The following is a 126784-nucleotide window of genomic DNA, read 5'->3' as shown; positions in this document are numbered from 1 at the left end:
CGTGACTCATGTGAAGCACAAATAAGTGAACTCCCCCTGACTCCTGTCCACATTTTTGGGTGCTGAAGTGTGGTGACAGGCAAATTCAAGTTTCCTAATTTCAATAACCCAAATTCGAGCACCAACACTATTTATCAGCAACTAAATAAAATATATTTTTGCGTATAGTGCTATGTATTTCACCTCTCTCAAAATACAGAAGAGCAGCAGTATCACAGAATATTGTACTCTGAACTTTTTACAAGAATCTTTCTCTCTCTCACTAACAAACTGAGCCAAAATCAAAGAAAGGTGCTGAGCTAAGAGAAACTCAACACCAGATTATTATGGAAAAACATTAATCCTGGGGGTTATTAGGATTTGGACGTACTGAGTATTCTCCCCAGTGGGTAAATCTACATCAGCAGCAACATGATAAAGCTTCTAGCCCTTCCCCAATCTATGCTAATATATAATAAACTTTTATCTGATGCTTGGCTTTATTACAAATCCTAAATTAAAACTTAAGCCATGCTGGGTGCTTTTATCTCCCTTAAATGAATTAGTAATGTAACAGAACTGACTTGTGTAACAGAGCTTATTAATCATCTACCAGTACTGAAAGGAGGTCATGGGGGAAGGTAGGACATGTAATTTATCCATTGGCTACAAATGTCCTCCCATTTTTACTGTTGACACAAAAATCCAAACTTGCTCATCTGGCACTAGCGAGATCCAAAGTCCTTTTGAAATTAAACAATCTTCTACCTCAACATGTGGCCTGCTCATCATTTGAAAGTTCTGTTCAGGACATTTTCTGCAGACCTTCACACCTGCTGCAGATCCCAAGCTATGAAGGCTGTAGGGAAACAGTTACCAAAGATTTACGTTACTAGAAGAATTCCACCAGATGGGATCAAGATTCTGCGGGAATCAGGAAGGTAAATGTAGAAACGATATATCTCTAAAAGTTAATCAGTGGTGATTAAAGGCAGACAGATGACCTTCACATTATTGTAGGCACTCCAAAAAATTTTGATCGAATTAAGTCAGTTTTTAGAGAAGTTTGACTTTGCTAATCAAGAAAATCTGCCTGTAGATTGATTTCTGAATACAAAAAAAATGTATTGTAGTAGATAGTTAGAAGCAGAACAATGTACTGTATATATCATTTACTAGCCAAATAGACTGTAATTACCAGCTTTTTAGACAGTTCACATTTCTTCATGCATGATGGGACAGAAAAGACCTGAACTCTCTTGAGAGCTTACATCTGTAATTTGTTCAGCCAGCTGTAGGTACCAGGATAGGTGTCAAATGCAAACACTTTACAAAAGTTTTTGTCATATGTGCTTATAGTAATAGCTGCAAATGAGGTGAAAAAAGCTTCAGTCATTAAAGGTAGTTGGATATGCAGACACAACCTAGCCACCCTCAAGGGAATCCCATCCACACTAGCTGAACACTCCTGTCTGTGCTACTGAAAGGATCGGGAAACGGCAACTAGGCAAAGTTTTCCATCCGTCAGTATGCCCAACTGCACTTAGCCCTGCAGACGTGAGATCATCTCCATAAGCAATAACTTGCTCGGTTAGTATGCACATTTCATTTTGATTAGAAACAAAAATGTGCAGGGGCCAATTAGTTTAAGGAACTAACCATCAATTTCCTGGTAGTTGATTAATTTACCAACTGTCAGTTAATTGTTCCCGATTCTAATTAATCAATGCTCTCTGATTCCAGTAAAACACATTTTCATTCCAGGCTTATTTTTCACTTATCTTTAAATGTCACTTGTTCTGACTGAAAACTTCTTTAGTGAAAGCAACACGTGGACTTTCACCTTTATATCTTAAAAAATGTAAGCTGCTTGGTGGTATTCACTTAAAAAAATAAAAAAAATCCCTGAACAGTAAACACCCTAACTGATCCAGATTTTATTCACACTATACAACATCACCGACACAACCCTGGCCACACTCATATTATACACCCCCTGCCCCCCTTCCTCTTCTCACTCACTTCATCATACATTTTTCTTTCCCAGGCCCTACTCACATTATACACCCTCTTTTATCTACTATGCACCCGGGTCTCACACATGGGGTGTGATTCACTAAAGCAGCTCCAATCATCTCCTTTTGGGATATAAAGAGTAATCCAGCAAACCTGGACCAGATTAAAAGAAAATCTGTTGCTAGTTGATAAGTTTGCAATCCTCACCTGCCATTTTGACACACTAGGGATTGCTGAAAGGTGTGATTTAATTTTGATGCAAACATCCACAGTAAGAATGGTTTTCCAATAAACTCAAGCTATCCTGGATTTATTAAAAAAAAGAGATATACTCTTGGGACCTGATTTACTTAAGGCGCTCATTAATTTTTTGCGATCGATCCTATTTTCAATATCATCATTCAGATAAAAAGATAAGATCATATTTCATTGATCCTTTTTATTCAAGTAAACGTGTAACTTTAGGGGAGGCAAATGGTATATACTTACCTTGGTATAAGGAAGCCTCTGGATTCTCCAGAGGGTTTCCACGTCCTGCTGCTGACCACTGCTGGATGCCAGGACCCCCTGGAAGCTTATGGCTGCACTCCTGTACATTAATGAGAGTAGAATAGACAGGCTTTGGACTAGTCCATTTCCTCATGGGGTATTCTCAGAGTTTTGTTTTCAAAACAGTTCCCTGAATGGTAGTTTCCAAGTCTAACTGCCTAAATAGTGTGCAAGTGAGTAGGGAGGGTGACCGGTATCTTACTATTTTGGCAGTTAAACTGAGCAACTGTCATTCAGGAAATACTTTTGAAAACTAAGAAAACCCTGAGAATCCCCATGAGGAGATGGACTAGTCCAATACCTGTTGGTTCTGTCAGATAGTAGCGGTGTTGTGGTGGCAGCTGCATCCACAGCAAGAGTATCTCTCTTTAAAGTGGCTGGATAGTGTACTGGTGAAGGGCTGTGCCTCTGACACAGGAGACCAGAGTTTGAATCTTCAGTCTTCCCGTTTCAGTAAGCCAGCATCTATTCAGTAGGAGACCTTGGGAAAGACTCCCTAACACTGCTACTGCCTATAGAGTGCTTCCTAGTGGCTGCAGCTCTGGCACTTTGAGTCCACCAGGAGAAAAGCACAATACAAATGTTCTGTGTCTTGCATCTAAATAAACCCAAAACGGCATATTAGAATGCATTAGACAAGACCTTTCACTGTTGGCAGCTGCATAAAACTAAAATCACATAGTTGTTTCCTCACTGTGTCAGTTTAACAGAGGTGATAGTTCCAGTCTTTTATGAAGTGTTGAAAATGAGTAGCAAATCCTTTTGCCCTGTGCAGTTAATTACTCCTGCAGGGATGGAGTTGCACAACATAGTTACTTTGTTCCTGGAGTCTGAAATAAGCTGTATGCCTGTTGGGTTGATGTGGCTGTGTAAATTGTATAAGCTATAGTCTTGCTGTACACCAGCAGTTCTGGATGTGTGGCTTGCTTTAGGGGCATAAAGAGATGATTTGCATAGTCTGGAGTGATGCATCATGGGCAACCAGAGATGCTCACTTAAAGGGAACCTGGATATGGAGGCTGACATGTTTATTTCCTTTTAAATAATGCACATTACCTGGATGTCCTGCTGATCCTCTACCTCTAATAATTTAAGCCATAGACCCTGAACAAGCACGCAGATCAGATGACTATGACAAATCTGACCAGATTAGCTGCATGCTTGTTTCAGGTATGCAATTTAGACCCTACTGACCAGAAAGATTAGCAGGATTGGTAGCTTCCATAGGTTTCACACCTCAAGTTCCTTTTAAAACTGAATTATTGCAACTACCTTGTGTTTTAAGAAGGCAAAATTACAGTCTTTGATTCTGATTTGAGATGTACGGTGATTGACCATGTTTCTCAATAAAAGTGTGTAGATGATTGCATTTTGGCATTGTGCAAAGATAAAAATATTTTGATACATTGGTTAAAAATGTGGTTCAAATTAAATTGTTAGTTACTATAATTTACAATTATTTCTATAACGCATGTTGTAATTTATGTATCTTCAGATGACACTGCTTGTGATATGTGAATTGTATCTACTGACTTCATTGGACTGTTTGTGCAAATTGCAGTGCGATACGTTGGGATGCGAAAGTTTGGGCAACCTTGTTAATTTTCATGATTTTCCTGTATAAAACTTTGGTTGTAAAACGTGTCAGTTAAATATATCATATAGGAGACACACAGTGATATTTGAGAAGTGAAATTAGGTATATTGGATTTACAGAAAGTGCAATAATTGTTTTAATAAAATTAGGCAGGTGCATAAATTTTGTCATTTTATTGATTCCAATACCTTTAGAACTAATTATTGGAACTCAAATTGACTTGGTAAGCTCAGTGACCCCTGACCTACATACACAGGTGAATCCAAGTATGAGAAAGAGTATTTAAGGGGGTCAATTGCAAGTTTCCCTCCTCTTTTCAGTTCTCTGAAGAATAGCAACATGTGGGGTCTCAAAACAACTCTCAAATCATCTGAAGATAAAGATTGTTCACGATCATGGTTTAGGGGAAGGATACAGAAAGCTGTCTCAGAGATTTCAGCTGTTTGTTTCCACAGTTAGGAACAAACTGAGAAAATGGAAGACCACAGGCTCAGTTAAGGCTTGAAGTGGCAGACCAAGAAAAATCTTGGATAAACAGATGCGACGAATGGTGAGAAAAGTCAGAGTCAACCCACAGACAAGCTCCAAAGACCTACAACATCATATTGCTGCAGATGGAGTCACTGTGCATCGTTCAACCATTCGGTGCACTTTACACAAGGAGATGCTGTATGCGAGAGTGATGCAGAGGAAGCATTTTCTCCGCCCAAAGCACAAACAGAGCCACTTAAGGTATGCTAAAGCACATTTGAACAAGCCAGCTTCAATTTGGAATAAGGTGCTGTGGACTGATGAAACTAAACTAGAGTTATTTGGGCATAACAAGAGGTGTTATGCATGGAGGAAAAACAACACAGCATTCTAAGAAAAACACCTGCTACCTACAGTAAAATATGGTTGTGGTTCCATCATGCTATGGGGCTGTGTGGTCAGTGCAGGGACTGGGAATCTTGTCAAAGTTGAGGGACGCATGGATTCCACTCAGTATCAGCAGATTCTGGAGACCAGTGTCCAGAAAACCATGAGAATGCTGAAGCTGCCCCAGGGCTGGATCTTTCAACAAGACAACAACCCTAAACACTGCTCAAAATCCACTAAGGCATTCATGCAGAGGAAGAAGTACAACGTTCTGGAATGGCCATCTCAGTACCCAGACCTGAATATAATTGAAAATCTGTGATGTGAGTTAAAGAGAACTGTCCATGCTCGGAAGCCATCAAACCTGAATGAACTAGAGATGTTTTGTAAAGAGGAATGGTCCAAAATACCTTCAACTAGAATCCAGACTCTCATTGAAACCTACAGTAATGGTGAACCAGTGATGCAGGAGTCAATCTCTACTGTATATAGCACCAAAACATATAGAAACAGATGTATTATCAAGGATGCATGGCATGAATATGAGGACTGGCGTTTGACACGTGTGTGTGTGTGTGTGTGTGTGTGTGTGTGTGTGCGTGCGTGCGTGTGTGCGTGCGTGCGTGCGTGCGTGCGTGTGTGTGTGTGTGTGTGTGTGTGTGTGTGCGTGCGTGTGTGCGTGTGTGTGTGTGTGTGTGTGTGTGTGTGTGTATGTGCGTGTTTTGTGATCACAGAGAAATGGGTAAAGGTCAATGGCTTCCAGCCCAAATTGTCAGAAACACCATTAAGTGCAGTGACCAGCTGTTCAATGTTATTCCCTTCTACAAAATGCAAATATGTACTATGTACAACCCATTATTTTAGGATTACAACAACCTGGGTAATAATTATTAAATTATATTGCTGTGAGCTGCAAGAACAAAAGTTGGTGTACTATTTTTATGTTTGCCTGTTCAGTACAGTTTTTGGCCAGATGAGCTATGTTAAGCCATTAGGGCCCTTACAGCAGTGTTTTCTCTCTGTAATGCTTTGCCTATAACATAACAGCATGTTAGGTATATTTCAATTTTCAACTTTCCATTAGCCAGTATGTTGGTTTATTTATTCTCCAGATGTGAAATTGAACAGTGGGATTCTGATGACCCAGTTCCACGCTCTGAACTTCTCAAGAAGGTTTCTGGCATTCAGGGCCTCTATTGCCTCTTAACTGAGAAGATTGACAAGGAGCTACTAGATGCAGCAGGTAGAATCCTTTAAAAGAAAGTTATACAACTGTTATTTTTCTCACATTTAGGAAGTATTAATAAGTCAGGGCCATTGAAATTGTTTGGAGACTATATTATAAGTAAGAATTTTTAAGATTTCAATATAAAGAAAGTAGTTTTTCATTTCGGTTTACAGCCAGCTTTGAATTTCTGAAACTGGCTGAAGCTGAAATTGCACTTCTTTGCAAGCCTGGAATCTGTACTCTACATGGACCATGGACTGCCTCAAAACTTCCCCTCTTGCAGCATTAACAAAGGCCTGCACAGTATAGGAGCTTGCTATTCATTTTCCACACTTGGATGATACAATACACTGACTGACAGCAAATGTGCTCCCATATCTCAGTCTGTAAAGGATCCTGTGGTATAATTAAGTTTTACATTTTTATTTTACGTGCTTATATGTGAGCATATATGAGGCTTCTGTCACATGGGAAGTTGAACTGTATACATGTTGGGCAGTTCAGCCTCCTTTCTGCCAGCCTTCTGGCATCTTCTGACTACAATTTAGTGCAACCAAATGGCATATTTTTTAACCCCATGCATATAAGCATGTGACACGAGGGCAGCAAAAAAACACATCATGGTGCATGTGAGTGCAGCCATGGCTACACTCGGGATGGGACTCAATGCAGTGGCCACTTTTCCACTGCCTATGCAATGCTCCAAATAGCACCAATCTGCAGCCATCATGCAGAGTGCACGAGCTTACACTCATTTATATACTGGCCCATGTCTTCTCTCCATCGCCATACTCTCCTTCCTGTCTCTTCTCTCCTTGGGCGTCTGTGTAAACACTAGAGGCCAAACACTAGAGACACCGTGGTACATACCTTATGTGACCACTAGAGGCCTCTAGTGGTTGACCTAGCATTTGTGACACATGCACCATGGGAGATGGGAGGCAGGAAGCAGAGCCTGACAGTGGAAAGAAGGCACCGGTGGACAGGTGAGCTTATGCTTTCACGGATTTGACTGATGTACCAAATTGATTGATGGAAATTGGTCAATCAGGAATCATTTTCAGTATTAAATTCTAGCAAATTATCCCGGATATCGATGGAAGTAAATTGATAAATGTATGGCCAACTTTATTGTTGCGTTAGTTGCTTTCTTACTATCACTAAAAAGTTTGCTGCTAAAACAACACTGTAACCTGCATGCATGCACTCACTGGAGAACCAGAACAAATCACTTGCTATATATGCAACAACTTGATTGTACTGGATCAGTGTCATATCAGCTTCATAATTGTCACCTATTATCACCTATTATATTCCCTGTGTTTTGTCCATGATGCAATGGATATTAAGTGTTAGGGTATCAGAGAAGAATTGTTTCAAACAGCCTTTCATGGCCAGTGGCAGTCAGACACATTCTCCTAGGAATTGTCTAAAAAAGATCCTGCTGTTGTCAGTCACTGTGCTCTTGATCTGTATTAGGGGCAATTATAAGTCACGGGTCCCGACAGCAAATGTTTCCCCATACATAAAGCATTCCCTCCTCTTCCTGTGACTATGATAAAGCCTTGACCTTAACACTTACCCTAAAACTTAGTAATCCTTGCTTACAATAACCCTCATAGTTACTCTAAACCTTTAACCTTTATAAGCCTGAACAATCCACTCACTCCAGGGCCCACTTACACTACACATATATTTCACTGTGGACCATGTATGTATAGTTACTGTATATTCTTGCTAGATGTGTGTGGGGGAAAGGGGGTTCTGTAACTAAGGCAGAAGCCTGGTTATCTTGGTGGAGCAGATCTAGAGAGGGTAGGGAGGGGGAGCTGGGGCCCCAGAACTGGCTCTGGATTATGGCTTCCCGACTCTGAGACTCCTAGCAGTCGCTATGGCTGCTATGATGATACGTACATCATTGCTTGTATGTATTCAGCATTTTCTATGAAAGCCTGGCAGGGGACTTCTTGTTATATCTTTACTACTATATAAGTATGAATTAACTATTTAAATTATCTACAGGTCCCAGCCTTAAAATAGTCAGCACAATGTCTGTGGGGTATGATCATTTATCACTGGATGAACTGAAAAAGCGGTAAGATATTACCAGTGTGGTACCTTTTAACATATTGAGATTGTTATGTAAATATAATGTTAGGAAACTAGATCCACAACACCCCCTTTCTTTCCCCAGCTTTATCATATTTTTTTACCTAACTCTGATGCTTTACCTGTATCCTGATCAAGAAACTCTTGTGGTTATTCCTTAATCAGAATGCTTATCAAGTAATATTAGTAAGTATAACACCAGGCACTTCAGATTCTATATTTCATTCAACAAATCTGACTGGTATTTATAAATCCTGATGCTGCAGTGGCTTTGTATTGCCCTATACAGTACAAAACCAATGCTGCTCACTTGCTGGCCACTGGCCAATTGTCACCCTCCTCCCCTCACTATAGATCATTACATGCTAGTTAGCTATAGCCAAAGCCATGCATCTGTATACTGTAGCTCCTGTTCCTGAAACTGGCACGCTAACGGTTTTGAAAGGCAAAAGTAATCTACCTGGTGTGTGAGGCTTATGCAGGGGCGTAACTAGAGGGGAGCAGCCCCTGCAATTGCAGGGGGGCCCAGAGCTGCAAGGGAGCCCCACCAACTACTTCACTTCCTCTAATAAAGGGGTCCATCCTTCAGATCAGATGTTTTGTGGCTACACTTATTATGGGTGTGAAGATTATGATGTTCACACCTGTTTTATGACCCTTGCATGATGGACCCCCAGACTGTGAGGGTCACTGGGGGTAGGAGAGGGTAAGGGTGTGAACATTAAGGGGGCTCCATCAAAGTTTTGCCGGAAGACTCCTTGATTTGAAGTTACGCCCCTGGTAAGACATTAGTATTTCCATATAACTACAACATTTGTAGAAATGATTCATAGTCCCTGTGAGTCAGGTTTGTGCTGGCAAGCAATATGCATGCTTTTTGCAATCCAAGTAATTGTATTAGTTATGGATGTAGTATAAATAAAATATACAACAGCGCTGCAAAACAATCAATAAAGTGCAGTTGAAACAAAACGCCCAGTTATTAACCCCCTTGCCGTTCCAATTGTGTCGGCAAGGGGGAGGCGCAGCACTTTTTTTTTTTAAATTCTTGTAGCGAGCCCAGGGCTCGCTATATGATAGCCGCTGAGCAGTGGCATCCCCCCACCCACTCCGATCGCCTCCGGCTGGGCTTCCCCAGTCGCCATGGCGACGGGGCGGGATGACGTCACCGATGTCATGGACGTCAGAGGGAATCCCCATCCACCCCTTAGCGCTGCCTGGCACTGATTGGCCAGGCTGCGCAAGGGGTCTGGAGGGGGGGTGGCGGGCGGGTAGTGGCGAATCGGCGGCGAGCGGCGGTGATCGAAATATGCACACAGCTAGCAAAGTGCTAGCTGCGTGCAATAAAAAATAATTATGCAAATCGGCCCAGCGGGGCCTGAGAAATCCTCCTGCGCAGGTTACCCCGAGGTGAGCTCGGGATAACCGGCAAGGAGGTTAAATACCCTCCACTGGTTTGCTATTGAAAAAAGATGTGTCCTCTCTCCAATTATGTATTCAACAGTGCACATCACCATCAGCTGCAACTTATAAATCAATATACAAAAGTCGGGTTATATGTTGCACAGTGATGGTGATGTGCTTTGTTAAATACATCACTGGTTTATGGTTGATGTGTTCGTGCCTTTTGTTTTTCTCAAAGTATCTGTTATTTATCTCTATGAAAAGATAGAAATAGCCAATAAAAGCTGATGAATAAGGAATATCATTTTACATGATGCTGGTACACTTTATGCAACATTGTGCACACACCTAGGACTGACATTACCACTGTATGAATATATATTCATACATATACACTATATTTTTTATATCTTTGTATCTTACTATCATACTTTTTACCTTTGGAATTTTACTCCAACCTCCATCTCCAACCCCTAAAAAAAGAAAGGTGAGAAGAGGGACCGCAATAACATAAAAGGTTTAAAAACCATTTAAAGGTAACCAGAGACGCCGGAATCGTAAAAAGAAAAAAAGATTTTATACATACCTGGGGCTTCCTCCAGCCCCATAAGCCTGCATCGCTCCCACGCCGCCATCCTCCGCTTCCTGGATCGCCAGTACCGGGTCCCGTCACTTCCGGCGGACGCGGCCAAATGTCCGCATGAGCAGGGGCTCCCTCCATACCCTTACGCGTGCGGCTGCGCAGTATGCAGCTGCACACGTACGGGTATGCCGGGAGCCCCTGTGATGCGGACAATTGTCCGCGTGCTGCCGCCGACTGGCCAAAACTACGGGACCCGGTACCGCCGGATACAGGAAGCGGAGGACGGCGGCGTGGGAGCGATCCGTGCGTATGGGGCTGGAGGAAGCCCCAGGTATGTATAAAATCTTCTTTCTGGGGCCTCTGGTTCCCTTTAAACTGTTTTTAAACTTTTTATATTATTGGGGCGCCTCCTCCCACTTATTCCAGTTGCTTCCCCTAGTTAGGAGGCCTCACTGCGATCTATATCCAATGTTGTTGTTTTTTTAATGGAGAGCAACCAACTACATTAAGAAGAAACTACGAGAGATCCTCTTGGAGATTCTCCACTTGCTTGTTACTATGGTTGCTTTTTAGCAACTTATTTTTGGAAGTAATATCCGATTGTTGTAAATATTACACTATATTGGTGCTCCTGGTTTTCTCTCTCTTCTCCCCTTCCCGGTTCCTGGAGTTCACCTTATGAAGTTCATACACTGGACACAGCCACTATGCCAAGCAAAAGGAGTATTTCTAAGTATTACATTTATCCCATGCTACCTCTGTACATGTGTGGGAAACTTGGTAACAGAATAGTAACTTAGAAATTAGGCACTTATTAATAGTGTCTGAGAGAATTGTTTGAGGGAAGAGTACCTTAGGCTAGGGCTTCCCAACCCTGTCCTAAAGCACCAGTTCCTGTTTCGCAGAAAACCACAAATATTCACAGTGGAGGTTATTAGTGTCTTAGCACAGTTGATTAAAGTGAACCTGTGGGGAACATCCAATCAACTACTTACTAAGGGGAGTGAGGCCTCTGGATCCTTAGATGCTTCCCAGGATCCTTCAGATGCTTCCCAAACCATCCACCAGACCTCCACTGTACAGGACCATCATGCACATTGCTACTTCACTCCTCTTCGTGCAGCCATGCTCGCGCAGTACAGCCATGCCTGTCCCTGAAGAGGAGTGCAGTCGTGAGCTTAGAATCCGACAAATTCTTGACTGATTATTTTGCGGGTCTGAGCTCAGCAACAGTGGACCAGAGGACACAGTGGGAAGTCTCTTCAGGATCCAGAAGCTTCATTCTTCTTAGGTAAGTATTTGACTTTTGACCAGAGGTTCACCTCTGGTACACTTTAACTACCTCTGCAGATCTCCACAACACATGCACAGTCAGCGGCGTAACTAGACATCACTGGGCGCCCCTGTGAATCTTTGGATGGCGCCCCCCATCCCCCTCGCTTTCTGCACAGGGAAACTGAGGACCAATGTGTTTTTCCCATGCAGATAAAAACACTTAGACTTAAAGGAAATGTCAGGCAATCTATGCTACCCCCAGATCTACTTACCTGGGGCTTCCTCCAGCCCCTTGCAGCCGACAAGTCCCTTGTCGCAGCTCTGCTCAAACTACATACATGCACACACAGTCGTATTATTTTACTACATGAGAGCACATACTATATGGAGGAACATTAATGTCATACTGAACATAAGATATAGTATTCACTGTAACTTTGGCAAAACATTCAGAATGAAGGACTGGTGGCTGATCAGGAATTCAGATATATGATTCCATCAGCTCCAATGGTACCGATAATATATCAAACTCCTAAAACTCACAAAAATCCAACAGAACCCCCCGGCCGCCCCATCATTAGCGGTATAGGATCGATCATGCACAGAATAGGAATTTATTTGGATACGTTCTTGCAACCTCTTGTGAGTGGGTTGCCACATGGCATGTATAAAAAAAGGGCGCCTGGAAAAAAGGGTGCGGGGTATAGCCGAAATTTTAAGTTTTAATGCAAAACCATATTTTTCTTTTAAAGGACTTACGAGGCCAAAATGTCTAAAAAAGCAAAGTACCTGTAAGCTGTTTAAATGCACGGAGGACGCCGTCCGCGCCCTCCGTGCAGTTCCGCCGGGTCCCCTTCCTGAGATCGCCCCCCGCGCCGACCCCGACCCCCCAGGCCGGGTCGGGCTCTCGTGCCGCTCTCAATATGGCCGCTTTCATTGGCCGCGGCTGCGCAGTCCGCCTGGCCGCGAGTGCGGCTGCGCAGCTCTACGGCCAACCCCTCCGATCCACGCTACAGTGCGTGGTTCGGGGGGTTGGCCGTAGAGCTGCGCAGCCGCACTCGCGGCCAGGCGGACTGCGCAGCCGCGGCCAATGGAAGCGGCCATATTGAGAGCGGCACGAGAGCCCGACCCGGCCTGGGGGGTCGGGGTCGGCGCGGGGGGCGATCTCAGGAAGGGGACCCGGCGGAACTGCACGGAGGGCGCGGACGGCGTCCTCCGTGCATTTAAACAGCTTACAGGTACTTTGCTTTTTTTAGACATTTTGGCCTCGTAAGTCCTTTAAGGGGTTGTAAATAAAAATGTTGTGCTAAATAGGTTAAATAAACGGAAATGAAATGGCAAAATACCGTCTATAACAACAAACGAATTCTTAAAAAAAAGTCAAATATCGTCTATAAGAAAAACGATATTTACACTTGTATTAAGCATAGCAATGCAATGGCAGGTTTTACAGATATTTTACTGTAATTATACCAAACTGTAGGCTCACACAGATCTCTCCCTATCCCTAACCCCTAGACCCCTCTTTGTTTAAATATATATAATTTAATAAATTGTATATATTGCATATATTGTGCTGTAACTATACCTAACCTTACTCTCACACAGAGCCCTCCCTGTACCTATCCCTAACCCCTAGGCCCCCCTTGGTGGTGCCTAACCCTAAGACCCCCCTGGTGGCGCCTAACCCTAACCACCCCCTGATTGCGTATATTATACAGTAACTATACCTAACCCTCCCTGTACCTATTCCTAACCCCTAGACCCCCCTGGTAATGCCTAAACCTAACCATCCCCACCGCACAAACACCCTAAACACATATAAACAATAATATATTTAATCCTTAAAATACTTCTCTACAAATGACATGAATAAAATAAATTTATATATTTGTAATAGAATAAATAGCTTTAAAATAGCCTTAAAATCACGTATACATTAATATTATAAATAGAGAAAAGTATATATAAATATATACAATACAATAGATAGCCTTACAAGCATTAGAAATCTTAAAATAACAGTAACATTAAAAGCAATATTTTAGTAACTATAATCAACGCATTATAAGTGTAAAAACAACCTTAAAATAACAGTAATATTAAAAGCGATATTTTAGTAACTATAATCAACGCATTATAAGTGTAAAAACAAAGGTAATACCAAAAGCGATGTATTTCTAATACAATAAGGTTGAAAACTGTATTTATGCGTTATACATATGAACAAAAAATATTAAATGATTAAAGAAGTGTAAACGAATATTTAGTTGTTATACTTTTGTAAGCGAAATTTTTAAACGAAAAAATAAGTAAAAACTGATATAAGCGAAATTTAAAAACGGAAAAAAATAAGTATAACACAAACTCAAAACGAACTTGTAAACAATATTTGTTATAAACCTTATTCTGTAAACGAAAACTTTTGTTAACACGATCCCTGTAACCGCTATTTCTCGGGCGCCCTTTTTTCCTGTCGGGCGCCTAATAGCCGATATTTTGCATTGCAGTCTATGGCGGTGCCCTTTTTGTCCACTATCCCTGTGCGCCCTTTTTTACTAGCACCTGCCACATGTACTAAGGAACACAAAACACACACTGCAGGTTCTACAGAAAGTGAATGTCGACGACAGTATGATAATTGGCACGGCCGATGTAAGTTCACTATATACAAATATCCCCCACCAGGGGGGTTAGTGTTATGATCATGTCTGCAGCGTTTATTGCTGGCTGCAGTGGTATTGTAACCCAAGCAGTTCTGATGTCATTACATGCATTTTCTTGCATAGTTTGGTTTGCACTTTAACTAGTTGCTGATTCCATCTGCAGTCACTCTGAAATTAATGACAGTTTAACATGCTCTTGTGTAAACAAACATTGTCTGCTGCAGTGGAGGGGCAGTCCCTTTCCTGCAGGCTGCATATCATTGTCTGCCTTTTCCTGCTATCAGCCTGTGATTAATTACCATTCACTTGTGTGGGAATCTGCAGGTCTGCTCCCATTGGATGACCTCAGTATAAAGAACTGCTTCCTGCAATGTCTCATGGGCTACCATAGTCTCAGATTCTATCTGTTACTCTGCTCGTGCCCCACCTCGTTCCTGGTCCGTGTGGACTGCGCTGACTCCTGCGAAGGGGTCAGCGAGTCCTCCTAGTTCTGCTCTTGTTCTAGAAGTTGTTACTTGCTTGTCTTGTGTCATATATTGGTTCATCGCCAATATATACGCATACTTGCGCATTTTGTTATTTTCCTTGAATTCGTGTTACGTTGATATATCAGTGTCGCTGATATATACGTACACGAACTGTTTATATCCTGTGTTCCGTTAGTCAGCGTTCCAGCACGCTGAGCTAGTTATCCTGTTCCTGGTCCTGTTTGTGGATTGCGTTCATCTCTGCGAAGAGATAGCGAATCCTTCTGAGTCCTGTTCCCTGTATTACTCCAGTCTTAGTCAGAGTTCCTGCTTATGTCATATATCGGTTCATTGCCGATATATACATATGTTAGTCAGACGTAACGAATAGTTTCATTGATAGCTGTAATTGTAATACGCTAGGAAAACATACTTATTGTGTATTTATCTGTGTTACGTTCATCTATCTTGATCCTGCTATTTCCTGTCTCTCCTGTCCTGTCTTTGTGAGGCACGCCATCGCCGCAACGCATTGGCTGCCTCATTCCAGTCTGTCTAGTTTTGGACGCTTGCTGTCGCTAAGTAATCGCTAGCTAGCAAGCGTTCATTCTGTCTACCTGTCCTGATCTCCTCAGTCCTGGTTTATGCGCTCAGCGCTACTTTGCGCTGAGACGTTATTACGAAAGTGTTGTTTGTGGCTGTTCGGATCTGCACCGGCTCTGTGCACCACAATCTCCTATTGGTCCTCTCCTCCACTAAACTGGGGATATCCTGATCCCTTGTGCTGGTGTGTGTACCTCCTTCACGTCAGCTTATGTGTTGTATGCTGACTGTGGAGATTACACCTCCAAGCTTAACATTATGGTAGCCCCATTACCAATCCCCATTGTGGGGGGGGGGGGTTCCCAGCAAAAATGACACTGTTTGTTATGGTTCCTTTAAGAAATTTGAGAAGCTCAATTCTGAAACAGAAAATGAGTTTTTTTTCTGAATGTACCAGGTTCCTGGCCAATCCCGAGCTCCAGGCTACTCCTGTTTCAACGTGGGCCCCCCAGCTAGTTTATGTTTTATTTAAGGGAAGATTGTTTCAGTGGGCCTACGATGTCTTGGATCATACCAATTTAAAAGAAAGACCACTGGAATTTCTAGCGTTTGTGATCCATAATTGGCTGCGCAAAACCGATTTGCCTAGCCCTTTTGATAAGCTCCTGGCAGCTTGTCAATCAGCTGCTCCTTCTACTGCCTACAAAAATAATCAGCAAGCAGATAATTGTTCTGATAACTTTTCTTCTGCTAAGGCAGCAGGGTCTAAAGCCAAACGTAAACGCTCCAAAAGAAAAGCGTTACAATCAGCGGAGTCGTTGCCCTTGGCGACTGCGCATCAGATCTGTAATGAGACTCCGCCAGTAGCAGATAATGAAATTCAGTCACCATTCAGGGGAGTCAAATGGACCTATGAAACTACTAATGAACTTTCATTGCTAGCCAGGGAAAATAAAAGTTCTTGTTTAAATGAATTATCTGAATATGATTATGAAGATATATTACAGAGTATTGAACAGATCAATTTATTCGTGCAGCAAGGGAAATTTGCATACACTACAGTTCAACACTTGCTACAGGTATTGGAGATCCTTAGGAATAAGAAATCGGCCAATCACCTGCTAATTGCACCCAATGTATGTTTCTGCCACTAACACATTTGCAAACTTTGATCAGCCGGAATGCTCAGCTGTTAAATATGCATGGGATCCTCCATTTGAGAAAGGAGAGATGGAAGCCCTGGTCTATGCATGGAAGAAAGATGCAAGTTCATTTTGTCAGTTTTACAGTGCAAAAAGTGAATTAGTATTGAATGCATGCATTAAGTCTGCCTATAACCTAATAAAAACTGGTGTGTGTGGGTATGACTTTGTGGCTCCATTGATCGATGTGTGGAGAATGATTCTGGACGATTTTTATGCGATTCAATCAGTTGATACCAGGGAAGACACACTGTCAAGTGGAGATTGTTCCACTTCCTCAGTTCCTGAGGACTCGCCTGCTTCAGCACCTTTGGCTGATTCAGCGAGTGATTCAGAGCTCCTTTTGTGTGAAATTGAAGTTCCTGTAATTCCACCCTGTACCATGGATAACTCAGTGTTACTTCCCAGTAAGACAGAAATTACTAATACTTCCTTAATCTTGCCCTGCACAAATTTCTCAGCAGAGGACCCAGAGGTCCTGCTGACTTCTGAGTCCAGCCTAGCCAGTACTCATGAGTCTTTGTTCAGTGAAACAGACACCAGAAAAATCTTGCCTGTCTCTGCAAACACTTCTGCAGAAATTACCTGTGTTAATAAAGTTCAACTCCTGTCTGATCCAGCAGATGCCAATAGATGCACTACATCAGTTTCTGAGTCCCAGAAATCCTGTCCAGAAATCTCAGAACCCCAGCATCTGAATTTTCCAATTTCACAATTGAATGGTGATTTAGATGCGCAAACATTGTGTTTTGATCTTCCTGTTTCTACACCTCACTCTAGTTTCATGAATAACTCAGAGCGTCTGCTATGTGAGTCCGAAATCGCAGAATTATTACCGTGTTCAGAAAATGTTCCAGTGAACTTGCCCTGTACCATGAATTGTGCAGTAGATCTCTCCAATGAAACTCAGGTCACAGAATCATTATGCTGTCCAGCAGGTGCTTCCATGGTTTTGCCCTGCAGTGTGGACTGTTCGGTGATCCTGTCCAGTGAAGCTGTGGTCACAGAGTCTTATGCTTCACCCAGTACTTTGGATACTTCAAACCCTCTAGCAGAACAGTCTGAGGCACTGCTTACCTCAGTTGGTGTTGCAGTAATATTCACTTGTCTAGCAGCTGTTTTGGAATTACAGTCTGCTCTAATAAAACTTGATGAATTTCTGCCCAGCGAAGCAGAAGCCATTGAAATATTGTCCTCGTCAGCAAGTGTGTTAGATACCTTGCCCTGTACACAGTCTGATTTAACCAATGTTGTTGAGTCCCTCTCCAGTGTTGTAACAGCCGAGGAACTCCAGCCCTGTCCTTTGAATGTTTCAAAAGTCTTGCCCTGTAACATGGATAATTCTGACTCGCTGGAAAAAATAATAGAAATCTCAGAATTTCAGTCCGGGTTAATGAGTGTTTCTGAAACCCAGCCCTGTATCCTGGAAAATTCTGGTTCTCTGGCCGGTGTGGCAGAAGTTCCTGAGTCCCCTTCCTGTCCAGTGAGTTACTCAGTTTTGCCTAGTTCTGTGGGGATTGCTGCACTACTGACTTGTTTTGCAGCCCTTCATGAGCTCCAATCCAGTGTATTTGATGAGTCTCTGTCTAGTCCAGAAGAAGTTATGGGAACCCTGTCTAGTTCGGTGCATACATCAGAAGATTTGTCCTGTCCTGTAAATGCCCCTGAACATGATTTGTTAATAACTTTGCTGGAATCAGAGACATCTAAGTCTGATCCTGCATTTTTTAGTGAGAATCCAGTAACTGTGAAGTCTAGTCATGATGATTTTTTTTTGCCCAGTTCTGGTTTCGGTCCTACCTTGACTGACTTTGAGGTTTGCAGTTCCTTGACATGCCCAGAAGTTTCTCTTGTGCCGGTGTGCCCAGATGTGCTTCGTATGCCAGAGTGCCCAAGTGTGTCTGTGTTGGCGTGCTCACACGCTTCCCTAGTGGAGACATGTTCTGATGTTGCCGGTTGGCCTGCATGCCCGGAGATGGTTCTGGTCCCTAAAAACCCTGATCTTGATGTTTGTCCTTGTGACCCTGACTCTAGAGTTGCCCTGGGTTCCATAGGGGTTCTTGATGGTTCTCCATGTGAGCCTAAGGGGCGTTCTGACCTGTGGGGATCTCTTTGGAGCTTCCAAGTGTTCTGGGAGATCTCTGAGGAAACTTGTCCTGGTACCTTGGACTGGTTCAACGGTGGGTTTTGTGTTGGTGGGGACAGTTCCGGTGGGCATTGCAAAGGCTTTGGCGTTTTTGGACAGTCCCGGGAAGGCGGTGGGTATCGCTCAGAGAGTTTCTGGGGGCTTTTCTCTGGAAGTCGTGGTTCTGATGGGTATCACACTGAGGCTTGTGGTGCTGACGGGCATGGTTCTGTAGGTTCTGGTTCTGATGGGTCCAGTCTTGTGGGGACTAATTCTGGAATTTGGTCTTGCCGGGCTGTCCCGGTCATCATGAATTATCAGTCAGATTGTTTTGTTGGGAATTTCAGTTTCGAAAAGCGTCTGGTATCCGCTTTTAAGGGGGGGGGGTAATGTTATGATCATGTCTGCAGCGTTTATTGCTGGCTGCAGTGGTATTGTAACCCAAGCAGTTCTGATGTCATTACATGCATTTTCTTGCATAGTTTGGTTTGCACTTAAACTAGTTGCTGATTCCATCTGCAGTCACTCTGAAATTAATGACAGTTTAACATGCTCTTGTGTAAACAAACATTGTCTGCTGCAGTGGAGGGGCAGTCCCTTTCCTGCAGGCTGCATATCATTGTCTGCCTTTTCCTGCTATCAGCCTGTGATTAATTACCATTCACTTGTGTGGGAATCTGCAGGTCTGCTCCCATTGGATGACCTCAGTATAAAGAACTGCTTCCTGCAATGTCTCATGGGCTACCATAGTCTCAGATTCTATCTGTTACTCTGCTCGTGCCCCACCTCGTTCCTGGTCCGTGTGGACTGCGCTGACTCCTGCGAAGGGGTCAGCGAGTCCTCCTAGTTCTGCTCTTGTTCTAGAAGTTGTTACTTGCTTGTCTTGTGTCATATATTGGTTCATCGCCAATATATACGCATACTTGCGCATTTTGTTATTTTCCTTGAATTCGTGTTACGTTGATATATCAGTGTCGCTGATATATACGTACACGAACTGTTTATATCCTGTGTTCCGTTAGTCAGCGTTCCAGCACGCTGAGCTAGTTATCCTGTTCCTGGTCCTGTTTGTGGATTGCGTTCATCTCTGCGAAGAGATAGCGAATCCTTCTGAGTCCTGTTCCCTGTATTACTCCAGTCTTAGTCAGAGTTCCTGCTTATGTCATATATCGGTTCATTGCCGATATATACATATGTTAGTCAGACGTTACGAATAGTTTCATTGATAGCTGTAATTGTAATACGCTAGGAAAACATACTTATTGTGTATTTATCTGTGTTACGTTCATCTATCTTGATCCGCCTATTTCCTGTCTCTCCTGTCCTGTCTTTGTGAGGCACGCCATCGCCGCAACGCATTGGCTGCCTCATTCCAGTCTGTCTAGTTTTGGACGCTTGCTGTCGCTAAGTAATCGCTAGCTAGCAAGCGTTCATTCTGTCTACCTGTCCTGATCTCCTCAGTCCTGGTTTATGCGCTCAGCGCTACTTTGCGCTGAGACGTTATTATGAAAGTGTTGTTTGTGGCTGTTCGGATCTGCACCGGCTCTGTGCACCACAATCTCCTATTGGAGTCAGTCCTCTCCTCCACTAAACTGGGGATATCCTGATCCCTTGTGCTGGTGTGTGTACCTCCTTCACGTCAGCTTATGTGTTGTATGCTGACTGTGGAGATTACACCTCCAAGCTTAACAGTTAGAGGCAGCACGATACTATACTTTATGGGGAGAGGTGGTAAACTACAAGATAAACAAATTGAATCTGTGATGAAACTCTTGAATTTTGCGTTAACCAAGAATTATTTTTGGTATAAGGGCGAGTATTATGTACAACGCTTCGGCTACACGATGGTGGCATCGTTTGTTCCATCTCTGGCTTATCTTTATATGGCCCGATGGGAATAAAAAGCAATATCTATGGGAGGGTCTAATATAATATTATGGTGGCGATTTATAGATGACCTGCTAATATTATGGAGGGGGCAGGAATCATCCTTTCATGAATTTATAGGGGAAGCAAATAATATCGAACAGATTATCAAACTGACATTGATTTGAACATATTTGTGGAGGGACAGGCACTAAAGAGAGATTGCTATTTCAAACAAATGGATCGCAACGGATTCATACCAATGACTAGTTGCCACCACCCATTATGGCTTAGAGGGATCCCAAAGGGCCAGATGATCCGCATTCGTAGAAACTGTACTAATATAGAACAATATGATTTACAGGTTGAGTTTTTAAAAAATCGGTTTCTACAGAAGGGGTATGACCAGAAATCGTTGGAGAGAACAATGGAGTAAGTACAGGGGATGGACAGGAATTTGTTGGTTAATGGGAATCAAGTTAGTAGACAGAGGGATGGGGAGATACATTTCATTAGTGAATTTTCTTTACAGCATAGAAAGGAAGAAAAAAATTGTAAAAAAAAAAAAACATTGGCCAAACCTCATGTGTGACAATATGCTAGCAAGAGCACTGCCTCACAAACCTTCTTTTGTATATAAAAGGGCACCCAACTTAAGGGACAGTTTGGTCCCTAGCTGTGTAGAGCCTCCCAGGAGATAGGGGGACAACATGTGGCAGAAACCTGGTTTTTATCCTTGAAAGAACTGCCAGGGATGTGGATTGAACGCAGATCATCATAAGACTAAGTTGTGTCTGGACAGCGGTAGGAGAACAGAGGCGCCAGCAGGATAAAAGAAGATAAAAACTTTAAAATTTGCTGGGAGAAAGTGGTGGACTTACCTCCATAAAGCAGACACGAAAGACTGTCTGAATAGTAGCAATCACATTTATTAAATAGTACCCAAAAAAAGTGCTACGCGTTTCGCAGGCCCAGCCCGCTTCATCAGGCAATAAACGTGGGGACAAAACAGAATTTCGGCAATAGCAGGTGTAGCACCTCAAGTTGTGTCTGGAGTCATTTGCAACCAAACGTCAGTATAAAATTAGATAATTCCTTTCTTGTGCAACCAAATATGTAGTTTATGTTATATGGTGTGGGTATCAATATGTGGGTAGAACCACAAGAGTACTGAAGGACCGCATCGATGAGCACATACATAAAGCAAACAAGGGGCACGAGAATCATAGTGTGTCAGCACATTTTAAAAAAACAACATAATTGTGCTCCTATGTCTATGCATTTTTGTGCAATTGAAAAACTTGAACCACAATGGAGAGGTTGTAATAAGGTGCGTGAGCTATCGAAAATGGAAACACGTTGGATCTATAATCTTAGCACTATAACACCAGAAGGTCTAAATATTGAGATCGATCTAAACTGTTTCATTTCTATTGATTAATAGTGTATTAATTGGTGGTAGATGGATAATGATTGTACATGTGGGGATAGGTCTCTCTGTTCGGTTGCAGTTAGTAACACATCCACAGGATGGTAGTGTAGTGGGTTGATGAGGTAAGATTGAGGGCTTAATAGCATGAATGGAGTATTCAGATAGAAGTGTAATGGGCTAATTAGAGAGCAGTGCATTAGGTTGTTAAGCTGCTATGAGTGTAAATGGGTGATTCAGACAGTATTGCAGTACGAACTAAGCCCTATGTTAAATGGGTGATTCAGATACTAATGCACTATGAAATAAGTTTTACGTAATTTCTTTAGGCATGGGGGGTAAGGACAGATAGATGGCCCAACGTTATGCATAGAGTGTTGGGTTTTGATATTTTTATGGATAAATGAGATAGAGATTATTATTGGGCAAAGTAGATAGCGATGTGTGCAAGAAGGTTGTGAATTTTTGGACTATTTAGACAGCATGTATTATGAATTAAGTACGCTGTGTGGCCTCATTTTGGGGTTAATTAGACCATGAGGCAGGATTAACTACACAGTGAATATTATGCAGCTAGTTGTGGGTTTGTGTGCAATTCAGACTGTAATGCGGTACGAACTATAGATTAATTATATAGTGAGTGTCATGTAGTTGGGTGTGGGTTGGTGGGTAATTTAGACCGTATTGCGGTACGAAATAAGCATGCTATATAGATCTTCCACATTATTTTGCAGCAGGAGGTAGCAATATGGGTTTACGGTCTATTTTGTTAGTAATGCAGCATGATTAAACACAATGCGAGCTGCATTTTGGGTATGGCACCATTTGGAGGTTGGGTGATGGTGCGTTGTGAACAGGGTATGGCTCTTGGTATGCAATACGTGTTATAAGGTAGTTAATACCTACCTCTGTAGACAGTGTGTGGTGTTTATTTACATGTATGGCCGGGATGCAGGTATTGTATGCAAATTTATGCAGAGAATACTGCCTCTGGTACAATGTATGGTTATGTTAGGTCCAAGCGCGATATATTTCTTGGAGACCGAATTGACTATTTATGTACAATAGGGGTGGCAGGTGGGATGGGTGCATTCTGTATGTCGTGGAGTCCAGCTGATTTTATGTTTTAATATTTTTATTTTATTTGGTTTTATATGTAAACGGAGCCTGTCCACCTCCCACCACACCCTGGAAAGAAATTATCCGGTGAGCAGGGGATGAAAGGGGGGTTGTGTCAATCCCCTCACTCATGGTGGTAGTTATTCCCTCGCACAGTGTGTGTTTTGCACAAGGGTGAACTGTGGAGGCAGTACTCACTATGAGAGCATACCTCTCACTGTGTTTTTATTTTTAAGGTCATTCAATTTGAATTGTGTTATGATCATGTCTGCAGCGTTTATTGCTGGCTGCAGTGGTATTGTAACCCAAGCAGTTCTGATGTCATTACATGCATTTTCTTGCATAGTTTGGTTTGCACTTGAACTAGTTGCTGATTCCATCTGCAGTCACTCTGAAATTAATGACAGTTTGACATGCTCTTGTGTAAACAAACATTGTCTGCTGCAGTGGAGGGGCAGTCCCTTTCCTGCAGGCTGCATATCATTGTCTGCCTTTTCCTGCTATCAGCCTGTGATTAATTACCATTCACTTGTGTGGGAATCTGCAGGTCTGCTCCCATTGGATGACCTCAGTATAAAGAACTGCTTCCTGCAATGTCTCATGGGCTACCATAGTCTCAGATTGTATCTGTTACTCTGCTCGTGCCCCACCTCGTTCCTGGTCCGTGTGGACTGCGCTGACTCCTGCGAAGGGGTCAGCGAGTCCTCCTAGTTCTGCTCTTGTTCTAGAAGTTGCTACTTGCTTGTCTTGTGTCATATATTGGTTCATCGCCAATATATACGCATACTTGCGCATTTTGTTATTTTCCTTGTATTTGTGTTACGTTGATATATCAGTGTCACTGATATATACGTACACGAACTGTTTATTTCCTGTGTTCAGTTAGTCAGTTTTCCAGCACGTTTTGGTAGTTTGCGCGTACCGTGAACACCCGTGCTGAGCTAGTTATCCTGTTCCTGGTCCTGTTTGTGGATTGCGTTCATCTCTGCGAAGAGATAGCGAATCCTTCTGAGTCCTGTTCCCTGTATTACTCCAGTCCTAGTCAGCGTTCCTGCTTATGTCATATATCGGTTCATTGCCGATATATACATATGTTAGTCAGACCTTACAAAGAGTTTCATTGATAGCTGTAATTGTAATACGCTAGGAAAACATACTTATTGTATATTTATCTGTGTTACGTTCATCTGTCTCGATCCTGCTATTTTCTGACTATCCTGTCCTGTCTTTGTGAGGCACGCCATCGCCGCAACGCATTGGCTGCCTCATTCCAGTCTGTCTGGTTTTGGACGCTTGCTGTCGCTAAGTAGCCGCTAGCTAGCAAGCGTTCATTCTGTCTACTTATTCTGATCTCCTCAGTCCTGGTTTATGCGCTCAGCGCTACTTTGCGCTGAGACGTTATTACGAAAGTATTGTTTGTGGCTGTTCGGATCTGCACCGGCTCTGTGCGCCACAATCTCCTATTGGAGTCAGTCCTCTCCTCCACTAAACTGGGGATATCCTGATCCCTTGTGCTGGTGTGTGTACCTCCTTCACGTCAGCTTATGTGTTGTATGCTGACTGTGGAGATTACACCTCCAAGCTTAACAAATTGCCTGTGTATGGACGTCTGGCGTGGCTAACCTGTTTGAAAACATTCAGAATTTCACTGATTGATACTGTTATTACAGGATCTTGGACTCAGTATGAGACAACAAGCTCTCAATGAGGCAGCAACAGTCAGACATCAGTCTTACCCACTCCACTGTGTCCGTAATCAGACACCATAAGGTCACTAGCCTGTGTGTGATAAGAATCTAGGAATCTCTTCTGAGGGAAGGTCTACAACTTTTTTTCAACCTGTGACTCCTTTGTTTGTAACGTTGTACATGAAGTCATCAGAACTTTGCTGCAGCGTGAGACAGATGTTTTTTATGAACCCTAGGGAGCAGGGACAGTGTACACATTCCAAAGTGTGTATGATTCCTTATCTGTGTGGTGGACACAAGCAGTCAATATAACAATGGTACGAGAGCAGAATACGTTTTCTCTCCATGCCCTTAGTTGTCAGTCTCTCAAACTTTCCCCCCACTGGGCCCTGCAGCTTCTGGGTCCCCCTGCAGAGGCATCTCTTGCAGGGTCTATTGTTACGCCCCTGTGCACAATGGTTCTGGAGGACAGGGGCGGGAAAGCTCTGCCTTAGGCATGCTGTGTTGCACACAACAGTCAATAAGGTACCACCATGATTACTTCTGCATTATTACTTCTGAGGATACTACTTGAACTAATTCTTACCTCAGTTTCTTAAAGGGAACCTTAACTGAGAAGGATATGGATTTGTCATTTTAAAATAATACCAGTTGCCTGACTCTCCTGCTGATCCTGTGTCTCTAATACTTTTAGCCACAGCCCCTCAACAAGCATGCAGATCAGGTGCTCTGACTGAAGTCAGACTGGATTAGCTGCATGCCTGTTTCAGGGTTGTGATTCAGCCACTTCTGCAGCCAGAGAGATCAGCAGGACAGCCAAGCAACTGGTATTGTTTAATTACATCCATATCCCTCTCAATTTAGGTTTCCTTTAAATAAGAGACGGTAAATATGTCCCACTGGTCTTGTTGATTCTATTAAAATATTGTTACCTGTACCATTTTGTTTACCAGAGGGATCAGAGTTGGCTTTACACCTGATGTATTAACAGAAGCTGTGGCTGAGCTCACTGTGGCACTTCTATTGGCAACATCTCGAAGACTGATTGAAGCTGTGGATGAAGCAAGAAGGTAATGGGGGAAACTTGACCAAGCAATGCCCAAGTTTTATTGCAGCAAAAGCTGGTTGATTTTCCTTAGGCATGTAATTTATGTTATCCAAACATTGCTGACTGTTTAGATACAAAAGAGATTGTGGCACAAGTATCGTGGGATGCAGTAAAACATTTTTAAAAATTGTGACAAAAAGTTGCCTGCCCACTGCTAGTTACAAATACACATTTTGACCTATGTATTTGAAAGAAGGATGCCTTGTTACAGAGGTCATGTAATTAATGCTAACAGCAAATAGATACTTGTGCATATTGTGCAGCTTTTTAATGGCGCCATGATTTCTATGGCCCTATAGAGTTAAAGGGAACTTGAAGCGAGAAGTATATGGAAGTTGCGAAATGTATTTCCTTTTAAACAATACCAGTTGCCTGGCAGCCCTGCTGATCTATTTTTGATCTAGTATTGTCTGAATCACACCAGAATCAAGCATGCAGCTAATCTTGTTATATTTAACAAAACGTCAGAAACACCTGATCTGTTGAATGCTTTTTCAGGGTCTATAAAAGTATCAGAGGCAAAGGATCATCAGGATAGCCACGCAACTGGTATTGTTTAAAGGGAAATAAATATGGCAGCCTCTGTATCTCTCTCACTTCAAGTGTCCTTTAAAGGAGACCAACAATCTTTAGCTGTATAACCAACACAGTTCTCACTATTAAGAATAAAGAAGGCGGTACCACAGAGGTGTGATAAGTTCATCAAATAACTGCATTAACCCTGAGCACGCTGCTTTTAACTAAAACATTTATTGCTATTTCTGTATTTGAAAACAGAGGTTGCCTTCAGTTTAGGAATTTGCTTACTAATGTACAAATGCCAGGAAGTGGAAGTCCTGCTAGCCAATGAAAGCCAATAGCTGCTAATCAATTAGCTGGCAGCTGATTAATTATCCCAGCTGTCAGGCATCCGTTTGGTAGACAGTGGCTTTAATTATCCCACACGACTTACACTTCCTGAGTCAGTGGAGAATTGCTTCTTAGGAGGATCTTCCACATCCCTGCAAATAATACGTTTGCCAACTGTGTTAAAGTGATCCCTTGTGCATCTGTGTAGAGCTATACATGGATAGTTAAAGTGACCCTGAGCAGTGCCAGCAAAAGGAACGTGCCTGGGGCTTCCTCCAGCCCCCTGTAGCCCATGAGGTCCCCTGGCATCTTTTTCTTCTCTTGCGCGGTACCGCTGGTGGATATGGTAATCCGGCATTTGCACTTACCTTTTGATGCCTTTCCACAAAGATGAGCTGGCCCTACATCACACATATTCAAATCAATGCTTGAAGGAAGAGGACCGGCACCGTTGTCTTGAAATAGCTCTTTTTTAGTATGCCATCATATAGCAACGTTTCAAAGTGTATAGCTCCTTTTTCAAGCAAGGCTATATGTGGTCTGACATCAAACAGACAAATTGACAGTCTTATATAGTCCACTGTGTTAAACAGCATCTAATCACAGCATTGTATTCAAACTGACCAATCACAGTAAGATTCACATTGAAGGACCTGATGGGGAACTTATGCTGCTACACACTGATAGGTCGCCAAACCTGTGACACACATCCTCTCCGTACGCGTCAGATGCGTACAAAAATACACATGCGCCACCCAAAGCTAATGACGCAACAATTCCCCACCCGGCTGACCTGATAGGGAACTGTATGTGCGTCAAACTAGTGATGATCCAGGGTGCTGCCGGATCGACCGAGGCACGTCGCAACAAATTCTGGGTGTTGCTGTGCTCCGTTATGTTCTTTATTGGATTTCTACAGCACATTACGTGAGCACCCACCATATAAGTCCAGGATGGAGGAAGCTAATCTGGATGCACTTACCTTTTCTTACTCGCCAGAGGAAGCTTCAAGGATTGTTTCACAAATATCTGGTGAAGTTTTGTTCCTCAACATGGCTGATGAAAAGACTATCAAAAAGCAGATTCTGAGAGTGGCCAAAGCACATATCAACCTAGAGCTGAATGCCAAAACTTTGGTATAATATCGCAGACTGGGACGTATACCACGAGGCATGTGATCCAACGTATCGCCGATAATGTTCCCAAGTGATCAAAAGTTCTGTCACACATGGAGCTTAATATGGAACAAGGCGTTGTTTGATGCTATGTTGCTCACTTTACAGGAAGAATTACCGAAACTAACTAAACAGCAAATAGATTTGAAAGCGAAATTACAAAAACTTATCTCTGCGGAGGCATACCAAATATTTTCGCATGAATTGATGACTCATCTTGAAACACATCAAAAAAAATTGAAGCAATCAAACAGGAAAAATTTCACCATGATGAATATGCTTACACCTCCGGTTATATCTATAATTGGCAGAGACCGGCACATAAGCCAAGACCCAAACCGTGACGTGGACCGAAGGGACCTCGTGATCCTAATGCAAAGGGTGGTGCTTCCCAAGATTCTTCAGATTTTTCGAGCTCATCCCAGGGAACAATGTCCGTCAATCCCTCCAGCAGCATAAGTTCCCCATCAGGTCCTTCAATGTGAATCTTACTGTGATTGGTCAGTTTGAATACAATGCTGTGATTGGATGCTGTTTAAAACAGTGGACTATATAAAGGTGCCCATACATTAGAACGAGTATGGGCAGATTCGACCAAGAGACAAATTTATCTCTAATGGAATATCTGCACCTGGCCATAAGGCCATGCACACCCAGACATGCATTCACATGACCTCACCTGCAAAGTTGCTGACAACCTAATAATAGGTTAAATCCTGCTTTTATGTAAATAAAGAAATCTAAAAATAAACAATAAAGGTTGGGCAGAAAACGTTTCACAAGTACAGCTAAAAAAGTAACAAAAAACATTTTTCATTGCCTCGTCTTATTAGGGTTTATATCATAAAGTGAAGCAGGCAACTGCACAGAAAATGCTGTCTTTCTTTCCTTCTCTGTCACATTTCAACAACACATCCCTAACAGCAGAGAAATTTAAGTATCGTGTTTCCCAAATCTAAGTTCAGTTCTTGATTTTGGGCCTATTTCCACTATCATATTGCATTCTGCATCTGTTTTTCTGGGTGCGGATTTCCAGGTTGTATCCGCGAATGTTAGCGTGGAAATCCGTATGCGGTCATCAATCATTGTATGGGAAGCGGATGCATGCCGCAGAAATCTGCAGCATGTAATCCATATTTTTTCTGCATTGCACCGCAATGGCAAATTTGCATTCAATGGAAATGACTCTATTGACATGCATTGGTTACAGTTTCATTGAGAATATTCGCATTACGAATTTGCACTTAGTGGAATTGGCCCCTTTAGATCAAGAGGAAGGGTCACTTTAAAAAGACATCACGATTTGTTATTTAAAAAAAAAAAACACAAACTTGAAACGACATGGCAATTAACTTTTTCTCCTGATTTTTCTCCTAGGAGATACGTTTTTACCTTGCATTTAAAATAACTTTACAGCATTTTCCAATTTAAAAAGTACCAAAAAGTAGTTAAAAAACTACTATAAAAATTATTTTTAGTTTGTTCTTGCTTGCTGGTAATTTAAAATGCATTTTATTTGCAAATAGTGAAAATATCACCTAGGAGAAAACTCAGGTGAAAAGGCAATTGCATATGGGCCCCTGTGCCTATCTACCAGTAGAAACAGCTTTTTGATCAGAACTATTATGTTTTGAATAGAGAAGGCACTTTCCAAAGCTGATAGGACAACAATACTCTGGGGAGTAAAACTGAAGCTAGCGTAATGACTTACTCAAACGACTTTTTACAGTGCCTGCAGTTGAGGTTTTCTAAAATCCTTTAATAAACGTAAATAGAGTCTATCACTGGAACTCCTTTGAAAAAAAGCCAATTCTGCCACCCTAATCTATTTGGATACACTTGTTCACGGTAAATATGGCAGCCTCCATATTCCTCTTGCTTCAGGTATCTTTTAAAGTGGATGCTGTAGGGAACGGCTTTATATTTGTGCAGGTTTTTTACTAATCCATGTTTTGTGAAACAATCTCCACAACTCATAATTTTGTCATTCTCAGTGGTGGATGGGGCACATGGAAGCCTTTGTGGATGTGTGGAAGTGGGCTTTCTGGAAGTACAGTGGGTATTCTTGGCTTGGGCAGGATAGGTGAGTAGCAAAATCGTGAAGGCAAAATGTAATTTACTTTATTCAAGTTATTTTCTTCTTTTTATTGCTGGATAAATATTAAAGTAGCTTTGATATTGTGTACACAGTCACCAGACTATGACGAAAATGTGCTAAGTCCTGCGAAGTAATAATGTTAGATGCCGCCTGCATTTTTGAATGAGACAGTATTATTGTGGAATATATGTAATATCTGTAATGTACAGGCATAACTTTACCTATAGAAGACTGACTGATGTGAGCTTAGTAGCGTTATATAAACTATGTAATTTTGTACATAAGCTTGGATAAAATGTATTTCTTTATAGACTGGAAGCCTGTTTTTAATAAAAAAAAAAAGTATAATGTACTTCAATATACAGTATCACATTGCTAAAACAGGAAGTAATTGTAGATGATTACTTTCAGCAGGTATTCAAAAAGAAAAAACACAACAATGTATCACTTCAAAACAGTGGGTGGAGTCATGCAAATCATTTCTTTTTGCTCTTGTGGCCAGACTTGCTTTTAGGATCATTGAATTCTCACATATCTATACCACTTGCATACAACTGTTTTAGAGTCTCTGAAAATCATCAGTGCATGGTATGGAAATGTATGACTTAAGCCCATGCTTGTGGGAGGTATAATACTGGGTACCTAGTTAAGTTATGGAGAACCATCTAAATTTTGTTATGTGAACATGAATAACCTGGCAGAAATGCCACTGCAGCTCTTAACCTCACCATTGATTTCTCAGAGAGGAGGTAAGTTTACTGTTACCTCCTCTATTTTTAAATGGGATTTTAACAATTTTATTTCACTTTGGCGCCTCTACATCATGTACATTAATTAAGAAAGAGCTTTGGACCTATTGCACCCACAGCATTATAAATAGAAAATACAACAATACTATATAGCTAAACCTCACTCAATTTTTGACAAGTGGTTTGCTGCACCAAAATCAGGCTATCACAATCTTAGCAAACACAAATGCAAATGTATGCAATTTTTCAGCGATTTTGCTTGTGTTAGTGATTCTGGGAGCCTGTGCAGCAGTTGTCCCAGCATGCAACAAGATGCTGCCAGATCACTTGCCTCTGCTGAATGCTAAGGAGGGGGAGGGCTTCAGCTTGTAAGTAGTTAATGTTTATAATTTAAAAAATAACATTTCATATTAAAATGTAATCTTGAATATTGCACAAGGCGTTTTAGTTTGGATCCATTTTAGGCAAATGTTTTAAAGGAATACTATTAAAGCAAGTGTTCTAAAATGACAATGTACAAATAATGTCTAAGTAGCTGTGTAAACATTTTCCTACTTTTCATGTTAAATATCAGAGGCACAAGTTTAATTCATTATGTGTAGGATTTAGCTCTATTGGGACAAATCATTCTCAAAAGGGGTGTCTGCTTCAATGCACAGCCAGTGTTGTTGTTTTTTTTTTTTGCATATCAGACTACAGAGTATTTTTCTCTGAAAGCAAAAAAAAAAGTATGAAAAGCTGTGGTGTCATAGACAATTAAAAATGTTTATAACAAGTTGCATTTCCTCTGCTCTCTGCAGACAGTTCAGTCAGAGACACAGGACACAGGCAGCTGCAGCTACTGAGAGCTTTCTCTCACACACAGGGTTAACAGATGCACTGTGAGGGAATTCCCCCTCCCCTTATGTTACACTCTGCTGTCAGATTTGAGCAGGCTTGCCATCAGTTAAGAGTGAAAAGAATTTGATACAGTTAACAAAGGAGATAAGCAAGTGAAATATATACATCATTATTTACCAGCACTTCAGGAACTCTCTCAATCCCAGTTTAAAAAAACATGTTAATCGATAGTGTTCCTTTAAGCAAATTATGTTATTAATGTTTTGTATGCTACTGATATAGAATGCTACCATGAATACATTTTTAGTAGGCTATATTTCTAAAACAATTGTCATATCCATTAAGGTGAAGCCATTGTGAACCGTCTGAAGCCATTTGGTGTCAAGAGTTTCATTTACAATGATGTTGCACCAAGGGATGATTTGGCAGCAAAGATACATGCCACATTTGGTAAGTGTTCATTCTGTATTAGTTCCTATTTGAAAGGACACTGAATAAATAATGTTGTTGTTCTTGTGTGAAAATGAAATTTTCCATTAATATCACATATTCAATCTATCAACCCTGAAATCAAACAACTGTGAAATTTAGGGGGCTATTCCATAATGATATGGGTCACTATACCAGCTGATCAGCAGATAAAGACAAGCCTATGTTAAGGCCCATACCTAAGCTGGACTGAAATTGGAGGTGGCAGATGATAACGAATGCCATGGCCAAGAATTGGGCGGTCAGACCAGCGTGGGTACAGGGGCACAATAATGATTGCATTGTTCTCGCCTCTCCCCTGCCCACCATCATTGGTTTGTGCTGTAGGGCTAATTCTACTACAAATAATTTTTCTACAAATATAGAACGGCATTACCTGACTTGCTAGGTTATTTCTGTGTCTGCATTTCTTTACAGCTATTGAATAGCTTTGTAAATCATGCTTACTGAGTTGTTGTTATGCTGTTTTGCAGTATCCTTAGAGGAACTGGCCAGACAGTCAGATTTTCTTCTTGTCTGCTGTGCGCTAACTCCTGCTACACAAGGCATTTGCAACAAAAAGCTCTTCTCCAACATGAAAAACAGTGCAATCTTCATTAATACCAGCAGGTAAGAAAACAAATATGATATATAAAACATTTGAGCGTATAGTTACAGTAACCTTCCAAGATTGTGTTGGTTTTTTTTTTTTTTTTGCAACTTTTTTTTAATTCTGTTGCTAGCGTAAAGCCCAAATATTTTTTCATAAAATAATAACATTTCTCAGTTTCATCATTTGGTATATTGTCTTAGTTCTGTTTCCAGTATTGTATAGGGTTTAGACCAGGGGTCTCAAACTCAATTTACCTGGGGGCCGCAGGAGGCAAAGTCAGGATGAGGCTGGGCCGCATAAGGGATTTCACAATCAGCAGCTCCTGTCCCTTGCATTGATTTTTATTTCAAAATCAAATTTACACTGAAGCGAACTATTTTGCCTATTTTACCTTATAAACATATAAGATAATCGCGCTGCAAGCTTATAGTCCCAAAGAGATGCAACCCAGTTCACTTGAGTGGATATTTCATCCAATGGCCACCAAAAGCAAACACTTTAAAAGGAGACAAAAACAGGAAAAAAAATTCATAGGGCAACACAGTCAGTTTCTCAGATTCCCTTCACCACTTTCACCAGTGGGACCAGTAATCCTCTCCCACCAACACAGCACCTCGTGAATGACAGGCACCCCGCCCCCCCAATTAACCCGCACTCACCCAGGAAACCTCTGAGTTAAGAGGTATTTAAATCGCTTTTGGGGGGTATTGCAGGTTCCCAGCCTTTAATAAGAAGCATCAATGTCCTCAGAGTTCCTCTCAGACCTCCATTCAGAAATAAACTAAAACTCAAAAGGGGGCGACTATAACGTAATACTATTTATTAAAAAGAATTTTTAAAAACACATATTGCACTCACAATGCTTCAGAGGTAACAAGCGTGTAACATATGGTGTTCCCGGGACACCGCTCCCACAGCATCAGCCTCTGCAAGACATCAAAGACGCCAATCCGCGCCACCATTCAACCCAGCACTTCCTTGCACCTCCGCCTACGGCGATTATCTTATATGTTTACAACAGATTACAAAGTTAAGTGACTTTTCTGCTATTTGCGCTCCATGATTTTAAGAGACATTTTTAATTATTTTTAGGTAACAGTTCCAAGCGCGGTATCATCTTTAAACATTTTACCTTACAGTTCGCTTCAGTGCTCCCATTACAAGTAATCCGCCGTGTCCCCGCCGCAAAACGAGGGCTGCAGAGCCCCCAAATCGCCCAAGGGGAAATCCGCCGGCATTTCCTGGAAGGGGCAGAGCTTTCAGGAGGGTCAGAGCTGAAGCTGAAAGCTCTGCCCCTTCCAAGAAATGCCGGCGGATTGCCCCCCGGGCGATTTGGGGGCTCTGCAGCCCTCGTTTAGCGGCGGGGATGTGGAGGATTACTTGGGAGCACTGAAGCGAACTATAAGGAAGCTATTGCTGGTGCGGGCCACAAAATATTGTATCGAGAGCTGCAAATGGCCCGCGAGTTTGAAACCCCTGGTTTAGACAATTTGCAAATCAACATGTTTAGACAAGGGGTTGTGATTCTATTTTTTTTTATTTTATACTCTTCAAATGAAAAGCATTAATTCAGATTGTTGACATACAAGGTAACTAGGGGAAGGGGAGACAAGTAAGCTGCACATAAGATGGAGCTGTGTGCTTTATAGCTTACAGTAGCTGCAAACTATTGTGGTTCAGTAACCAGGTATGATGGCCTAGGTCAGATTGTATGCTTACTTGAAAAAGTGGGTTTTTAGGTTGGGTTTGAATACTAACAAAGTTGGAGAGTGTGGTGTCAAAATGATTTAGGATGCGAGTTCCAGTGGATGGGAGAAGCATGTAAGAAATCCTGTATGTGGTAGTAGGAAGAGGTGACTAGTATGAATGAGGAAAAGATCACTAGTAGAGTGTAGAGTGCTCTTGGCATGATATCTTGAAATGTGTATGGTGATGTATGAAGGAACCAGATTGGAGAGGGCTTTGTAGGTAAGAGTTAGAAGCTTGAACTGGATCTTTGATCTGATGGGAAACCAGCAGAGGAACAAAGTGAAGCAGCCCCTGAGGAGTGGGGAGATAAATGTATTAGTCATTAGCAGAGCCCGGGATGGACTGGAAAAATGTGAGCTAGTTAATTGGAAGACAACAGAGAAGGATATTACAAAAGTCTATTCCGGATATAGGGCACACACAAGCATTTACGGTAAGTTGCATCCTACACGAAGAAGGAATACATCAGTGAGAATATTTTAGGGGCAGGCGACAGGTGCTTCATTTGCAAATGTGAGGTTGAGTGAACTTGATCTACAACATGTGAATAAACCCTTTTTGTTACCTGGACTTATGAAAGTGCCACTCTTTCTTAAAATGTATTGACAATCTCCACATCGCACTATCCAACTAAGGGTGCATGTTTATGCTGTGTAGTTACAGTATTATCCTGCAGTTGTGGTGAGAAAGTGGTTAGTGAGGAGCTCCTAACCTGGCAAATATGAGTTAACAACAGCTAATCAAGAAGATTCTACTTATATGAAATGCTACTCTGGTACAAGGTGCCTCCACAGTACTAAATAAAATCTGTCAGGAATAAACTTGTGGAGTACTAACCAGATCATGCAGTATCCATCAAAAGTAAACCTTTCACAAGCCAGCACATAAAACGGTGACAACTTTTTACTTAAACATTGTTTATTCTGTTGCTGTTCAAAGTAAACTGGAGACAATATATTTCCTGTATTAATCTCCACCCACTGCTATTCTACAGGTAGTGCAAAGGTGTGTGCAGGTATGTGTTATTAAAGGGGACTTTTAGATTCCTGCATGGTACAAAAGGGTTAAAAGAAAGGTGAGAATATGGTTAGGGTGTTGTACCAGTTTTAATGTTGCTGTCTTTTAAAGTATTATTATATTAATAAATGTAATTAATAACGTTAATCAACAGGCCAAGTGAATTCAAATTTACACAGGCATTGAGAGCTTTCATTTTACAACTGAGTCAGCTGGTATCATTTGTGCAATGCAGGAGCAATAGGAGACTCATATGCAGCAAGTTTTTTATCACTTGCAAACCTTTCCCTCCCAATGGAAAATGTTCAAAATGCAGCTCTGTTTTTGCTTTTTCACTTATTTTTTTTCTGTGTGTTTTACAACTTTCTCTACTCAGGAAATCCTAGGTAAATCATTTTCATTGTGTTCAACTTGGGGTTTTACTATACACTATGTATCTCTACCACACAGGGGGGCTGTGGTGAATCAGGAGGATCTATATGATGCTTTGGCAACTAAAGAGATTGCAGCTGCTGGTCTTGATGTTACAGTGCCAGAACCTCTACCAACAAATCACCCACTTTTCAAGCTAAAGAACTGTGGTAAGTGTTGTAAGATCAAAAGAAAGCTTGCAAGCAGCAAGCTCTTAAAATTGAAACGGCAAATTAATTGTGAGAGCTGTGATCTCTTTGTAATTTTGCAACACATTTTCAGTGTTTTTTTGTATGTTTACGGTAGAATCTCGTTATAGAAACTCTGATATGGTAAACCTCTGGATATAGTAAACCTCCAGTCCCAGCAAATGCTTCTGTATAAATATACAATGTATGACCAATCCTGATATAGTAAACTTCTGATATAGTAAACTGCTTTTCCTGGCTCCTTGGAGTTTACTATAATGGGATTCTACTGTATATTGTACTGTATTTCACAGGATGCTAGGTCTAACAATAACAACAAGTAAGAACAATTTAAAGACTAAAGCCTCGCACACACTCACGGTTGAGGGTCCTCAGCTGAGGTGGCTGGTTGGTGGGTTCTCTGCTAAGAATGTTTACAGTGCCCCCAATGTGTGTCACCGAGAGATCCTGGGTGCTGGATCATCTTGGCCGAGCCCATTGTTCTTTTCCTTGCCTCTCCTGCTCCATGGTATGCCGCACTGCTAACCCAGCTGCCGAGAGGAGCAGCACTGTTGGGGTAGGAAGCATAAAGATACAGAAGAAATTTCTCTTTCCTTTTAATAACGTGTAAGTGTACTTTTGACACTAAATAGGTATAGAGGCAAAAGTGACCCTCTGTACTTATTAACCTGGAACATCTGGGGGTCCCCTTATTAAAGGGGACTCTGAAAAGGGGGCTCCCAGATTCCAACATAAGCTTCCTAGGACCTATCCCTACATACATGAGGGTAGTTACCCCAACATCCACCTGGACACTGGAGGTGGGGATGAGCACCTTGTCCAATGAGAGAATCATTCCCAAAATCCTGTGAATGATTCTGATTGGCCCACTGAGTGGACCAATGGGGAGCCCTGGCGAGAGCTATGAAGAAGCTTTTGCTTGGGCTTTAGTGTTTATCTTGCGTAGTGGAAGCTGTAGGAGAATAGCAACAGTCTTGGCTGGTGCAGCGGGTCGGTGCAGAGCAACGTGGAGCAACAGTGCCAGGAGAGCCTCTAGACCTTTCTGATCTTATTGGCGGATGGTGGGTGATAGCAGTGATGGACGTTCCAGAGGAGCGCTTTTTGTAAAGAATAAAGAAAATACTGAGAATCCCCCATGAAGAGATGGACAAGTCAAGCATCTGTCAGCTTTTTATCATCTACTTTAAGTGACAGCAACAATGGTAAAAAAAAGTAATTTATAGTGCATATTACTCTTAGAGATGGCTCGAACCTCCGATTTTCAGTTCGCGTAGCTCGAACTTGAAACTTCCGAAAAAGTTTGCGAACCTGCAAACTTTTCGAACCGCAATAGACTTCAATGGGCAGGCGAACTTGAAAAACTACAAACACCGTTTCTGGCCATAAAAGTGATGGAAAAGATGTTTCAAGGGGTCTAACACCTGGAGGGGGGCATGGCGGAGTGGGATACATGCCAAAAGCCACGAGGAAAATTACGGATTTGATGCACAGCAGGGTTATAATCCCTAAAAGGCAGAAATCACATTGCATTGCTAAATTGGAGGCCTAAAGTGCTTGAAAACATCCTGCGTGTATACATGGATCAGCAGTTAGTGTAAGTAGTGTACTGCTTCACACTGACAGAATAAACTCACTGTGTAACGCAACACAAACAGTTGTTTGTGTAGTGATGGCCATGCTGGACTGGTGCGCACCATGGCGAGAGTGCAGGCGATGGCGGTTTTCAAGCCCATATGGTCGGGCTGAAGTAGCGCAATGACAGAACAACAGTGACTGTCCAGCTGATCGAATTTGTCTGTCTACAATGAAGCAACAACCTTATTATCTTGGGTGTTCCCCCCCCAACACACTAATATAGGTCAATTTTATACGCAAGCCCCTTCACCGCGGCAAGGTAATGATCACGAAGGGGAATTGACACATGTAAATTGTTGCAGCCGCAGTGCAGCCAGAAAAATTAGGCATGTACACGCACCAGAAAAAATATTATTATGTTTGGTAGCAGCCGCTGCTAGCAGCAGCGGCCATAAAAATTCAGGAATCCACCTGGAGTCCTGGACCCTGTTGGTGGTGGTGGAGAAGGCAGTCAAGCGGCCTGCAGGCAGAGATGCTGTGTGGGGACTGACTTAGTCTTGGGGCAGGCAGTCGCACTGCGTGCAGGCAGAGATGCTGTCTTTGGGCAGGCAGTAGCCCTCCGGGATCCATGCCTCATTAATTTTAATAAAGGTGAGGTACTGAACACTTTTTTGACCTGACTGCTGGTGGTATAATACAATGTGCAGTTAGACAGGTGCAGTGAAAAGGTATGCACTGACTGCCGCTATAATAAAATGTTGCAGTCACACAGATGCAGGGAAAAGGTATGCAGTGACTGCTGCTATAATACAATTGTGCAGTCACACAGGTGCAGGGAAAAGGTATGCAGTGACTGCTGCTATAATACAATTGTGCAGTCACACAGGTGCAGGGAAAAGGTATGCAGTGACTGCTGCTATAATACAATGGCCCATATGCAATTAACTTTTTCTCCTGAGTTTTCACCTAGGTGATATTTTTAAACTTGCCAATAAAATGCCTTTTAAGCTACCAGAAAGCAAGAAAATGCTCTAAATAACTTTTTTGTACTTTTTTAGTTGAAAAGTGCTGGAAAGTTATTTTAAATCGAAGATGAAAAATTATCTCCTTGGAGAAAACTCAGGTGAAAAAGGTAATTGCATATGGGCCAATATCTCTCCAATGTCTCTCCCTTCTCTCACTAATACAGCAGCACACAGAGTGAGCACATGGCTCCAGGAGGGAGTGCAGCCTGATTGGCTGCCATGTGTCTGCTGACTGTGATGTACAATAATACAACAGAATACAATAACATTTCTATAGCGCTTTTCTCCCATAGGACTCAAAGCGCTTAGGCTCTCTCAGATTCAGTAATTGGTAGTAGGATGAAGTATTTACACAACAAAAGTTATATTTCTGCAAATGCCAAACTGAACAGGTGGGTTTTCAGTCTGGATTTTAACATGTCCAGGGATGGAACTGTCCTGATCTGTTGAGGTAAGGAGTTTCAAAACGTAGGGGCAGCATGACAGAAGGCTCTGGGACCAAAATTTTCCAAGTGCACTCTGATTTTTAGAACTAGATTATTAGAACCTGTGGATCTGAGAATGCGGGGATTGCTACGCAGCTGCAACATTTCTTTTATGTATCCAGGGCCCAGATTATTCAGTGATTTAAATGTCAGTAGGCCGATCTTGAATAGGACCCTCCATTCTATAGGTAGCCAGTATAGGGAGTGCAGGACTGGCGTCATGTGGCAGTGATGGGGTTGGTTGGTTAGCAGTCTGGCAGCAGTATTCTGTATCAGCTGTAGGCGCTACAAGTCCTTTTTTGGAAGGCCAGTGTAGAGAGCATTGCAGTAGTCCAGTAGGGAGGTAATGAAGGCATGAACTAAGGTTGGTAGATCTTCTGGGGGGATGAGGTGCTTGATTTTTGAAATGTTCTTAAGGTGAAAATAGGATGATTTCACCACAGCAGAGATGTGAGTTCTGAAGTTTAAATCCCCATCAATTAAAACTCCCAGGCATGGGCGTCCGCAGAAAATTTTCCGGGGGGGGGGCAAAAAGGTGGGGAAGAAGTGGTGCGGCGACAAGGATTTCAGTTTGGTAGTGTGTGCCGAAAAATACAGGGGTTACGTTGTGCCGAAAAATGGGTGTGGCCATGGACCAAAATGGGTGTGGCCATGGACCAGAATGTGGGTGTGGCCACGGGTGAAGACAAATTTACATGAATTTAGCAATGTGGGACATTAGATTAGGACAGTGGTGGCGAACCTTTTGGAGGCCGAGTGCCCAAACTGCAACCCAAAAGTCACTTATCTATCGCAAAGTGGCAACAGCAATTTAAACTAAATAGAAACGTTTTAACTGATACATGAACATTCTGGAAAATCCAAGTTGAAAATAAACTGTGAAGATAAACAATAATTTCATCCATCCTACTCCTGAAAAATGTATTTTTTTTTTAGTACCTCCCAGTTTTATTTTCTGTTTTAAAAAGCTAAAAAAGTAGGTTTAATGCTATTGTCTCATGATGATGATTCAGCTTTTCCCATGGTCTTGCAGTTAGCAATCATGTGACCCCCAACAAGACAAATTCAGCAATCATGAGGCCCCGAACAAATCATGAGGCCCCGTACAAGACACATTCAGCAATCATGAGGCGCCCAACAAGACACATTCAGCAATCTTGAGGCCCCCAACAAATCATGAGGCCCCCAACAAGACAAATTCAGCAATTATGATGCCCCCAACTAGACAAATTCAGCAATCATGAGGCCCCCAACAAATCAGGAGGCTCCACCAACACAAATTCAGCAGTCATGAGACAGATAAATAGACAGCATTTCACATAAATAGGCAGAATGCCCCCTTAATATGGTAGACACCTCTCACCTGGCTTCTCAATTCTCCTCTACTGGCTGCGGTGCCTGGCAATACTGTTTTTGGATGGATTAAGGATGATGTGTGGGCTGAAAGGCCTTGCGGTGATGCTGTGGCCGGGCTGGCTGGCGGTCATGCTGTGGCTGGGTTGGGTGGCGGTGATGCTGGGCTGTGCTTGGCTAGTTGAAGTAAATGCTGGCCTGACAGGTGATGCTGTGGCCTTTTTGACAGTGATTCTGGGCTGGTTGGCTGGTGGTGATGCTGGGCTGGCTGGCCTGGATAGTTTAGGTCACGCCAGGAGCCCCCCAGTTTAGGTAGTGCCAGGAGCCCCCCAGTTTAGGTAGTGACAGGCGTCCCCCAGGTTAGGAAGTGCCAGGGACTCCCCAGGTTAGGAAGTGACAGGCGTCCCCCAGGTTAGGAAGTGACAGGGACCCCCCAGGTTAGTGACAGGCATCCCCCAGGTTAGTAATAGGCGTCCCCCAGGTTAGAAAATGACAGGGACCCCCCAGGTTAGTGATAGGCGTCCCCCAGGTTAGAAAGTGACAGGCGTCCCCAGGTTAGGAAGTGACAGGGACCCCCATTTAGGTAGTGAGTGACAGGGACCCCCATTTAAGTAGTGAGTGACAGGGACCCCCGTTTATGTAGTGAGTGACAGGGACCCCCAATGGTAGTGAGTGACAGGGACCCCGTTTAAGTAGTGAGTGACAGGGACCTGGTTTAGGTAGTGAGTGACAGGGACCCCCATTTAGGTAGTGAGTGACAGGGACCCCCAATGGTAGTGAGTGACAGGGACCCCCGTTTAAGTAGTGACAGGGACCTCATTTAAGTAGTGAGTGACAGGGACCCCCGTTTAGGTAGTGAGTGACAGGGACCCCCAATGGTAGTGAGTGATAGGGACCCCTGTTAAAGTAGTGAGTAACAGGGACCACCGTTTAAGTAGTGAGTGACAGGGACCCCCATTTAGGTAGTGAGTGACAGGGACCCCCAATGGTAGTGAGTGACAGGGACCCCCGTTTAAGTAGTGAGTGACAGGGACCCCGTTTAAGTAGTGAGTGACAGGGACCCCCGTTTAGGTAGTGAGTGACAGGGACTCCCAATGGTAGTGAGTGACAGGGACCCCCATTTAAGTAGTGAGTGACAGGGACCCCCGTTTAAGTAGTGAGTGACAAGGACCCCCGTTTAGGTAGTGAGTGACAGGGACCCCCAATGGTAGTGAGTGACAGGGACCCCCGTTTAAGTAGTGAGTGACAGGAACCCCGTTTAGGTAGTGAGTGACAGGGACTCCCAATGGTAGTGAGTGACAGGGACCCCCGTTTAAGTAGTGAGTGACAGGGACCCCCGTTTAAGTAGTGAGTGACAGGGACCCCCGTTTAGGTAGTGAGTGACAGGGACCCCCAATGGTAGTGAGCGACAGGAGCCCCCCTCTAGCCGCCGCCGCACCCATCTTGCAGCCAGCAGCGTATCAGACCTCGATCAGTGGGCGACCCGACCAATAAGAGTGGGCGCACGGACGCACCACACTCTATATGCGGAAGTGATGTCACTTCCGCATATCAGTGCGGTGTGCTAGGTCCTAGCGCCCGCACTATTGGTCGCCGCCTGATCGAGGTCTGACGAGGCTAGAGGAGGGGGGGGGGGGAGCGGCGGCTAGAGGGGGGGGGCAGCGGGTGGCCAGGGGGAGGCAGGCGCCCGTTTTTGCCATATGTGCGGACGCCCATGCTCCCAGGCTACGCACATGATCAGAGCTGTGTAGATCTGTGCTTCCTATTCCCAGTGGTGAAGACTGTAAGTTAAGTTGTTTTGTTGTCATGTGCTGCCCTCCGATCAGAAGGACTTCAGTTTTGTCTGCATTTAGTTTCAGCCAGTTGTCACTCATCCATTGCTGTAGTTCACGTAAGCAGGCGTTTATAGTTGGAGTTGGGTCTGTCACACCAGGCTTGAAGAGGGTCAAAGTTTAGCCCAATGATGTAGTATAGGGGGAGGGTCCATCTCGCTAAGTGTTCGCAGTTCACAGTGAACTCGAACCAGCTAAGTTCCCGCGAACAAGTTCTCCGGCGAACCGTTCAGGCCATCTCTAATTACATTAAAATGTTTTCGCAATAGTGGTCCTTTTAAGCTTGGCAGCAACTAATACACCTGTTAATTAGGTACTTAGAGAGTGAACTGGGCATCCCTAAATACAGTAGGTTAGCACTGTTGATAAGATTAAAGAGGACCCAAATTAAAAATACAAGATTTCAGAAATAAAATCTATTTTCTAAATTATAATAATAAATAGCAGCCTTTTTTCAGCTGCATGATGACAAATATAAAATATTTTACATTTATTGGAGGAACCCCTCCCTTCCTTTCAAATTGCTGGGACAAAATCCGGCAAACTGGTGGAGTAGATGGTGTCTGGCAATGGAGGAATTGCTAATGGCTGCCCCCAGTATAACCCTAGTTATGAAAAGAGAAGGGTAAAAAGCATGCACTGAAATGTTCATAGGTTTGAAGGAGTGTTTATTTATCTTTGTATGTGTCAGAGTGCTGCAACTAAATATTTTAATTTAAAAAAATGTTTGGTTTGTGCAGGGCTGGGCCGAGGCATAGGCTGGAGAGGCTCCAGCCTCAGGGCGCAGTGTAGGAGGGGGCGCACAATTCATTCAGCTGTCATTTCTAATTGTATATGAAACAGAAAGAAATAAGAAAAGGGGATACATAGCAGTGACTGCAAGCCAGATAACTAGATATTAAGGTGTTGGGGAGGTTGTGGGCCCTGTGGCGCCTCTTAGTCTAATAGCAATCAGTGTGTGATGGCTGGGGTGGGAGGGATGGAGGGGCGCACTTTGGTGTCTCAGCCTTGGGTGCTGGAGGACCTTGTCCCGCCTCTGGGTTTGGGTCCGCTTTAAAAGAATCAGGTAGGTTTTGGCTAGTTTGGACAGCAGTTCCTTTAAATGACCACTAGATGGTGAGTGTGCACCTACAAATGTGAGCTCTGTGGCATTGAGAGGGGGAGCAAGAGAACCTGAAGAATGTGCAGGGCTTTGAACCCCACAGTGCTTTACAAATGTTACCATTTTTAAATGTCACAAAACCACCTGAACCAAGATGGAGAGGAAGATCTGGAATCAAGCCAGGGGGTCATACAGGATATAACCAAATCGATCAACTTTCCCTTAATTAATAAACAATGATTGATTGCATAGAGAAATCCAAAAGAATTGAGAAAAAAATATTTTTTTCTGAATTTTTCGATAAATATCTTGTTTTTCAGCTCCAGCCTTTGCAACATTGTATTCTGTAGCTTATTTTGTATATGTCCTTCAGGTCCTGCAGTATTTTGAAACACACATTTCTCATAAAGAGGAACTGCAGAGAAGATTCTATAATGAATAAAATGATTATTATTATTTTTTACAATATTCATTTATAGATTATTTACTCGGCATTTGCTTATTGTAAAATCTTTCCTCTCCCTGATTTACATTCTGAAATGTATAACAGGTGGTGATATCTTTAGTCCTGTCGGGTGATCTCTGCAGAATGTTCTGTTACTGAATGTTTCTAAGCCAGTACACAATATACATGGTCTTCCAGAATTCTTGAGGGGGAGGGGATGGGGACCTAAGCAGCTTAGGCTAAACATTACTGGGTGGGCAGGGCTACATTCAATACAGTACACAGCAATTCTAAAGTGGAAAGAAGACAGGAATGTTACAGTTAAAGTGGATATCCTGAATAATTGTATTGCATTCAACTATGTCACTACAGTGCCTCTTTATTGTAGCTTTCACAACCAAAGGACCAGCTGCGTGCAGTTTTTCATCCTGGAGTAACAGCAGGGCCATTTTCAAGCATAGGCACACCAGACAGATTCCTGGGATGACACCCCTCTACCAGTAACAGTGTTGTGGGAATGTCAGTCTACCTGGAGGGCTATAGACACAAAGAACAGATGTGGTCAGCAATCCCCATGGCACCCATCACTGCAGGTTGTAATACAGTTACAATGCACAGACTTTATATATAATTTCTTATTGTTTTTAAAGAGAACCCGAGGTGAGTTCTGGGAATGAAATCCACATACAGAGGCTGGGTCTGTCTATAGAGCCCAGCCTCTGTTGCTATCTAGATCGCCCCTAAGCACCCCTGCGCTCTGCAATACCCCATAAATCACAGCCGCACTGTGCGGGCTGTGTTTACCTTGCTCCTGTCAGTCTCGGCGCTCCCACCCCCTCCTGCAGAGCTCCGGTCCCGCCCGCGTCCCTTCCCACCAATCAGCGGTGAGGGAAGGGATGCAGGGGGGGGGGGCGGAGCTCTGCAGGAGGCGGGGTAGCGGTAAGACCGACAGTATAGAGGTAAACAAAGCCCGCTCTGACAAGCTGCGTGCCAGCAGCGCGGCTGTGATTTATGGGGGGATTGCAGAGCGCAGGGGGGGGGGGGGGCTTAGGGGCGATCAAGATAGCAACAGAGGCTGGGCTCTATAGACAGACCCAGCCTCTGTATGTGGATTTTATTCTCAGAACCCCACCTCGGGTTCTCTTTAAACGGTGCCCAGGGTTGTTGCACAATCGTCTCTATCATTCACTTTGTTGCTGTCTCAGCGACAAAATACTATTCACATTTTCCTGATTGCCACAGGTGAACTATAAACAGTAGTGAGTTGGAGTCATTTCCTAATGTTCTTCTGAGCTTGAGAACACTGGAGAACATAAGTGATCCAGAAATCTTTGCCGCAAGCAGTAAATCCAGCTCAGGATTGCCTTAGTAAATCAGGTTCAATATGAAAAGACCTGGGCCCATATGCAATTCAATTTTTCTCCTGAGTTTTCTCCTAGGTGATAATTTTTCATTTTCCCTTTGGAATAACTTTTTAGCATTTTGCAATTAAAAAAGTACCAAAAGTAGTAGAAAAAGTACTATTAAAATGATTTTGTGTATTTTCTTGCTTGTTGGGGTTTTAAAAGTCACTTTATTGACAAGGTATTAAAATATCAACTTGGAGAAAACTAAGGACAAAAAGTATATTGCATATGGGCCTTTCTCTCCTAAGTTTACTCCTAGGTAATATTTTTATACCTCATCAATAAAATGCCCTTTAAGCCACCAGCAAACAAGAAAATATCTAGAATCATTGTGACAGTATTGTTTTCACTTAGTATGTGTACTATTTGGTATTTTTTCAATTGCCGAGTGCTGAAAAGTTATTGTAAAAAGAATATGAAAAATGATCTCTTAGGAGAAAACTCAGGAGTGACCCTTAATTGAATAAGGTCCCTGGGTCCATATGGAAATCACTTTTCCTCCTAAGTTTTCTCCAAGGTGGTGTTTTCACACCTGATCAATAAAAATGCCTTTTAAGCCACCAGCAAGTAAGAAAATACTCAGGATTTGACAGACTGTTTCACCTACCCTTTGGTACTTCTTCAACTGCAGAGAGCTGAAAAGTTATTTTAAACAGAAGATGAAAAATTATCTCCTAGAAGAAAACCTAGGAGAAAAGAGTGAATTGAATAATCTAGCAAAGGGCAGTTTGTATAAACCTCAGAAGAGAAGCTGTTAATTCAAAAGTATAGGCATTCAATTAAGTTTAAAGTTTGGTTTGTTTTTCTTCCACTATTGAAAAGGAATAGGTCTTATGATATCCTTGTATTTTGCTCTTATTGCAAGTCTTTTCAATGTTATAGTGCAAATTGTGTTTGATTCAGTACATTGCATTTTTCTTTTCTTTTGCAGTCATTCTTCCTCACATTGCCAGTGCCACTATGGAAACTAGGAATGCCATGGCTGCCCTTGCAGCAAATAATCTTTTAGCAGGATTGAAAGGGGATCCAATGCCTAAAGAAGTGCCGCTCGGCTAATAGAGAATGCAATGGGAGGATACAAGCTTCATCAAGCACCGGAGTCAGCACAGGAGTTGTATTCATGATCAGAAGTAGTAATGAGACTAGTGTTACTGTGTGCTTTAGAAAAATATATTGTTTTACGTTTGCTTTTTTCAACCAAGGTTTACCTATGTAGCATGATCGGAAAGCAAACCTATGGAAGTTTGCATGGCAACAAATAGGTACCAGTAGTAGGAGCAGTTAAAAAAGACGCAAGAAGCGTCCTATTTAAAAGGGTGCCTGTCACGTCATAATAAAAGGCGCCTGGGGCCGCCCGCTATGCGAACTGTGGCCCCAGTGCCCGCTATTATAGCAGGCCCCCTTTTAAACAGTGCAACGGGGGTTAAGGTTAGGCAAGGGTCGGTTAAAGGTAGCTGTCCAATGGAGGGTAGGGTTAGGGTTGTAATGGAATGTAGGGTTAGGCGCCCACCAGGGAAGGGGGAGGCTTAAAGTAAGCCACCCTCCGGGGGGGGGGGGGGGGGGGGGATAGGGGGGGAGAGATTTAGTTAAAGCACCACCAGGGCAGCGTTCTGTGTGAGGTTAGGGAAAGATTAGGTAGTAGTAAAATATCTGTAAATATTATCAATATTTTAATATATGAATGAAGTAGTAGAATATTGGTAAATTTACCGATATTCCACCACTGGTCCTGCGCCCTTTTAAACAGATGCCTTTAGCAGATCTATGCAGCAGTAGTGTATCCTGTACTGTCGAGCTTTTATGCTTGGTACACACCATAAAATTTCCTGTCATATAGACGGGTCGCATCGATAATTTCTGACAGGTTCGATCTGATTTCCAATCTTTTTTCTGATCGATTTTCGGATCTCTTCTATACAAAATCAATCAGAAAAATGATCAGCCATCAGATCAGACCAGATGGAAATTATCGTTTCGACCCATCTATCTTACGGGAAATTGTATGCTGTGTACCAGGCATAAGGGAACATCGCATAACCATAGCAAAACAGCCAGCGTTGAATGGAGAAGCTCCATTCACCATTGTATCAACATACTACTGATAACTGCTTCCAGCTACATGTGCCTTCTGGCCTAGACTGCAGTTTCACAGCTATGGCTATTCCTCAGTTGTTGCTATGAGCATAACTTTTGGTATTAGTTTTTCACTGCACTTGTTTACTTACTGAGTAATTAAAAGCTTCTAGGTAAAGGAATAAATAAAGTAAAAATCACTAATGAGAAATGGGATCTTGTTTCTTTTACCAGATGAATCCAGTTTGGCTGCTCTGGGCACCTTTTCCACTTTTCTTCCAGGTTTCTTTGTATCTATCTTTATAAATCACACACTGACATTTTCTGTTAATAAAATAAAAGCAACAATGGGTTCCACGCTTTATTTTGTTAATGTGTGTCTGTCTGAAATCTGTGTGCTGTAGGAGTACAGGCACCATGATACTGTCCACAAACCCTTACCTTGTTCCAGCTGGATTAGGTGCACAGGTCAGAAGACTTTGTTAGTATATGTTCCCCTGGAAATTTTATTGGGTTTTAAATGCAGGTATTTTAATACCCTTTAAAATACCTTTCTTCTATGTAGTAGAGGCCTGCATCAGGTCGGGTACCAGTGAGTTACCCGAAATGCGGGTTTTGATTTTAATCAGGTTGCGGGTCCGGTGCAGGTAGCAGGTCTGCAGGTGCGGGTCGGTACCAGATTCACCAGAAAGCGGGTTGTGGGTTGGGTGCAAGTATCAGGGCTGTGGGTGCGGGTCTGAAAAATTAGACCCGCACAGGGCATCAGGTAGGGTAGCCACGGGTTACCCAAAATGCGGGTCGGGTTCGGGTACCCATTTTGATTTTAATCAAGTCGCGGGTCTGCAGGTGCTGGTCCCAGATTCACCAGAAAATGGGTTGCGGGCAGCAGGGGCGTAGCAATAGGGGGTGCAGAGGTAGCGGCCGCATCGGGGCCCTTGGGCCAGAGGGGCCCCGAAGGGCCCTCCCTCAATTACAGTATTAGCTCTCTATTAGTCCTGTGCTCATAATAATCACTTCTAATAGATACTTTGATTAGTGGTAATCATTAACAAACTGTTCCCCATCCCCTTCTTGCACCTCTGACACTGTAGTTGCCATTGGCAGGTTTTGGTGCGTCGAATCAATTGTTATGTATAGAGTGCTAGGGGGGCCCCATTGTAAAACTTGCATCGGGGCCCACAGCTCCATAGCTACACCACTGGCGGGCAGCAAGGCTTACTCCACAAAAAATATGGAGTTCAGGGTGGCCTAGCTATAGGCAGTATATATAGTGTATGCAGCATATGGCTGACAAGTTAAATTAGTTGATAAGAGCGGATTTATACCGACAAGCGTGTTATGAAATCCTGCTGTTACAATATCATTTGGAGACTGTTAAAGAGAGTCTGAAATGAGAATAAATCTCGCTTCAGAGTTTATAGTTAGCAGGGGCATGTGTGCCCCTGCTAAAACGCCGCTATCCCGCGGCTAAACGGGGGTCCCTTACCCCCAAACCCACCCCCGCAAAAGTTGGTCGCAAAGTTGATCGTAGATTTTGTCTTCCTAGAGGCAGGGCTAACGGCTGCAGCCCTGCCTCTAGTCGCGTCTATCAGAAGAGCATCGCCGCCTCTCCCCCGCCCCTCTCAGTGAAGGAAGACTGAGAGGGGCGGGGGAGAGGCAGAGGTACGCGTCTGACAGACGCGTGTGGGGCAGGGCTGCGGCGGTTAGCCCTGCCCCAATGCGGAAGCGCTCCCCGGCTGCACGGAGGGGATTTGGGGGTGAAGGGACCCCTGTTTAGCCGCGGGATGGCGGCGTTTTAGCAGGGGCACACATGCCCCTGCTATCTATGAGGTCTGAAGCGAGATTTATTCTCGCTTCAGACTCTCTTTAAACGCCTGTGGTTTAGGAAGCAGAGCCTGATTTATTTCCAATGCTGGTGTAATCCAGTGACTAGAACCAGACTTTAAAGGGAACCTGAACTGAGTAAAATTATTTAAAATATACACATGACGTAGCTGCAAATGAATATTATATACTTACCTCGCCGTCAGTTCCTCTCAGAAGCTCACTATTTGCTTCTTTACAGTGATCCCTTCCAGTTCTGACAATACTTTGTCAGAATTGAAATATACCAGTTGCTGACAGTTATATATCAGCAGCTGTCAGTTACAACTGAATGTGCAAGGTAATGTCCATGTTTCCCTATAGGCTCATACACACATCAGACCATAGTCTTTTGAAAATGAAAGATCACAGACCAATTTTACCCCCTTCCATGTAGTATCAGAGCCACACCTACACAGTCTATTCTATGGAGCTGAACTCCCCATCAGACAGAAATCTTTGCAGGATGCTGCACACAAAGATGCTGTAGACATTCAAAAGATCAGTATCTGCAAAAGATCTGTTCCTGCAAAAGATCCGTTCCTGCAAAATGCATTCATAGTCTATGAGATCTGCAGATCATCATACACACCTTGTTTAACAGACATTCATCTGCAGATCAGATCCACCAGGATGGATTTTCAGATCTGCAGATGATTGTCTGATCTGCAGAAGAATGTCAGTTAAACAAGGTGTGTATGATGATCTGCAGATCTCATAGACTATGAATGCAATTTGCAGGAACGGATCTTTGGCAGGAACAGATCTTTTGCAGATACTGATCTTTTGTGTCTGTACAGCATCTGTGTGTGCAGCATCTTGCAAAGATTTTTTTCTGATGGGGAGTTCAGCTCCATAGAAAAGACTGTGAAAGGTATGGCTCTCATACTACATGAAGGGTGGTAAGATTGGTCTGTGATCTTTCATTTTCAAAAGACTATGGTCTGATGTGTGTATGTGGCCTATGGCTCAAGTGGGCGATATTACAGTTTAACAGTGTGCTGACCAGGAAACTGTTATGGGATAATGGCCATTTTCAAAATGGAGGACAGAGAATTCCATTGATCACAGTGGACAAGCAAGACGCAGGAGAGGAGAAAGAGATTGAGGAGCAGACTACACAGGAGGTAAGTATGAAGTGTTTATGTTTATTTTGACATTTAATTTTCAGTTCAGGTTCTCTTTAACACTCCTTTCTGCCAGTTTCTGGTTAGAAACACTGTTAAATGATAGTGTTCTATATGCACATAAAGACGAAAGAATCAAGCTGAAAAAACATTTGCCTTTTAAATCCTAGCGATATATAGAGCCGCAAAGGTTTTTCTGAACAAAAGTGGACTTTTCCTTTAACGCTTTGCCGTGGCGCTGATCGGACACAAGATGGCGCTGTCGTCATACTTAGATTCTATTATAAGCCTGCAGCAGTCTTGGAACTGAAGTGTGTCTGACCTCCGTATTAACAGCTCCTCCCTCTGGTGTAACTTCTTCCCTGTCATACTGGGCATGAGAGCAGCACAGCGCATGATGAAGGTGTTTGTGAGCAGAAGGTTGCCCCCGGACGGTCAGAGGATCCTGTCCCAAGCTGAGAAGTGAGTGCCACCTGGGGGGGGGCATCAGGGTTACTTGTCATTCCTAGTTATCTATTAGCTTCGAATACCTTGTGTTCTTTTTTACTTAGTATTAACATCTGTAACACTCATTATTGCTTCAATTTCTTTAATACTTCTTTATTTGCAGTAAAGCTCCGTTTACCTTTGCAGCTTCTGCAGACGTGCAGCTTATGCATTAACATTTCAGGCTTCATTCCTTCTAGAAATGCAGGTAGTTGTGCATTATACTGCAACCTATGGCGATGTGTTGTCTCTGTCAGAGCCGGTGTTCCAACTAACTAGCATACATTGACAGAATAGCATACATTTAAAGTGATATACCCCTTGTTAGTAGAATCAGTGTCCCCTTGCCCGCTCGCTGGGCTGCGGGCTCGGTCCTCGCTTCGCTCGGAAAACTTTTTATTCTAACTCTATGTCCACTGACTTGGATAGTGGAGATTGCACATCAGCACACAGGCAGGTAACTGTGGTTGAAAAGGTTAATGCTGCTGATGGGTATTATGGGGTTAATGTCTGCCCTGCATGACTTTGCACATGCTCAGTAGCATTTGTATGCTATTCTGTCGGGTATGCTAAAATGTTGGAACACCGGTGTTCCAACATTTTAGCATACCCGACAGAATAGCATACAAATGCTACTGAGCATGTGCAAAGTCATGCAGGGCATACATTAACCCCATAATACCCATCAGCAGCATTAACCTTTTCAACCCCAGTTAGCTGCCTGTGTGCTGGTGTGCAATCTCCACTATCCAAGTGGACATAGAGTTAGAATAAAAAGTTGTCCGAGCGAAGCGAGGACCGAGCCTGCAGCCCAGCGAGCGAAGTGAGCGGGCAAGGGGACACTGATTCTACTAACAAGGGGTATATCACTTTAAATGTATGCTGTTCTGTCAGTGTATGCTAGTTAGTTGAAACACCGGGACAAGGTCCTCCAGCACCCAAGGCTGAGACACCAAAGTGCGCTCCTCCATCCCTCCTACCCCAGCCGTCACACACTGATTGCTATTAGGCTCAACACACACCATACAATCTTGGTTGTTCAATCTTACCACTTTCATGTAGTATAAGAGCTGAACCAATCAATCATTCAAGGTATTTTCAATCTGTTGGCCCTTATACTACATAGATTTGGTAAATCTGTACAACCAAGATTGTATGGTGTGTGTTGAGCTGTAGACTAAGAGGCACCCCAGGGCCCCAACACCTTAATCTCTAGTTATCTGGCATGTACCGTAGTCACTTCCATGTATCTCCTTTTCTTATTTCTTTCTGCTTAAAACACAATTAGGAATGACAGCTGAATGAATAGTGCGTCCCCTCCTACACTGCGCCCTGAGGCTGGAGCCTCTCCAGCCTATGCCTCGGCCCGGCCCTGGGCTCTGTTGCAGCGCTGATCCCACTAAGAATCCTTTTCCACTAGGTGCGATCTGATCCGGAAATTGGATTGCACGCTCCCCCCCCCCCCCCCCCCCCAATGCTCTGTAAATGGCAGGGGCTCCTGTGATTAAAGCTGTAATCGCTTTTTCACCAAGGCAATTACGTGTTAAGATTTTTACCAAAGCGCATGTGTGCTGCCTTCTGCCGGTTTTGTGCGATTGTGCTTAAAGCTCGTCGCCGCACACAAATTCTGATGGGGAATCGCAGCCTATTGTAATAAAAAGGTTGCTTCCGAATTTGTGTGCTGAGAAAAACACGCTTGTGAATCCGTGGCTGGAGGGATTGGGATACGTACTCGCTTCAGAACAACTACTGGCATATGTCTCAGAGATGCATGCCACTACTAGTTGGAACAGGGCCTTAGGTATACACTATAGGAGCATCAGATGATCATGGCACAATGCAATTGTTGTGGGATTTTTGACAATCGCACCACACATAATGAGGATTGTAGGTAAATTGAGATGCAATGTATCTGCATTTTCATACTGCTGCAAATCCGAATCGCAGAGCTATTTTGGTTTCCAGTGGAAAAAGGGCTCTTAGTGTCACTAAACGGGACAGTACTGCATTGTGCACAAAAATGCATACAGCACTGGGAACATCGAAAATAATTCTATCTATGCACTTCTGATGTCCTTGCATATTGCACAGTGTTTCTGAAATGCTCATAGCACACATGTATAGTGGTTATGGGCCCTAACCTAGGTTGGGATAAGCATTAAGTGTAGGGTCTGTTTATCAAATAATACTGGTAATTTAGAATCGCATGTTACTGTTCATGTTGGACAACTACAGCTTTAGGACGGGCTGTAATATTTTATAGAGCACTCCATAAATTTGGACACTGACACAAATTTACTTAGCCCTCGAGCAAAGTTACATAAAAGTCAAACTTAATGCTCATCACTATTTATGTATGGTTAACTGGACAAGTTTTAGGGTGTTCTGCCTTTTTTTTTTTTTACCTTAGTCTGGTGACATACACCCAGAATAAACTAGTAAGTGCTGAGAAACTTGTAAACCATATGCAAATTAACCGGGTGCTCCACCCGGCTAGATTTGGTGACTACCCGGCTGTCATCGGCTCAGCTCCTCACCTCCTCCTATGCTGTAAGCAGAGTTGCCCTGCATTTTTATCTCGCTCCACCCGGCTACTTTTTCATGCCACCCAGCTGGAAAAAAATTCTGGGGAGAACACTGCGCATGTTTCATGTAGGACAGGAGTTCTCAAACTGGGAGCTGTGGCACCCTGGTGCACCTCGAGCACCTGGCAGGGGAGCCTTGGCATGCGTCTCAATCGTTTGTGCATTGCCATCAGGTAATGCAACTGACCATTGATAAACAATGCGGCTGCAATACCCACCAGGTAACCCTAGTCCCGGCAGCCGTGGTTGAAGCTAGACATCAGAGGAATCTGGGTGGACAGATGGATCAGTGCGCCTTGGCCTGGATAGGTAACGGAATGTTTGTCCAGCTAATGGGGGTCACTTACAATCTGGAGTGGATGCTACTAACTGCAGCCCTCATGTGGGGAAATGTCTATGCACTCTACAAGATTGGCTTATCCTTGTCATGTTCGTTCAGGGGTGATGCTGCATAATGGGGGGGGGGGGGGGGTCAGTGACTATATGGAGGCGGTAATGGTGCCATACATGAGAGTCACTGACTATTTGGAAGGGGGGGGGGGGGGTCCCTATCGGAAAGGGTGGGGAGGGGGTCAGTCATTGAGTACTGGGGGGGGGGGGGATACTGCCTAGTGAGGGTCATAATTGCATTTCGGTAGTTGTGTTAGCCAAAGGTGCCTTGCAAAGATATGTTTTTATATATACAATACATTGACATCTTCAGAGATTTCATACAGTAAAATGGAAGGGCTTGCACATTTGGGATTGTGTGCACACTATGCATGTTGTGTCGTGCACCCAGATACAAATTCACTGTCAATAGTAAATGTAAAAGCATGTTATAAGAACCACATTATCCTAACATACTAACAGTGCAGTTCTGAATAACGTGCACATAACATAGCAATTGTTCATGGTATGAAAATGTATGTATTTGAACATGCAGAGTGTGCATTGCATTATGCTCACATTGAAGCATGGGACACTTTCTGAATGTCTTTTACTATCATTGTTGTATGTGCCAACTTTTAGTTTGATTAAAAAAAAAATGAGGGCATGATCCAAAAAACACCCTGCATCTTCTACACATCTCAGCTACCTGCCAACATGTCCATGTGCATCATTTGCATTTTACCACTTCACCTTACAGTGATGTGAAAAACTATTTGCCCCCTTCCTAATTTCTTATTCTTTTGCATGTTTGTCACACTTAAATGTTTCTGCTCATCAAAAACCGTTAACTATTAGTCAAAGATAACATAATTGAACACAAAATGTTAAATAGATGAAAGTTACCATCTCTACAGTGGCAACTTCTAACAAAAATCTTCAGTCACTGTACTGTGTTTATAAAGTGGCAATTATGCTGCTCCCCACTTTGATCACCAAAGAGTGCTGTGCATTCTCAAAGTGGTAAACTCCAAAGGCAACAGTAGGGACAGTGGTGTTCGAAGGTTGGCATTTTGGGAAGTAGTGGTACGGGGACGCAGTGAAAGTCAGTGAGCTGTGTATCACTAATTCTGTCAAGTGAACCCAATGGCTCACTGTCTACTACTTTAGGAACAGAGAGAAATTGGCAGCGCTCCTAATCAGGCTGCACCTGAAATTACTACCAACAGAGGTGTGCAGAGCCGCCTAGAGGCTAAATACACACCTTGTATTCATAAGGCCTCTTTTCCACGGACTGTTGAGCTCTGCAGTTACCAGGCAGCAGTGAGCAGTTACCAGGCAGCAGTGAGCAGTTACCAGGCAGCAGAGACAGTTGTGAGAGTTTGAGAGGCATTTCACTGCCTATCAACAGTCCGTGGAAAAGAGGCCTAACCGATGCAAACTATGCACTAAACCCTAAATTCAGATTAAAACTGAATGCAAACTGAATTAGCACATGGATGCAGCTAGCCACATGTAAATTAACATTTCTGTACAGCAGGAAGAGATGGTAGCGCTTCAAAAGGCAGGCTGCGTCTGAATGACCAACTGCATGGATGTGCAGAGCCTAACTATAGGCAGGTTACACAACTTGCATTCAAAACAGGTGCAACATAATGGAGGGTGTTAGCTTCCAAAACAGTTTGCGTGCAGTGTGTTCAGTACTAGACCTCCACCGTGTTCCACAACCCCTGCCCCTGTGTTTCAAGGAGCATGCCAATTGGTAACAAAAGGATGGTTCAGCACCACCGAGGAGTATTAATAAAGCTCTTTTATTGCATTAGCAACAGGCTGCAATGACAGTCGCTGTTTCGGGTCAATGGCCTTTATCAAATTCCATGAAGCCATAAAGGGCAATGACCCTAAACCAGGCATGGGCAAACTTGGCCCTCCAGCTGTTAAGGAAATACAAATCCCACAATGCATTTGCCTTTGAGTCATGGCTGTGGCTGTCAGACTCCTGCAATGCATTGTGGGACTTGTAGTTCCTCAACAGCTGGAGGGCCAAGTTTGCCCATGCCTGCCCTAAACAGTTTCTGTCAATTCAGCCTGTTGCTAATACATTAAATGAGCTTCTATTACTATTCCTAGGTGGTGCCGACCCATCGTTTTGTTACTGCATGTGCCGTATGGCATAACACTTTGCATGTGCTTCAACAGTGTTTTAACCACTTCAGCCAATCTGGACGACTATAGACGTCCAGATAGGCGCTGCTTAAGTGTCCAGTGTTTAAGCGGCGGGGTGCGTGCGCTACCCCCGCTCTTGCCCAGCGTAATTTCCATGTCAGTGATTGGCTCATGAAAGCCTTGCTTCCCTTCCCCAATCACAGTGCCTGCAATGAATGGACATGACTCCGATCAGGGGCCATGACCATTCAGAAGAACATAACAAAATGAAAGTAGAAAAAAAAAATGAAACACTTCCTGGTAAATCTGAATTTTGTTTCTAAAACCATCTAGTGGCAAAAAGTTAAATTACAGACACCACACACTTTTAATAAAAAAAAAAAAAAAATAATCCCTTTCAAAGACCTCTTCCCCCACACCCCAACCCAGTTACCAAGCAAATGCATATTTAAAAAAGTAAAAAATGTTTTTCCATAAACCGTTGCCTTAGGTTTTTTGTTTTTGTTTTTTTTTCCAATATATATGACATGAGTTTATATTACTGTTGTTTTAGTACATGAGAGCTTGTAGTTGACAGGACACACAAAAAAAAACCAAAACAGAAAAAAAACACCTTTATTTCCAAATAATGTCTCCATACATTGTACTAGGAACATCATTTAAATGTTGTGATAGCCGTTACTTATGGGCAAATAAAATAGATGAGTTTTATTTATAATTGCAAACTGTACGAGTGGCATACCAGGGGAATGTAATATAAACGCAAAGTCCACTGGGGACTAATAGGCCATAAACAGTTCTAAATACATTTAAACTTTATTATTACAAGCTCTAGCGGTATGGGTGTGTATGTAGTCAAATGGAACCTGGAGGGGGTCTTTGCTTATCCCCACCACTCCAAAAAAGGGCTGTCCCTCGGAGTGGGGTGTAACTATCCCACTATTTTTTAAAACTATTTTATCACTTTTTAAAAAATTGCAATCACAGTAATTTTGCTGCGATCTTAATTCAAGTCAGTGGATTCATTTTTTTTTTTTTTTTTTTTTTTTAAACGAAAACAACCAGCAAAATGCTCTTCAGTGTGTCAGGGACCTCAGACGAACTTCATGGCTGCTTGAGCACAGAGGATTGGGTGAGATTGACTTTTCACTATTGCAGTATATGGCAAGCAGCCAGGATTTATCTGCTGCTGATTGAACTAGCAACATGAGTTATTGCCCATTGTGGCCATTCTCAGATTTCCTATTCTGCTATTGAAAGACCCCCCCAATGATTATTTCTGGCCTAGCTATAGTGTGGTATGTGTGTGTACGCAGGCACTCTTGTTTCATTAACTTTGTGTGGAGAAACAGTCCTTTGTCTACACTTGCATGTTATACTAGTTTTTAGTGTCTGGCTTATGGGCTGTATCAGTTAGTTAATGTGCTTTAAGGTCACCACTGACCTCCCTGGTAGCCAAACAAGCCTTAGCCTGTATAGACCTGATGGGAGGAGGAGCTTCACAAGACTCATCTACACTATGGATGCACTTAGGTTTAGTTTTTTAGTTTTTTAGTTTTTGTTTTTTTCTCTGATTCTTGTCCTCTAAACCAAGGTGCGTCTTATGGCCAGGAATGTCTTATAGTCCGAAAAATACAGTATATCACAAAACCTTTATAAATAGGCCCAATAAACTTACCAAATACATCTGTGCAGCACTTTCTCTTTTCTTAGCTTAGGCTAGATATAGGAACAGGCTTTTTCTTAAAGAGAACCTGTAACAAAATAAAGTTCCCCTGGGGGGGTACTCCCCTCGGTAGGGGGAAGCCTCAGGGTCCCAATGAGGCTTCGCCCTCCTCTGTAGCTGCAGGCAATCCAGCGTTGGCTCCCCCCAAAGTCTCCGGTAATCCAGGCTCGGCAAGCTACGTTTATTTACCTTCCCTGGCTCCAGCGGGGGCGCTGTTGCTGCTCTTAGCAGGGAGATAGGCGGAAATAGCCGATCTCCGTCAGGTCCGCTCTACTACGCAGGCGCAGCAGACTTGCGCCTGCGCAGTAGAGCGGCGCGACAGCGGTCGACTATTTCCGCCTATCTCTGAGCGGAGAGCCGATACTGCGCCTGTGCTGGAGCCGGGAAGGTAAATATTTACATCCCTGCTGTTCGGAGTGCCAGAGCAAGAACGCCGTGGGACACAGGACGATGGGGGAAGCCTCAATAGGATCTGGAGGCTTTCCCCCCCCCCCCCCCCCCCCGCCCCCTACCGAAGTGAGTACTCTCCAGCAGGCATGGGCTGAAATTCGGATTCGGGTGATCCGGATTACACCCAGTAATGCTGGGCGGGGGGCTCAAGCTTACCTATCTGACGTCTTCTTCGCTCGTCCCTCAGCGCCTCCCACGATGCGTTCCACGCGGCGTCCCGTGACTACAAACACTTCCTCCTCCAACACGGAAGGAGGAAGTGTTTGTAATCACGCGACGGCGGATTGGAATGCATCGTGAGAGGCGCAGAGGGATGAGCGAAGAAGCTTGACCCCCCTACACCCCCTCCCCCCCCCCCCCCCCCCCCCCGCCCAACCCGCACAGCATTACAGGGTGAAATCCGGATATTAACTATCCGGATCACCCGAATCCGAATTTCAGCCCATGCCTGCTCTCCAGGGGAACTTTTTGTCAATACAGGTTTTCTTTAAGTGAAAGGTGCTGGACACTGCATTGCACTTTTCTTGGTCCTGCAGGATGTCATGCTTAAAGAGAATCTGTACTCTAATATTCTTACACTAAAAAGCATACCATTCTATTCCTTATTTTCTCCTGTGCCCCTCTGTGCTGTTTCTGCCACTCTCTGCTGCAATCCTGGCTTGTAATTAACAGTTTTAGGCAATGTTTACAAACAAACTAACCAGCTTCTAATAGGCTCAGCTAAGCATAGTGTGTGAGTATGCAGGGGGCCTGCAGAGGGTGTGTATCGCTTCTACCAATCACAAGCAGCCCTGCACATTCCACACAATCAAAGCCTTAGCCCCACAAACAGGACAGAGGAAAGATACATTGATTTATTACAGAGACAGTGTAATTAGGAAGAGCTGCAGTAAGCCCCAGCACATTAGAACAGGCATAGGAACTCATAGGATAGAAGAACTAAGGCTGAAAAAATTGTTACAGAGTCTCTTTAAACACAAGGACGTCAATTAAATATTGATCACAGCGTGCAATTCTTTAAACTTATTATTATTATTATTATTATTATTATTATTATTATTATTATTATTATTACTAGCACAGTGGCGCAGTGGATAGCACACTCACCCTGCAACGCTGGGTCCCTGGTTCAAATCCAATCCAGGGCAACGTTTGCAAGGAGTTTGTATGTTCTCCACATGTCTCTGTGGGTTTCCTCTGGGCACTCTGGTTTCCTCCCACATCTCATAAACATACAGGTAAGTAGTTTGTTGTGATCCACCAAAATTGGACCTAGACTACTATGGACATATGACTATGGTAAGGATTACATTGTGAGCTCTTCTGAGGGACAGTTGGTGAGTGACAAAACGATATACTCTGTAAGCCGCTATGGAAGGTGACAGAGCTATATAATAAAATAATAATTATTATTGATTTATAAAGCGCCAACAAATTCCATGGCACTGTACAAAGTAAAAAACAAAAAAAATACAGACAATGGTATACATCAATATACAAAATACAGAATTGGGACAAAATACAGAATTGGTAATTTACAGTGACAAAAGTAACATGATTGATAAAATGTATAACAAACTCCAAGACACAAAAGGGTGAGAAAGCCCTGCCCTTGCGAGCTTACAATCTAAAATCAATTCTGAATCATGGGACATTGCCAGAGCTCTCTGTCATTAATTTGTGAATAGGACAAAGCCTTCCCTGCATGCAAAGCCCTCTCTCCTTACTGACCTATTGCTAGGCCTCAGCGCAGTCTCCAAACGTTTTGGTATTTCATATGTCACTTGTAGGCTCCTGTGGTGTTTGTCAAACTCAGTTTCATTTTGCTGGCTCAAACTAGTTCAGTCATCTGCAATTTGTCCAGTCAGTTGGAAGGAACAAACCTGAAGCTAGAAGAAAATATTAGCTACATCTGCACTTAATTGACTTCTTCACAGTGTAAAAGACCTCGTGTTTTGAAGGAAGTCTTTTTCATTTGATGGCTGTTTGTTAAAGCCCTAGTTTAAGAGCATCTATTGGCTTGCCCAATTCTGATTGACTTCCTGTTATAGACCAGGCTTGCCTGAGCATTCTAGATCTGATATCCTTATTTGACCTTAGGCTTGTGACCCCCAACACAGTTATCGTTTTGCTTTACCCTTGGTCTATCTCCTTGATCCTGCTTTTTATCTGCCTGCCCCAACCTACAAGCTGAAATCTATGCCCACTTCCTCCCTCTGCTCTTTACTGTGGAATACAGAAAAAAGGTGGACTGGGTTAAGCTCTGTGGTCACAGGAAGAAAAAAAAACTTGCTGGGGTCCCCTACCAGCTCCTCCCTGCTTACTTCCTGTAGGCGATGATGGGATAGAGTGAGGAGTTTGGACAGACCTCAGTCCAGTCTAGCAGTTTATGACATTAGCGCATGAAGTCAGCATTCTAAATCCAGCCAATCATTTTTAATAAACCATGTTTGCATCATTCATTTTTGTGCATAATGCACAAAATTCTGTACATTGAAAATTCTTATTTATTCCACACAACATGCTTTTAAAAACTAGGGCTTTAAGATGCTGGCAGCCCCTAATACACAACACTTTGCCATTTGTATGGGGAGCTGGCAAATATAGTATAAAAACCCAAGTTTATTCAGCAGTGGCTAAACAAGCTTTAATTGATAAGCCACTGCTGCTTTGAGTATTTCTGCCAAAAGATGGTATTTCATGGTCATTGATATTCCGTCCCTTTACCATGACTCGGTAAGGCATTCAGCCCTCGTCAGATTTACTTGGATACAGTTGACTGCTTGTAGTCTGTCCGGTTTGTGTGTTCAGCATGATGCAGTGGTTTAGTAATTTCCCCTGTGCAATATGGGTTTATTGAGCATGTTCTAAACATGACATTTGTTTTCTTTTTAGCTGCACTGTCCAGCAGTGGGATTCAGATGATCCTGTGCCAAGGGCAGAGCTGCTGAAAGGGGTAGCTGGAGCACATGGCCTGCTCTGCCTCTTATCAGACAAGATAGACCAGGAGGTTCTGGACACAGCTGGTAAGCAGCCTCTGGCTTCCCCAACTATTATGTGCTTAACATATTTGGATGGAATTGTGATATTAATCTGATTTAAGCCATTCTGAGCTTTCATCCCTTATTTACATTCTGTCAGTTTTAGTCCTGTGCATTTCATAGATATCACTTGGAAGACGTAACCGCACAGTTAGGTAACGTATGGGATAACAAAAGCTATTCCACCCTCAGTATATACATCTGTAGCTGGCCATATATAATATCTATTTCGTGAAGAATCAGTTTGATCATACAATAAAATTGACCATTGGATTAATTGAACACGCTATGAATGATCTGTAAATTAATTTCTCTCTATGTGGGTAATACAATAGATCCTTCAAAGGAATTCTTGTCTTGTTTTGTTTTGCTATCTATCACATTTTAAAGTGAACCCAAAGTGAGAGTTATATGGAGGCTGCCATATTTATTTCCTTTTAAGCAATACCAGTTGCCTGGCAGTCCTGCTGATCCTCTGCCTCTAATATTTTCATAGATCCCGAACAATCATGCAGCAGATTAGGTGTTTCTGACATTATTGTCAGATCTGACAAGATTAGCTGCATGCTTGTTTCTGGTGTACTTCAGACACTACTGCAGCCAAATAGATCAGCAGAGCTGTCAGGCAACTGGTTTAAAAGGATACAAATATGGCAGCCTCCATATCACTCTCATCGCGGATTCACTTTAACTTTTGATCATTGGGAACAAATCATTACGTTTAGTTTTAAATATCGTATTATGTATTGGTACATATTTAGAATAATAAGCAACTTTTTTTTTGTTTGTTTGTTTTTTTTCCTTTTTTCCTCCAATAAAGTCTTTAAAACAAGATTCCAAGCACAAATCTCTGTACTTGCTGCTCATATAACTGCAGAATTATACTGTGTGCATGGATTCGCCACAGGACAACTGAAATGAGAGGAATTTGGAGGCTGCCAAATTTATTATCTTTTAACCACTTTACTACCTAACTTAGTTTGTTGCGGAACCCTCTTGAAAAAGTAACAACGTGAATATTAGTTAATGTCTTTTAATGAGCACAGCAAGCAAGCACAGTGTACACTACCACCGTCAGCCTCACTATGCTGAATGGATTGGAGACCCAGTTCATTCAGCATAATGAGGCTGGCAGCGGTTCTGCATGCAGGGGACCGCAATCGCTGCTGGAACAGAACAGGTGAGAGATTATACTAAGAGACGTGTTTCCCTGCTGCCTGATCTCTGCATGGGGGGAGGGAGGCACCTAATACGAGGGCATATCTGACCATCTACAGGGAAAATCTAATCTATTGGTTTTGGTAGGCAGCAAATAAAGGTGTACATCTGGCTATCTATGTGGAGGGCCTTATAAAGTGGCATAAGTATACTGGGGAGGCTAATAAAGGAGCACATCTGGCTATACTGGGGGTTGGGCTAGTAAATGGGCACATATGGCTATAAGGGGGGCTAATAAACGGGCATATCTGGCTATGGGGGGGGGGTGCAAACCTGGCTATCTATAGGTGGGATAACAAAGGGGCACATCTGGCTATTTGTACTGAAGGTGGGGGGCTGATAGAGGAGCACATCTGGATATGGTTATATGGGGTAATACTAATAAAGTGGCACACCTGGCTATCTATAAGGGGGCACTAATACTGTGGCACATCTGGGTATCCAAACTGGGGGGCTTAATACTGGGACACATCTGACTATCAATATGGGGTGACAGGGCTAATACTGGGGCTTTTTTTTTTTACAGTGGTGCTGTTTAGTTTCAAACTGTAATTGCTGAAAACATAGAACTTTTTTTTCCCATTTTCTTTCTCCTTTTTCCTCTTTGAAAACGCATAGGAAATAAAATTGCTGAGGAAAAAAAAACACCCAAAAGAAAGTCTAGTTTGTCCCCGTAAAATGATGTATAAATCACTGCTGATTAAATAAAACCTCAAAATTAGTAATTAAAGGGAGAACAGTCCAGGATGTGAAGTGGTTAAACAATGCACATTGCCTGGCTATCTTGCTGATCCTCTGTCTAATACTTTTAAGGCGCTTACACGTGCCATACCGCCGCAAACGACGGGTCCATCAGACCCTCCCGCTGGGCGGACGTTCAGCCGACAGTAGCACGTGTGTACGCGCTGTCGGCAGACTGATAAGGCTATTTCTAAACGATCCGCTCATCGGATCGTTCAGAAATAGCCTTATCAGTCTGCCGACAGCGCGTACACACGTGCTACTGTTTGCTGAACGTCCGCCCAGCGGGAGGGTCTGACGGACCCGTTGTTTGTGGTGGTATGGCGTGTGTACGCGCCTTTAGTCTGACTGGATTTGTCCCATGCTTGTTTCAGGTGGGTGATTCAGACACTACTGATACATGAAAGATCGGCAGTATGCCAGGCAATGGGTATTGTTTAAAAGGGAATAAATATGGCAGCCTCAATATCCCTCTCATTTCAGGTGTCCTGTCATTTAACACACCTGTTGAAGTTTAGCATGTTCTGTAATCTCATTTTGCCTGAATCGCAGCATTCAACCTGTCTGGTATTTGATTAGATTAATTTTATCCTAGATTCAATGGAATTTGTTACGATACCTTGGCCCATATGCAATTCACTTTTTCTCCAGAGTTTTCTCCTAGGTGATGTTTTTAAACTTGCTAATACAATGCCTTTTGAACCACCAGGAAGAAAGAAAATACTCAAAATAATTTTCATAGTACTTTTTCACCTACTTTTTGGTACTTTTTCTATTGCAGAGTGTTGTAACTTAAAGTGGTCTGAAAGCCAGCATTTCTACTTTTGCTCTTAAAGATTCCTCACAGATCGAAAGCTACTTTCCCAGAATTATAATTATTATTATTTTTTAGCAGAACATCACTGAAATGGTTAAAGCGGACCCAAACCAAACTCTCTTTTTTTTTTTTTTTTTTTTTTTAAATTCAAAATATTTAGTTGCACCACTCTGTCACATACAAAGATACATAAATACACCTTCAAGCCTTTTGAGCATTTCAGTGCATGCTTTTCACCCTTCTCTTTTCATAACTAGGGTTATACAGGTGGCAGCCATTAGCAATTCCTCCTTTGCCGGACACCTCCACCAGTTTGCCGGATTCTGTCCCGGCAATATGAAAAGAAGGGAGGGGTTCCACCAATAAATGTAAAATATTTTGTATTTGTCATCATGCAGCAGAAAAAAAGCTGCTATTTATTATTATAATTTAGAAAATAGATTTTATTTCTGAAACCTTGTATTTTTAATTTGGGTCCACTTTAAACAAAGCACTTTGCGCTGCTATTCAGCTTTAAATCAAATCTACATCCAAACTGGAGATAACAGTATCTATACACACATTGGAATGTAAACAAACACAGTGTAACAAATGAAAATTAGCTCTCTGTGAAGCTCTCTGTGCTTCAGACACACACACAGTTAGGCTAGGTCCACACTAGGCACGGTTGCAGGACGGACACTGCAGTCCGGGATCAGGGGAAGTACCACCAGACCGCAAACTGATCAAAGTGCATCAGTTTCCGTTCAGTTTTTACGGACAGAAAACGTCTCTATCATTAGGAAGGTAGTGGGAGGATTTTGTGGGCCAATAATAGAGTTCAGGCTATCCGGTTTTCATCAGTTTTTGGTGCTATTTTGCCTGTGGAAATGGAGTTGCGGTTTCCCATTGCTTTTCACTACCCATCCGTGTATCCGTGGTCCGTGAAAATGCAGCAGGTCCGGACCTTCCGCTCAGGTTTTGAAAACGGGTCCCCGTAAACACAGACGGATCCGTTTTTTTTCTTGGGTGAGGATGGCTGCAATTTTTAACATTAGTATCCGGGACTCCGTTTTTCATCAGGGCTGAAAAACGCAGCCACGGATACGTTTCCGGACCTAGTGTGGACTAGGCCTTAAGAATAGCTCATTAGAAGATGTTAATATATAATAAAAAGCAGTTTGAATAAAATGCAATGGCAGCTTTTAGGGCACAATAAACTACACTTTGGAAACTTGTAATTTGCGAACAGACAATATTACTTGTGCACAAAAGCAAATATGATAACTGTATGAGTAATAAAACAGTAGAAAAACACATTTTTATTGAATGTTATGTTGTTGTTTAAGACCACTTTAGAATAGAAGATGAAAAATGATCTCCTAGGAGAAAAAGTTAATTGCACATGGCCCACTTGTGTATTTGTTTCTGTTCTGAAAATGTTTGATGCAGTTTGTTTAGTTGTATGCAATCAGTGTGATTAGGCTCTGTGTTTAGCCTGGGAACTGAATTGTTGTAGTTCAAGGGAACTTGAAGTGAGAGGTATATGGAGGCGGCCATATTAATTTCCTTTGCAACAATACCAGTCGCCTGGATATCCTGCTGACCCTCTTCTTCTAATAATTTTAGCCATAGACCCTGAACAAGCATGCAGCAGATCAGGTGTTTCTGACAATATTGACAGATCTGACAAGATTAGCTGCATCACACTTGTTTCAGGTGTGTGCTTCAGACACTACTGCAGCCAAAAAGATCAGCACGGCTGCCAGGTTCCCTTTAAATAGCTCTGATAGTTTCAAGGTTTACTGATAATCATTCTCTCGTTGATAATAAACTATAATTTATCAGTGCCCTTTGACTTACCATGCCAAGTACAAATGCGGATATCTTTAATCCGTTTACCATATATACTATAGTAAAAGCCCAACCGAGTATAGGGGGCACCTAATATGAGGGCACAGCTGGCCACACATAGGTGGAACACCTGGCTATCATGATTAGGCCTATAGAAAATCATTGGAAGCTTCTGACTATGCATTGTGCATTCCCTATAAAAGGCAATTCAGCTTCATAGTGTGAATTGCCCTTTGATCAGAGATCATTAATGATCTGTTCCAAGCAATGGAACTTTGGATATGTAGAAAATTATATTGATGAAGACCATAACTTGTAGATAAAGCAGCTTTTCTTTGGACAGGGAGAAATGAGATAACATCTGCAGTATTAGGAGAGAAATAGATGAGCGAAAATATGACCTCGGTGCTGCTGCTACCCCTGCTGTGCCCCTCTGCTGGAGCTGCATGCGCAGAATAATGTTTTTCCTCCGACATGTACCCCTCCCCCCCCCACCTGAGCAGTTTGCACAGATGGTCTCCTGCCCCTCCCGAGTGCCCCCTTCCACCGCCAGAGCGGTATTTGTAGTTACACCCCTCCAGTTTCCCCCAGTGTCTGCGGAGTCGTGTACAGTGGAGCATTCATTCACCGGTTCATCTTCAGCTTCTCTATCACAGTCTTGTCTCTGTGATTCCCTGCAGCCACTAGAGGGTATCATAGAAATGAGACTGATAGAGAAGCTGAAGATGGACAGAGGGATTTGATTTCCAAAGAGGGACAGTTGGGAGCTATGCATACCTCAAAATTACTGTTATTCTGATGAAGTTTAGACTCCATCAATGCAGGAAAATGGCATAAGTAGCTAATGACAAATGGAGTAAACTGTTGAGTATGGTATTTTTCATAATTTGCATGATGGTGGTGCTCTCAATAGGCCATCTTAGCATGAAGGCTGATCCCCCCCCCCCCCCCCCCCCCCAGAAACAGTAGAATATTGTATTATGTTAAAGGGATACTGTAGGGGGGTCGGGGCAAAATGAATTGAAGTTTCCCGGGGCTTCTAATGGTCCCCCGCAGGCATCCTGTGCCCGTGCAGCCACTCACCGATGCTCCGGCCTCGCCTCCGGTTAACTTCTGGAATTTTAGACTTTAAAGTCTGAAAACCACTGCGCCTGCGTTGCCGTGTCCTCGCTTCCCCTGATGTCACCAGAAGCGCACGGCGCAGGCACAGACCATACTGGGCCTGCATAGTACATGCCTGGTGCCATCAGCGGGAGTGAGGACATGGCAACACAGGCGCAGTGGTTTTCAGACTTTAAAGTCTGAAATTCCAGAAGTGAACCAGAGGCGGGGCCGAAGCATTGGGGAGTGGCTGCGCGGGCACAGGATGTCTGTGGGGGACCATTAGAAGCCCCGGGTAAGTTCAACTCATTTTCCCCTGACCCCCCCCCACAGTGTCCCTTTTTAAGCAGGAAGTTTTGAATCTGGATTATACCATTTATTGCCTACCCTAAAAGAATAAAAAGTAAGGCATCTTCCCCACTTGTGTGTTGCATGCAACACAGGCAGCCTTAGCAACACACATTGCTCTGCGATTCTCTCAAATGCGCTGCAGATCTCGTTTATGTAAAATGAATGGAACTGCATTTGTGTAAAATTGCATGCTACTGTGCATTTCATTGCCGTGCTGAAGCTCAATGCGTGGTTATGAACATCAGACCGTTCAGTCTATGGGCCTGATTCACAAAGCGGTGATAACTCAGTTATCACGCCTAAAAGACTTTAGGCGTGATAACCTTTGCACTGCTGAGTTAGCACCGTTTTGTGCTCTTTATCGCGCAACTCCGCGCGCAGCGCCCATTATTATTATTATTATTATTATTATTATTATTTATTAGATTTATATAGCGCCAACATATTACGCAGCGCTGTACAATAAATAGGCTTACAGACAATAACAGGGTTGACAGAACAATACAGGTAACAGACCATAGATACAACAATACAGGTAATAGCAATAAGATACACAACACAATGCAGATAATAGTACAATGCCAGATCATAAACTGGAATGGTAGTGGTAAAAAATTACCAGTTCCAAATTCTGGGTAAAGTGCACACAGTCAAGTATGATACACAAGGGAAGAGGGCCCTGCCAAAGGCTTACAATCTAGAGGGAGGGGCTGGTGACACAAAAGGAGGGGGTGCATCAAGAAGTTATTGGCAGAAAGGATTAGGGTAGTGTTGAGTCGATGTAGGCCTCCTTGAAGTGAGTTTTGAGTGCTTTTTTGAAGGTGTTGAAGGTGGGAGCGAGCCTGATGGGCAGCGGGAGAGAGTTCCACAGGATAGGGGCAGCTCTAGTGAAGTCCTGCAGTCTGGCATGGGAGTGCGAGATGCGTGGGGTGGTTAAGAGGAGGTCGTTGGAGGAGCGAAGTGGGCGGCCAGGTGTATATCTGCTGACCAGGTCAGAGATGTAGGTTGGGCAGGACTTGTGTAAGGATTTGTATGCCAAACATAGGATCTTGAAGCTGATTCTGAAGTGAATTGGAAGCCAATGAAGGGATTTGCGTAGGGGAGTTGTGGAGACAGAGCGGTGGGAGGAGTAGGAGTCTGGCTGCTGCGTTCATGATGGATTTTAGGGGGGCAATGCGGTTTTGAGGAAGGCCTGACAAGAGGGAGTTGCAGTAGTCCAGGCGGGAGATGATGAGGGCATGGACAAGGAGTTTGGTAGTGTCTGGGGTCAGGAAAGGCCGGATCTTGGAGATGTTGCGTAAGTGGAAATAGCAGGCTCTAGCTACGGTTTGGATGTGGGAGGTGAAGGAGAGGGCCGAGTCTAGGGTGACACCCAGGCAGCGGGCTTGTGTGGTTGGATGAATGATTGTGCCATTGACAGTGACATAGAGGTCAGTGGGGGGTGAAGCAGCACGGGGCGGGAAGATTAGGAGCTCAGTCTTATCCAGGTTTAATTTTAGGAACCTGGCAGACATCCACGATGAAATAGCTGAGAGACCAGAGGATACCGTCTCCATGGTGGTGGTGGAGAGGTCAGTGGTATGGAGGTAAATCTGGGTGTCATCTGCATATAGGTGATAGTTGAAACCCAGAGAGGAGATGAGTTTTCCGATGGAGGCGGTGTAAATGGAGAACAGCAGGGGACCAAGAACAGAGCCTTGGGGGACCCCAACTGAAAGTGGGAAGGAGGTTGAGGAGGAACCATTGAAGGAGGTCTTGAAGGAGCGATTTGAGAGGTAGGAGGAAAACCATGCTAGGGCACGGTCTTGGATACCCACAGATTGCAGTGACTGGAGTAGCAGGGAGTGATCAACAGTGTCGAATGCTGATGAGAGGTCTAGGAGGAGAAGGATAGTGTATTTTCCTTCGGCCTTGGCAAGCGTGAGGTCATTGACGACCTTGGTGAGGGCAGTCTCGGTGGAGTGGCCTGGCCGAAATCCTGATTGTAGGGGATCAAATAGGGAGTTGGAGTCAAGGTAATGGGTCATGCGTTGGTGGACTAATGCAAAAGGGAGTAAGGAGATAGGACGGTAGCTGGATGGAAGTGAGGGGTCTAGTGAGGGTTTTTTAAGTAGGGGAAGTACAGTGGCCTGTTTGAAGTCAGAGGGGAAGGTACCCGTGGAGAGGGAGAGGTTAAACAGAGTGGTGAGAACAGGAGCCAGAACAGGGAAGTGAGGACGGAGGCATTTGGATGGCACAGGGTCTAGGGGGCTGGAGGTGGCAGGAGAAGTGGCTAGGAGACGGCTGACTTGGTCCTCTGTGATAGGAGTAAAGGCAGTGAGTGGAGGGTGGGGTGGGGAATAGGTATTGGTGGGGGAGGAAGAGGTGGTGGAGTGGAGGCATGAGATTTCCCGTCGGATGCTGGCTATTTTGTCGGTAAAGTGGGTGGACAGATCAGTGGCTGAGAGGGCGGAGGTGGGGGGAGGAGTGGTGGGGTTAAGGAGGGAGTTGAAGGTGGCGAAGAGGCGCCGAGGGTTGGAGGCTTGGGATCCGATCAAGGCAGCAAAGTATTTTTGTTTAGCATCAGTTAATGCGGTATAGAACAGCTGCAGGTTGGCCTTGTACGCCAAGAAGTCGGAGTTGCTGCGGGATTTCCTCCATTTGCGTTCGTAGGTGCGTGTCTGTTTTTGGAGGTTGCGAGTGTGTGCATTGTGCCAGGACTGGGGGTTGATGGGACGGCTGGGGCGGAATGTGGGGGGTGCAGCAATGTCTAGGGCTGCTGAAAGGGCCTGGTTGTATTTGGCCACGGCTTGGTTTGGGCAGGTAACGTTAGGGAGGGTGGATGAGAGGGAGTGGAGGGGGTTGGCTAGTGCAGTTGGGTCTAGGTTATGCAAATCTCTCTGCCAACGACCTGAGGGTGGAGGAGGGTTGGGGGAGGATGATGGGGAGATGGAGAAAGTGAGAAGGTGATGGTCGGAGAGGGGGAAGGGTGTGATGTCCAGGTTCGGGAGGGTGGCGGATTTTGAGAGAATCAGGTCGAGAGTGTGGCCAGCGCGGTGGGTGGGGGAATTGGTGTGTTGGGAGAGGCCAAGGGAAGTAGTGAGGGAGAGCAGTTGAGAGGCTTCAGGGGAGTAAGGACTGTCCATGGGTATGTTGAAGTCCCCAAGTATGATTGTGGGGAGGTCAGGGGAGAGGATGTGTGGGAGCCAAGAGGCCAGGTTGTCCAGGAATTGTTTAATGGAGGTGGATGGGGGGCGGTAAAGGACTGCGATGACTGCTGGAAGGGGATGGTAGAGGCGGATAACATGTGTCTCAAAGGATGTAAAGTTTAAAGAAGGGGGTGGCGTGAGGACACGGAAAGTGCAGGACGGGGAGAGGAGCAGACCCACCCCTCCCCCAGACCTGTTTTCTGGTCTGGGGGTGTGACTGAGGTGAAGTCCCCCATAGGAGAGGGCCGCTGCTGCAGCAGAGTCGGAGGGGGTGAGCCATGTCTCTGTGAGGGCAAGGAGGGTGAGGGAGTTGGAGAGGAAAAGGTCATGGATTTCAGTGAGTTTGTTGCGGACTGATCTAGCATTCCAGAGGGCGCAGGAGAGAGGGGTGGTGTGCTTGTGAGAGGTCTGGATGGGAATGAGGGAGGAGAGGGAGTGAGTGTGGGTGCGGGAAGGAACTGTGAGGGGCGTGGAGACATGTTTAGAGTGGGGTGTGCATGGAGTCAGTGATGGAGTGGTATGGGAGTTGCGTGGGGTTGGAGGGTAAAATGGGAGGGTAGAGTTACATAAGGTGACCTTATTGAGGACTAGGTGGTGAAGGAGCAGGTGAAGGAAGAGCATATTGTGATATGTAGATAGTGGAGGAAGAGGTGTGCAGAAAGGTGGAGGAGTCATGGAGTTTGAGAGTAGGGAGAGATGGTTTGTGCAGGCTGAGATGTTTGGCATAGGGTTTCATGGGCGCATCACGCGCACTGCACCGTGCGCCGCGCGATTGCGCACGCAAAACTTTGCACGAGTTTCATTTTATCACGCCTAAACTGAGTTTAGGCGTGATAAAGGGCTTTTCACAGGCGTGCAAACACTTTGCACCGCTTTGTGAATCAGGCCCAATGAATTTCTGTTATCCTAATCCTTGTGTATCTGATGCACTGTGTTTTGCTAAAAACCAACATCACACAAGTGAGGAAGGGCCCAAGCTTTCAGACAATTAGCTTTCTTTAGACTGTAGGATATATTCCTGTAGTCTGATTTTCCATGTTAACATTTTGAGATTAAGTATTCAAAGCACCAAATCTATTCTTGTCTTATTTCTTTTGTACACTATTGTAGGAAGCCGCTGAACATTGTTCACCTGACTGCCTATGTAGTGAATCACAAGACTGAATGGACATAATTTAAAAAATCATGAGTGGATAATAGTTTAAATAAATGTAATTTAACTGTGCATTTAGCAGTTTACCTGGAGATCATTTTAAAATTTGCTTACAACTTATCAAAATGTCTACATTTACTTGTAAGCTTGGCTGCTGGTGGCGATGTACAAAAAACCCAAAATGCTCCTGTAGTATCTGTAGCTCAAAACTAGAAGTTCACGAATAAAGATAATACAATCTAGGATCGCACACTCGTCAGTGGGTATGCTGGTGCTGGACCCCAAGGAAATACAATAGTAATTCTCATGAAGGAGTCTGCACACAGGCTGAAGAAGCAATCAACGTGAAGTTTTATTCTTCCATCACACACACACACACGGTCTGACCTGCTTAGATCAATGCACGTTTCGGGGACACGCAGGGTCCCCTTTATCAAGACAGATAGCAGATAAGACATACACCTTGTCATTCCAATATGCGATATTATAAACCCCCGGCCAGCCTGTATCAGCCCACAGGCGGTTCCATCAATCACATAGCTGTTACATTTCAAATATACCAATTAAACAGTAATAGGTCTACCAACCTGTCCATCAATCCTGCTCAACTCTTGTGAACTGCATGTCCCAGCCAGGTGGCAGCGTGTATGGGCGTATCCAGCCTGTACGTCTGCGCATTGATGGGCGTGGCCATCCCCGTGAGGCACAGCCAATCAGGAATTTTCAAAACATTCTCCACTCAGGGTGCTGCAATGTCACACACCACGTGTGTACGTGCGCACCTCCAAGCGTATCGCGCGTGCGTGCCGTCTACCCCATGTTGCAATAGCAATCTTAAACAGAGCGCGACGATGACATCACGTAGTGGGCCGCACCTCGGGTGCGACATTGACGTCGCATGGTGCGCCGCATTGCCATAGCGACCGAACGACTGCCCGTAGCATAACACAGACGTCACGTGATATGCCACGCTGATGCGGACGTTGTAAACGCGTAGGTTAAGGGAGGCGGTCTGACAAAAACCTCGCATCCTAGTGCGCATACACCACCCACATGTTGCCATAGTGATGGTAAACCAAAGCCACTATGGCAAAAAGAGGGCCCAGTGTGTAAGTATATACACGCTCAGCCCGATAACCATTATCATGCCACAAAAAATGGGACAAAGAAAAATCAAGGAAACTTAGCACTAAATGCAACATACTACCTACCACCCAGAGCTGCATGCAATCACTGAGTAGTCAGGATGGATGTGACTGATTGATGTATAGAATAAACCAGGGGTAATCCATAGATTAGTGAAGTGCACGTGATAATCCCTGTGTGAAAAAATATATACAAAATTATTAAAAGCAAACCTAAATAAAAACAACCTGTTGCAACACACTAAACATAACAATATCAGTTCTGGTCACCTCATTACTCACCCAAGAAACATGCCAGGCCACTATTGCTTTTAAGACCCATTGGCTTCAGTGTTGAGCGTGAAAATCCAGAATGCCTCTCTCTGTAGCAGACACTTTTTCCTATCACCCCCTCTTCTGGGAGCTGGCACTTGCTCAATGGCCATGCCCCTCAGACACTGCACATTGTGTTTCGCCTCCAGAAAGTGAAGCGCCACTGCTTTGGTGGCATCAGGTTTTTTTTACCCTTCGTTTCTGCCTCAAGTGCCACCTTGATATCTCTCCGGTGTTTCTGGAAGGTACACCACATGATCGGAATCGCAGTTTAAATACTGCTTAATGTTGTACTTTTGACACGTGTGGGGGTGTACAAAGTATTCCCTGTGTTTAATGCTGGACACACATTAAACTTGAAACCCTTAAAACATCCTGTTTTGTAGGACAGTGTGATCTGGGGTTTAGCATATTTCCTCCAGGGGTCTGCCTCAATCAACCTGGATCTCAAATTAGGACATGCCCTATAGGAATGCAGAGGTTTTCTTTTGATTAAGTTTGGAAGTGACCTGTCTGTCGTTAGAATAGGTAAATGTGTATCAACGATCCGCTTTATTCCCCCTGATACAGAATTAAATGTTTGCACAAAGGGGATACCAGTCTCCCGATCTGAACCGCGCTGGTCCACTCCCCTCCATCTGTCCTCTGCCTTCCCCAGGGCCGTGTTGAGAATATCCTGAGGATATCCCCTATTCCTGAACCTGCGTGTCATCAGAGCGATCTGGGCGGTCCGATGGGCTGGATCGTTGCATATACTCAGCACTCTGAGGTACTGGTATACGGGCAAGGAATTTTTCAAATGCTGTGGATGAAAACTTTCATAATGCAACAAACTGTTGCGATCGGTTGGTTTTTGATAAAGAGTCGTGCGGAAACCCCAATTCTCAATGACGACACGCACGTCCAGGAACGTTACACTGGTGGGGGACCACTCAGGATTAAACACAATCCCACTGGTCAAGCCATTCAAATCCTACTAATATAATAAATGGGAAAGTTTGGATGTTTGTTACTCGATCACGCAAAAACGGCTGAACGGATTTGAATGAAATTTGGCACACACATAGTACATTACCTGGAATAAAGTATAGGATACTTTTTATTCCCATAACCAAAAAGAGACAAATACAAATTTCACTGGAAAATGTAAACTGCAGCCATACACTGTTACACTGGAGGTGTGTTTAGCTTCTAAGGGTAGAATGGTTAATTTGCATATATTCAGCAGTGATGCTCTGGGAGACATCTCAAGCTCACTCCAACCTGAATTATCGCAAATTCTTTCTGTTTTAAGAAAACAAACGTTTTGTTTTTCTTAACATCTTAGTAAGGGAGCTTTTAGGACCATTGTAGTCCCTTACACACACCAATGAGTTCTGGGTCACCATGAGCTTGCTGGGTAGCATGTCCCTCTCGGTGTTACAAGCCCTACTGCATAGCGCCAAATTAATCTATGCCATGCACTGATAAGAATCAAACAATCCAAAACAGTCTGTCAGTCATTGCATTCCAACGGTTCTGGAGGTGTGTTTAGCTTCTAAGGGTAACATGGGTTAATTAGCATAGTTTCAGCAGTGCGGGAGACATCTCAAGCTCACTCCAACCTGAATTATCGCAAATTCTTTCTGTTTTAAGAAAGCAAACTTTTGTTTTTCTTACACTGTTAATGGTAGGGTTCTCAAACTTTGCACAGTTGGTCGTTGGGTGACTAGGGTTATTATTCAGAAAAGTGGTTGGAGCCTATAAAAGCCAATCAAAATTCACCTAATGATTTTCAAGGGGAATATTTACATTTCTGCCATTCTTGCACTGTTAATGGCACAAGCCTCAAACCTGGTTTAGTTGATCATTGGGTGACTGGGGTTCAATTTCAGAAAGGGGGTGGGGCCACAAATAGCCAATCAGATTTGTTTCATTCCAATGCAAATTATTGTTGCCAAACACCGCAAAGCTCACAAACTTGGTAATTGAGTAATTGATTAATTGTGTGTGTTAGGGTTAGGAAAGTGGGCACAGCCATCACCAGCCAAATACATAAGCGGGCAACGCCGGGTCATAAGTGGGCGGAGACAAATACAAATTTTACTGGGAAAATGTAAACAGCAGCCATTCTTACACTGTTAATGGTAGGGTTCTCAAACTTTGCACAGTTGGTTACTGGGTGACTGGGGTTAATATTCAGAAAAGTGGGTAGAGCCTACAAAAAACAATCAAAAATTACCTATTGATTTTTCAGGGGAATATTTCATTGCTGCCATTCTTGCACTGTTAATGGCACAAGCCTCAAACCTGGTACAGTTGATCATTGGGTGACTGGGGTTAAATATTTAGAAAAGGGGTGGGGCTACAAACAGCGAATCAGATGTGTTTCATTTCAATGAAAATTATTCATGCCAAAGACCACAAATCTCACAAACTTGGTCATTGACTATTGACAATTGTGTGTTAGGGTTAGAAAAAGTGGCCACAGCCAACAGCAGCCAAATACATACCCGGGAAACATCAGGACATCAGTGGGTGGCGAAAAATAAAAATTTAACTGCCAGAATGTAAACTGCAGGGTTCTTAAACTTTGCACAGTGGGTGACTGGGATTAATATTCAGAAAAGTAGGTGGAGCCTACAAAAGCTAATCAAAATGCACCTATTGATTTTCAAAGTAGTGGAGCCACAGCCAATTATTGATGCCAAAGACCGCAAAGCTCACAAACTAGGTAATTGTGTGTTAGGATTAGAAAAAGTGGACAGAGCTAACACTAGCCAATTACATACCCGGGCAACGCCGGGCGACCAGCTAGTACTCAATAAACGCTGAAAGGGCGCTCTCTTCGCCCTTCCATACTAGGAAGATGTCGTCAATGAACCTGAGCCACTTGACGACACCTTCCTGGAACAGAATACTCGGGAAAATCATGGTTTCCTCCAGGAAACCCACAAAGAGATTTGTGAAGGCCGGGGCTGCTGAACTTCCCATGGCAGTTCCCCTACACTGTCTGAACCACCTGTTTTCAAACTTAAATAAATTGTTTTCCAAAATTAAGTCTAAACAACTCAAGATAAACTCAGTAGGGATACATTTCTGGTTGACATCAGTTTCTAAACCCTTTATCAAGAAATGTCTGGTGGCTGCAAGGCCCTCCTGGTTCGAGATACATGTATATAGGGAAGAAATGTCCATGGTGCACAAATACATACTCTCCCCCAGGTTTTCCAAAGACCCAAGTTTTTTTCAAAAAGTCATCAGTGTCCTTGACATACGCTGGTAATGCCCTAACAAAGGGTTGTAATACTTGGTCAACCAAACGAGCCAACAGTTGTGTCACCGAATTCGTCCCCGACACTATAGGCCTATACTTAAAGGGAAGGTTCACTCTGCTAATAAAAAAAAAAAAAAAAAAAAAAAAACTTACACTCACCTGGGGCTTCTTCCAGCTCCTGGCAGTCGATCGGTGCCCTCGGCGCAGCTCCTCTCCCTTCGGGCGTCCAGCGGTGAAGAAGCCGACCTCGCCAGGTCGGCTTCCAGGTCGGCTTCTGTGCGCTCCACGGCGGGGAGTCACGTGGTGTAGAGACGTCATCGGGTCTCTACTGCGCAGGCGCAGAACTACTGCGCCTGCGCAATAAAGACCCGATGACGTCACGTACACCATGTGGCCTGCGCTGTGGAACGCACATGACTCCGACCCGGAAGCCGACCTGGCGAGGTCGGCTTCTTTACCGCCGGACACCCGGAGGGAGAGGAGCTGCACCGAGGGCACAGATCGACTGCCAGGAGCTGGAAGAAGCCCCAGGTGAGTGCAGGTTTTTTTGTATTAGCAGCGCATCTTCCCTTTAAGGGGAGAGGTGCCCTTGTGTGCTTTCGGGAGACCGTATGTGACTGGTATTTGTGGAAAGTCATTAACCAGAAAATCCCTCAAGTTCTCATCAATCCATCCAATGGACAACCCCAAATCCACCAGTGCCTTAACCTTCTGCACAATGGAGGAAGTGGGATCCCTAGGGATAGGCACATAGCTCGATCCATCAGCTAACATATCCATCATCCCAACACGATAATCGCTGTAGTTCAATACCACCACTGCACCCCCCCCCCTAATCTGCAGGTTTAATAATCCCCTATTTCTCTAATTGTCATCCGGGACAACCTGAGATCCGGCTCCGCCCAGGATCTGTGGAAACACACAACCAAGAAGTTTAAAAGCCCCCACCCACCCTCCATCCTCAGTTCATCTGTGTTTCCGTCAGAAGCAGCTCCCGTTTGTTGTTTTTTGTTACTTACCAGAGGGTAAGTCCTTTTATCCCCGGAGGAGGTCGCAGCAAGCAGGAGCCAATCGCAAGGGCGGAAGTGACGTCACGCTTAGGAGGGCGCAGAGCGGAAGACGTCACACGGCTATAGAAGGGGGCGGATCAAGGAGAGCCAGGAAGTTGAGACAGCGTGTGCCTGGCGTCTCCACTATCGCACCGCCGAGCAGGAGAAATGTCGCAGCCTCAGCCGCAGCAGCAGCAGGCACAACAGCGGGAGGCAGATGCGGCAGCCAGATCCTCACAGGTGCAGCCATCAGGATCTGGGGTGGTAAGCCCTCCAGTTGGAGGATATTTATATTCATATAGTTAAGCTTTGAATATATCACCTCAGCATGGCTATTTCTCAGTGGATGTCTTATCTGTTTGATTTTTAGGCAAAGACTGAGCCCAAAGTTACTGCACCACCTAAATATAAGAGATGTGGTCTGTGTAATACAAAGATTGCCCTAGAGACCCCTAGAAACATATGCCAAGCTTGTACTGATGCTATAGTGGTTTCTGAAACTTCAAACATTTTGAAGGGGGTAATGGAGTCTGTAAATAAAAATATGCAGGAGACTTTGGATAAGTTTAAAGAAAGTTTTGTACCATCTTCTGCTGAGCCTCTTCCAGGCCCTTCCAATGTTTCCAAGGCTACTTTCCTACATCCTTCTACTATTCCTGATATATTAGGTATAGAAGAGGAGGAGGAAGAGGAAGAGGGGGAAGATTTATCTGAAGTTGTATCACAGGAGGAGGGGGAGCAGCCTAAATCAGAGGGAGAGGAGACTGTTAAAACTCCCAGATTTTTATTTTCGCCTGACGAATCTTCTGAATTACTCAAGGCTGTGTATTCTACGGAACAAATTAAAGAGATAGTTCCTGAAATTACCCCTCAGGATCAAGTGTACTCAGGTCTGGGTCAGTCCGCAGGTAGAGTATTTCCAATCCATAAGACTTTGCAGGAAATCATTACCTCCCAGTGGCAGAATCCAGAAAGACCCTTGTTTATTCCTAATCAGCAAAGAGGAAGTTTCCTTTTGCACAGTCAGAAATTGATAAATGGACAAAATGTCCTAAGTTGGATGCGTCCTTATCTAAATATTCCAAAGATTCTGACTTATCTTTTGAGGATGCAGGAGTCCTTAAAGATGTAATGGATAAAAAAGTAGATTCCCTCTTTAAAAAAGCATGGGAATCTGCTGCGTTTGGCTTCATCCCAGGAATTTCAGCCACCTGAATTTCGCGTAATCTTAGAATATGGATGGATAATTTGGTAGATCAGATTTCTAAAGGTGTACCGCTAAAAGATTATGCAGCCTCCCTTCCGGTAGTTTTAAGAGCGGTAGCTTTTTTAGCCGACGCGGTGACAGAACTTATTCGCATTTCTGCGCGTACTACAGCCTTGGTTAATTCAGCCAGTCGGGCAGTGTGGTTGAAAACCTGGGAGGGAGATCAAACATCCAAAAACAAATTATGTGCTATTCCATTTGAAGGTAGCCTTCTTTTTGGCACAGGTTTAGAGGAAGTGCTTTCCCGTTCTGCTGAAAAAGGGAAACAATTCCCAAATAAAAAGAAAAACTTTAAGGGTAAAAGACCTTTTGTCCCTAAGAAGCAAGATTCTGAGGTAACAAAAAATAGGAATGTGCAAAGAAAATGGTCCTTTCCGAAGGGGAGAGGTAGAGGGGGATTCACTCTCGGTAAGAATGAACCTCCCAAACCAGGTAAATGACGTTCTCCCAGTAGGGGGCAGACTTCTTTATTTTCGGGCAGAATGGGAGAAATTGAATCCCAACCCGTTTGTTTTGCAGATTATAAAGCAGGGCTATCGCCTTCAGTTTTCTGTCAAGCCCCCTCAGAGGAGATTTGTAAATCCGATTCCGAAAGACCTGGAGAAAGCCAGGGCTTTGGAATTGGAAATTCAGAGACTTTTAGACAAAAGAGTAATTATTTCAGTTCCCCAGGAAGAAAATTTCCAGGGATACTACTCCCACGTATTTTTGGTGAAGAAAACCAACGGGGAGTTCAGGTTTATTCTGAACCTAAAATCTCTCAATCCGTTTCTGACCTACAAGAAATTCAGGATGGAGAGTGTATATTCAGTAAGATCCCTATTGCAAGGCAAAGAATTTTTTTGTCTCAATAGACCTGCAAGACGCCTATTTGCACATTCCGATTTTTACAAAACATCAAACATTTTTGAGGTTCGCAATCAGGGCTCCCTCCCACATTAGTCACTTCCAATTTCAGGCACTTCCGTTTGGAATAGCGTCAGCTCCACGCGTGTTCACGAAGGTGCTGGCTGAGGTGATGAAAGAATTAAGGTTGCAGGGAATCTCGATTGTTCCATATCTAGACGATCCTCTAATTTTTGCAGAAACAGAGAATCTTGTCAAGACCCACAGGGATATTGTTATCAAGACACTGTCTCAAGTGGGTTGGATAGTGAATTACGCCAAGTCATCCCTGAACCCAACCCAAGAAATTATTTTTTTAGGGTACAGAATAAATTCGCTTCCGAATGGCCTCCATCAGGGATGCGCTGAGCCCCCCCCCCAGGAACTACAAATGCACCTTGAACCCAAACAGAAGCTCTGCATATACACCAAAAGCATGGCTGTTAAGTGGGAGCAGCTGACCAAAAACGAATTACATTAGTACATAGCAAGGAAATGAGCAGCGCTACTTAAAAACAGACTAATGCCTACCTGCAAAAGAGTGCAAGCCCCACTTGTGGGGTCGAATACACACAGAGCATACACATGACCTGTCTACCACTAGAGGAGGATGTTGGTTTCCATTAACAGCTTGCATGCAACCTATTAAGTACTCGTCCCTCCCACTGCGAAGAAGTCAATCCTCCATGGGAGGGGCCTAACACTAACTAAATCCTAACCTATGTATATGCATAGCCTGGGTGCGGCTAATCAAATAAAATTGAAAATTGCTCAAAAGGTGGATCAGCGCAACACCAGGCCGCCTCCGAATGGCCTCCATCAGAGATGCGCTGAGCCCCCCCCAGGAACTACAAACGCACCTTGAACCCAAACAGAAGCTCTGCATATATACCAAAAGCATGGCTGTTAAGTGGGAGCAGCTGACCAAAAACGAATTACATTAGTACACAGCAAGGAAATGTACTTCGTTTTTGGTCAGCTGCTCCCACTTAACAGCCATGCTTTTGGTGTATATGCAGAGCTTCTGTTTGGGTTCAAGGTGCGTTTGTAGTTCCTGGGGGGGCTCAGCGCATCTCTGATGGAGGCCATTCGGAGGCGGCCTGGTGTTGCGCTGATCCACCTTTTTGCGCAAATTTCAATTTTCGATTTTATTTGATTAGCCGCACCCAGGCTATGCATATACATAGGTTAGGATTTAGTTAGTTAGGCCCCTCCCATGGAGGATTGACTTCTTCGCAGTCGGAGGGACGAGTACTTAATAGGTTGCATGCAAGCTGTTAATGGAAACCAACATCCTCCTCTAGTGGTAGACAGGTCATGTGTATGCTCGGTGTGTATTCGACCCCACAAGTGGGGCTTGCACTCTTGCAGGTAGGCACTAGTATGTTTGTTTTTAAGTAGCGCTGCTCATTTCCTTGCTGTGTACTACAGAATAAATTCGCTGGAAGCAAAGATATTTTTACCGTCAGAGAAGATAGTAAAAATACAATCAGAAGTAAACCTTTTGATCAGTCGAGAGATATCATCTCTAAGACAGATTATGAGGGTATTGGGTCTATTTTCAGCGTCAATTCCAGCAGTCACTTGGGCTCAAGCGCACGGGAGAGATCTTCAATCTCTCCTCCTGTCAAATTGGGACAAATCCAAGGATTCATTGGATCTACAAATTCTGATCCCGGAGTCAGTCAAAGCCAGTTTAAGATGGTGGTTGAACCAACAGAACTTGGAAAGATTCTGGAGGCAAAACGAACCAGTAAAAATATTTACGGATGCAAGTTCGTGGGGCTGGGGAGCAACAGCATTGGGCAATCATGCCCAAGGAAGTTGGTCCCAGGCCATCAGCAAAAAGTCGTCCAATTTCAGAGAACTTCTGGCAGTTCAGAGAGCTCTTCTATTTTTTCAATCTCTAATAGAAGAGAATCATGTTAAAATTTTTTCAGACAATATCACGACGGTGGCGTAGCTCGCGAAGCAGGGGGGTACGAGATCAAGCGACCTCATGTGTCTCTGCTCGGAGATCCTTGACTGGATAGAATCTCGAGTTCTATGCTTATCAGCGATCCACATAAAGGGGATCCTCAATGTGGAGGCGGACTTCCTGAGCCGTCAAGAGGTAAACCAATCGGAGTGGGAACTTCACCCCGAGATTTTTCAGTTGATAACGAAAAAATTCGGAGTTCCGGAGATGGACCTCTTCGCCTCTCCAAAGAACGCAAAGGTGGAAAACTTCTTCTCTCTCCACAGGTGCCAGAGGTCTCTGGGATTGGACGCACTCAGTCTTCCATGGAGATTCAAGCTATGCTACGCTTTTCCTCCGACAATGCTGCTGCCTCAGGTGCTAGTAAAGCTACAAAGAAAGGGTGAAATTAATTCTAATAGCTCCTCAATGGCCAAAAAGGCCATGGTATGCATCGATGTTAAGGATGTCAGTGGAACCTCCGTTTCCTCTGCCATTCCGTCCAGACCTTCTGATTCAGGGCCCGCTCTCGCATCCCAGGCCTCAATTATTCAAACTGGTAGCATGGATCCTGAAAGGGTAATGCTTAGGGAGAAGGGTCTTTCGGAAAAAGTTATTGAGACACTTATGAAATGTAGAAAGCCGGTAACTCAGAAGATCTACCGTAAAGTTTGGAAAGTATATTTGTCATGGTGCAACGCACATGACAGAGATCATGTACTAACTAGTTCAGTTCTGGAGTTTCTCCAGGATGGATTTGACATGAAGTTAGCACCAAGCACTCTCAAAGTTCAGTGTTCAGCTCTGTCCATTCTTTTGGATAGGCATTTAGCGCAGGAGGAATTGGTCAGAAATTTCTTTAAAGCTTTACAGAGATCAACACCAGTGAAGCAAAAGATTTTTCCGCAATGGGATCTATCTCTAGTTCTGAACTGTCTTATGAAGAGTCCCTTTGAACCCATTGAAGCTTTGTCTGCTAGGCGTTTAAGTGATTTACAGGCACTATCCATTAAAGATCCATTCCTAATCATTTGTCCGGACAGTATAAGGCTCAGGTTAGACCCGGCTTATTTGCCAAAAGTATCCTCTGAGTTTCATAGATCTCAAGAGATTATTCTTCCCTCCTTTTGTTCTAGGCCTTCGGGATCCAGGGAGGAGGGGTTCCACTGTTTAGATGTCAGACATTCTCTTCTAACCTATCTATCCAGATCAAGAGAGTTTAGAAAGTCTAGCAATCTGTTAGTGTTGTTTGCAGGAAAGAATAGGGGCCAGCAAGCATCTAGACAGACCATTGCAAGATGGATTAGACAGATTATAACCTTAGCCTATGAGAGTAGTGATTGTCCCCTACCACCTAACATTAGGGCTCATTCAACCCGCTCCTTATCCACATCATGGGCAGAGAGGGCAGGAGCTACCATTCAACAGATTTGTCAAGTGGCAACCTGGTCAAGTGCATCTACTTTTATCAAGCACTACAGAGTGGATGTATTATCGCAACAAGATCAGTTGTTTGGCAGAAAGGTGCTCCAGGCGGTTGTCCCTCCCTAGGTGAGTCTTTTTGGTAAAGATTTCTTGCCTATCTCTCAGGTTGTCCCGGATGACAATTAGAGAAAGACTCCTATTAGACCTACCGGTAATGGAGTTTCTGGTTGTCATCCGGGACAACGTCTATAACCCTTTCCCTTTTCCTGTCTCGCACTCTGTTTTATTCAGGATCACAGGGTATTATTTTAATAGTCACTTATAGGTGTCTAAATATCTTCCTTCAACTTGGTGTTTCTAGTCTGTTACTTTCAGACGCACTGAGGATGAAGGGCGGGCGGGGGCTTTTAAACTTCTTGGTTGTGTGTTTCCACAGATCCTGGGCGGAGCCGGATCTCAGGTTGTCCCGGATGACAACCAGAAACTCCATTACCGGTAGGTCTAATAGGAGTCTTTTCTACTAAGTCTTTAAGGGCTGTACGTTCATTCCTGGATAAGTTGTAATACCTCCGACCTTCAGGTTTATTTCCAAGTTTATCAACCTGTCCCCTAATAGTCTGAGAAAAACATTAAATGGTGTTAAACATACCTGGAGGTGTCCATTCACTCCGTAATCTCAAGGGATTGGCAGGTGCAGGGGTGTGTTTTTGGTCAAAGAACTGCCTGTGTGACATTGCAGCACCCTAAGCGGAGGATGTTTTGACCATTCCTGATTGGCTGTGCCTCACGGGGGATGGCCACGCCCATCAGTGCACAGACATACAGGCTGGATACGCCCATACACTCTGCCACCTGGCTGGGACATGCAGTTCACAAGAGTTGAGCAGGATTGATGGACAGGTTGGTAGACCTATTACTGTTTAAAGGAAAGGTTCAGGGAGTGGGTAAAAAAAATACAAATCCATATCCACTTACCTGGGGCTTCCTCCAGCCCGTGGCAGGCAGGAGGTGCCCTCGCTGCCGCTCCGGAGGCTCCCGGTTGTCTCCGGTGGCCGACCAAACCTGGCCAGGCCCGGCTGCCAGGTCGGGCTCTTCTGCACTCCAATCTGCGCCTCACGGGGGCGCGCTGACGTCCTCCGGGCTGTACTGCGCAGGCGCAATACAGCCCTGAGGACGTCCGATGACGTCAGCGCACCCGCGTGGAACGCAGAAGAGCCTGTCGTTGGAGCGCAGAGAGCCCGACCTGGCAGCCGGCCTGGCCGGGTCGGTTACCGGAGACCACCGGGAGCCTGCGGAGCGGCGGCGAGGGCACCTCCTGCCTGCCACGGGATGGAGGAAGCCCCAGGTATGTGGATATGGATTTTTATTTTTTTTTCCCACTCCCTGAACCTTCCCTTTAATTGGTATATTTGAAATGTAACAGCTATGTGAGTGATGGAACTGCCTGTGGGCTGATACAGGCTGACCGGGGGTATATAATATTGCATATTGGAATGACAAGGTGTATGTCTTATCTGCTTTCTGTCTTGATAAAGGGGACCCTGCGTGTCCCCGAAACGTGCGTCGACCTAAGCAGGTCAGACCGTGTCTGCACATGTATGTGATGGAAGAATATAACTTCACGTTGATTGCTTCTTCAGCCTGTGTGCAGACTCCTTCATGAGAATTACCATGAATAAAGATAGGCATCAACTTTGAGACTTTTCCGATAATCTATTGATTCAATAAATACATTAAACTAAAGCTCAACACACACCATACAATCTTGGTTGTACAGATTTACCAAATCTATGTAGTATAAGGGCCAACAGATTGAAAATAACTTGATTGATTAAGCTCTTATACTACATGAAAGTGGTAAGATTGAACAACCAAGATTGTATGGTGTGTGTTGAGCCTTAAAGAGAGTCTATTCCAAATCAGGACAACTTTTCAATCAATTTTCTTGAAATATCACTGGAAAATTGACCAGAAATGTTGTTGTACTTTTATAGCTTAAAGTGAACCTCCGGACTAAAAATCGACTCAGCAGCACTGAAAAGGCCTGGTGTTTCTTTAACAGTTTCACAGCATCAGAACTTTGTTTCTCTTATCCAAGCCTCATCTTTAGCTGCACAGAAAAAAAATGCCCGGGCATTTCCCCTGATGCTGTGCAAAGCATGATGGGATTTTTGATGTTGTTGCTCTCGTTCTGCTGTTTTGGTGCAAATTTTTTTTTTTTTTTTTTTTTTTTTTTTTTTACATTTTGAATTTGACATTTGAAGCCTAGCGTGTGCAGCTGGGAGGGGTTATCAGGACACAGGACAGTTGGAACTGTCTCTTGCTCCTTGTCACCTCCTTTCAACCAAAAAGATGGATGCCCCCATGAATCACAAACATTTGCCTGTTCTTTGAAAACAGGGTGGGTAAAAAATTATATTACCTATCTATTCTAATTAACATAACTAATGTAACTTAATGACAGTATGTTTGTTTAGGCTGAAGTTCCCCTTTAAACACAGAGAGACTGTGGCAGACAATCAATGGCCAGTTTTGTACTGCTTTAAGTGGTACAAAGCGAACGGTAGCATTTCTTGTGATATTCAGATGCCCAATCTTAAAGGACAACTTTAGTGAGAAGAAAATGGAGGCTGCCATATTTATTTCCTTTTAAATACCAGTTACCATGCAGCTATTCTTGTCAGATCTGACAATGTCAGAAGCACCTGCTCTGCTGCATGCTTGATCAGGGTCTATGACTAAAAGGATTAGGCAAAGGATCATCCGGATAGCCAGGCAACTGGTATTGCTTAAAAAGTAATAAATATGGCAGCCTCCATATTCTTCTCACTACAGAGGGGGACGTGGAGGCTTAAAGTGGTTAAAGCATACATCTGGCAAAAAAAAGTTTCACTCACCTGGGACTTTTTCCAGCCAATAGTAGTGTGTGAGGCCCCATTTGCTCCGAGCCGAGGTCCGCTCCAGAAGATCGCGGCTGGGTCGGGATCATCTACTTCGCGCGTATGCTTCTTGTCATCTTGTACCTGACACTGGGAGCGCTCTGAACTTGCGCAATTTCATTCTCTCTGAACTGTGCAAGCAGAGGGCTCCCAGCAATAAAAGCGCGATCACAAGAGGCCTGCATGCGCAGAAGATCCCGACCCAGACGTGGGTTGCGATCTTCCAGAGGGGAGAGTGGAGGCCTGGCTCAGAGCATAACTACAGCGTGGGGCCTAAACAGACTTTTAGGGGCTGAAAGAAGCTCCAGGTTTTTTTCTTGTTTTTTTTGCTGAATGTATCCTTTAAGGCTGCTTTCAGAGTGGGATGTTACAGGCCCACGCTAGAGCAGCCTGTAACGCAGCCCAACTCACAGGAATGAAAAATTAATGGGCTGTTCACAGTGCCCACGTTGCGTTACACTGTAACGCTGCACGTTCTGCGAAAGTGCAGCATAATGTGCGTGCGTTAGACTGCTTGCCCATGCGCAGTAATTAGCCACATGGCTAATTAATATTCACTGCACTGCTGACGTGCAGTGTTTTCTTCCTGGAGCGACTGCTGTGTGCGCTGATTGGCTGGCGGGACCATGTGATGCGGAGTGTTCCCGCCAGCCAATCAGCGCCACGGAGACCACAGTGCGCACAAAGAGCTGCATAACGCGGCTCACTCTGGCGTCCTCCAACACCATCAGGCGTTGCTTAAGGGGCACGTTATGTGACCATAACGTCACCTAAAATGCAATGTCCTGGTGGGAAAGAGGCCTAAAGGAAGTGAGAGGTGTATGGAGGCTGCCATATTTATTTCCTTTTGAACTAAACCAGTTGCCTGGCATTCTGCTGATTTTTTTTTTTTCATGCATCAGTAGTGTCTTAATAATACACCTGAAACAAGCTTATTGCACATCCAGTCAAACATCTCATGTGCTTGCTTGTTCAGCATATATGGCTAAAAGCATTACAGGCAGAGGATTAGCAGCATACATTGTCAAGTGTTCACCTACCTTGTAAGAAGGAGCTCGAGAATAGTATTAGTCTTCCTTTTATACTTCTGGGCAACACAGAGGCTTCCACTCTGGCCTTGTAGGGCTAGGTTCAAATCCTGGGCATAACACTATCTGCCAAAAGATGCTGGTGTGTTCATTGGTTTCCCCAAAAAGTGTCTATTGTTGGACACTGGACTATATTTAGAAGATGCATTTGATTATGAGCTCCTCCGGAGGGACATTTGGTGACTGGAAGGGCTGATTCACACTAAGGGCTGGTGCACACCAGAGCGGCTCTAGAGCGTTTTTTAAAATGCTTGCAAGGGGAAAACCGCTTGGCTAATGAAAGTGAATGGGATGGTGCACACCAGAGCGGTTCATTTTTTCCACAAAAATACAAACTCGGAAGCTGCAGCATTTTTTAGATTTCTGAGGCGTTTCTGCCTCTATGTTAAAGTATAGGAAAGTTGAAAAAAGAGAGATAAGGTTTCCCAGGCGTTTTTGTTACAATAGCTGTTCAGTAACAGCTTTTACTGTAATAATATTTGTAATCTGCTACACAACGCTCCAGAAAACGCTAGGCATGTTTAGAAAACCTCTCTAAACATGCCTAGAATCGCTCTCCAATCTGCTTCAAAAACCTCTAGCGTTTTGCCGATCTGCTAGAGGGTTTTTGGTGTGCACTGAACCTACGAGAGTGGTTTAAACGCCAGAGATTTTAAAAGCTCTTGCTAATGCAATCCTATGGGGGATTTTTACAAAATCACATTGCTCCAGTGTAGGCCTGAACGATAAATCGTTTTTTTATCGAAATCGCGATCACGGAAGTGACGATTCCGTGATCGCCATAGCAACGATTTTTCACCCCCTGTAGCAGTCCAGCAGTCCCCTCTCCGGCTCTGTGCAGCAGCGGCTTACATTCCAGCCTCGGGGTGGATGCAGCTCACTCTCTCCCCAACTTCCGCCTTCAGCCAATCAGCGGAGCGGACGGCAGACTCCGCCCACAGGCTTACTCACACTCGTGGGCTCACTCCTCCCAACATCTCCACACATTAGCTGGGCGGGCGGCAAGCTCCGCCCGCACGGCTGTCAATCACTACATACTACGTGTGGCAGACTCCGCCCACTCCTCAGCCTCTCGTACTCCGTCCCCAGTGCTTACAGTCCAGCCTCGGGGTGGATGCAGCTCACTCTCTCCCCAACTTCCACCTTCAGCCAATCAGCGGAGCGGGCGGCAGACTCCGCCCACAGGCTCACTCACACTCGTGGGCTCACTCCTCCCAACATCTCCACACATTAGCTGGGCGGGCGGCAAGCTCCGCCCGCATGGCTGTCAATCACTATGTACAGTGGCAGACTCCGCCCACTCCTCAGGCTCTCGTACTCCGTCCCCGTGGCTCACACCTCTCAGCACCTCCAGATCAATAAGCTGAGCAGGTGGCAGGCCGAGTCTGCTGTCAATTACTTTTATATTGAGTGATTTGTGTCACTTTTTTTGGTATAAGCAGCAGACTCTGGCTCTCACTTGGCTACTCCCTCCTCCCAGTGCTTCCACATCATTTGCTGGGCATGCATGTCAATCAAGCTTTGTAACATAGGCAGCAGACTCCGCCCACACTCCTGTCATTCACGTTTTGTATCCCTCTAGCACGCAGCAGTGTGTCAGCCTGATAATGATGATGACTGCTGTGGTGTGACTGACTGTGTGCGTGTAATCTTTCTGCATTCTGCAGTGGGGGCACTGTTGAATTTGTGCAAACTAAGGTGCTATCCCTAAGCCCTAATTGTGGTTACTGGGCACACTGGGCAGGCTAATCTTGATAACTGCCAGGCTTGCGGAGACTGTCAGAGAGCTAAAGAAGGACTCTAAGTTGCCAGCTTGCTGCTCACACAAAGTGATCCTAATCACTGTTCCCCTACGTCCAGAGGTGGTAACAGACCAGAGTAACATCACGGTCTTAGCGATAAGCCGTGAGCTGAAAAACTCGTGAAATGTGTGCCATGGCTTCTGCTGCAGAACCAGAAGCGGCGTTAGATTTACTTTCCAAGAAAAACAGCACATCAGTCATTTGGAAGTATTTTGGGTTTGAGACCACAGATGTGCAACAGAAACAGGTACTGTGCAGAACCTGTCGCACTAAAGTTGCAACTAAAACCGGAAACACAACAAACTTATACCGGCACTTGAAAAACCATCACAAGCATTTGCATGAGGAATGTATGAGTAAAAAGTCCGGTGAAAAGTCGAGTGAAAGTGATGCTCAGGCCCTCAGTAGTAAACAGTCTACAATTACTGAATCTTTTACTAGTGTGACACCGTATGATTCCGGCAGCAAAAGACATCGAGAGATAACAGCAGCCATAACGCACTACATTGCCAGGGACATGGTGCCTGTTAACACGGTCACTAAATCTGGATTTAAAAACCTTCTCCGCACGCTGGACAGAAGATATGCGATACCTTCCCGCACCTACTTCAACCAAGTTGCCATCCCACAGCTGTACACAGAGTGTAGAGAAAAAGTTGTAACAGAGTTGAAAAATGTGCAGCATTACGCCACCACTACTGATATGTGGTCAAGCAGAACGACCGAACCATATCTGAGTTTGACTGTGCATTTTGTGAATGACGACTTTGAAATGAAAAGTCGCTGTCTGCAGACCGCATACTTTCCCACTGATCACACCGGAGAGAATATCGCACAGGGTTTGAGAGAGTGTCTGTCAAGTTGGGGTCTGACAGAAGAGGACCAGACGTGCATCACAACCGACAATGCAGCAAACGTCATCAAAGCGGTGGAACTGAATGACTGGACCAGACTTCAATGTTTTGGACACAGGCTGCATCTTGCAATTGAAAATGCTGTTAAAGATGATGCAAGAGTGAAGCGGGCAACTGGACTTTGCAAACAAATAGTTGGTGTCTTCTCTCATAGCTGGAAAAAGAAGACAGCGCTCAAAAAGGCACAGCAAGAATTTAATGTACCTGAGCACTCACTAGTAACAGAATGTGCAACAAGATGGGGTTCAAGGCAAAAAATGATAGAGAGGGTGCTCGAGCAGAAGAAGGCGTTATCACAGGTTCTGTCTGAAGACAAGAAGACACGTCACCTGGTTCCCACTTGGCAGGACACAGATGTCCTTGAATCAATCAACAATGCCATTGGACCTCTGCAGGAATTTACAGATGCTCTTTCTGGTGAAGCATATGTAAGTGTGTCCTACCTAAAGCCAGTTCTCCATCTCCTGAGAACATCAACTCTAAGTGAAAATGATGAGGACACAGATCTTACTAAGGAAATAAAGTCCAGAGCTCTTGCCTACATTGAAGATAAATACAGTGACCCAGCCACACAGGAGCTACTGGACATAACTTCATTCCTTGATCCGAGATTCAAGACCGACTATATACGTGCAGAGAATGTCCCAGACATCAAAGAAAAGGTGAAGATTCAAATAGAGCAGGTGGCACGAAAGGAGAAGAGGGCCTGTCTTAGCACCACAGATGCCATGCCCCAGGGTGCACCAGAGGCAGCTCCATCCACCACCGGGAAGGGAAAGCGGTCACTGGGCAGCTTCTTCAAGAGCAAGGCTGTGCCTCCTCCATTCACTGTGCAGTTGGAGGATGCTCTTAAAGCTGAACTGGACAACTACCTGATTAGTCCAACTATTGATGGAGAGCAAGATCCACTGGCCTGGTGGAAATTGCACAAAGTTAATTTTCCATGGCTGAGCAAAGTTGCTTGTAAATTTCTGTGCATACCAGCCACCAGTTCACCATCAGAGAGATTGTTTAGTGCTAGTGGCAATATTGTCACATGTCAGCGCGCATGTCTAAAACCATCCAAAGTCGACATGCTGGTTTTCTTGACCAAAAATCTGTAAAGGGTGATGTAGAGTTGTCAGGGAAAAAGTTTTTGGGAGTTTATTTGTTCTGTGTATCACTCTGACTTCGTGTCAGACTGTCGAGTGTCAGCCTTTGTTTACATTTTTCATGAAAAAGTTTCCGAGTGCAATACTGTTGGGCAAGAGAAAAGCCTTTTTGACTTATTTGGAAATGTTTGGAAATGTTTATATTTCTTACATATTGAAAGTGAACCTGATCTCAAGCACGGGTTCAAAATCAGATACTGACCCTGAAGAGAGGGAAGCCCCAGGATCCTTGAGTCTTCCCTTGCTTCTCTGAAGCCTTCTGTTGTAGAGCGCGCAGCCACCCTTCCTGGATCATGGACTGGACAGACGCGCAATAGCCGGCGAGGTGGCCCATGCACAGTAGAACAGAGCCCAAGGCTCCAGCCTACTGCACATACGCAAGCGGGCATGGTCGACTATTGTGCGTCGATGGTCCAGGAAGGGGAGCTGCACGACCCTGATGTGATTAGTGACAATGTCCTGTTGCTAATCTTCCGGTGGGCCACGCTGGGGGACAACGAAGTAGCGAGGGAAGCCTCAATAGGCTTCCCTCTCTTCAGGAGTAGTAGTAGTAGTAGTAGTAGTAGTAGTAGTAGTAGTAGTAGTAGTAGTAGTAGTAGTAGTAGTAGTAGTAGTAGTAGTAGTAGTAGTAGTAGTAGTAGTAGTAGTAGTAGTAGTAGTAGTAGTAGTAGTAGTAGTAGTAGTAGTAGTAGTAGTAGTAGTAGTAGTAGTAGTAGTAGTAGTAGTAGTAGTAGTAGTAGTAGTAGTAGTAGTAGTAGTAGTAGTAGTAGTAGTAGTAGTAGTAGTAGTAGTAGTAGTAGTAGTAGTAGTAGTAGTAGTAGTAGTAGTAGTAGTAGTAGTAGTAGTAGTAGTAGTAGTAGTAGTAGTAGTAGTAGTAGTAGTAGTAGTAGTAGTAGTAGTAGTAGTAGTAGTAGTAGTAGTAGTAGTAGTAGTAGTAGTAGTAGTAGTAGTAGTAGTAGTAGTAGTAGTAGTAGTAGTAGTAGTAGTAGTAGTAGTAGTAGTAGTAGTAGTAGTAGTAGTAGTAGTAGTAGTAGTAGTAGTAGTAGTAGTAGTAGTAGTAGTAGTAGTAGTAGTAGTAGTAGTAGTAGTAGTAGTAGTAGTAGTAGTAGTAGTAGTAGTAGTAGTAGTAGTAGTAGTAGTAGTAGTAGTAGTAGTAGTAGTAGTAGTAGTAGTAGTAGTAGTAGTAGTAGTAGTAGTAGTAGTAGTAGTAGTAGTAGTAGTAGTAGTAGTAGTAGTAGTAGTAGTAGTAGTAGTAGTAGTAGTAGTAGTAGTAGTAGTAGTAGTAGTAGTAGTAGTAGTAGTAGTAGTAGTAGTAGTAGTAGTAGTAGTAGTAGTAGTAGTAGTAGTAGTAGTAGTAGTAGTAGTAGTAGTAGTAGTAGTAGTAGTAGTAGTAGTAGTAGTAGTAGTAGTAGTAGTAGTAGTAGTAGTAGTAGTAGTAGTAGTAGTAGTAGTAGTAGTAGTAGTAGTAGTAGTAGTAGTAGTAGTAGTAGTAGTAGTAGTAGTAGTAGTAGTAGTAGTAGTAGTAGTAGTAGTAGTAGTAGTAGTAGTAGTAGTAGTAGTAGTAGTAGTAGTAGTAGTAGTAGTAGTAGTAGTAGTAGTAGTAGTAGTAGTAGTAGTAGTAGTAGTAGTAGTAGTAGTAGTAGTAGTAGTAGTAGTAGTAGTAGTAGTAGTAGTAGTAGTAGTAGTAGTAGTAGTAGTAGTAGTAGTAGTAGTAGTAGTAGTAGTAGTAGTAGTAGTAGTAGTAGTAGTAGTAGTAGTAGTAGTAGTAGTAGTAGTAGTAGTAGTAGTAGTAGTAGTAGTAGTAGTAGTAGTAGTAGTAGTAGTAGTAGTAGTAGTAGTAGTAGTAGTAGTAGTAGTAGTAGTAGTAGTAGTAGTAGTAGTAGTAGTAGTAGTAGTAGTAGTAGTAGTAGTAGTAGTAGTAGTAGTAGTAGTAGTAGTAGTAGTAGTAGTAGTAGTAGTAGTAGTAGTAGTAGTAGTAGTAGTAGTAGTAGTAGTAGTAGTAGTAGTAGTAGTAGTAGTAGTAGTAGTAGTAGTAGTAGTAGTAGTAGTAGTAGTAGTAGTAGTAGTAGTAGTAGTAGTAGTAGTAGTAGTAGTAGTAGTAGATTTTATACCCAAGCTTCGGCATGAGTACACTTTAACATGGTTTCCATTTTTGGTATGTTATTTAACAGAAAATTACTAAGGCTTTTTTTGTGTTGCACTACTGCGTTAAAATGAGGATGGCTCTTTTAGTTCTCCATTTGTAACTGTTTAAGACTTTAATAGGTAGAAGCAGCCGGCACCAGCATCCATGTATTTATAGCTGTAAGTTTGCTTTATTCAGATCTGTCACATAGATGCACAATGTTTCGGAGCGACTGCTGGTACCAGTCTGTCACTAACTTGATAAAGGAGCAGCAGTGACAATTGCTCCGAAACGTTGTGTATCTGTGTGACAGATCTGATTAAATCAAACTTAGGGCTGATTCACACTGCAAGAGCTTTTTAAGCATTAGTGATTGAAAAAAGCTCTTGCTAATGCAATGCTATAGGGGAATGTTACAAAATCACATTGCTTCAGTGTGAACACTCACAGTATTACATTAGCAAGAGCTTTTAAAATCACAAAGCGCTGCCACCTACAAAAGCTCTTGTAGTGTGAACCAGCCCTTAGAACTATAAATACATGGATGGAATTGGTGCCCACTGCCCAGGTGCCGGCTGCTTCTTCCTATTGCGTTTGGATTGGTAATCCATAAGCCAGGCACAGCGCCATTCATTTGATGGGGTGCACTGGATTTCTACAAGAAGTTACTGCTGTTAAAAACTTTAAAGAATGTTTATGCAAGACACATGCATGTTTGTTATTAATAAATTTGTTAACTGAAAGCACTTCTTGCCTTTAATTTTCATAATTGCATTTTAGATTAATAGATACAGTCAAATAATGCTGTAACATTTACAAACATGACAGAAAATGACATCATACTATCAGGGCTCGTTTCCACTATAGCGAATCCGCATGCGGGCACTGCATGCGGATTCGCATAGTCAATGTAAGTGGATGGGGCTGTTTCCACTTGTGCGGCGGCGGGTACGTTTTTCGGTGCGGCAGAAATCTGCACGGCAGAGCCGTCAGATTTCGCGTGCGGGGGGAATGCGGGCGAATCGCCGCTAATGCATTTAATAGGGAAATCGCATGCGGCTTTGTCATGCGGATTTCCCCGCAATTTCGCGTGCGATTTCGCATGGTTTGCTATGGAGCTTTACTCAGGCAGTGACATGGTTAAATTCGCTTGGCTCCTTGCCATGCGAAATCGCATGCGAAATCGCGGCTAAATCCGCATGCGGAAACGCAGCCGCATGCGATTTCTTCTGCGGTGGAATCCAGGCGATTCCGCACCGCAACAGTGGAAACGAGCCCTCAATTTGATAGTATGATCTCATTTTCTGTCAGTGCATGTTTGTAAATGGCACGGTGTACATTGTGAATTTAGTGCTTAGGCTTGATTTGAAGAAAATCGTGAATCGAATCGAAATCGCAATTTCTGACAGAAATCGTGCAATTCAATCTTTTCCTAAAATCGTTCAGGCCTACTCCAGTGTGAACACTCACATAGGATTACATTAGCAAGAGCTTTTAAAATCACAAGCGCTTAGGAAAGCTCTTGTAGTGTGAACGAGCCGGAATTGTTTAGTCATACTCTGTAAAGTAATGCAGAAAATGGCAGCCCTTATTAAATTCTTAATAATGTTTGGTTTATCAACTGTGTTAAGATCTTTAAGCTGAATGAGTGAAAATGCTGCATCCTCAGACTTGAACTTTCCTGAGCCTACTGTGGACACAGCACTGAAAATGCCTGGCAGCACTTAACACATGCCGGGGGAGGGTGGGGGGGGGGGGGGGGTGCTGTGACAACCCCTGATCTACATGTGTGCATCTGTCTTTACAGCGTATTTTGTTTGATTATAACCTTCACAGGGCCAAACCTCAAGGTTATCAGTACACTGTCTGTGGGCATTGACCACCTAGCAATTAATGAGATAAAGAAGCGGTATGTACATGGCAAATACAATTATTTAATAGTGCATTACAGTCAGTTATGTCAGTGAGACTTTGATTTGTTAATTTCTGCCCTGTACCTTGCATAGTGGGATTCGAGTGGGCTACACACCAGATGTTCTGACAGAGGCCACAGCAGAGCTAACCGTAGCTTTACTGCTATCAACATCCCGACGCCTGCCAGAAGCCATACACGAGGTGAAAAGGTAAGGTGATATGTGATTGTGTGTTATGCTGCACTCTGTCAGCCATTACGTTTACAGCAAGTTTGTGGTTAAGCTAGCTCTTTAATTGGCTGAACAGCCCCATATGTAGCAGGTGAGGACTGGTTTCAAGAGTTCTTCCATTCTACTCTTCGTGAAATGATCATATTACTTTTTTTTTTTCTAGTCTGCAGGTAAGCCAGCTCCCAAGTCACACTGCATACTTGTCCCCAAATATGGAGTAACTCTCTCTCTCGCGCGCGCGAGAGGTTGGGGTGGGGACATGAGACAGCCTGCATGCAGCCTCCCTGCTAACATGCATTGCAATATGTGGAACTGATATCTCTGTTGTATTCAGGTTTCAGCTCCTATGCATGTGTGCTGCCGAAGCAATTGCACAATATGTGACCCTAAATTGGCTGAGAAGCCCTTTTCTGCAGCCATATATAAGCTGGTGCTGCTTGATTTCAGAGCACTTGCCTTTTTGACTCTTAATGCAAAAATTAAAATGTCCTATTTTTTTCCTTAGGGCCTGTCTCCACTTTTTTGCATTGCTGTAAATTGTTTTCCTGCATGTGAAAAAAGCATTCAAGTGTGAACAAACCCATTGATTAACATTGGTTGCAGTTTGAACAGAAAAACTTACAAGTGGCTAAGCAGCCTCAGGCATCGGAATGCTTTTCTATTACCCCTCTTTATTTCAGGTTAAAGGGCAACTGAAGAGAAAGGAATATGGAGGCTGCCATATTTATTTCATTTTAAGCAATACTCCTTGCCTAGCAGCCCTGCTGTTCCTTTTCCTCCAATACTTTTAGCCATAGACCCTAAAGAAGCATGCAGCTGATCAGGTGTTTCTGACATTATTGTCAGATATGACAAGATTAGCTGCATGCTTGTTTCTGGTGTAATTCTGACACTACTAATGCCAAAAAGATCAGTAGGACTGCCAGGCAACTGGCATTGTTTAAAAGGAAATAAATATGGCAGCCTCCATATCACTCTCACTTCAGTTGCCCTTTACGCTAGCTCCCATGTCCTATTGCACACTGTGTCTTTACTTGGCTGAACAGCCCCTTATATATCCGGTGCAGCCTGATTTCAGAACGCTTCCATTCTGCTCTTCAGTCAATGACTGGTTTTCTTAATTGGTACCACACATTTCCAATTATGCAATCAGGCTACGTTTCCACTTGTGCGCCGGTATGCGTCTTGCGAGACGCGATGCCGGCACAGCTGCTGCCTCTCGCAGCCGAATGCCTCTAGCCACACTATGCGCGGCTATGGGATTCGGACAGTCCCGCGCAGAACTATGCTGCAGGGCCTCAGACTTTTCCTCGGCCACAAATTTGGATGGCTTACATAGACTCCTATAGGCTGCTAAAATCCATCCAAATTCATGGGCGGGGAATCGGCCCGGATTCCCAGCAATGGAAACCGAGCCTTATGCAGCCAATTTTATTGCTTAATAGTAGTACTATTTGGTGTCACCATGTGTCCCAGACTGAACATAGTCATAGGAGGGAAGTTCACATAAGAGATCATAAATGCCAGCATACAGTATTAAAGTGAACCAGAGTTGAAGCACCCTCATGTATTTCACCATATATATCAGTGGGAACATTAGAGAAAACACCTACCCTGCTCTGTTTCATCCTTCACTGTTCAGCTATGGTAAAATACATGAGGGTGCTTCGTCTCTGGTTCACTTTAAAGGCAAAGGCTATAATACCATTTCAAGCAGGTTTATTATGTTCCTGTCACAACAGTTGCAAAGATTGAGACATTTAAAGTAGGATGAAACTCGCATTAGAAAACTCTTGTACCCATTCTTAGTTACAAGGGTACTAGTGTGACACTGATTTCCCTCCCTTGTACATGTAAATCTACAGTACATGTAAAACTATACCTCGCTACTGGTTAAGTTGGGGTGTTGTTTTAGAGTGTGACTTTTTGTCTCTCCTGTTATGTTAATAAATGATTATTCTGCTAACCTGTCAGGTTTACTTTATCTCCTTGTACTGATTATGGGTTATTAATGCACAAAAATGAGATACTGTTTTTGTTTGAATATGCCACTGACAATTTCTTTTACATACAGTCTGCGTGTTTTTTGTTTTTTTGTTTTTTTTTTTTATTTAAATTTTTATTGATGCAAAATAGTTCACATACAAAAACTGGCAATATTGCAGCATATAAAACATCAAGTGCATCATATTTTACATCATTGAGAAACAGAAATAAAGGCAACTGCAGGCATAATGAAACAATTCAACCAGGACGACCCCCTAAGAATGCTTGGATTTCCCAATTTTTTTTTGCAATAACCACCTTAGTTGCATCCAATTAGAGTGAATTGTACCACTCCTAATAGAGCTCAGACTAGCGGACCTCACTCCACTGGATGTCAAAGAAAAAAAACTGGACCATCAATAACACCTTTTTGTGTTTTAGCCAACTCTGGTCATTCCTATTTTTGAAAGACTCTTGCAATAGTAATCAATGAACTATGTACAGTAACCTACAAAGATTCCCCTCCACCTCCCCAAGCCCGCACTATGAGACAGAACATACACAAAGATGAGGTACCATTTCCTTCTAAACTTCAAGTGGGCACAGTCTGCATTTTTTATCCGCAGTGTTGTAACAATCCAGTGACATGCTTTTACTTTAAATTAAAAAAAAAGTCCCGAGTCCCTTCGCCGCAGCTCCAGTGCGCCCCAGTGTCCTGTTGGCCAACCGCAAAGCTTGCTGATCCATCCAACGGTCAGTGCTTCTGCACATGCACGCCCTTGTCACCAGGTGCGTACTACGCATGCGAAGAAGCATTGGCCCGCTGAAGGGTCACCGAGCTTTGTGGGCAGCCAGCGGGACACCAGGGAGCACCGGAGCTGGAGCGAGGGGCTCAGGAGACTTCTAGGGACTGGAAGAAGCCCCGGGTAAGTAAAAATTAAGTTTCTTTTTTAACTCGGGAGTGTTTTAACCAGTTCACCCCCAAGGGTTTTTACCCTAACGGACCAGAGCAATTTTCACCTTTCAGCGCTCCTCCCTTTCATTCACCAATAACTTTTTCACTACGTATCACAGCAAATTGATCAATACCTTGTTTTTATTGCCGCTAAATAGGCTTTTTGGGGGCGATATTTATTTTCAGTAATACCTTTTTCTTTTTATGTATTTTAAAGGGAAAAACGAGGAAAAAAACGAAAAAATACACGATTTCTCCAATTTCATCCCCTATAGTTCTAAAATAAACACTGCTAATGTGCATAAAACACACGCATTTTATCTGCCTATTTGTCCTGGTTATCACAATATATAAATTATGTCCCTAGTGCAAAGTATGGTGACAATATATTATTTGGAAATAAAGGTGTATTTTCCTATATTTGTATTTTGTTTTGTCATTGCATACTACCAATGAATTCAAGCCCTTATTTGCAAATATAACAGTAGTTCACCCTCATAGCATATATATTTTAAAAGCTGAGTCCCTAAGGTAACTATGCATTCAGTTTTCAATTCTGTCACTTTTGGTGTTTTTTACAAGTGTTTTATTTTGGTACAGAGGATATGGAAATAAGTTTTATTGCTTCTCATTCAATTTGCCCCCCCCAAAAATCAGATGACACATGCATAATCTCTCAAACACCCCAAATTATCTTCTCTTGTTTGTCACGGTTAAAATGATACCCTATACACCTCATCAGATAGTGTTTTGGCCACATAATACACTGTTAATCATGAACAGCGCCAATGTATTTTTCAAGGCCATTTTTTGCACCAGAAACAATAGTCATTCTTTCCTAGCAAAACCCCTGGAGTTTAAGAGCATTAGATACAGGTCATAAATGATACCATTCTGAAAACTAGAGAACCAGACCTACTTAAATATACATATTTTGTAACATTTGCACTTTTGCGGTTTTGATGAAATTGCACCGTAACTTTGAAAATGGTATTTTTTTACAGTTTTCTTTATTTTGGCATGAAAAAACAATTCAAATGACATATGCATAATCTCTCAAACACCCCAAAATCTCTTCTCTTGCTTGGCACGGTTTAAAATGATACCCTATACACATCATCAGATAGTGTTTTGGCCACATAATACACTGTTAGGCCTCTTGCACACTGCATACATTTCCGATTCCGCTTTTTAATCTGTTTTTACATCCGATTCCGATTTTTAATCTTTACTGCATGCTGCGTTTTTTGATCCGCTTTTCTGTTGAATGTATTCAGGGAAAATCGTAATTGAAAATCGGAAACTGAATCGGAAAACTGATTTGCAGTGTGCAGGGAGCCTTAATCATGAGCAGCGCCAATGTATTTTTCAAGGCCCTTTTTTACCAAATGCAACAATGTAATTCTTTCTTCTGAAAGCCCCAGGAGTGTAAGACCATTCAATAAAAGACACAAATGTTACCATTCTGAAAACTAGAGACTCAGGGCCGGTTCACATTACAAACGCGGATGGCCACGCATGCGGAACGCAACGCGTACGAACGCACGCCATCCGCGTTTGTATGCGTTGCGTGGCTGATCCCATCACTGAAAAGTGAATGGGACAGCCGCGCGTTTTTGCTAAATCTGCGTGCAGCATGCGTTCCCGGACCGCACAGGTCCGGAACGCATGCAGTGTGAACATCAGACATTGCACTCTATGCACTGTCTGTCGTGCGTGTCGGCCTCCTGCACGCGTTTCCAAAACGCGGCTGGAAAAGTGTGCAGTCTGAACGAGCCCTCAGGCCTACTCAGTTGCAAATAGAATAATTTAAGTGAGGCCTAAATCACTATCCATAATGCTACGTACACACATGCGACAACGATCGTTCGTTAAGAACGACGATCAAACTTTTAATTGATGAAAGAACGACCTAAGTAAAGGTAGTTTTAAAATGTGTGTAACGATCTGATCGTTAGAACGAACGTTACATCACAGAAAGCAACTATTGCGCCTGCGCATAAAAATGAGAAGTTCCATGGAGAAATAGTGAAATGCGCATGTCAAGCCTAGTACGAACGATCGTTTCCAACGATGTACTACTTTTGCAAACGATCGTCGTTGGTTAAAATCCGCCAAGACAGAACTTTCTTTTGTAGCGATTTGGCTCGTTCGTCGTTTGCCTTAATAGTCGGTGGTTCGTTTTTTGTAACGATCGTCGTTGGTAAAGATCGGGGAACGATCGTTACAAACGACTATAGTCGCATGTGTGTACGCACCTTTACACTAATGACCAATACATTGGAACTCACCATTGCAGGTCTAGCAGGATGGAGACAATCCAGAGGTCATACGCCAAGGAAAGCCAGTGATCAGAAGATGGGGGGTGGTCTGCAGAGTAAAGTCCTGTGGCGAACACTCTCGCCTTGCAGCAGCAAGTCCAAATGGGAAAAAACTATTTGCAGGTTGTAGGCGTCTTGGGTTTCCTCTAAGCTTCTGTGTTTCCTCCCACACCCCCAACAAGGTGGTAATGTTAACTAGTGGTAATTGTGAGCTCCTTTGAGGGACAGTAAGTGGCAAATAAAAGTAGAGAGGAAAAAGTCCAGTGAAAAATTAGGGTAATGAAGAAGAAAAAAATAAAATAAAGTCTAATAGCTGCTGAGGATATGGTATGCCTCAAAGCAGCCGACAACGCAGAGTCCCGGCTGTGAGGGGCACTTTGGGCAGTGGTATCTGCTGTCACTCCGCCTCTTGTGCTTGGTGCACACCCGGCATCGCTTCTGTGGCTTCGCCTTAATTGGGTTCGGGGGGGATCAGGGCAGGAAAATGTTTTCCCCTTAGGCGAACTGCGCCATCCAGTTGCATTGGATTGAATTCCTCCATAAGGTTGACGCTTTTCATTGATCAGCGATCTCAAAGCTTGTTGCATAAACGGGAGGTAGCTGTCACCGTGGCATTTCTTTTTATAAAGCACAAATGCGTTGTGCATGGCCATCTGCAGGAGGTACCAGGCCCTCTTTTTTTTTTTTTTTTTTTTTTTAAGTAGTAGGAGAGCATTTGGTCCGCAAGATCCACCGCACCCATATTTTTTGTGTAGTCGACCAATGCCCCTGGCTTCTCGATCCGCTCTCTGGAGGTTGTGACAGGAACCACTTCCTGTCCCACAGGCACCAGTCTCTGCAGAATATAAAAATTTGAAAAGGGGAATGCTGGTGTAGAAGTTATCCACGTACACATGATAGCCTTGGTGGAGGAGTGGGTTGGCTAGTTCCACCACAATTTTCCCACTGGTTGGCATGTATGGTGGGCACCCAGCTGGTTGCAAATGGCTATCTTTGCCCTCATACAAAAAAAAAGAATAGGTATAGCCAGTGCTGCTCTCACATAGTTTATAAAATTTTATCCCATACTTGGCAGCCTCACTTGGAATATATTGCTTTATCCCTAATCTGCCATGGAAGGGTAGGAGGGATTCATCCACTGCAACCTCTCTCTCTGGGGTGTACACCTCCCTAAATTTTGTACTGAGGTGGGTGAGTATGGACCTCAGCTTAAAAAGCTTGTCATGGGCAGGATCATCTTTGGGGACATTGTCCTAATTGTCGGCAAAGTGCAGGCACTTCATAATAGCCTCATAGCGCTGCCTGCTCATGGAAGCTGGAAACAGGGGTGTTGCGTGCATAAAGTCCTTAGACCAGTACAGTCTTATTTCTGGCTGTTGGAGTATGCCCATGTGTAGTGTTAGGGCCAGAAACACCTTTAGCTCAGGTATGGTGGTGGGCTCCCATTTCTCAGCCAAATAGCAGGTGGGCTTCTGGGCAATGTACTGTTGCGCAAACAAATTGGTTTGCTCCACAATGTGCTGCAGCAAATCCTCACCCACAAAGAGCTGGAAGAAGTCAGCAGGCCCAAAGTTGTCAGTGGGCACTAATATTTCGCTTGCCCCTGTAAAAGGCGGGATGTTGGGTGCTACAAGGTTAGCGGGTGACCAGGTGCCCCAAATTATGTCCTCAGGTACCGGTGTGCGTACCTGCCTTTGCCTGGCTTCCCTCCGGCCTCTGCTGCTAGCTGCAGCTGTGCTACCCACTGAGCCCCCTGCGGTGGCATCTGAAGGGCCCTGGACAGTGGTTCCCCTCTGGCCTGTGCTGCTAGCTGCAGCTGTGCTACCCACCGAGCCCCCTGCGGTGGCATCTGAAGGGCCCTGAACAGTGGAATCATCATCCCTCCTGAAGCGGCGAGATGGCTGTCCAACGCTCTCTGAACTGTCAGAATCTGACTCAGAGCTGCTGCTCGTTGGGTGCCATTCGCTCCCCGAATCGTCCCCACTGCTGCTGCTCTGCTGAAGGAAGACGGCTGCCTCCTCAAGAGAATACAGTCTCCTCGCCATAGTAAGCAAAGGGGCTAGATGGATGGATGGATGGATGGGATAGACAGACAGACACAGACAGATCAATCGATCAACCGAGCGATTGATCAATAACGGAAAGAATTATTTATTTAATTTTTTTTTATTTATGAAGATGAAAAGAGAGAATACAAAAGTATAGATAGAAATATCAGAGTAAGGGTAGAAGAGGGGTGAAAAAGTACAGAAAAGTACTCAGAAGTACTAAAATAAAACAGAAAAGCAGTAAATGGCAAAGGAGGGGGAGGATAAGGGGTTAATAAAAAAGTATGGGGTTAAAATTTTATTTAAAAAAAAGTAAAAATCCTACCACAATCAGTCTCTTTCTCCCTCACAGCTCCTGTCACCTCTGAATGCTGATTGACAGCAGTCTGAGGTGATAGAAGAGCTGGGAGGGAGAAAGCAACTTTGTTTACTGACACTACAAGGCAGATCATTGTTACTGGCTTGTAACAATGATCTGCCTTGCTACTGGCACTTGATTGGCCCAGGGACCATGTGATTCCCTGGTCCAATCACTAAGCCGCGGGACCCGACGTGCGCGCGCAGCGGGAGTGCGCCCGCTCGCACACAGCAGCAGAGTTACAATGTAACTCATTAAAACGTCATGTTGCCATGACGTTTTAATGCTTTACATTGTCCCTAAATGGTTAAGGGAAAAAAAAACTATACCTGGCTGATCCCCCTTGCCATTGTAGTAGAGAGTGCCATGCAAACGCATAAACCTGAACTGCACTGCTTTTCACTAAGGCGAAATTGCTCTCCATCACTGTGATGTCAGCGTGCTCAGGGCAGTAAAAAGTTGTGCAGTTCAGGTACATTTATTATGAATTACGCATCAGCTGTTGCCACGGTGACACATCACTAAGAAATAGGTGTTTGGGAGAAGTGGGAGTTCTACACGGCCATGCAGAAGGCCGTGTAGAACTGCCTTCTGCATGGCACTCTGCTAGGGCTTCAATGGCGCAGGAGAATCAGTCAGGTAATTAAAGTTTTATATGTATATAAAAAATAAAAAGGGGGTGGGGGAAATCAGTGTTACACTAATACTCTTGTACCTAACAATAGGTACAGGAGCTTTCTAAAGTGACTGTAGCCAACCCTTCTGTACACATAGACAGCCTCAAACTGGGCTGAAGGATAGGTAGAATGGTAGATAAAAAATAAGGACAATGTTCATAGATATACAAGCACAACTCCAAGGTCAAGGTCGATCACTGTCTAATTGCATAATCTATTGTTTTTTGGTATTCAATGATTATAATTTTTTTTTACGTACTTTTGTGTACAACTGTGTTTCTCAAACCTGTCCTCGTGACTCCAACGGTGCATGTTTTGCAGGCAACATTGGCTATGCACAGGTTGAATAATTAGTGTAATTAACTAAATAGAATCCACATAGCTGAGACACTAATTACCCCACCTGTGCATAGGTTGCCTGCAAAACATGCACTGTTGGGGAGTCACGAGGACAGGTTTGAGGCCTCTTGCACACTGCAAGTGATTCCGATTCAGATTCCGCTTTTTAATCAGTTTTTACATCCGATTCAGATTCCGATTTGCAGTTTGCTCCCTGCACACTGCAAATCGGAATCGGATGTAAAAACTGATTAAAAAGCGGAATCTGAATCTGAATCACTTGCAGTGTGCAAGAGGCCTGAGAAACACTGGTGTACAAAATACTAATGTAACGTCAAACAGTTACTGATAAAATATACAGCAGTAAAACTAGCATGTAATTCTAAGAACAATGAACAAATGCAATACATCATGCATGCTGGTATATCAGAAATATGCAATACCGGTTACATTTATACCAGATCGCTGCTTCCCCATCACCCTTTCACTATCTCCATCGGAGGGGAGGTGCTAAAGTGGTGCCGTATCACCTCTCCTAGGTATGGGGAAAAAAAGGGAACAAGAGATGGAGGTATAAAAAGGAGGAAAAATAAAATCTTTGGAACCCTGCCATCTATTGAAGCTATTCATCGTTTTACTAACTCCATTATCTCTCCCAAAGAAAGATGCTCAGTGAAATTTTAAAGGTACCCTGAGCAGGACCATAAAACAGGAAAATGAACTTACCTGGGGCTTCCTCCAGCCCCTCGTAGTCGTAACGGAGCCGATGGGGCAGAACAGAGGGAGCTCGGAGGATCCAAAGGACTTCACTGACTAGAAGGGGCAGGAGCAAGCCCCAAGTAAGTTCATTTTCCTGTTTTATGGTCCTACTCGTGGTCCCTTTAAGTACAGTTTGGTGCTGGGCCTAAATTGTGCATTACATTTGCATGCAAGCCAGAATTATATGCCTCTTCCTGACCAACTTTTTTTAGTCTTCTAAAAAAATGGTGCTTCTTGTATTGGAAACATCGTTCACAATTGATATTTATCATTGTTTGCTATAATACTGAATTACTGTATGCTTAGTGATTTTCTGCTGTTCTTCAATATAGCCATATTGTAACCAAGGCAAATAGTACATATACATTTGGATATCTTTTCTATAAAATGTGTAAATATAACCTTATTTCTGTTTTTCAGTGGTGGGTGGAAATCCTGGTCGCCCATGTGGATGTGTGGTTATGGCCTGTCCGAAAGCACCGTTGGAATCATTGGCTTAGGAAGAATAGGTAATGTCTGTGAGATCATGTTTACATTAAAGCTATTATGACCTCCTTCTTTTATCTGCTATAAGTAGTAAAATTACTCAACAGTAAACAGTCTTGCTAAATTGCCAGTGGAATTTATAAAAATAAAAAAACTTTACTTCATAATACCTGAACTTCAGACCTGAGATTATTTCATTATATTATTATATATATATATATTCAGAATACCAGATGTCCTGTCACTGCCAATACAATTGTAAGAGTGTATACACATCTGTGCGTCACACTACAGCATAACACTAGTCTGTGCATAAACTCACATGTTACTGCATTTATTTAAAGGACTCACAAGGTGACACTTCTTTATTATTATGATTTTCTTTACTCATCTGGGGCTTCTTCCAGCGCCTAGCAGCCGTGTCAGTCCCTTGCTGCATCTCCGGTCCTCCTCAGTGTCCTACTGGCCGCCAGTGAAGAGCGGCGACCTGCCGGCGGGTCATCTCTTCTGCGTCTGTGCAGTAGTAGTAGTGCCCGCGCATACTGTGCAGTAGAAGTAGTGCGCAGGCGCAGTACGCGCCAGATGATGTGGGCACTTGTGCCTGTGCAGGCACAGAAGAGACTACCCGCCAGCGAGATGCCACTCTTTAAGGGCGGCCAGCGGGACACCGTGGAGGACCGTAGCTGCGGTGAGGGACTTACATGGCTGCTAGGGGCTGGAAGAAGCCCCAAGTGAGTAAAAAATAATTAGAAGCATCACCTCGTGAGTCCTTTAAGCAAAAAAATAAAGATTTTCACTTACCTGGGGCTTCTTCATATATCTGACAAGATTAACTGCATGCTCGACTGGTGTGATTCAGACACTACTGCAGCCAAATAGACCAGTAGGGCTTCCAGGCAATTGGCATTGTTTAAAAGGAGGCAATACATATGGCAGCCTCCGTATACTTCTAATAATAATCATCATCATCATCTAAACATTTGTATAGCACTTTTCTCCTGTCGGACTCAAAGCTCTCAAGAACTGCAGCATCTGGGTCCTGCTCAAGAGGCCACCCTGCAGTGTTAGGGTGTCTTGCCTAAGAACTACTTACTGAATAGGTACTGACCCTAGCCAGGATTAAAACCTTAGTCTCCCATGTCAAAGGCTGTGCCAGCCACTTTCTCACTTTAGATCCTTTAACAACGGCTCAGTGCAGCATCTTTTCTTTTCCCATTTTAGCATTTGTTGAAGAAAGCTGCCCTGCTTGTCAGGTGATGGGATATGGACTGTATTTTCAAGTGCTGTGTGAAGATTTGTGATCTACTTTTAATCTAATTCCATTTCTCAGGTTTAGCTATTGCCCAACGCTTGAAACCTTTCGGTGTGAAGAAGTTTTTGTATACAGGACGTCAGCCCCGACCTGAAAGTGCTGGGCAGGTTAATGCAGAATTTGGTAGGGTGAAGTCTTACCATATTACATTGTCAGAGGATGCTGTGAGCATACTGTATAACAGTAACCTATTTTGTGACATTTCTCATTTAGTATCATGTGAAAAGCTCACCACGGACTCAGATTTTGTCATAGTGTCCTGCTCCTTGACACCTGAAACACAAGGCCTGTGCAACAAGGCATTCTTCAGCAGAATGAAGAAGACATCGGTTTTCATCAACATCAGTCGGTATGTCAGATTTAACATGCTCAGTATTTTCCACAAATCTATCTACAGTGAACAAATATATATTTTATACTGTCTATAGTGCCTTAATAATTTCACTTGTTTTGCTTACAGGATCAACACTTTAAGTACAGTGAAAAAAAAAAAAAGTGGAGTGCAGTGGAGGTGATCCAATCAGAATCAGAATTATTTCACCAAGTACAAACAGGGGTTTGTACCTGGAATTGGTTTGGGGTCAAACAAGTTCTGGAAGGATGGGGGGGATAATGGCCGAAAGTCAAGAGCCGAGGCTGCCATACTACGATGCCACCAGTTGCAATGGCAATAATCTGTCATCCCTAAGGAGACATGGGGGACACTGGCCAAAGTGGTCCAGTTCAGGTGGTGCAGTAGTGTTCATTTCTGTGGGAGGTCCCGACTCCTGGGCAGCATTCAGCAGGGCTGGTCAAGATAATCTGACTGTCATAGAAGCATCGGGATGCGGCAGCCCTTACTACCAGTTTAGTGGCTTGGCATCGTCCGTGTTCTCTCCAGAATTTTCTTTCCAGCCGGGTGGCATGAAAAATTAGCTGGGTGGGGCGAGATGAGAGAATGCAGGGCTGGTGCTTCTGTGTGCAACTCTGCTTACAGCATAGGAGGTGAGCCAATGACAGCCGGGTGCTAACCAAAACTAGCTGGGTGGAGTATCCAGCTAAAAGAGCCTGGGGAGAACACTGATCATGGAGGGGGCTGAACCAGATGTGTCCCTGCTGTGGTGGAGAAGCAGCAACCAATGGATGGAGACGGCATCCATTGAGGCCAAAGGTTTCCTGATCAGTGCGGTGTCTTCCTACCTCTGGAGCCCTGATCTCATGGGTAGCAGCGGTGGTCTCCACACGGCTTGTATCTGCACTGGCAACAGACCCAGGCAGCGGCAATGTGAAAAAAACTCCAGGTCCTGGACTTCCTACGACCCGCACCAGCGTCCCTGGCTACACTGTACCATGCTGCACACCTTCAGGGGGGTAAAACAAGGTGAGATAGGGGGAAAAAAACAGAAAAAGCCAGAATCCTGTGGCCTTGGCTGCCAATTAAGGCACCATCTTCCTGAATGGTAGCATACATGACAATGTAATAGAATATCAGCAATGCTGCCTGAATTCTACTAAGGCTTCTGCTTCCTCCTAACTACTACTAAATTGAGCCAAATCCCACGTCATGCTTAACACTACCTGTCCCTTCCAAATGCAAGTTCGGGCCCCAGCTATATCCAGTGCCCAAATTATACAGCTGGTACTGCTGTAGCCCCAATTAACTTTGTGGTCTATGGCAGCACCAAATGACCTGCCTCGCCATTCACAAGCTTCTATTCTCATTGGACAACATGTTTGTGTGTACGTGACTGTACTGGCCAAGGATTTGTCACTCTTAGTCAGAATATATTATGGACTAGGCTAAAGTAAGTAGCTTGGTGACATAACTAAGTCCTATTGTAGCTTCCCAGCTGCTAAGCATCTGTGCAGTATTGCAGAGATTTGTACATCGCAAAACTAGAAGGCAATCCAGTTCACTTTTATGTATTTCCAACTGCAGTAGTGTTTGCTTCAAACTACAATACTATAATATCAGTGCTGTGGTTACCCATTCCTGGAACGGTGTCAGATCACTCAAGATGACACATTTCCTGTACTCACTGTGGTCACTGGTGATAGGATTTAAAAGTTCATGCCTGAAAAATACTGATCCTGATTGGTATTTTAGAGGATAATTTTAGGCTTGGTTAAAAATCTGTGGCGATCACCAAAGACTTACAATTAAGCACAGTACTTGTTTTGCTTGCATTATTATTATTGGATAATTGCAGGCTGATGGAATTGCGACCTTTCCAGATGAACGTTTATGAGAAAATACTGTTCACGGGGCATTTTTGGCACTTCGTTTTACTGGGTTTTGCATACAAAATAAAAAATGTAAATCCCAAATACAACAACCAGGAGCATTTAAATGACAAATGCAGCAATAATTACCCATATCTAAAAAGTGTGCTCATTGAAACAAGTGAAGCACCTCTGTAATAATGTTTAGCCGGGTCCCTTTTCTTTTTTTCTTTAAAGAGAACCAGAGATGAAGCAACCTCATGTATTTTACCTTATAAATCAGTGGGAACATGACAGTAAACACCTAATCTGCTCTTTGTTACATTGTTCTCTGTTTAATTTGCCTGTTATCACCTCTAAGATAAGAATCCCGACTAAGCAGTCGGTCTGGCTTTGCTACAGAATAATTATAGCTGAGACTGTGTTCTTTGCTGTCTTCAAGTCCAAGCCTGCCCCCTGCTGGCTTTGCTCAGGAATCATTATAGCTGAGTCATTATAGCAAAGCCAGAATCAATGCTCAGTCCGGGATTCTTATCTCAGCTAGATAACAGACACTTTTAGCAGTGAGGATGGAACAGAGAGCATGGTAAGTGTTTTCTCTAATGTTCCCACTGATTTCTATGGTAAAATACACAAGGGTGCTTCGTCTCTGGTTCACTTTAAACAACCGCAGTCTGTGTCGGAGCAGTGCAGGACAGGAGAGGAAAACCCATCGGACGTCCTCCGGGCTGTACTGCGCAGGCGCAGAACTACTGCGCCTGCACAGTACAGCCCGGAGGACGTCCGGCCAGGTTGGGTCGGCCACCGGAGGAGACCGGGAGCCTGCGGAGCGCCGCCGAGGGCACGTCCTGCCTGCCACGGGCTGGAGGAAGCCCCAGGTAAGTGGATTCACATTTTTATTTTTGTTGTATCCACCCTGAACCTTCCCTTTAAATGTTACATCTCCTGTTTTATTTTTTTAATCAATGCAGTGTCTGTGGCCGCCTTTAAAACTATGTCCCCATAATCACTGTTTTCTAATGTGAACCTAACAATATCTTAACTACTCAAAGACCGCTACACGCCAATGGGCTACTGAAGGAGATCGCGCGCAGGGTGCGCACGCATCTCCTTCTCGGGAGGCGGAGCTCCGCCCCGTCTTCAGTCTCCAAGTGGCTATTGCCGCGCGGGAGACTGTCAGATGGCGTAATCGCCGTCTATTTACACAGTGCAGCACTGTGATCAGCAGCAGTACTGCACTAGGGACAGCTGTGTGACACGGCTGTCCCCCTGGGGGACAAGAGAGCGATTGGCTCTCATAGGCAGAAGCCTATGACAGCCGCTCGCCTGATTGGCCGGCTGGGGGGAGGGGGGGGGGGGGTTAAAAAAAAAGTTAAATAGTAAATATAAAAAAAAAACGACCATAAATATTGATGAAAAAAAAACAAACTGGGGGGCAATCAGACCCCACCAACAGAGAGCTCTGTTGGTGGGGAGAAAAGGGGGGGGGGGGGAATCGCTTGTGTGCTCAAAAACAGTGATCATTCTGAATTGCTGCCTCCCGCTCGCTCGTTTCTGCTGCCGATCATTAGATTATTGAATGGGAACTTTGTTCCCATTCATTCATCTCCCCTCTAGGCCACCGTGATCGCAGGCATCAGTTGTCTGCGTCACTTCCAAAGTAACACATTACTTCCTATTAAGCGTATTTATTGTACTTCCTATTAAGCGTATTTATTGTAGGCTTATAGTAAACTATGTGCTAGGACATCTTGTGGCCAAATAGTAAAATTACACCTAAATACATTAGGGACGCTAAAATGTTTAATATGTATGTCAAGAGGGTATATTATTAAATTATGGGCATGTGATTAGTGATGGCTGTAAAACTGAAAAAATGCACCTTTATTTCCAAATAAAATATTGTCACCATACATTGTTCTAGGGATATCATTTGAACGTTACAATAATTGGGTCAAATGAATGTTTTATTTTAAAACTCTAATAGCCAAAAACTGGGAAATAATGAATTCTTCCAATTTTTTTTTTTTTTATTTTTTTTTTACTTATTCCGATTCAATTACTTTTCAGGTAGAACACAATAGGCAGAATCGCATATGCGTTATCCACTATGTGCTATGGAAAACGCATATGCGATTCTGCCTAGTGTTTTCCTACCTTCAGAATAAAAAAATTCTTGGCATACTGTACCACCCAACGAAAGCCTAATTGGTGGTGGATAAAAACAAGGTATAGACCATTTTGTTGTGATAAGTAGTGATAGTTATTGGGGAATGAATGGAAGGAGTGCTGAAATGTGAAAATTCCTTTCGTCCATAAGGTGAAAAATGCCCGTGGGCTGAAATGGTTAAAGGGAACCTAAACTGAGAGGGATATGGATGTTTCCTTTTAAACAATAGCAATTGTCTGGCTACCCTGCTGATGTATTTGAAGCAGTAGTGGCTGAATTACACATCTGAAACAAGCATGCAGCTAATCCAGTCTGACTTCAGTCAGAGCACCTGATCTGCATGCTTGTTAACCACTTGCCTATCGCACACTCATAACGTGCGTCGGCAAAGTGGCAGCTGCAGGACCAGCGACGCAGTACTGCGTCGCCAGCTGCAGCCTAATTAATCAGGAAGCAGCCGCTCGTACGAGCGGCTGCTTCCTGTCAAATCACGGCGGGGGGCTCCGTGAATAGCCTGCGGGCCGCCGATGGCGGCTCGCAGGCTAGATGTAAACACAAGCGGAAATAATCCGCTTTGTTTACATTTGTACGGCGCTGCTGCGCAGCAGCGCCGTAAGGCAGATCGGCGATCCCCGGCCAATCAGCGGCCGGGGATCGCCGCCATGTGACAGGGGACGTCCTGTCACTGGCTGCACAGGACGGATAGCGTCCTGTGCAGCCCCGATCACCGGGGGAGGCAGCAGGTAGGAGAGGGAGGGGGGAATTTCGCCGCGGAGGGGGGCTTTGAGGTGCCCCCCCCCCCCGCCACCCACAGCAGGCAGGAGAGATCAGACCCCCCCCCAGCACATCCCCATAGGGGGGAAAAAGGGGGGCAATCTGATCTCCCTGCCTGCACCCTGATCTGTGCTGGGGGCTGCAGAGCCCACCCAGCACAGATCAATCAAACCAGCGCTGGTCCTTAAGGGGGGGTAAAGGGTGGGTCCTCAAGTGGTTAAGGGGCTGTGGCTAAAAGTATTAGAGGCAAAGGATCAGCAGGAGAGTCAGGCAACTGGCATTATTTTAAAAGGAAAAATCCATATCCTTAGTTTAGGTACCCTTTAAGTGGCTTACACTAAGGTACCCATACTGTATACCTCTCCATCTGCCACCAGATAGAATGCCTACACACTGCAGATTTGGAAATGTTCCTGCTGTCCCCCCAGGTGTATGTGTAGTTCACCTGTCATGCACAACTCTCCACCTCTGCTGGGGTCCTGCCTCCTTTTGAATTTTCACCGCTAGCACCTGTACCTCGTGACATTGCCGCATGTAGCGATGCCAAAAAGACGGACACTGGAGAAGGTTAGAAGATATGCCGGCGTGACAGGTGAGCATGCAACACAACACGGAACCAGGATAGGACATATACACTTGAGAGGAATCCGGATGGGGGGGGGGGGGGGGTCTGTCAATCGTTGTGAAATTGAATGTGGTCACTGCTGCACACCCTCACGAGCCCTTGCGACCAATATTTCCCTGGAAACACAATCAATCCTTTTTAACAGATTACTGACGGAAATGTTGCGGCATCGATATCTGCCCAATTTCATCATTATGTTTGAATCCGCCAGCAATCAATGCCAAAATTTTAGTAATGTATGAGCACCCCAACACTTTGTGATGCAATACATTATGTCTGTGTAAAAGCTATATAATGTTGTTTTCAGAGGCTCTGCGGTAAACCAGGAAGACTTGTACCAAGCACTGGTCAGTGGCCAAATAGCAGGTGCTGGCTTAGATGTCACAACTCCTGAACCTCTACCAACAAATCACCCACTGCTGAGCCTGAAGAACTGTGGTAACATTTTTACATCCTTCATTGAACTATCTTCATGTCAGAATATGTCTGCTTACAAATGTTGCATGCCAACCACAAGAGTTATTCATTAAAGCTGTGCAGCTACCAGTTATTACAGTAGTTCCAAAAACTTTATAAACTTATTTATATATACATTTATTTTGGAAAGATTTTTTAAAAAAAGGAGGGGGGGGGGGGGGGGTACTGTTTATGTCCCACTGGAGAGAATTTTCCCCCTCCTTCCTGTCCCTGGGACCTACATGATGATAAAGAAACAAAAAAACATGGTGGCCCCGAGGACAGGAAATGAGGTATAGCAATAAAAGCTTCTTGGGGTTTCCAATAGTAAGGCCATGTTCACATTATCAAACGCTGATGGCCATGCGATCGGAACGCAAACGCCGTCTACGTTTGTATGCATTGCGTGGCACTATACTGAATGGGTCAGCCACACGTTTTGTTAAATACATGCAGCATTCGTTCGCAGACCGCACAATGAGCAGGTTGCAGAAAAACGCATGCGGCTTAGCCACTCTGCAAGAAAGAAGTCTTATTTGCTTCTGCCTCAGTCACTCCCCGCTAACAGTCCGGAGAGGAAGTAAGCTAAATTGTCACAAACTGGGAAATGAGATGGCAATAAAAACCCTCAGAGGTTATAACCCATTTCCACTAAAGCTACAATCGTTGTTTTCTTGAGTCGAGTATTAAGCCACTGAGGGAAGATGAAACATTTTATAAAAATTAAAGGATATCCGAGGTGAAAAACTGATGAGAAAAACAATTGTATCTATCCTCTGTCTCCTAAAAATTACTTAAGATATCCCACAGTTTTATTTTATTTTTAAATCTAGTTCTTAAGTTTTTACTGTTTCATTGTCTCTGCTATATGACCCCTTCATTGAAGTATGACAGAGTTTAAATCTATGAATTATTTACCCTTTTTAGCTTTTCTGCTCTCAGAAGCCATTTAATGACAGGACAGTGTTTTATGGCTGTAATTACTTATCAGTGAGTGTTATGCTATAGTCTGACCCAGTCTGACTGTCACTTACATACCTAATGTTAAACTTTTTCAGGCAGAAAAAGAGAAAAAAGGAACACAGCCTAGTTATTTGTGTGCTTAGCGCTGTACATACACATGTCTATCTCATCATGTCACATTGGTTGTCCTTTAAGACTTTATTATGCTGCATTTGTACTACCGGTTTTGCTTCTCTCTCAAAATGGTGACTAACTGCATTTACATATACCTGTACATAATTTAGTCTGGAACTTGGATAAGGGAGCCAATAGTATAATATTGAAAACAGTTTGTAGTGTTATTATTCAAAATAATACTTGGAACTGTTAAGTTGACTGCAAGAGCAACTTAATGCATAAGGGAAAGTAGAACCTTCCCCTATTTGGGTGTGGAGGGTTTGACAAATGACAGACTATAAACTGGGATTGAGGCAACCTAAAATGTTTAAATATGTAAAGCCATAATAAAGGAGTTATTAATAAGAGCCTTGCAAGTGCTGCAGACCGATTTATATTTTTTATTAAGTTATTTTTTGTGTGCAATATTTAGTCGCTATTAAGTAGCAAACTTGGGCAGGGTGCATGCATATTAAAATCAAGCATACCACCGCACTCATGTTGAAAAAGTCAATGGGCCCCTCACAATTCAGGATTTTTTTCAGTTCAATTTTTAAAAACACAAACAAATGAACTGGCTTTTTTCCCAGCATACCGAATGCGTTGCTAATACTACTGCTACTATTGCAGCTTAGCACGTTTACAAATTTGAACGAAAAAATGAAATCTCACACTTAAAGGGTACCAGAGATGTACCCTAGCTGAAAAAATGAAAAAGAAGTTATACATACCTGGGGCTTCCTCCAGCCCCATATGCACTGGTCGATCCCACACCTCTGATCGCCATCCACCGCTGCCCGCATCTACTAGAACTGGCTCCCGTCGCTGACTTCATCGGAGCCAGTTACGCAGAAGTGCACCCTCTACGTATCTCTCCATATACTGCTGCAGAGATACGCAAAGAGCGCACTTCAGCTACGCTTAGACTGGCTCCGACTGACGGAACAGCGGGGAGCCAGTTCTCGTAGCTGCGGGCAGAGGAGGACGGTGGCGTGGGATTGATCAGTGCGTATTGGGCTGGAGGAAGCCCCAGGTATGTTTAAAATCTTTATTTTTTCAGTTCTGGTTCCCTTTAACCACTTGCCGACCGCACGCTTATACCGTGCGTCGGCAAAGTGGCAGCTGCAGGACCAGCGACGCAGTACTGCATCGCCAGCTGCAGGCTGATTAATCAGGAAGCAGCCGCTCGCGCGAGCGGCTGCTTCCTGTCAATTCACGGCGGGGGGCTCCGTGAATAGCCTGTGGGCCGCCGATCGTGGCTCGCAGGCTAAATGTAAACACAAGCGGAAATAATCCGCTTTGTTTACATTGTACGGCGCTGCTGCGCAGCAGCGCCGTAAGGCAGATCGGCGATCCCCGGCCAACCAGAGGCCGGGGATCGCCGCCATGTGACAGGGGACAGCCTGTCACTGGCTGCACAGGACTGATAGCGTCCTGTGCAGCGCGGATCACCGCGGGTGGACAGGTAGGAGAGGGAGGGGAGGAATCTCGCCGTGGAGAGGGGCTTTGAGGTGCCCCCCCCCCCCGCAACACCCAGCAGGTAGGAGTGATCAGACCCCCCCAGCACATCATCCCCCTAATGAGGAAAAAAGGGGGGCGATCTGGTCGCTCTGCCTGCACCCTGATCTGTGCTGGGGGCTGCACAGCCCACCCAGCACAGATCAGCTAAAACAGCGCTGGTCCTTAAGGGCAGGGGCGTAGCAATAGGGGTTGCAGAGGTTGCGACCGCATCGGGGCCCTTGGGCCTGAGGGGCCCCGAAGGGCCCTCCCTCAACTACAGTATTAGTTCTTTATTGGTCCTATGATCATAATATTTACTTCTATAGATACTTTGAATAGTGGTAATCATTAACAAACTGTTCCCCATCCCCTTCTTGCACCTCTGACACTGTAGTTGCCATTGGCAGGTTTTGGTGCGTCGTATCAATTGTTATGTATAGAGTGCTTGGGGGGCCCAATGTAAAACCTGCATCGGGGCCCACAGCTTCTTAGCTACGCCACTGCTTAAGGGGGGGGTAAAGGGTGGGTCCTCAAGTGGTTAAATGCAGGACAAAAAGTGACTAAAAAACTAAGCATCGTCTGTGATGTGACACAGACAAATGTTGTATTCTAGTTATTAGGCGCAAGATACAGTAGGACTGTAGCATGAAAAGTTATAAGCAGTGCAATACTGTTTCCCCCCACTAGATGGAAGGATACTGTAGACTCTGTCTGTCTATCTACAGCAAGAGTCCCCGAACTTTTTTGGTCAAGGGCCGGGTCAACCTATTTCAGACTGCTGGGGGGGGAGGGGGGGGGGGGGCAAAGTATAAATAAAATGATGTAGAAAGACATTACATTGTTCCTAGGTATTGTAGACGGCTCCTTTTAACATGTACAGCCCTAATGTCCCCATTTAACCAGACCATTTGTGCAGATAGTATGCCCCCCAACTCAGCAAGTGCAGATATTGTGACCCTAACATAGCAAGTCATATGTGAGCCATAATGTCACCCAATTGCCTGGAGCACAATCTGAAGAAGTCTTTGCGGGCCAGACAAAGAAGCGTACCCAGGTGACAACCTGCCGTCCAATTGGACAACAGTGAATGACTTCTTTCTAGCTTCCATGTGAAAGGGTGGTGTCAGCACTGCTATTCTATATGTGTGCTGCCAATTTTTTAAAGATGCAGCAGTCCGCATCTATAAGTAATACATTTTGTGTGTGGGGGGCCTTAGTTTGAGGACCACTGATCTTCAGTGTAGATAGTAGAGGGTGGTTTCCCCCACAAGAACAGGGGGGTTGTGCCATTTATTTCTATTTAGGCTAAAAGTCATGTGATTAGGTTTCATGACCACACAGGCTTACTAGGCAATTCAGATAAACTAGTGTCTAGCTGGCACCATAGCACTATTGTCTGCTCTGAGATAACTCGTGTGCACCACCCAAAAGATTAAAGTTAGGCATACACTTTCTAAATGTGCCAAAATGATTGTCTACCTGATTTTGATCATTTCCCCATTTCTAATTTGTGCACAGAGCAAGGTTTAATATTAGACACACTTTTTGAATGTTCCAAATTGATATCTACCTGATTTTGGCACCACAGAATATTTTGGCACTTTCTAAATCAATAATTTCAATTATAGAACACCATTCCACTTTTCTGGCATCAGTGTGACCGTGCATTAGCCAGGCAAGCATGGCTGCACATGCGCAGTAAGCGAGAGCTGCTCGTGCATGAGCGGCTTCGTGCTACTCCACATGTCCAGCTGTGTTTGCATGGCCACTGTATGTCCATACTCGTCACAGAAGAGGAGCCCCCAATATGTAAGGAGTCTGCGCTCAGAAGTGGGAAAGCGGTTGATGCTGAAAGAAGACTCAATAGAATACTGAGTCTTTCCTTTCTTTACCTCTTACTGAACCAGAGCTTTGGCTCTGGTTCTCTTTAAAGGGCAACTGAAGTGCGAGGGATATGGAGGCTGACATATTTATTTCCTTTTAAACAATGCCAGTTGCCTGGCAGCCCTACTGAGCTTTTTGGCGTTAGCAGTGTCTGAATAACGCCTGAAACAAGCATGCAGCTAATCCTGTCAGATCTGACATTGTCAGAAACGCCAGATCTGCTGCATGCTTGTTTAGGGTCTATTACTAAAAGTATTGGAGGAAAAGGATCAGCAGGGCTGCCGGGCAACTAGTATTGCTTAAGAGGAAATAAATATGGCAGCCTCCATATTCCTTTCTCTTCAGTTGCCCTTTAATGATATACTTTCAAGCCAGCCCATGTTCACTTGTCCCAGTAGCTGCTTAAAGAGACTCTGTAACCTCAGAAACATCCCCTGGGAGGTACTCACCTCGGGTGGGGGAAGCCTCCGGATCCTAATGAGGCTTCCCACGCCGTCCTCTGTCCCACGGGGGTCTCGCTGCAGCCCTCCGAACAGCCGGCGACAGACCCGACTGTAAAATCAATATTTACCTTTGCTGGCTCCAGCGGGGGCGCTGTGGCTGCTTTCCGCTACGAATTACACGGAAATACCCGATCTCAGTCGGGTCCGCTCTACTGCGCAGGCGCCGGAAACTTGCGCCTGCACAGTAGAGCAGACCCGACAGCAATCGGGTATTTCCATGTAGTTCGGAGCCGACAGCCGCCAGAGCGCCTGCGCAGGAGCCGGGAAGGTAAATAATGACGTCATCTTGTACGGAGGGCTGCAGCGAGACCCCCGTGGGACAGAGGACGGCGTGGGAAGCCTCCTTAGGATCCGGAGGCTTCCCCCACCCGAGGTGAGTACCCCCCAGGGGATCTTTTGATGTTACAGATCCTCTTTAAGGGACTCCGAGCAGTGCAGAAACTATGGAAGGATGCATACCACTTTGAAGTTCTCTTTCTCCTCTTTCAAACGACACAAACAGCCGCCCTACGCCTTTTAGTTTTCGCTATTTTCGCGATCGAAATCACGGCAGCCATGATTTTGACCGTGAAAATATCGAAACCTAAAAGGCGTAGGGCAGCGGTTTATATGTCGTTGGAAAGAGTAGAAAGAGCTTCAAAATGGTATGCCTCTTTCCATAGTTTCTGCACTGCTTTGAGTCCCTTTTAGCTGGTCAGAGCCATTATCTAAAACTGTTTTGTGTCAATCACTAGCCTACAGAAGTCTGTATAGAGCCCAGGGAAGTTCATAACATAAAATGTATCTGCAATGAATGTGAACAGCACTACAATATGGGAGCAGAATGGTCCTATAAATCTTATATCATATAAGCTTGAATAGTTAAAAGATTAGAAGTTCAAAGTTAGTTAATGAACAAAACAGTTTGTGGGCGTCTGCGCCCTTTATAGGCTTCAACAGTTGCCTTTTAAAAAGTCTCTTGTATATTGATAGACATCGCTCCGGCTTTGACATCACAGGTATCAATGCAGGTATTACACTCACCCGGGCCTGTTTGACCACTGCGAAATTGGTCAAGGATCACTCTATGAATGTCCAGCATCATATCTGCAGGTGGTGTTCCTCCGGTGATTGTGCAGGTCCACATTGTTCTATTACCCAGATGACCTCCTAAAGACAGATCTTGCATAGCCTAATTCCGGTATGATAAAATAAACTATTATAACATTCACGCAAACATGTGGGTTGTCACAGCACTGAGTATTAACGGACTCTCCCCCGTGCCTCCCAGACAGGCTCGTTGGCTGGCCACGTCTCTGCCGCTTCTAGTGTGTAAACCGCCTTTTTTTACACACTGAGCGCTGTGACAACCCACTTGTTTGTGAGTGAATTTTATCATAACGGAATTATGCTATGCAAGATCTGTCTTTTTGAGGTCATCTGGGTAATACAACCATCTGGACCTGCACAATCACCGAAGGAACACCACCTGCAGATCTGATGCTGAACATCCATAAAGCGATCTTTGACCAATCTAGCAGTGCTCAAACAGGCCGGGTGAGTGTTAATACCTGTGGGGTGTGCATCGATACCTGTGATGTCAAAGTGGAGCGCTGTCTATCAATATACAAGAGACATTCATTGCAGAATAAGAGAAACTGAGACAAATGACGTGACATTCAACTAAGCAAAGTATTCCTTACAGTAGAGTATGCTATCAGATTTTAAAGTGCACAATGGCTTAGTGGAAAATTCAAGTCCAATGATTATTATTCTTACTTTTAGATCAGTTTTTACGGTTCTGCAAACAACTAGGAAGTGGAACTGTTTGTTCTCAAAATGGCTAATATAGCCAAAACAACAAACCAGCCTAGCTACTCGTTAGGTAAAACGGTTAACAATTGTGACTCGCCCTCTCTGCCTGCTTTGGCATTTTAAATATCTTACTGTCTCAACTTTTTTTTTTTTTGCAGCATGTGCCAATTTACATATATACTTCTACAAACTTAATAAGGTTTCCTTTTAACTTTCTGTTCCTGCAGTTATTTTACCCCACATTGGAAGTGCCACCTATAGCACAAGGAATACCATGGGAGTGCTGGCGGTAAATAATCTACTAAGAGGCCTGGCTGGGGAGGAGATGCCCAGTGAACTGAAGTTGTGAACACAAGTCAAAGCCTGATACACACCATGCAATTTCCCATCAGATGGATGGGTGGAATAGATAATTTCTGACAGGCCGATCTGATTTCAGATCGTTTATCTGATCGATTTGCATATAATTGATCAGAAAAAACGATCGGAAATCGAATCTGTCAGAAATTATCGACCCATCTGATGAGAAATTGCATGGTGTATACCAGGCATAATGTGTAATTTATAGTTTGTTGATTTAGAAAAGTAATTACTATATTAATAAATATCAAGATAAATACTAATAAAATATAGAAGTATTTTACAGTTTGCCAATCCATGTATAAATTATTCTGCAAACAGAACACAGTTTCTTTCCTACGCTTTTTAGTGGCACCATAGAATAAAATGGTAAACAAATACATCACTGCTAATTTTTTCATATCCAGATGTGCAGCCAAACTGTAATGTTCAGAAAAGACTGGTAAACTATCGCTTGTCACAACATGAGAAAGACACACACTTTTACCCACAGGAGGAAGTATGAGGCTGCTCTGCATGTTACAGATGTCACACATCACAGTAACTACTACAACTGACTTATCACCTAAATCATAAAAATAACCTTTCAGCCCATTTACAGGCAAAATAATCACTCAAAGGAATTTGTTCCTGATTAACTTTATTTCAATATTACTTTTCTTACCTCATATTATTTTGTTTCTCTTTGGGAGCTTAAAAATGTAACATAAGATGAAAACAGGAGCAAAAGCTTTGTGAATCTTCCCCATTGTGCTGATCTGCCTGAAGAAATGCAGCTGTAGATTAGCATAAAAGATTTGAATGTACGGAAGGCCCATACACACGCCTGATCGGCTGGAGGTGGCTTATAATCAGACGTGTTGCGACCCTCCCAACTTGCGAGTGATCCGCTGGGAGGCTCTATTCACCCATAGGGACGCTGATCCCATTATTCGCACCGTTCCTCGCCTCCCTACATAGCAACACAGCTGAAACACATGTACAGCCTGACCCAGTGACGTCGCCCAAGGGGGATCAGATCCTGATCCCTGATGGGCGACATCCGTCAAAAGTGTGTACAAACCTTAAAGCAGACCTGAACTCAAAACTTCCTCTTTGCTCTAAAAGATACACAACAGCAGAACCTTTTTAAAGGAAAAAAATTGTTACAGCAGATATAAATCTGCAGTGTGTCTACTTCCTGCTTTCAAGGAAGCAGACATATGGTTAAAATCCTGCGTTAACCAATGAGGTCTCTGCTGTGGCAGTCAGCTCAGGGATCAAATTACAACTTGTGATTAGTCACAGATGAGGGAATTAGACAGGCTAAACTCTCTAAATACATACAGGGTGCATTTCTCTAAATGCATGGTCCAATTTAAGCCAGCGCTGTCCATCCTGATTTTGCTAGAACCTGATTTTCCGGTGGGGGGAGGTGTATCAATGGCGAAGCCAAGAGTGAACGAGTTCTATCCCGTGGTCCACTATGTCAGTTGAACAGCATTGTACTAACCTGCCATCTGCACATATCTAAAAGTAAATGCCTTAATGTACCCATACATCTAGAGATGATGGGCAGATTCGGCCAAGAGACAGATCTCTCTCTGATCGAATCTAATTAGAGAGAGGTCTGTCTGCTGCCCATACACAGCAGGCTTATTCTCAATCAATTTTGGTGTGAAATCTGTCAGGATTTGGCTGAATCCACCACACCCCTAGTATATAAATGTGCCCCATGTGTGTGCATTTATACCTTACCTGTCCTATGTTGGCCACCACACAGTGCCCATCTGTCTTACGCTTCATGCTCCTCCATTTGCACCTCACACATTGCTGGTGTTTAGCAAGTGGTGCATGTGATATCACACACATGCTACAGTCTTTCCCTGAAAATAAGACAGTGCCTTATATTAATTTTTGCTCTAAAATATGTGCTAGGGCTTATTTTCAGGGGCTATCTTATATTTCTATTAGAAAGTGTCTCTCAGCAGAACATTTCCTGTTTCTTCTTTGTACTGTGATGTTCATGGATTTGAAAGTATGCTACTGTACTGATCAGGCACTTGCCCTGTCTTCCCTGCACACAGCTGACAACCTTGCTGTGTGCTGGGATGACAGGATCAGTGCCTGATTGGCACTGCACCACTGTGTCCCTACTTACTGGCTGTCTCTTCCTCCTCTTAACTTCCGCTAGGGCTTATTTTCGGGGCAGAGCTTACATTTCAAGCATGCTCAAAATTCCAGCTAAGGCTTATTTTCAGGGTAGGTCTTCTTTTCAGGGAAAAAGGGTATATGAGGTTCAAATTGAAGAGGAAGAAGCATAATGGTGCCCGTACATGGTACAATTTTTTTTTCATCCAATCTTACCATTTCTATGTAGCATTAGGGTAAATTAAGTGAATATACTGAAAGGATAATTTAGGCAGTTCCCTTATATTACATAGAAATGGTAAGATTGGCTGAAAAAAAAAATGTACCATGTATGGGCACAATTAGACAGATAAAACTCCAAATAAAACAAGGTACATTGCCAAAGCATTATAACCTTTAGAAAGTATCTCTCGAAGTTCAAAAATTCACTGTGAAACTGACTGCTACTGTTGCGCCTATCCATACAGGCTGAATACCATTAGTTTCTGTCATCAATGGTGTCAGTTTTTTCAGAAACGGCCTGCATATGTTGCTGACTAAAGTCCAACTAAATCTAGTCAGACCATTTGCAAGCTGGATGCTAGTTTCAGATGTTTGATCCAGATATTACTGGATCTAAAGAGATCAGCAGGACTGCCAGACAACTGGCATTGTTTCAAAGGAAATAAATATGGCAGGCCCCCATATCACTCTCAGTTCATGTGTCCTTTAAAGAGGAACTCCACTGAAAATAATGTAATAAAAAAAGTGCTTCATTTTTACCATAATTATGTATAAATGATTTAGTCAGTGTTTGCTCATTGTAAAATCTTTCCTCTCCCAGATTCACATTCTGACATGTATTACATGGTGACATTGTTACTGTGGGCATGTTATGTAGCTGTTTCTAGCTGTTCTGGCTGTTAGACAGCTCTAAACAGCCATTTCCTGTCTGTGAACATTGTTACATTGTGGCAGTTTGCCAGGAGTACAGCGGTATTCAGAGCCTCTAGTGGGAGTAGTTTCAGCACAAAATCAGTCACACAGCGCCCCCTGATGGTCTGTTTGTGAAAATCATTCTATTTCTCATGTAAAAGGGGGTATCAGCTACTGATTGGGATAAAGTTCAATTCTTGGTTGGAGTTTCTCTTTAAAGAACAAGCGACACCCATGCTAACAGTAACCTAGAAATAAAAAAACACATATATAAGTAGATAAATACTACTTCTACTTACATAACAGATGTATTGTGCTATCCACGTAATGATTCCTGTGAATTTTATAAAGGAAAAGCAGAAAATCCTATTCTAGGCAGTGGCCATCTTGCCAAGCTAATGCTGACATCATATCCTCCCTGACTCTTGTTTTCCCTCTCCCTTCTCTTGCTCATTGTGTATTCATTAGCTGCCCTCCTCCAATAATCTTCAGACACTCCCACTGAGGTGTATACTAACAACTGCACTGTCTTTTTTTTATTTACACATCCAATCACTGAGTCACCTCAGCCTTGCTTGTACACAGGTAATCAGAGGGTGTGTCTGAAAAGCAGCTAGGCAGGGAAATAAATGGAAGAGGAGGAATATATTATAGATAAAAAGAACTCCCAGCATTCAACTCTTTGGCACTAGGACCAGTGCTCCTAAAGTATGTGATAACTACAAACCATGAGGGCTGGAACCCACAGGAGCGCTTTTGGCAGCACTGCGATACGCTAGCAGTTTGCCAAAACGCTGGGCTAATGTTAATGGATGGGGCAACTTCCACAGGAGCGTTTGCGTTTCTCAGAAACGCAAACGCAGGACGTGCAGCATTTTGGGAGTGTTAGCGCTTCAATGTAAAGTATTGAACCGCTGGCGGAAACGCTCAGCAAAACCTAAACTGAGCGGTTTTGCTAGCGTTTTGCGGTTCAGCACACTAACAAAATGAAAAATAATTCACAGGACCAATCAGGATAAAAACGCAAAACGCTAGGCACCCGCTGGGGAAAAAAATACAATGTTGCAAAACACGACCAAAAACGCGCATGAATCCGCTTGCAAACCGCTCAGACAAAACGCTAGCGGTTGCGTTTTTCAGTGGGTTCCAGGCCTCACAGCAGAAAAAGTTTTGCAAGTTTTGAATACAGGATTAGCATTTTTATCACTTAATTCACTCAGCCCAGTTGCTGTTGAAATTTGATTTATATGGGGACAATACCGCTTTAAGAACCTTCTACATCCCTGTCCAGCTCTTCTACAGTAACTGTCTGCCACCTAAAATCTTTACCATGCCCTTGAGAATATGTTGGGAAAACCGCAAACCTGGCAATGGCATGTATTAACCACTTGAGGACCTAGGGCTTTCTACCCCTTAAGGACCAGCCACTTTTTTTCCATTCAGACCACTGCAGCTTTCACGGTTTATTGCTCGCTCATACAACCTACCACCTAAATGAATTTTGGCTCCTTTTCTTGTCACTAATAAAGCTTTCTTTTGGTGCTATTTGATTGCTCCTGCGATTTTTACTTTTTATTATATTCATCAAAAAAGACATGAATTTCGGCAAAAAAAAGATTTCTTTTTTACTTTCTGTGCTGACATTTTTCAAATAAAGTAAAATTTCTGTATACATGCAGCGCGAAAAATGTGGACAAACATGTTTTTGATAAAAAAAAAAAACCCATTCAGTGTATATTTATTGGTTTGGGTAAAAGTTATAGCATTTACAAACTATGGTGCAAAAAGTGAATTTTCCCATTTTCAAGCATCTCTGACTTTTCTGACCCCCTGTCATGTTTCATGAGGGGATAGAATTCCAGGATAGTATAAATGCCCCCCAAATGACCCCATTTTGGAAAGAAGACATCCCAAAGTATTCACTGAGAGGCATAGTGAGTTCATAGAAGATATTATTTTTCGTCACAAGTAAGCGGAAAATGACACTTTGTGAGAAAAAAAAAAGTTTCCATTTCTTCTAAAAAACAAAAAAAAATGAAATCTGCCACGGACTCACCATGCCCCTCTCTGAATACCTTGAAGAGTCTACTTTCCAAAATGGGGTCATTTGTGGGGTGTGTTTACTGTCCTGACATTTTGGGGGGTGCTAAATTGTAAGCACCCCTGTGCTCATTGGACTTTGGGCCCCTTAGCGCAGTTAGGCTGCAAAAAAGTGCCACACATGTGGTATTGCCTTACTCAAGAGAAGTAGTATAATGTGTTTTGGGGTGTATTTTTACACATACCCATGCTGGGTGGGAGAAATATCTCTGTAAATGACAATTTGTTAATTTTTTTTACACACAATTGTCCATTTACAGAGATCTTTCTCCCACTCAGCATGGGTATGTGTAAAAATACACCACAAAACACATTATACTACTTCTCCTGAGTACGGCGATACCACATGTGTGGCACTTTTTTGCACCCTAACTGCGCTAAAGGGCCCAAAGTCCAATGAGTACCTTTAGGATTTCACAGGTCATTTTGAGAAATTTCGTTTCAAGACTACTCCTCACGGTTTAGGGCCCCTAAAATGCCAGGGCAGTATAGGAACCCCACAAATGACCCCATTTTAGAAAGAAGACACCCCAAGGTATTTCGTTAGGAGTATGGTGAGTTCATAGAAGATTTTATTTTTTGTCAAAAGTTAGCGGAAAATGACACTTTGTGAAAAAACACAATTAAAATCAATTTCCGCTAACTTTTGACAAAAAATAAAATCTTCTATGAACTCACCATACTCCTAACGGAATACCTTGGGGTGTCTTCTTTCTAGAATGGGGTCATTTGTGGGGTTCCTATACTGCCCTGGCATTTTAGAGGCCCTAAGGCCCGGTTCACACTTGCGGTGGCCCTCCGGAATCGCCGTGCCGGAGCCGCACCGCCTGCAGAACGGACGGAACGGACGCACGGCATAGCAATTAAAGCCTATGCGTCCGTTCACATGGGTCCGTTCTGCAGAACCGGAGCCGGACCGGATCCGGGCCGGATCCGGACTCCGTTCCAACATGCGCTATTTTTTCATCCGGCCCCTCCGGCAGCCGTATCCGGGGCGGAGCCGGACTGCACCATCCGGCCAATACAAACAAATGGGAACCGGAGGCCGCACAACACACTGGCTGAGAAATCCGGATGTTCTACCCCACTTCCTATGCGGATTTTTGCGGCGATATTGGCTGGGGACACATGGGCAAGCATTTTGGAGTGGAGCAGCACGAGCTGGAGGTGTTGGCAGGATGTTGGCAGCATGTCGGAGGTGGAGGTGAGTGCTAAACAGCAGAGGGCCTGATTCCACAGGTCCCCCTTCTGCTGACCTCCCAGACCCCAACATTTTTTTTTTTTTTTTTTACGTTAACTTTGCCAAACGGATCCGGATCGCATCCTGATTACCACCTGATGCAACCTGACCGGATCCGGTCAGGTCATCCGGTCCGTTTGGCAAACAACCGCTAATGTGAACCGGGCCTAAACCGTGAGGAGTAGTCTTGAAACCAAATGTCGCAAAATGACCTGTGAAATCCTAAAGGTACTCATTGGACTTTAGGCCCCTTAGCGTACTTAGGGTGTAAAAAAGTGCCACACATGTGGTACCGCCGTACCTAGGAGAAGTAGTATAATGCGTTTTGGGGTGTATTTTTACACATACCCATGCTAAGTGGGAGAAATATCTCAGTAAATGACAATTGTTTGATTTTTTTTTTACACACAATTGTCCATTTACATAGAAATTTCTCCCACCCAGCATGGGTATGTGTAAAAATACACCCCAAAACACATTATACTACTTTTCCTGAGTACGGCGGTACCACATGTGTGATACTTTTTTGCAGCCTAGGTGCGCTAAGGGGCCCAACGTCCTATTCACAGGTCATTTTGAAGCATTTGTTTTCTAGACTATTCCTCGCGGTTTAGGGCCCCTAAAATGCCAGGGCAGTATAGGAACCCCACAAGTGACCCCATTTTAGAAAGAAGACACCCCAAGGTATTTCGTTAGGTGTATGGCGAGTTCATAGAAGATTTTATTTTTTGTCACAAGTTAGTGAAAAATGACACTTTGTGAAAAAAAACCAATAAAAATTAATTTCCGCTAACTTTTGACAAAAAATAAAA

The 126784-nt window shown here is 43.8% G+C and overlaps 2 protein-coding genes across 3 annotated transcripts; both read left to right on the top strand.

Annotated features, from left to right (window-relative positions):
- Window positions 1–733: 733 nt before the first annotated feature.
- On the top strand, window positions 734–46772 carry LOC137514641 (glyoxylate reductase/hydroxypyruvate reductase-like). Of its 2 annotated transcripts, XM_068234223.1 has the most exons (9): window positions 734–920; window positions 6112–6242; window positions 8250–8322; window positions 25657–25773; window positions 29830–29918; window positions 31868–31972; window positions 32485–32620; window positions 35820–35950; window positions 46144–46772. In XM_068234223.1, the coding sequence occupies exons 1-9, from the start codon at window positions 754–756 to the stop codon at window positions 46266–46268; spliced, it is 1074 nt and encodes a 357-aa protein (XP_068090324.1). In that variant the 5' UTR covers window positions 734–753; the 3' UTR covers window positions 46269–46772. The 2 variants fall into 2 exon arrangements, with proteins under 2 accessions (XP_068090324.1, XP_068090325.1); XM_068234224.1 differs by lacking the exons at window positions 6112–6242; window positions 8250–8322 and having other exon boundaries at window positions 735–920.
- A 3837-nt stretch (window positions 46773–50609) lies between these two features.
- Window positions 50610–119872, top strand: GRHPR (glyoxylate and hydroxypyruvate reductase). The gene is made up of 9 exons (XM_068234220.1): window positions 50610–50737; window positions 60953–61083; window positions 94652–94724; window positions 94822–94938; window positions 104823–104911; window positions 106219–106323; window positions 106414–106549; window positions 112279–112409; window positions 119455–119872. Exons 1-9 carry the CDS (start codon window positions 50652–50654, stop codon window positions 119574–119576), a joined length of 990 nt encoding a protein of 329 aa, XP_068090321.1. The 5' UTR covers window positions 50610–50651; the 3' UTR covers window positions 119577–119872.
- Window positions 119873–126784: the final 6912 nt, after the last annotated feature.

This window comes from Hyperolius riggenbachi, chromosome 1, assembly GCF_040937935.1.
Source record: "Hyperolius riggenbachi isolate aHypRig1 chromosome 1, aHypRig1.pri, whole genome shotgun sequence".
Taxonomy (NCBI): Eukaryota; Metazoa; Chordata; class Amphibia; order Anura; family Hyperoliidae; genus Hyperolius; species Hyperolius riggenbachi.
The sequence above is the reverse complement of the archived record's forward strand: the minus strand, read 5'-3'. Positions and strand labels throughout refer to the sequence as shown.

Excerpts from the sequence above, each read along its gene's own strand:
- LOC137514641 (XM_068234223.1), top strand. The coding sequence starts at position 754 with ATGTGGCCTGCTCATCATTTGAAAGTTCTGTTCAGGACATTTTCTGCA. Across the intron at positions 25,774-29,829 it reads GCTGTGGATGAAGCAAGAAG|TGGTGGATGGGGCACATGGA; the intron begins GTAATGGGGGAA and ends TGTCATTCTCAG. Across the intron at positions 35,951-46,143 it reads TTTCAAGCTAAAGAACTGTG|TCATTCTTCCTCACATTGCC; the intron begins GTAAGTGTTGTA and ends TTTCTTTTGCAG.
- GRHPR (XM_068234220.1), top strand. The coding sequence starts at position 50,652 with ATGAGAGCAGCACAGCGCATGATGAAGGTGTTTGTGAGCAGAAGGTTG. Across the intron at positions 94,725-94,821 it reads ATTAATGAGATAAAGAAGCG|TGGGATTCGAGTGGGCTACA; the intron begins GTATGTACATGG and ends TACCTTGCATAG. Across the intron at positions 106,324-106,413 it reads GCAGGTTAATGCAGAATTTG|TATCATGTGAAAAGCTCACC; the intron begins GTAGGGTGAAGT and ends TTTCTCATTTAG.